The following is a 144,179-nucleotide window of genomic DNA, read 5'->3' as shown; positions in this document are numbered from 1 at the left end:
GGAGGGGGCGGGAATTCTGCAGGTGCTTATTTACATCTTTTTTAAAGTTTCTATTTATTTATTTATTTAATTTATTTATTTATTTATTTGAGAGCGACAGACACAGAGAGAAAGACAGATAGAGGGAGAGAGAGAGAATGGGCGCGCCAGGGCTTCCAGCCTCTGCAAACGAACTCCAGACGCGTGCGCCCCCTTGTGCATCTGGCTAACGTGGGACCTGGGGAACCGAGCCTCGAACTGGGGTACTTAGGCTTCACAGGCAAGCGCTTAACCGCTAAGCCATCTCTCCAGCCCTCTATTTATTTTTTATTTTTCTTTATTTAGTTTTTTTTTTGACAGAGAAAGAGGGAGAGAGAGAGAGAAATGGGCGTGCCAGGGCCTCCAGCCACTGCAAACAAACTCCAGATGCATGCACCCCCTTGGGCATCTGGCTAACGTGGGCCCTGGGAAATTGAAGCTGGGTCCTTTGGCTTTGCAGGCAAACGCCTTCAGTGCTAAGCCATCCCCTCCAGCCCAAAAGTTTATATTTGTTTATTTGACAGAAAGAGGCAGAGACAGAGACAGAATGGATGCACCAGGGCTTGTTGCCACTGCAAACAAACTCCAGATGCATGTGTCACCATGTGCATCTAGCTTTATGTGGGTACTGGGGAATCGAACCTGGGTCCTTTGGCTTTGCTGGCAAGTGCCTTAACCGCTAAGCCATCTCTGCAGCCCTACACCTCTCTCTCTCTTTTTCTTTTGTAGTCTTAATTTTAGCTCGAAACACTTTATTGTAACCAATGTAAAAACTTCATACATCTTAGTATGTTTTTCCTTCCTCCTTCCCTCAATCTCTTCTAAGGTGTTGGGGATGGAACCAAAGGCCTCACACACTTGACAAGCACTCCCCCACTGAGCCACACTCACAGCCTCTGGAGTAATTTCATGGGGGAAAAGATCACGTAGTTTTCCCTGTTTTTGTTTTCCATATGCACTGGGTTTTTTTTTTTTTTTTTTGCAATGATTATAAATAAACACAGTTTCCCAAGTTCTTAAGCTTTTGCTCATTCTGGGCTTAATGAACTGTCCTGAGTTCATGGGTAACGTCATGATGAGTTGAGTACAGTAAATTGAACCTCCTTTGCAACATGTATTCTGCTGGAGCTGACTCCCCCTTGGGCAGGGTTGCTTTTTCTTCCTCTTTTAAAAATATAATCTAAGGGCTGGAGAGATGGTTTAGCAGTTAAACACTTGCCTGTGAAGCCTAAGGAACCCAGTTCAAGGCTCGATTCCCCAGGGCCCATGTAAGCCAGATGTACAAGGTACCTCATGCATCTGGAGCTCATTTGCAGTGGCTGGAGGCCCTGGCGTACCCATTGTCTCTGTCTCTCTCTCTCTGCCTCTTTCTCTCTCTGTCTGTCTATTACTCTCAAATAAATAAATAAAAATAAAAAAATATATAATATAATATTTATTTTAAAAATGTTTTTTATATTTATTTGTAAGCAGAGTGAGAGACAGAAAGAGACAGACAGAATAGGCACACGAGGGTCTCCAGCCACTGCAAATGCACTCCAGATGCATGTGCCACTTTGTGCATCTGGTTTTACATGGGTCCTGAAGAACTGAACTTGTGTCATTAGGCTTTCAAGGCAAGTGCCTTAACAGCTAGGCCATCTCTCCAGCCCTATTTTTTAATTTATTTTTACTTTTTGGTTTTTCGAGGTAGGGTTTCACTCTAGCCCAGGCTGACCTGGAATTCACTATGTATTCTCAGGGTGGCCTCGAACTCATGGTGATCCTCCTACCTCTGCCTCCCAAGTGCTGGGATTAAAGGCGTGCCCCACCATGCCTGGCTATTTATTTATTTTTAAATAAAAGTTATAATTTTATCCCCCCGCCACACCTGTCTCCATTTCCCTGAGGGTCCTCATTGGTGGGGTAATTAGGCCTTGTGTTAGTCTCTGAAGACTGGGGTGGGGAGCTGGGCCTCAGGATATTTCTACCAACACTATGGCTCTTATAACCTTCATGGCCCCCCTTCCGCAGCAATTCCTGAGTGTTGGTGGGAGTGTTAGCAGTTTGTTGTAGTGTTGAGTTCTCTGTGGTCTCTGTTGCTATCATGATGTGAAACGGTTCACCACTGTATCTGTTGCTACTTCCCTGGAGGTACTTGTTAGGCTAGTGTTGGGAGCAGTATTCATATCACTGCTTTCTCTGCAGTTTCTTCTGGACCTCGATAAATGTGGTAGAGGTGGCCCATCTCAAGGTGAGCAGTTGGCTGTCCATTGTTGTTGCACTGACGGATCTTGGATCTCCTCAGGCTGCAGAGATGGCTTAGCAGTTAAAGAGCTTGCTTGCAAAGCCAAAGGACCCAGGTTCAATTCCTGAGTACCCATGTAAAGCCAGATGCACCAGGTGGTGCATGCATCTGGAGTTTGTTTGCAGTGGCTGGAGGTATTGGTACTCCCATTCTCTATCTATTTCTCTATCTGCCTCTTTCTTTCTCTCTCTCTCTCAAATAAACAAAAATAAAAAGTTAGCATGTTTTTTCTTTTTATTTTAGGGAGAGAGAGAGGGAATTGGCATACCAGGGTCTCAGCCACTTCAATCAAACTCCAGACGCCTGTGGTGGGCATGTGCAACTTTGCACTTACCTCACGTTTGTGTGTCTGGCTTATGTGGGATCTGGAGAGTCAAACATGAGTACTTAGGAATCACAGGCAAGTGCCTTAACCGCTAAGCCATCTGTCCAGCCCAGCATGTTACTGTTTTTTAAAGAATGTTGCATTATGATATTTCATACATGTATATAACATGTCTCATTGTATTCATGCCCCATTGGCTTCTTTTGTCCTCCACCCCTTGTGGATGCCCTGCTTCCTTTTCCCAACAGACTTTTCTACTTTCATGTCTCCTGTTTTTAAAATTCATATTTGGCATATGAGAGAAAGTGTGGTGTATGCCTTTCTGAGTTTGGTGTATTTTGCTTAGCGTGAAGATTTCTAGTTCTATCCATTTCACACAACCAACAAGATCTCATTCTGTATGGCAAAATGACACTCCATTGTCATTTTACACACACACACACACACACACACACACACACACACACAACACAACACAAGCTTTTAAAAATGGAGCTAAAAGTCTTCTTCTTGGAGTTTTCCTCTCTTTGCTCATTTTCCCATTTGGAACACCGGGTTGTCTGCATTCTCTCTTACATTTGAGGATATTAGTTATGTGGTTCCTTAGCATCTTTGCATGTTGAATGTGCCGTGCATCCCCAGTGAAGGACCAACACCTTCTTAGCACTACAATCACGACATGCTGCTCACCACATCAGGTTCTTGGCAGAAACCATCTCCACGGAAACCCTATGAAATATGCATCTTTTCATGCTAGTGACAAGAGAATGAACTGAGGTTCAGGAAGTTTAATGCCAGCCATGGTGGTAGCAGTTACTTCATACACATATCACATACACACATGACATATGTACACACTCCATAACACAATCAACATATACATACCACATGCATACATGATATACATATACATCCCACATATATGCACCGCATACATACATACACACACCACACACACACTAAAGAAAACCCTAGAAGAAATATAATATAGTGTTAGTGGTGGTCTTGTCTGAGTTGCAGGATTGTAGGTGACTTTAAATTTCTTTTTCTTATTTATTTTTATTTATTTATTTGAGGGCGACAGACAGAGAGAGAAAGAGACAGATAGATAGAGAGAAAGGGCGCACCATTCTCTGCAAACGAACTCCAGACGCATGCGCCCCCTTGTGCATCTGGCTTAACGTGGGTCCTGGGGAATCAAGCCTCGAACCAGAGTCCTTAGGCTTCACAGGCAAGAGCTTAACCACTAAGCCCTCTCTCCAGCCCGATTTTAAATTTCTTTATTATTGTATAGTACTTTCTGTAATCCTTACTTTTATAAGCAGTGATTTTGAAGGGGGATGTGAGGATCAAACTAAGGGCCTCACACGTGCTAAGCAAGTGCTCTGCCGCTGTGCTATATGCCAAGACCTTCAGAAAAGCAGATTTAATCCTGTCTGAGCTTCTGCCACAAGCCTGATAATTTTTTGCCACTTGTAACGAGGGTCATGTTCTATGTTTTCTTTTTTTGTTGTTGTTGGAAACAGAGACCATCGTGAAAAGAGAAAAAAGATCCTTTTTGTTGTCGGCATGGGTTTTATTTGTTTTTGACTTGCAAGTTCACTCCTGAGGCAGACATAGATTGCTACATTTTCTGTGACAGCGCTCTTGGAGGGGCTCCTGGTTTGCTTGGGGTCAATGGTGGAGCAGAAGACGTACTCCCCATGAAACTGCTCCCTACTGCTTCAGAAAGTCCTTGTCCTTGCTGTCTTGGGAGGAAGGCTTGGGTTGTAGTTTTTCTTCTTCTTCTTTCTTCTGTGTCTGGTATGTGTGTATGAATGAGTGAAGGCATGCCACACACAGCCCACGTGCAGAGGCCAGAGCACGGGCTGGAGTGTTGGTCCTGGCCCTCCACCTTCTTTGAGATGAAGTCTCTTGCTTACTGCTGCATACATTAGGCCAGCTGGCCAGCAAGCTGCTGGAGTCTTTTGCCTTCGCCTCCAATTCACTGTAGAAGGTCTGGGGTTATAGGCACATGTGCTACCATGTCTGCTTCCCATGTGTTCTGGGGGTCTGAACTCAGTTCCTTACACTTGCATAGTAAGCACCTTATCCAGTGAGCCATCTCCTAACCCTCAGATCCTTACCTCTTATTTTATTTTATTTTTTGGTTTATTTATTTATTTGAGAGTGACAGAGAGAGAGAGAGAGAGAGAGAGAGAGAGAGAGAGAGAGAGACAGAGAGAGAGAGAGAGAAAATGGGCACACCAGGGCCTCCAGCCACTGCACACAAACTCCATATGCGTGCTCCCCCTTGTGCAACTGGCTGACGTGTGTCCTGGGGAATCAAGCCTCGAACCGGGGTCCTTAGGCTTCACAGGCAAGCACTTAACCACTAAGCCATCTCCCCAAGCCCCCCCCCCCTTTTTTTTTAATTTTGAGAGAGAGAGAGAGAGAAATAGAGGGAGAGAGAATGGGCACTTCAGGGTCTTCAGCTGCTGCAAACTCCAGATGTGTGTGCCCCCTTGTGGCACATGTGTGACATTGCGCACTTGTGTCACGGTGCGCCTGGCTACCTGGGACCTGGAGATTTGAACATGATTCTTAGGCTTCGCAGACGAGCACCTTAACCACTAAGCCATCTCTCCAGCCCTGCTCCTTACTTCCTAATCTATCAGAGTGTTTCAGTTGTTCCTGGCACACATGAGGCCCTAGGCTTTATCCCCAGCCCAACAAGGTAGCAGTGAGCATGAAACAAAGTGGAAACTAAAGAAAACACGGAGATGTTAGTCCTTCTTGGTACCTCCTCTAGGTCTCACCCACTGACTTATTGTCAACCACAAGACACCTGAGTGTCCCGCTGCACCCTTGGTCACTACCTTACAGCTCTGTTTCCTCCTTTCCTTACATATTTCACTAGGGGCCACGCTGGGATGCAGGCGTTTCCCTTCATTGAGTTTCTGACTCTCTTCAGTGTTGCAGTATGGACAGCCAAAGAAAGTGGTAGGCTAGTTATTAGTTTTCTCCTTCCTGTGATCACCACAACACAAACAAGGGTGGAAGCGTTGTTTCGGCTCACAGTTCCAGGAGGTTCCGTCCATCACGGTGGGAAAGGCCAGGCAGCAGTAGCAGCAGGAGGCATTTGGTGACATGGCTCCACGTTCAGGAAGCTTATGAACAGGAAGTGGGACTGGGCTACCAAACCTCAAGGCCTGCCCCCAGTGACCCGCTTCCTCCACTGAGGGTCTACCTCCAAAAGGTTCTACAACTTTCCCAAACAGCACCACCAGTTGAAGACCAAGTGTTCAAACACAGAAGCCTATGGGGGGACATTTCACATGCAAACCACAACAGCTGAAAGGCCCAAGAATTCAGAAGCCCAGAAATACTATCACGCTCCAAAGGGAGCTTAAGTGGGCCCCTGCATACCTCAAACTCCAGGCTTTACTCTCTGTTGGAAGCAAGTAAAGAATCCTTCTTCTCATTATATCAGAGCCCGCTCCTAATATAAAACTAGGTAAAAAGGACATGAGATAGCCCTCAAGGATGGGAAATGAGTAATAAAGTGAACCACTTATTTGGTTTCTGTAAATAGCCTGCACCATACGCCTTAATAGCCCACACTGTAAGCCTTAGTAGCCTGCACCATAAGCTGTAGCAGCCTGCCTCAGACCACCAAGGTCACAGGAGACTGATACCATACTCTGCTACTCCCACCCAAGGACCTGCACAAATGCTGACCTCCAAGGTCATAGGAGACTGATTGGTCCACGAGGGGCTTGAACAAATTAAACTAATTGGCTTAGAAACTATGGAGTGGCACAAACTGACTGGCTCGCACCCCGTGGGCTCCTGATATTAAAAAAATGATTGGTCTAATGCACAGGCTTTGTTAGAAACCCTATAAAAAGTGTCCCGTTCCTGCATTCAGGGCTCTGCAGTCCTCTACCCCTGCGCGGTGTACGACTGTGGGCCCCAGCGCACTTGGAATAAAATCCTCTTGCAGTTTGCATCAAGACCGCTTCTCGTGAGTGATTTGGGGTGTCGCCATATCCGGGCAGAGCGTGGGGTCCTCGTTTTGGGGGTCTTACACAGCTAGAGAATGGAGACAAAGAGCCTAGCACAGGACCTGGCTTTTAATGGGCAGTGTAAAAATAATAACAGTCACAAACTGGGTGTGGTGGTGCAGGCCTTTAATCCCAGCACTCAGGAAGCTGAGATAGGAGTATAGCCATAAATTCCAGGTCAGCCTGGGCTAGAGTGAGACCCTACCTCAGGAAAAAAAACAAAAACCAAAAACCAAAAAACAAAACCCAGTCCCTTCTTCCTTTATATTTGTACGTCAAAAGTATGTAAGTGCAGACCCATCTCTTGGACTCTTAAAAAAAGTTACAGGGTTTTTCAGTCAGGTTTGCATTACTGGTAGAAATTACCTACCTAAGAGCAGCTTGTGGAAAAAAGAGGTATATTTTGGCTTATAGGCTCAAGGCCGAAGCTCCATGATGGCAGGGAAAATGATGGCATGAGCAGTGGGTGGACATCATTCCCTGGCCCACATAAGGAGGACAATAGCAACAGGACAGTGTGCCAAATACTGACAAAGGGACACTGGCTATAACACCCATAAGCCTACACCCAACAACACCCTGCCTCCAGGAGGCTTTAAATTTCCAACTGCTATCAGCGGGGGAGACTAACATTCAGAACACCTGAGTTTATGGGGGACACCTGAATCAAACCACCAGACAGGTTTACTATTGCTTTTTAAATAATATTTTTATTATTTATTTACAAGGGGAGAGAGAGAGAGAATGAATATGGTTGCACCAGGGCCTCTGTAAATGAACTCCAGACACATGTACCACTTTGTGTATCTGGCTTTATGTGGGTACTGGGAAATTGAGCTGGGCTTTGCAAGCAAGTGCCTTTAATGGCTAAGTCATCTCTCCAGCTCCATTACTACCTTTCATAATGACATCACACTACTTTGGGGCATATATTGTTGGGAATATTTTGGCCACAAATAACGGTATTCAACACACCAGGGTCTTAGCCAGTGAACTCTAACTCCAGACGCTTGCGCCACCTAGTGGGTATGTGCGACCTTGCACTTGCCTCACTTTTGTGTGTCTGGCTTATGTGGGATCTAGAGAGTTGAATATGGGTCCTTAGGCTTCACAGGCAAGTGCCTTAACCACTAAGCCATCTCTCCAGCCCTATCACTTAACAAGAATTTTGAGGTTGGACATTTCCAAGTTTGGTGGAACAGTTTGATAGAATTGACAAGGATGCTTCACGGATGCGGTCTTTTTCTTTGCTCTGCTAGACTAAGCATGTTGCTTTTGTCAGGTTGCCCTAGTCTGCTTAATGTTTGCAGATCAACTCCACAGCTGCAGGTACTGTGACAACTTTAGAGGGTAGGAAACTACTGAAGGTTAGGTTTCAAAGGCTCTTTTGCTCCTTACTGGGATATAAAATATATTTTCCATATTCCCTTCTGTCCTAAAGGAATTTTTCTTACAAACCCTTAGCCAGAACTGTATCACATGGTCACCTTGGTGACAAGGTAGGTTGACAAGGCAAGTGTAGATGTTTGCATCCTCACTAGTGTGAGTCAGGTGAGAGACAGGCTGAGGAAGATTGTGAACTTGGCTATCAACAGCATGTGTTACAGTAGGGATGTTGGGCAGAGAGGCACAAAGGTAATTACAGCTTTCTACTTTTTCAATTACATGTTTTGATTCAATGAAGTGGTTGTAGAAATAAGGATTTATTTTTAATTACAGGCTATCACTTTTGGGCTCGAAGGCGTTACTTATGATATAGTGAGCACATGCCATAAGCAAGCCACACATACTTTCCCGTGATGCCAAAAAGCACTGATCACATTGCCTCATTTGTTTGCTTCCTCATGCATAAATTACGTTCATAAAAGTCAACTTCCAGGCAGGAGGCAAATGAGAAATGAAGCCACCATCCATCTTCTGGCCTGACCTCCTTATCCATTCTCCTAGAGAGCTGAACCGCTACTTAGTGGAAGAGGTTTGCCAAGCTCATAAAGCATGCTTGGCGTTGCCACATGCATTAGGGCTACACAGGCGTGAGATGGGCTTTCTCTGCCACTTGATGGGGGATGATAACTTATTCTGTGTCCTTTCTGTGTGCCAATCCTATGTACTTTAAAAAGATAATCTTAAAAATACTTTTATTTATCTATTTATTTGAGAGAGAGAGAGAGAAAGAGAGAAAGGGCATGCCAGGGCCTCTAGCCACTGAAAATGAACTCCAGACAGAGGTACTACCTTGTGCATCTGGCTTATGTGGGCACTGGGGAATTGAACCTGTGTTCTTAGGCTCTGCAGGCAAGTGCCATAACTGCTAAGCCATCTTTCCAGCCTGTCTTATTTTATAATGGATGGGATATGGAGTTCACTGTTCCTAGGAAAACTTACTCTCTTGGATCCTTATTAATTTCTTCTTTTCTTCTTCTTCTTCTTTTTTTTTTTTTGGTTTTTCGAGGTAGGGTTTCACTCTAGCCCAGGCTGACCTGGAATTCACTCTGTATTCTCAGGGTGGCCTTGTACTCACAGCGATCCTCCTACCTCTGCCTCCTGAGTGCTGGGATTAAAGGCGTGCACCACCATGCCCAGCCCTTATTAATGTTTATATAAATATTAGTGTACAGTAGAAAAGGTTCCTTACCCTGACTCCAGCTACAGCCCAACCCTTGGAGATGTCAGAGACGTTTACAAAGTCCATAAATCTGAGGCAACAAAGAGCTGTGAAATTCCTAGGGAAAGAAAGAGAGGGGGTGGAGAGATGGCTTAGTGGTTAAGACACTTGCCTGAGAAGCTTAAGGACCCATGTTCAATTCTCCAGATCCCATGTAAGCCAGACACACAAGGTGATTCAAGCACCAGGTTGCACATGTGCACTAGGTGGCACATGCATCTAGAGTCTGGTTGCAGTGGCTGGAGGTCCTGGCACATCATTTCTCTCCCTCCCTCTCTCTCCTTCTCTTGCTCTTGCTCTCTCTCCCATCAAAAATAAATAAATAAATAAATGGAGAATGTGACACGGTTGGGGAAGAGATAAGAACTCCACATGGGACAACAGTTAGGGAGAATTTGGGCACAAACACTTTGTATGTGTGTGTATGGGTGCACGTGCATCATGCCTCAGGCACTATTTATTTATTTATTTATTTGAGAGACGAGAAGTGAAGTGACACAGGGAAAGAATGGGCACTCCATAACCTCCAGCCACTGCAAACAAACTCCAGACACATGTGCTACCTCGTGCATCTGGCTTATGTGGGTCCTGGTGAATTGAACCTGGGTCCTTAGGCTTTGCAGGCAAGCACCTTAACTACTAAACCATCTCTCCATCCCACCATCCACTTTTTTTTTTTTTTTTTTTAATGTAGTGTCTCTCACTGGCCTGGAACTCACCAAGTAGTCTAGTCTGGCTGGCTAGCAGGCCCCAGGGATTTGCCTGTCTCTGTCTTCCTGGCACTGGGATTACAAGCACCACCAGATATAGCTTTTAAAATGTGGGTTCTGGGGATTGAACTCAGGTCCTCATGCTTGCAAGGCAATCACTTTACTAATGGAACCATCTCCTCAACCTGCAAACTCTTTTCCCCTTGCTCTATTGCCTTGGGCAGTTCCCAGCCCAAGGTAGAAGATCCAGTTGACAGGTCCACGATCAGGCATTCCTTTCTTTTCCTCTTCCTTCATATCCTGAGAAACTGGTGACCACCGTTAAGGGGAAAATTTATCTTTTTTTTTTTTTTTAAAGGCTTGTGCCACCATGCCTGGCTTTTATTTTTTTAAGATTTTATTTTTATTTATTACAGCCAGAGAGAGGAAGGGGGAGAGAGAGAGAGAAAGAGAATGGGCACGCCAGGGCCTTTAGCCACTGCAAATGCACTCCAGATGCATGTGCCACTTTGTGCATCTGGCTTAGGTGGGACCTGGAGAATTGAACCTGGTTCCTTAGGTTTCTCAGGCATGCGCCTTAACAGCTAAGCCATCTCTCCAGCCCTGGGAAAATTTATCTTAAAGAGCAATGCCTGGGATGAAGGATCAAAGCTTTCTCGAGGGCCAGGATTATTCTGAGTGGGGACTGTGAACGTGTGTGTGGCCTGTGGTCAAGCACAAATTATGGTTCAACAGCCTTTCAGTGTTGTCTTGGGCCAGCTAATTTCACTCCTCAAATCTCATGAGCAGCACACACCATGCGTGGGATTTGGGTCCCTTGGGTAAGATACGCATCTCCAGCTAGCAGAGGAGGATAGTAAACTCCCAGGAGAAAATGAACTCATGCACATCTGAGGAACAAGACACCAGGAAAGAGAAACAGTGGGCTCGCTGGCTGTCCTTGCGAAAGGGATGCCTGTCACAGTGCCTTTGTGCATCCATTGGGTTCTAGCCTTTTTGTAGTTGTGTTACCACCATGGGAATAGTTCTAACTATTGTTTTCCTTTCCTGCTACTTTTTAAAATTCTTTTTTTTTTTTTTTGAGACACAGAGAAAGAAAGAGACAGGGAGAGAGCAAGCAAGCAAGCGAGCAAGAGAGAAAATGAGCATACCAGAGCCTCTAGCCACTGCAAATGAACTCCAGATGCACAAGCCACCTTGTGCATCTGTCTTTACATGTGTACAGGGGAATCAAACTTGGATCCTTTGGCTTTGCTGGCAAGCACTTTAACTGCCAAGCCATCTCTCCGGCCTGCTTGCTATTATTCTTGTGACTTACAGTGAAGACTTATTTGTAGGAAGCAGCGTGGATCATGAATGTCAGAGAGCAAGGCAAGTTATCTGATGCAAGACTAAAGCTCTGTCATGGTAACACTAACACTTCTGGGATGACTTGTCGCTGCAGCGTATCTTCTTCTGTCCTGACTACACACTACTATGAGAACCGTAAGTAATCATATAGATCAAGAATTGAAACTGGTGTAATGCAGAGCTTCATGCTGAGTGACATGAGGTGGAGACAAGTTCTAATGAAGAACGAATATGCTGAGGATGCTTAATTTTATATATTTATATTTGGTTTTCTGAAGTAGGGTCTCACTCTAGCTCAGGCTGGCCTGGAATTCACTATGTAGTCTCAGGGTGGCCTCGAACTCATGGCAATCCTCCTACCTCTGCCTCCCGAGTACTGGGATTAAAGGCGTGAGCCACCACGCCCAGCTGCTTATCATATTTTTAAGTAATGGTTAAAATGAACTTTACCAATGGAATGCACGTGAAAGAAGGCAATACGAATAACTGGATGCCAGGCAGTGATGTTGCCACTCTCTTCACTGCCTCATTGGCAGCATGGCATTATCTCCTGTTACACATGCGGTCAGCATATGTCAGAGAGTAAATCAGGCAACTCCAGTGTCAGAGCAGGCGGTACCCCCAGAAGGCAGATTTCCCATTCAGCTGAATGACTTAGTAAATTTTCCCCAAAACTGATTTGCTCCAGAGCATCTGAAAAGTGGGTCAGAACTCTCTCTCTTTTTTAAAAGCAAAAGTCTAGAAAAAATAAAAACACAATGTCAACAGGGCTGGGAGATACTCAGTGTTTCCAAACATCCACATAAAATGCCAGGCAGGGTGGCATACACCTGTAATCCTAGCACTGGGGAGACAGAGACAGGAGGATCACTAGGGCTCACTGGACAGCCAGTCTTGCCAATTAATGAGCTTGAGGTTACAAAGATCTCATGTCATAAAAATGAGGGGGAAACCGGGCATGGTGGCGCATGTCTTTAATCCCAGCATGTGGGAGGCAGAGGTAGGAGGATCACCATGAGTTGGAGGCCACCCTGAGACCACATAGTGAATTCCAGGTCAGCCTGGACTAGAGTGAGACCCTACCTCAAAACGCGTCCCCCACCAAAAGAAATTAATAAGGTGGAGGCCTGAAGGGTGGCTTAGGGGTTAAGGCGTTTGTCTGCAAAGCCAAAGGACCTTGGTTCAATTCTCCAGGATCCATGTTAGCCAGATGCACAAGGGGGTGCCTGTCTACAGTGGCTGGAGGCCCTGGCATGCCCATTCTCTCTCTCTCCCTCCTTCTCTGTCAAATACATAATAATAAAAATAAAATATTTTTAAAATGAGGTGGAGAGTGATTAAGGAAGACACCCAATGTTGACCTCTGGCTTCCACATGCATGTGCATACATGTGCATGAGTATTTGCACACACACACACACACACACACACACACACACACACACACACACACAGCCATATACATACATATGCCACATACACATACATACAGGCAAATATGTTAATAAATGTACATACCAGGCAATGATGAACCCTGTAAGCATATTTACAGTCTTATCACTTTCCCTGTTACAAAATAGAAATGAAACAATGTCAAAAATATGTACAGCCAGGTATGGTGGCACACGACTTTAATCCCAGCACTCAAGAGGCAGAGGTAGGGGAATCGCTGTGAGTTTGAGGCCACCCTGAGAATACATAGTGAATTCCAGGGCAGCCTGGGTTAGAGTGAAACCCCACCTCCAAAAACAAAAAAGAAAAAAAGATGTAAAGAAGGAAAGTAAACCCAAGCCTTCATTTGCTAATAAAAAAAAAAAAAAAAACACAAAAGAAGAAAAATAACCAAGAATGACACTATCTAGCATTACTTTTAGCTATTGTGGTTTGAATCAGAGGTCCCCCAGACTCAGATGTTCAGAATGATTGGTCCCCAGCTAGGGCACCCCGGGAGGTGGAGCCTTGCTGGAGGAGATGTGTGGCTGGGGGTGGACCTTGGGGTTTCTGACCCCTTAGCTTACCAGCCGGCTCTCTGTCCTGCTGTGTTTCCCTTCTGCTGTGGCAGAGGCGATGCCCAGCTTCTGCCCAGGCCCTGCTGTCCCCTGCCATCAAGCCGCTTCCCCTCGAGACTGTAAGCCAAAATGAATTCTTTCCTCCATCTGCTCCTTTGGTCAGGCGCTGTGTCCCAGCGAGGGAAGGTAACTACAGCAGTTATGATAACTTATTTTCCTTTCTGCTGAGCTATCTTAGTGAACATATTTGAGTACATAATTTTATATTTTGCTATTTATCTTTCATGTTATGGCACAAACATTTCATGTTGTTTTGCAATATTTTTAGCACAATATTAAATGGCAACATAATGTTTCATAGAGAATAGTTGCATATTTAACCATTTTTTCTGTTAGCCACTTGGGTTGTTTCCAATTTTTCTCCATTTTTCGTCAGCATGACAAAAGTCTATGAATAAAGGGTTTTTATATTTCAGCTTTCCAATCTAAAGAATACAAACATTTGTAATGCTTGTGACACAATAATTCTGAAAGGATTACATTCAGTTCACATAAGAACTAATGTTTGAAATTTACAGATTAGTGATTACATTTAAATTCATTATGCTCAGTTATATTTAAGAAGAAATATTGCAAGCACTTCTTTAAATTACAGAAGTAATACACTGCCACTGTAAACATTTTATATAACGCAGAGATGGGCAAAGTTAAAAGCAAGGGCTGGAGAGATGGCTCTGTGGTTAAAGCACTTGCTTACAAAGTTAAAAGTCAGTTGGTTGGGGCTGGAGAGATGGCTTAGCGGTTAAGCGCTTGCCTGTGAAGCCTAAGGACCCCGGTTCGAGGCTCGGTTCCCCAGGTCCCACGTTAGCCAGATGCACAAGGGGGCGCATGCGTCTGGAGTTCGTTTGCAGAGGCTGGAAGCCCTGGCGCGCCCATTCTCTCTCTCTCCCTCTGCCTGTCTTTCTCTCTGTGTCTGTCGCTCTCAAATAAATAAATAAATTAATTAATTTAAAAAAAAAAGTCAGTTGGTTGTGCTGGTGCACACCTTTAATCCCAGCACTCGGGAAGCAAAGGTAGAAGGATCATTTTGAGTTTGATGCCAGCCTGAGATTACATAGTGAATTTCAGGTCAGCCTGGGCTAGAGAGAGACCCTACTTCAAAACAAATAAACAACACCAACTCAAAAAATCCCCCCCAAACAACAACAACATGAAATCACTCCATCGTTCCCCCCCCCCACACAGAGTAATTATTATTTGTTGTTTCATTTGCTATAGAGTTTGCTGGATTTTTTTTTTTGTTTGTTTTTTGAGGTAGGGTCTCACTCTAGCCCAGGCTGACCTGGAATTCACTATGGAGTCTCAGGGTGGCCTTGAACTCACAGCGATCCTCCTACCTCTGCCTCCCAGTGCTGGGATTAAAGGCGTGTGCTACCACGCCTGGCGAGATTTCTGGATTTTTGATGTGGATAAATTGACGTTATTGTTAAGAAGAAGCCTGGCATTTGTCATCATGCTTTCCTCATTGGATGTTGTATCAGTGCCATCTTGCCACACTGGCATATGCAGATCGTCTTTGTTCTCTGTGATGGCTGTGTGGACCGAAAGTGGCATACATTTCTCACCCTTGCTCCTTCAGTGGAATTCCCATTGAGTTTCAAGATTTTCCCTGACTCATACAATGCTGCCATGAGACTTCTTGTATGCACAGTTTATTTTTTTTTTTTCGTTTTGTTTTGTTTTTTGATTTTTTTTTTTTTTTTTTTTGTCGAGGTAGGGTCTCATTCTAGTTCAGGCTGACCTGGAATTCAGTCTGTAGTCTAAGGGTGACCTTGAACTCATGGTGATCCTCCTACCTCTACCTCCCAAGTGCTGGGATTAAAGGCGAGCACCACCATGCCTGGCCACAGTTTGTGTTTAATGAGCATTTACTGCTGCGAGAATGTGACTCAGGGAAAGAGAATTGTTGGCTAGATGTTTTTCTCTTGGAGTGCTGAAATCTACAATATTTAAATAGCTCTTAAAAATTTAAATTTTGCCGGGTGTGGTGGCGCACGTCTTTAATCACAGCACTCAGAAGGCAGAGGTAGGAGGATCACCGTGAGTTTGAGGCCACCCTGAGACTACAGAGTGAATTCCAGGTCAGCCTGAGCCAGAGCGAGACCCTACCTCGAAAAACAAAAAACAAAAAACAACAACAACAAAAACAAAAAATTTAAATTTGAATTGAATCATTTCCATTAAAGCCAGGTTGAAATCACATTGATGATTCCTCTTATAGAGGAATGAATCCTCTTACTCCAGATGGGTCATAAAGCGCCTTAGATGGAGATTCACCGCACCAGGCTCCGGTGGGGCAGATGGAGGACCAACCCCCTTTGGGCGGTTATGTAACTCAGTGATGATTGCAGAGTGCTCCGGATAGCAGCAGACAGAAGGTGGACAGAGCCAGGCTGTGCAGGGAAGGTAGGGGATGGGGCTGCAGGTTCACTCTATGCACTTTTGTGAGAAATTGCTGAAGTCAATGAGACTAGATTGACATCTGAACAGTACAGCATGGTAAAGACTAACTTTGGGATCTCAGAAATGAGACATTTGGAGGCAATTTCTTAAGTGACCTTTGTGGTGTATGTGTGTGTGTCTGTGTGTGTGTGTGCCACTCCTTTGCCTGACTTTCACAAGTGTGCCAGACAAGGCCTTTAGTGGAAACCACTGTATTCGTTCAACAGATGAGTATTGTATGCCAAGCCCTTAGCTAGGGTTTCAGCTGTAAATTAAGCAGATGAGAGTCTGGTTTTTTTTCTTCTCAAAGCAGTGCTGTTATTTGATCTAATTGAATTGAGTCCCACCTCCCCTTTTATATCTTGTGTCCTCTTGGTGGTGCAGGCTGACACCATCACCACCATATTAACTCAGTCAAAAATCCTTGCTTCAGGGCTGGAGAGATGGCTTAGCGGTTGAGCGCTTGCCTGTGAAGCCTAAGGACCCCGGTTCGAGGCTCGGTTCCCCAGGTCCCACGTTAGCCAGATGCACAAGGGGGCGCACGCGTCTGGAGTTTGTTTGCAGAGACTGGAAGCCCTGGCGCGCCCATTCTCTCTCTCTCCCTCTATCTGTCTTTCTCTCTGTGTCTGTCGCTCTCAAAAAAAAAAAAAAAAAAAAAAAAAAAAAAAAAAATCCTTGCTTCAGCTTTGCATTCAAGGAAACCCTATTTTTCCTGCCTCACATCTTGGCTGTGTCGCTGAACTTAGCAGTGGTCTCAACACACAGAAACTCTATTTCCTTTTTCCTCTTCCCTCCCTTTCTTCTTTCTTTCCTTCTTTTTCTCCTTCCATCTGTCCATTAAATCATCCTTTCTGCCTATTAACAATATGTAGAACATCTGGAATAGAAATTATCACATAGTGGGTACAGAATAAATTTTCACTGATTAAATTTCTACAAATATTTTTTTATCTCATTTCTAAATCCTGGGATAGTTTTCGGGCATACAAGGATAAATCAAATGTTATTTCTACTTTCTAAGATCTTACATCTAGTTAAGAGAGACATATCAACCAGAAAAATGAATGCTTTAAGAATGATTTGCTTACAGCCTGTGTCTCGATGGCCTCAAGTAAAGTTACTATTCTCTCTTTTGGTTCTATTCAACCTGCTCTGGACTGTTCTCTACTTTTTTATTTACTTTCATTCATGTACTTATTCACTGAGTCACAGTCTCACTACATAGTCCAGGCTGGCATTGAACTCTCTATGTCCTTTCTGCTTTAGTCTCCCAAATGTTGGGATCACAGGAGTGCAATACCAACCCAGCTGGACTTAATTGTTTTTAATTTTAATTTTTTTTCAAGATACAGTCTCACTCTAGCCCAGGCTGACCTAGAACTCACTCTGTAGTCCCAAAGTGACCTTGAACTCACAGCAATCCTTCTACCTACATCTACCTTCTGAGTGCTGGGATTAAAGGCATGTGCCACCATGCCTGGCAGGACTTTAAAGTTCTCATAAAATTTTCGGAGTAGATAAATCCCCCCCTCCCCATGGTGCTTGGTGAATCAGGGAATGAATTTCCTATCCTTTTCAAAAGCATGTGGAGGCAGCAGTGGTCAGTATTTTGCATTTGTTTGCAAAGCTGACATAAATATTTCAGGACACAATTGAACTTTCTCATTGAAATCCATTCTCCTGCCTCTGTATGTGGAAGTTTCTAGCCATGGAGAAAGTACTATTAAAAATATTTATGAAGATCCTAACTCCATGGCAACCATGACAAATGGGCCTTTTCAGCTATAATAGGTTTTGAGGAGCCTCATTTTCATTAAGAGAATGACAATTTCTGTTATTTAAAAAAACAAAGGTGGGTGTGGTGGCGCACACACTCAGGAAGTAGAGGTAGGAGGATCACTGTGAGTTCTAGGTCACCCTGAGACTATATAGTGATTTCCAGGCTAGAGTGAGACCCTACCTCAAACAAACAAACAAAAAAACCCCCACAAAAACCTGAATATAAACCTTAACCTTATTTGATTTTTTTTTTTTTTTGAGGTAGGATCTTGCTCTAGCCCAGGCTGACCTGGAATTTACTGTATAGTCTCAGGCTGGCCTCAAACTCATGGCGATCCTCTTACCTCTGCCTCCTGAGTGCTGGGATTATAGGTGTGCGCCACCACACCTGGCCAGAGTTCTAGTTCCATGTGCTCTCACAGCTGTGGGAAATCCTAATTTCTCTGTAGGTCATTTTAATATTTTACCCATAGATGGCAGCAAGTGACCAGTCTGCTAAGTGAGCAGGCCCTCTAGCTGGTCCTCCAAAGGGGTGAACTGCCAAACCATGAAAAGGGGAAGAAGGCAGCAGGAAACAACAGATCCTATCTCTGGGGAACGCTTCTTGGAGTTGTCTGGAGAACTTTGCTCTGCTTTGATACTTTTCCTAAGTCCCCCCTCCCCCCTCAGTTTAGGTAGGGTCTCACTCTATCCCAAGCTGGCCTTGATTTCATAGTCATCCTCCTGCCCCTACCTCCTGAGTGCTGGGATTGCAGGTGTGAGCCTCTGTGCCCAGCCAGCCTACTTTTCTTAAATCTCAAGAGAAGATCTGAACAACACCCTGGGAATGCCACACAGGGAGAGCGTGGAGCTGGGGTTCCTCCCGATGGATGGGTGCCTTACCTTGCCTCTTTCACCTATGAGCACACTGTGAAATGAAAGTCCCCCAGAGCATTCATTGTAATCCATTGGGTTTGGAGTTCCCTTCCCTTACTTTTCAACCTCCCAGCAAGTTGAATGGCCAATCATGGGCAGCTCATATCCTAAGTCCTTTTGTATTAGGTAAATTTCTTGTAGCTGGGAGCTGGAGAAATGGCTCAGTGGGTAAGGTGCTTGCATGCAAAGCCTAAGGTTCCCAGGTTCGAATCCCCAGTAAAGCCAGATGCACAAGGTGGCTCATGCACCTGCAGTTCGTTTGCAGCGACTAGAGGCCGTGGTATACCCATCCTCTCTCTCTCAAATAAATAAATAAATAAAAATTTTAAATTTTTTCTTGTTGCTGGGATAAATACACAATAAAACCAACTTAAGGAAGGAAGAGTTTCATTTGGCCTACAGACCAAGGTTATGACCCATCATATCAGGGAAGCGATGGTGGAGCAGAAAGGTGGGTGCTGGTGCAGACTCACTTTTTCCTTTCTGTTCAGTCCAGGGCCTGAGCCCATGGAATGGCGTCCCACATTCAGAGCGAGTAGTCTTTCCTCAGTCTAATTTCTGGAGATATCCCCACAGACATGGCCAGACACACCCGAGGTGGTGCTAAACCCTACCTGGCTGATGATGAAGATTAACCATGGCCCCTGCTATGCGTCACTTTCTTCCTGAGGTGGGAGAGTCACCTTGCAGGTGGCTTTAAACAGAATAACCTACAGTAAACACACAAGGACCCATAGGTTTATGTATGTTTATTCTGGACTGGTTATTTGGCTAGTGTTGTGCCAAACACCTTATTGTCTCATTGGCTCATCATAGGAACTCTATAAATTACATATTATGAATCTCATTTGGACAGTGAGGATATGGAAATAAACTAATTTGTTCAAAGTCATAAACATAGTTCAAACTACTTTGGCTACTTGTTTAAAGAGCTTCTTTCTCTAGGTGTGGTCATGCATGAAAGAACCTCTTTAAAGTTCTAGGGATCACCTAGAACAGTTGGGCCTGGTCACCCATTCCCCATATGTCAATTAAAGTGACAAATCACAGTTAAAAGCAGAGAAAGGAGATTTAATTGGGAAGGGGTCCACTGATGCCCAAGTCATCTTTGGAGTGCTCACATGAGGTTTAGGTTTAAATAGAGGGCCAGAGGTATGTTCAATGAAATAGTCTCGGTCCCCGTGTGGTCCCACCCGCCACTGAGCCATGTTTGTCTTAGCTCTGGTCTGTCCTGCAATGTGGTCTGACAAGTTGTCAGAGCTGTGTAAAATCTCGTCCTGCGACACAAGTTTTACCTGGGGCGTGGGCCAGGGCTTCAGCCATTCCCTCCTCCTCGTGTGGGATTCATGGGTAAATTTTGGTCCTTTAGGCTGCATTGTTTCAATGTATGATAGTACAAATGTTTTCTCTTTAAAATATCTTCTCACTGGGCATGGTGGCGCCCCCCTTTAATCCCAGCACTCCGGAGGTAGAGAGGTAGGAGGATTGCTGTGAGTTTGAGGTCAGCCTGAGAGTACATAGTGAATTCCAGGTAAGCCTGGGCTATAGTGAGACCCTACATTAGGACACCCCAAATCTACATATATTTGTATTGTCTATGTCTATATTATCTATGTATGAATGTTTGAATATATGCATGCATGCATGTATGAATGCATGTATGTATGTCTCTGTCTGTCTGTCTAATCTTCTCTCCTGCTAGGATGGTTACAGTAAGACTGGCCTTAAACAGTATGTCAGATCATTTCATTATGTGCATTACAAAAGATAGGTTTCATATCCATAAAGGCTTCACAGACAGAGGCTCTGCACACATAAAAAAGATATTAGGGCTGGAGAGATGGCTTAGCAGTTAAGGCGCTTGACTATGAAGCCTCAGGACCCATGTTCGACTTCTCAGATCCCATGCAAGCCATACACACAAGGTGACACACACATCTGGAGCTCAATTACAGTGGCTGGAGGTCCTGGCACACCAATTTTCTCTCTCTCTCTCTCTCTCTTGCTCCATCTCTCATAAAACATAAAAGACCAGTATGTTGGGCTTGCCTCAAAAAAAAAAAAAAAAAATTAAAGCAGCAGAATTGAAGAGAAGCTAAGTTATGATTGTTGAGACTGGAGGTGATGAATCTTGATTGGATTAGAAGCACCTGCAAGCATACTTGTCTGGGGGGTGCTGCTGAGCGGCTTAGCTAAGGGAGGAAGACTTCCCTGAATGTGTGGGGCACCATCCAAAAGCCAGGGAGCAAGACAATAGCAGGGAAAAACAAAGAAGGCTAGCATACACTTTTTCTTTTTTTAAATAATTTGTTTTTGAATTTTATTTTTGAGAGAGAGAGAGAGAGAAGGGGCATGCCAGGGCCTTCCAGCCACTAGGAATGAACTCCAGGTGCGTGAGCCTCCTTGTGGTACATGCGTGACATTGTGTGCTCACATCACTGTTCGTCTGGGTCACCAAGCTTTGCCAGCAAGTGCTTTTAACATATGAGCCATCCCTCCAGCCCCCCTTTTTTAAAAAAATTAAGCTTTTAAACTTTATCCTCCTTCCTTCCTTTCTTTCTTTCCTTTCTCTCTCTCTCTTTCTTTCTTTCTTTCTTTCTTTCTTTCTTTCTTTCTTTCTTTCTTTCTTTCTTTCTCCCTCCCTCTCTCTCTCTCTTTCTCTCTGTGTGCACATGCACGTGTGCATGTACTTTGGGGGGCACACTAGTGTCTCTTGCAGATGTAAATGAATGGCTTTACTTGGGTGCTGGAGAATCAAACCTAGACTGGCAGGCTTTGTAAACAAACAAGTACCTTTAACCTCTGAGTCATCTTGCCAGCCCGAGTTTCTTCTTGAAACAATAAAAAAATTCTAAAATGCATTGTGCGATGGTTGCCCACTTCTATGAATAACCTACAAACCACAGACTTATACACTCAAAATGGGCGAACTGAATGACATGTGAATTATAGCTCAAAAGCTTCCCCTCCTCCTCATGAGGAATCCAGAGCTTGTTGTAGCTACTTATGTTCTGTAGATTTTACCTGCTTGGTGCTGTTCTAAACACATATGTCAGAGCATGTGCTGACTCTCTTGATCTTCACAACAATCCCACCAGGTAAGCAACTTCATCGTCTGTTTTCTAGTTGGCTGGGAGAGGACCTGGTTGTACGCAGTCACCTGAAAAGCCCTCCATCATTTCATAGGAGGGAAAGCAAGGCTCGTGGCTGCTGCTCTGGTTTGGAAGCTCTCCATTGTATCACATTGCCCGGATGTTAAATGGTTAGCAAGAAGCCCTCAGAGTCATTTAAACACGTATACACATGCACACACTGTTAGAAAATCTTTTCCCTAGAATTTGTTATTATTCTTGAATCTAGGGAATGAGACAGGTCAAAATGCATAGATAGTAGTGAGTAAGTGTTAAAAATAGGAAAATAAAGTAACGGACTACAGAATTGGTTGGGGATTTGGGAGTTTATGGAAGAAGTGTGAAACAATGTGCAGGTATTTCCATGAACTGTTGTCTGTTTTCCTCTGCATTTTGCATTGGCAGAGTGTCAAGGGAACTAAAAGCAGACAGACATTGCTTGATGCTACAGTGGTTCTTTTTTATATGAAACTACACGCTGGGTATCTTTTTTTAAAAAAGATATTGTATTCATTTATTTATTTACTATATAGAGAGAGATAGAGAAGGAGAGAGAAAGAGGCAGATAGAAAGAGAACAAATGGGCATGTCTGGGCCTCTAGCCACTGCAAACAGACACATGCACCACCTTGTTCATCTGGCTTTATGTGGGTGTAGAGAATCGAACCTGGGTCCTTTGACTTTGTAAGCAAGTGCCTTAACCGCTAAGCCATCTCTCAGGCTGGATATCTCTTATCCAAGATGTTTGGAACCAATGTGAGGACTTTGGATGTTTTTAGGTTTTGGGCTATTTGTGTGTACAAAAAAAAGACACATTGGGGGAAGGAACCAAAGTCTGAACACAAAATTCATGAGTTTCATATTTACATAGCCCAAAGATCATTTTCAACAACAATGGTCTAATTTTGTGCATGAAGAAGACTTTTGTTTTTGCTTGTGTGTATGTGCTGGGCTGTGTTGTGTGTGGCGTAGGCGTGTGTATGTGGCCCGAGGCTCCTCATGCTCTTGCCTGGGGTGGGGTCACTTGTCTGCGGTGGCTGGAGCAAAATGTCAAGTGTCCCGCTGGGCCCATTGCTCCTCTGTTCATTCTTATTTAAGCTGGAGCCTCTCTCTCTCTCATTGGTTTTTTGAGGCAAGGAGTTGCTCTAGCCCAGGCTGACCTGGAGTTCACTATGTAGTCAAATTGGCACCACTACGCCTGGCTTCAAGAGTCTCTTACTGATGTGAGAGATCAATGCTGCTCGCAAGTCCAGGAAATTACCTGGTTTCTGCTCGCCGTTGCAGGGCTATGGTTACAGGTATGTGTGCTTGGCCACACCTAGCTTGTTATGGAACCTTGAGATTCAAACTCAGGCAGAAAGTGCGCCTGACTGCTGAGCTATCTCTCCAGCCCAAGAACAGTTTTAGCATATGGAATTTTCTATTTGGGCATCATGTTTTTGTTAAGAAATTAAAAAAAATTCCAGATTTTTTTTTAAATTTATTTGAGAAACAGAGAAAAAGACAGTGGAGGGAGAGAAAGAGAGTGAGTATGGGCACTCCAGGGCTTCCTGCCACTGTAAGCAAACTCCAGACACACGTGCTCCTTTGTGCATCTGGGTTTATGTGAGAACTGGGGAATCGAACCTGGATCATCAGGTTTTGCAAACAAGTGCCTTGAAGCACTGAGAAATCTCTGCAGCCCATCAATTTTTTTTTTTTTTCGAGGTAGAGTCTCACTCTAACCCAGGCTGACCTGGAATTCACTATGGAGTCTCAGGGTGACCTCGAACTCACTGCGATCCTCCTACCTCTGCTTCCTGAGTGCTGGGATTAAAGGCGTGCCCTACCACACCCGGCTCTCATTTTTTTTTTAAATGTAGGAACATTTTAGACTTCTGATGTCTGGATATTTCACCTGTGTTGGGGGTTCCATATTTCCTGCTTTACTGTTAAATCCAGAGAGGAAGTGAGTGAATAGGAGTCTATGGAGAAAGAAAGGGACCCAGAAGCAATCCTTGTGGTCGATTAAGTAAAAGGTCCTGAACAACCAAAGGAAGGCTTCCACATGGGCATCCCATCAAGTTCTTCACCACTGTCCCTTCTCCAGGCAGCACTGCCTGCATCTCTCCCGATTCACCTCTGCCAGCCTCTACCCGCACTCCCACAGCCCTGGTGCCTATAAGGGTTAATTCTGATCCTCAACATGTAGGGCCCTGCATGCATATGAGGCACACCTTTGCGGATATTTGTTAATCCAGAGAGGCAGAACACCCACACAGAATGTGGGCTGCCTCATCCCCAGGACCTGGCGCCTAGATGAAATAAGAAGGGGCGACGGAGCAAGCACCCCAGCATTCATCTTCCTCGCTTGTAGATGCGATGCGCTCACCGGTATGGAACTGTGAACCATAACACCTCCTTCCTCCCCCGAGTTGCTTTCTACCAGTTATTTAGTCACAGAAACAAAAAAGGGTAACTGATGCAGGGGTGCCAGTTTGGTCCAAGGTCCTCTGAGTTTTCTTGAAGCTGAGCTCTCTCTCTGCTCGCTGCCGTTTGTCAGCCTTCCGAAATTGCTCAATTGCTGCATTCATTGCTACTGCTGTCCCTTGACGGGCTCCAAATGGAGTGTCGCTTTAAAGAGCGCTCGCTCTGATATTCTCAGTCTCACATGTGATTTTCAACCTTGAAGTTTCCCTCAGGGGACTCGACACCTCTGTGGGCAATGTTAGATTGCAGTTATTTCAAAAGAACGTGGCGGTCAATGCATACAAGACATGGGGGGAGGGGAGAGTAAATCCATGCAATGGTAAATACAAAACTTGAGACAAGAAAGGACAGCGACATAGGCTCAAGAGACAAGGGACATCCTGGGAGGCAGTGACAAAAGATACAGCCCTTGCATTCAGGCAACAGGAAGTGATAAAAGTTGGATGACTCAGTCTAACTGAAAGCTCATGGAAATGGACAGATTGGAAGGAATTTTCCCCCAGGTCAGGGTAAGTCTCCAGGCTCTGCAGTGCTGCATGAGCTGAGCCTCTATTCGACTTAGCAACTAATATGAAAGGAATGAGCAGTGATAACATTGCAGCTTAATTTAGGTAGATGCATGATTAATGTTTTTAGTAATGATGTATAAAAATATCCAGGCAATGAAACAAGCTCCTGCTTAAATCAGGTAGAAAATCTAAGTTTTTATCACTATCCCCTTTGATAAAATAATAGTGACAAAACCAGATTATTACTATTATTTTTAATTAAAATTTTCTGCTGGAGAGATGGCTTAATGTTTAAGGTGCTTGCCTACAAAATCTAATGGCCAGAGTTTGGTTCCCCAGTACCCATGTAAAGCCAGATGCACAAAATGTTGCATGCATCTGGAGATTGTTTGCAGCAGCTAAAGGCCCTGGTGTGCCCATTCATTCTCTGTCTTTCTCCATTTGCAAATAAATAAATAAATAAAAATATCAAAAATTGTGTTTTTTTGGTGTCTGCGTTCACAGGTGTGTGAATACAAATGTGTGTATGTCCCTCTGTGCATGGGTGTCAGAGGATAGCTTTTGAGGTTGGTGGTTGAGGCAGGGTCTCTTTCTTGTCATTACTGGACCCACCAGACTAGCTGGTCTGTGAGCTTCCTGGAAATTCTCCTGTCTGCATCTCCCTCCTTGCCATCTGTGTACTGGGACTACCGAAGCCCTCCACAGATTCTTTTTTTGTTTGTTTGTTTTAAGAAGTTTTTAAAATTATATATTTATTTGAGACAGAGAAAGAGAGGGAGAATGGGCACATGAGGGCCTCCAGTCACTGCAAATGAACTCCAGATGTGTGCACCACCTTGCACATTTGGCTTTCCATGGGTCCTGGGGCATCAAACCTGGGTCCTTTGGCTTTTTAGGCAAGTGCCTTAACTGCTAAGCCATCTCTCCAGCCCTTCCATGGACTCTTTTTATGTGGGTGCCGGGGATTTGAACTCAGGTACTCAAGTCTGAGTGGTAAGCATTTTACCCACTGTGCCATCTCCCTCAGCAGATGGTGATGCTTGTGTGTGCTGTGGAAGCCTGAGGGCAGCCTCAGATGTCCACTCCCGCCTTCTACCTTGCTTGAGGTGGAATCTTTAGTTTTTCACCTGGCTACTTGGCCCATAGCTTCCAGCAATTCTGCCCCATCCTCTCTTGCTGTAGATGCCCTGGGATCACAGATGCCTGCCACAGTCTCTGGCTTTTTATTTTTATTTTTTTGTTTATTTTTATTCATTTATTTGAAAGCGATGGACAGAGAAAGAGAGAAAAAGGCAGATAGAGAGAGAGCAAGAAGGGGCGTGCCAGGGCTTCCAGCGACTGCAAATGAACTCCAGACCAGATGCGTGTGCCCCCTTGTGCATCTGGCTAACGTGGGTCCTGGAGAATCGAGCCTTGAACCAGGGTCCTTAGGCTTCACAGGCAAGCGCTTAACTGCTAAGCCATTTCTCCAGCCCGAGTCTCTGGCTTTTTATTTGGATTCTAGGGATCCAAATTTAGGTCTTCCTGCTTATGCAGCAAGGGCTTTATTCACTGAGCGACCTGCCCAGTCATTAGGTTTGTGATTATTTTGTGATTAGGTTTTGGTTAGTCCTGAACTCGCTACTATTGGTATTGACATATGGCCTAAGTATGCACCGGATGGAATGGCACACAGCGCTTAGAGGGTCCAGTGGCCTGCCTACCCAACAACCAGTTCTCCTTTTTTAAAAAAAATATTTACTTACTTAATTAATTTATTTATAAGAGAGAGACAGATAGATAGAATGGGCATGGCAGGTGTCTAGCCACTGCAAACAAGATGTAGACACATGGGCCACCTTGAGCATCTTGTGCCTGGGTAGTGGAGAATTGAACCTGGGTCCTTTGGCTTTGCAGGCATGTACCTTAACCACTAAGCCATCTCTCCAGGCCAGTTCATTTCTTACTCATGGACCCTTGTTCTTTCTCAGCTGACAGTGTCTCCAGGCCCCTGGGGTTGACCTGTGCCAGTCACAGGCTCAGAATTTCCCTTGGTCAACTGTTGGCACAGGTTCAGCCTGCTGACACTTGGCCTCTGTGGGATTCTTGGGTGATGCTCCCTTTTAATTGAAGGGGGTAGCAGCAGAAGAAGAGCTGGATTCCAGGCCAGCTCATCCTCTGATTTTGTGAAGGTTTGTGAAGACATGAAGGTGTGTCTTTGTCCTCCATATTGCACTTAGAAAGAGGGTTAGCTTTCTGGGGCTGAGAGGGAGGAGGAAGAGAGAAAGAAAGCACGCGCAAGTGAGCACCCAGCCTTTGCTGAGCCCTTAAGTTGCTGGAACTGCTGGAGTCACTGGTTCTGGATGCCATGGTTGTAAAATTAACAGTATTTGGGCTGCAATTGGTCCATTCTTTCTTTCCTTGTAGCTACAAGCATTCTACATGAGTATTTTAATGGTGTAGTATTTAACTCTGCAAATGTGGCCATCCATCCATCTGGGGTGTACATGGTGGATGGATTTATTCCCACGTCCTCAGGCTGAGATGGCTTTCTGTTCCCTGGCACTTCAATCTGATGTTGTGAACATGCACAAAGGGTTTACAAATCAAGTCTCTAAAGAGAAGACAAAACCAAATTCAAAGTTTGCTTAAACAAATTGATCCCATGAAAACCTTTTGGAGTAAAGGTTGATGAAACAAATGTGTCTCCGGTGCTGGGGTATTCAGACTGCGAAGCAGGGCAAATGTCTAAGAAAGAAAGAAAAAAAATGAAAACACCCTTCTGACAAAAGAAGTGCCTGTGAGTCATTAGAAAGGGAAGAACTCAGGAAAGCAAGCTCAGATTGTCAGTGCAGTGCTGTGCTTTTGTGCCAGTAAGGGCATCCCCAGAGCAACATGGCGAGTTAATTTCCAGGCCACTTTTGACAAATTGGCACCTCTTTAGTTTGTCTTCACCCGAAGCTTTGCACAACCAGCTACACTCCCCACTCAGTATAGAAAGACAAAACAAATCTTTGAAGTGTGTGCACTTTTATTTGACAACTTATAAATATAATGCTAAATCATAAACCTAATGGAATTCATACCTTGGATGGGAGTTCGATAGGAAATCAGATATTTGAATAACAAACTCAATAAAACTACTGTCAATGGAGGGGAGACACCATGTTTGGATTCTTGTCAATGGAAGGGAGATTCCATGCTTGGGTAATTGTCAATTTAGGGGAGACACCATGCTTGGGTAATTTCAATGGAGGAGAGACACCATGCTTGAGGCTAGATGGAATTCAAAGATAAGATACCAATCTCCTTGGAGCTTTTATACTTGGCCTGCGTGCATACCATGCTAACACAGGATATACCTGCGTGCATACCATGCTCCCAGGATCGTGAGGTCTCCAAGAAAGACACACTTACGTACTATGGGAGATACCAGATGATGAGGAGGATGAGAGATTGTTTCATGAAAGTATGAGCTTTGAGGGGTGGTGTGGTAGTTTGAATCAGAGGTCTCCCATAAACTCATGTGTTTTAAATGCTTGGTCCCTAGCTGGAGGTGGAGTCTTTCTGGAGCAGGTGTGTCACTGGGGATGTACCTTAAGGTTTAGTAGACCCCTGCTTGCCAATGCTAGCTGAGCTCACTTTCTCCTTCCTTCCTTCCTTCCTTCCCTCCCTCCCTCCCTCCCTCTCTCCCTCCCTCCCTCCCTCCCTCCCTCCCTCCCTCCCTCCCTCCCTCCCTCCCTCCTCCATCTTTCTTTCTTTCTTCCTTTCTCTCTTTTAGGTAGTCTTGTTCTAGCCCAAGCTAGCTCAGAATTCAGTTTACTATGCAGTTTCATGCTGGTCTTGAACTCACAGTGATCCTCCTAACTCTGCCTCCTGAGTGCTGGGATTAAAGGCGTGTGCCACCATGCCTGGCTTTAGCTTACTTTCTTGCTGTAATTTTCTCCCTGCTATGGCAAGAAGTAACGACCAACCTGTGCTCTACCTTCTTTTCCTGCAACCATGAACTTACCTCTCAACACTGTAAATCAAAATAAGCCCACTCCTTCCGCCAGCTGCTTTTTGTCAGCTGTTTTATCCCCAGAACTCAAAGGTTACTGCCACAGGTAGGTAGTATTTGAACCAGGAAAACCCATCACTATAGTGTTTTAGTTTAGCTGGGGCATGTCAACAGTGTAGGGAATGGTCAATGGGGAAACCAAGCTAGTAGAGATTGACGAGAACAGGGTTGGAAGAGGTTTTCATTCCACAGGCAATGCGGGTGGGGGGCAGGGGTCATGGAGGGTTTAGGAGCAGGACATCATGAGGTGTTCAAGACTGGGTTAGATCAAGCCAGCTACTCAGAGTAGGAAGATCAATACCACATGACCAGGTGAGAGGCTATTGTGATATTTCATAATAAAATACTTAGTACTTATTATTATTCTTAATACTTACTAGGTGGGCAGTCATTTTCTATTACTAATACAAGTACTTGAGATATTATATTTATAGGGAGAAAAGGTTTCTTTTGGTTCAGTTTGGGGACTTTGTTTCTTTTGGGCCTGGGGCAAGCAGCCATAGCAGAAGGTGTCTGACCAAAATCCCTCATCTCATGGCTGTGAGGTGGAGAAAAAGAAGAGAAGACACTGGGGTTCCACTGTCCTCTTCAAGGACAAACCTCCCAATGTCTGGAAGACCTCCTAAGCTCCACCTCATAACGGTGCCACTACCTCACCATAACATCAAACTAAGGACCAAACCTTTAACACATGGCCTTTGGGAGACACTCCAGATGCTAACTAAAGCATTAGGACTACAGACATGACGGTGAGCAGGAGAGAAGCCAACACGTAAACACAGGACACAGCAGATGGCAGGATCAAGGAGAAAAGAGCTCCCTCAGGCTTGTACCTGTAAATGCGAGCTTCTGAAAGGACAGAGAATCCTCCCTCCTAAAGGTTTTGTTTTCATTAAAATTGGACTGGGTGTTGGGAGATGGCTCAGTTGGTAAAGTGCTTGCCACACGAGTGAGGATTTGAGTTTATTTTTATTTATTTATTTGACACACAGAGAGAAGGTGGGGGAAGAAACAGGCAGATGGCAGATAAGGATGGCACATCAGGGCTTCCAGCCACTGTGAACGAACTCCAGACTCATGTGCCACCTTGTGCATCTATCTATCTGGCTTACGTGGGTCCTGGAGAATCAAACCTGGGTCCTTTGGCTTTGCAGGCAAGTGTCTTAACCACTCAGTCATCTCTGCAGCCCAGGATTTGAGTTGAATTTCTGATAGCTATGTGAAAAGCAAGGTGCTTTGACTAAAGATTGCAATTCCAGAGCTCGGGAGGAGGAGATAGGATCCCCGGGGACTTCGTGGCTAGGCTGAATTGGTGAGCACCAGGTTCAGTGAGAGACCCTGACTCAAAACCAAACCAAACCAAACCAAACAAAGCCAAACAAGCTAAGAGCAATTGAGGAAGAGACCCGATGTTGACCTCTGACCTCCACACACATACACTCACCCACACACATACGAATACGCGCACTCGGCCCCACACCAGTGAATGTCTTTCCTGTTCACTGAGCTACCCCAGCCCCTCCCCCCGTGGTGCTCAAGCTTTGTTCCGCTAACCCAGCAGGCAGCCTTGGAGACTTTCTGGAGCAAGCTGTTCTCAACAAGCTGTCATCAAGGAGGCAGACAATGGCGTGGGTCATAGCGACACTGGATGTTGTCCATGAGAACCTGGACCCACACCAAACTGGCCTCTTAACTTCCAAGACACTTCATTATTAATCACATTCAGCTTCAATATTTGCTAGGCTCCTCCGAGCCAGTCTCATAAAGGCTGACAAAGAGTAAGAAAGATGTGGGAGTGTGTATGACCACCTTGGGGACAAAGTCCCTCCAGGCCAGTGTGGGAACGAAAGCATTAGATCAAGAGTTTCCAGGGGCAAGATGGAATGTGGAAGGGAGTAGAGTCAGATTCTGTGTGGTCCTGGTCACCTGGAAAGTATTTTTCCAAGGATGTTATACAATCCTGGGCTTTAATCTTGCTAAAGAAAGTGAATTTTCCTTGCACAAGCTCGTACAATCTGGTCCTTGTTACTGACTGGATTTCATCTCCTGCTACCCTAAGCTCCTTGGATTCTGGCCGTGTGCAATGGAGCTCTCAGAACTCAATACGCCAGCACTCTGCAGCTGCTGGTTCCTCCACCTGGAGTGACCTCCCTGCCATTGTCACTTCAGAACCGGTGTGAACATTCTCTCCTTGGTGCAAAACAGGGGTCCAAGCTTGATCTGATGACTGCCACAGAGCACAGGTGCCTGGCTTGTCACCGAAGACCCAAGCTTGATCTGATGAGGTTAAGGCGCTTGCCAGCAAAGCCAGAGGACCCAGGTTGGATCCCCCAGAGCCCATGTAAAGCCAGATACACGAGGTGGCACATGCATTTGGAGTTTGTTTGCAGTGGCTAGGAGGCCCTGGTGTATTCGTTCTCTCTGTATCTGCCTCTCTCTCAGGTAAATAAATAAACAAGTAAAATATTTTTTAAAAAGATCAGCTGGGCATGGTGGTGCATGCCTTTGAGGGGGAAAAAGAGCACTTTGTCCCTGGCTTGTCACTGCCTGTCACGCTGACTCTGTCTTCTACAGACCACCTTCCCTCGTGCTGGAACTAGCCCGTACTCATGTCTGAATTTCTGGCCTAGCCCAAGATTGCACTGGGAGGAAAGAAAACACTTATTGCACGAGAAATAACATTTAAAAAATATTTATTTTATTTATTTATTTGAGAGAAGAGAGAAGAAAGGAGAGAGAAAGAGAGTGAGAGACAGAATGGGCAAGCCAGGGCCTCTAGCCACTGCAAATGAACTTTAGACATATGTGCCACTATGTGCATCTGGATTTATGTGGGTACTGGGGAATCAAAGCTGGGTCTGACTTTGACTTTGTTGGCCTGTGCCTTAACCACCAACACGGTTCTCCAGCCCAGAAATAACATTTTAAATCACCTGATATTCAACAGGTCACAGGCAAGCCATTGACTATGGTGAGTTTTTCTTTTTCTGATCTGTTTGCACATCTGCAAACCTGTGGCTTGTCTTCGTAGAGATTGGCACGTTGCACACACTCTCTGGCTTTCATCAGGATGCCCTGCCAGTATAGAGTCCTGTGTGTGTTCTGGTTTGGCCCTTTCATTGATCATGAGAGGAGACAGAAAACATGGGAAAGGTGTGGTCATGACATTATATTCCAGAGGTCAAGAAAATGAATGACAGCTGCTGCATGTGGACTGTAATGGGGGAATCGGCCTGTTCACTTCCTCCACAGGTGGCGACAATGGTCCAAGGCAGGCACCACCCAGAGGCAGAGGGGCCAGCATGAGGATGACAGGTGAGTCCCTGTGATCCACAAGCACCCATGAAGAGGAGATGGTGATAGACAAGGACAATATAAAAGTGAATAAATGACAATTAAGGATGGCAAATATATATTTTTTAATATTTTATTTATTTGATAGGGGCAGGTAGAGAATGGGTGCATCAGGGCCTCTAGCCACTGCAAATGAACTCCAGATGCATGCGCCACCTTGTGCATCTGTAGGTATTAGAGAATCGACCCTGGGTCCTTAGGCTTTGCAGGCAAACACCTTAATTGCTAAGCCATCTCTCCAGCCCGGTGAATATTTTTAAACCAATCCAGGAGGGTAATGTGCTAAAGTTCTCTTTGAGAGAGTAATGGGCATGGAGAACCAAGAGGCCCAAGGTGGGGCAGTGGTGTACGTCAGAAGAGCACCCCAGGCTAGGCACAGAGGGCAGGGAGCCTGGAGAAGTGAACATTTGATGTAACAGAAACAAGACTGAGATCTCTGCATCATTCATTTTCTTGTTGCTGGGACACAGTGCCAACCAGAAGCAGTTCAAAGAAGGCAAGGGTTGGGCTGGAGAAAGGCTCAGTAGTTGAAGGCACTTGCTTTGCAAAGCCTGCCTGTCCAGGTTCAATTCCCTAGCACCTGTGTAAAGCCAGATGCACAGGGTGACACATGCATCTGGAGTTCGTTTACAGTGGCCAGAGGCCCTGACACACCCACATTCTCCCTCTCTCTCTCTCTCTCTCTCTCCAATAATCAAATAAATAAATATATATTTTTGAAGTAGGGTCTCACTGTAGCCCTGGCTGACCTGTATCTTACTCTGTAGTCCCAGGCTGGCTTTGAACTCATAGCAATTTTCTTACCTCTGCCTCCCAAGTGCTGGGATTAAAGGTGTGCATCACCACACCTGGTTAGATAAATATTTTAGATAGAAGAAGGAAAGGGTTTCTTTTTGGTTTATAATTTTAAAAAATATTTTATTTATTACTTTGAGAGAGGAAAAGAGGAAGAGAGAGAGAGAGAGAGAGAGAGAGAAAATGGGTATACCAGGGCCTCTAGCCACTGCAAATGAATTCCAGATGCATGTACCACTTTGTGCATCTGGCTTTTTGGGTCCTGGTGACTTGAACCTGGGTCCTTAGGCTTTGCAGGCAAGTGCCTTAACTGCTAAGGCATCTCCATAGCCCATTGGTTCACAATTTCGAGGGACATGTGTCAGGGCGAGGAGAGCATGGTAAGAGCAGACAGCCAGCATCACATTGCCATGTGCACAGGGAGGAAGTAGAGACAGTGAATGCTGAATGCCCAGCTAGCTTCCTCCTTTGTACACAGCCCAGGACCCCCCCCCCCCCCACTCACTGCCCATAGCCAGGGTGTGTCTTCCCACTAGAAAATCCCTAACAGATGTGCCAAGCGATTTGTTTCCATGGTGATTCTAAATCCTGTCAAGCTGACAACCAGAGATTAACTATCACCGTGCTATAGAGCACCCAAGCCTGTCTCTGTGTCTCTCCCTGCTTATCTTTCCCTGTGTGTGGCAGCTGTTCTCACTGCACATCGTGATAACACAGCTCTGTTCACTTTTGCCAACCGAGTGAAGTCTCTTCTTACCAGTATGGTGATCAGATTAGCCAGCTCTTCTCCCTTGACACAGCATCCTGCTACCCACCTCTATCTTGTTTCAAGCCACTATCATTTCCTTCTTTTTAAATTTTATTGATTTGTTTTATTTGAGGAGAGATTGAGACAAGAGAGATAGACAAAGAGAGAATGGGCACACCAGGGCCTCTAGCCACTGCAGATGAACTCGAGATGCATGTGCCCCTTGTGCATCTGGCTTATGTGTGGGTCTTGGGGAATTGAACCTGGGTCCTTTGGATTTGCAGGCAAAATGCCTTAACCACTAAGCCATTTCTCCAGCCCCCACTATTATTTCTTACCTGTGCTATTGAGTTAGTCTACTCATGGGCTTGTCCATTTTAACTTGATTACTACAAATACCCTCTGCAGAAAATAAAATGTTCTTTAAAAACATGGTAAGCTGAGGGAATGGCTTCTGCTGTGGTTTACTGTGTCTTCCAGCATTCACTGTGCCCTGAAGCAACAGTGCTGAGAGGTGGGAATGGTAGGAGGTGCTCCATTGCTGAGAGGTGGGAATGGTAGAAGGTGATCCCTTGCTGAGAGGTGGGAACTGTAGGTGGTGATCCATTGCTGAGAGGTGGGAACTGTAGGAGGTGATCACTTGCTGAGAGGTGGGAACTGTAGGAGGTGATCCATTGCTGAGAGGTGGGAACTGTAGGAGGTGATCCCTTGCTGAGAGGTGGGAATTGTAGGAGGTGATCCATGCTCAGGGAAGGAGTGACGTCACTATCATGGGAATGGATTCCTGATAGGATGAGCCGAGCCTCATACCTCTTTCAGATGTGGGTGGCCTCTTGCTCTTCTACTTTTCACCATGGGAAGATGCAACAGGGCACTCTAAGAACACATAAGAACCTTTCCTGTGAAATTCCCAGCCTCCGTACATGTCAGAAATCAATCTGTATTCTTGGTAACTCGGTAACTCACACAGCCATAGGCATTCTGTTTTAGCAGCAATAAGATTGCTCTATTTATAGCACTGCTTTATATCTGGGGTGTTTTTTTTTTTTTTTTTTGCTATAGGATAAATTTAGTTTAAAAACTTTCTATTGACAACTTCCATAAATATAGACAATATACCATAATCATAATTCCCTTCCCATTGCCATTTTCCTCTTCCCAAATCCCCCTCCACTGAATCCCTTCTTCTTTCCAAGTAGTCTCTCTTCTATTTTGATGTCATCATTTTCCCCCTTCTATTAGGTAGGTATTGTGACGTAATGTCCACCATGCCTCTTTGTGACTGAAAGACAGTGTCGCAAAGCCCTCCTGTCCTCCCTCTGGCTGTCACGTTCTTTCCTCCACTTCTTCCTAGATGGTCTCAGCCTTTGTGATGAAGATGTCTCATTTAGCTCGGCACTTGGAAGAGTTTTCAGTCATGGGGTGGTTTTTTTTTTAAAAAAATGTTTATTTTTATTTATTTGAGAGTGACAGAGAGAGAGAGAGAGAGAGAGAGAGAGAGAGAGAGAGAGAGAGAGAGAGAGACAAAGGCAGGCAGAGAGAATGGGCACACCAGGGCCTCTAGCCACTGCAAACGAACTCCAGACACATTCACCCCCTTGTGCATCTGGCTAACATGGGTCCTGGGGAATTGAGCCTTGAACCGGGGTCCTTAGGCTTCACAGGCAAGCGCTTAACTGCTAAGCCATCTCTCCAGCCCATGGGGTAGGGCTTTTTAGATTACTTCCTAGTTGAGAAACCTGATACATTTCTAGGAAAATATAAGGTGAGTTGTTATTAATAGTAGGTTGGTTTTGTGAGAAACCACACTTTTAAGTTTTGAGACTGTCAACTTACTCTTTGTGATGGTTAATCTTTTTTTTTTTTTTTTTGAGGTAGGGTCTCACTCTATTCCAGGCTGACCTGGAATTCACTATGGAGTCTCAGGGTGGCCTTGAACTCATGGCAATCCTCCTATCTCTGCCTCCCGAGTGCTGGGATTAAAGGCGTGCACCACCATGCCCAGCTTGTGATGGTTAATCTTGATCATCAGCTTGATCTGATTTTAAGTCATCTGGGAAACATACCACTTGTGTGTCTGTGAGGGCTTCTGGAGAGGTTTAGCTAAGGTGAGAAGACCCATCCTGAATGTGAGTGGCCCTCTCTCATGAACTGGGGTTCTGGGATGAATGCAAAAGGTAAGAAAAGCAAGTTGGTTATCAGCATTCATCCATTACTCGCTGCTTCCCACTGTGGATGCTGCGTGACCAGCTGACTCACGCTCCTGACCTTGTACCTTCCCTGCTATTCTGGGCTGTATGAGCCAAATAAACCCGTCCTGATGGACTGTATGAGCCAAGTAAGCCTGTCCTTTTTTTTTTTTTTTTCAAGGTAGGGTTTCACCCTATCCAAGGCTGAACTCAAATTCACTATGTAGTCTCAGGGTGGCCTGGAACTCACAGTGATCCTCCTACCTCTGTCTCCCGAGTGTTGGGATTAAAGGCGTGCACCACCACACCCAGCTCCTTTCCTTCTTTAAGTTGCTTTTGTCAAAATGACAAGAAAGTAACTAACATACTCTTCTTAGTAACCTTGACCTTGTACCAGTTCTTGTAACTACTTTTTCTTCTTTCCCATTCTTACTTATGCTGACCACTTGCCTGCCTACAATTCTTGGCTATTATGATTGTGTTGGTAAAAGATCTTGGTCCACTCACTGGAATATGTTCTTTCTAGGAGTTGCACCTATATCTGTTAAAATGCTTTTTGAAATTTCTGTCTAGAGTTGCCCAATTTTGCAAACAAAAATATAGCATATTCAGTTAAGTTTGAACTTCAGAAAATGTTTAGGTATCCATATACCCTTTTATATTCCATGTTTTATCTACCTATGCCCTTTGTTAAAGTCTCCCCCTCCACAGATTGTTCTAGATTTGCCACATTGGGTTGCAGTTAACAGGTCTATGTCTGGCTAATTCCTATGACCTGTGCCTTTCTTGTAAAGCAAGCTATGCTATCACCTGGATGGCAGGTGCTGGCAGAAAATACTGCCACGTCTTTCTTCTGTCACATTGTGTACCTCACACATGAAGAGCCTGTGTGGTCACAATATCCTTGGCTTGCTTTTGATGGTGTAGAATTCCTCAGCTATAATGTACAAAAGATCAAATAATCAAAAGGCCTTTGAAATAGTTTTGCTATTGTCATGATGCGTATAGGACACAATTTCCCTTTGAGACATCCTCTAGTCGCTTGCTCCACTGGAATTATGATATTAGAGTTTTTGTGGAGTCTCTGATCAACATGCTTTATGTAATCTTTACTGGCCTCAACACTCTCATTTTATAGATGAGGGAACAAATCATTTCTATCCTGCTAAAGGCTAATTTGTACTTGTGTCTGGATCAATAAGTAAATAAACTGTGGGTTTAAGATGGACAAGATTGGAAGTAGTTTACATTTGGATACATTTTTGCCACTGAGATGAGGTAAGCTGTGTGGGGAAGGCTGGGTGCTTGTAGTTATTTTGCACTGGTGTGACCAAAACCCTGACAGACAGCAACTTTGGGGAGGAAAGGCTTGTTTTGCTCATCCTTTCAGAGGTTGTAGTCCGTGGTTGCTCAGGCAGAATATCACTGTGGGGGGCAGTTCAGGATGGGATGCCCTTTGAGGCCCCCTTTGCTACGTCAGTGAACCACTTCCTATAACTAGGCTCTTCTCAACTTTCTAGTCTCCCAAAATTGTGCCACCATCTGAGGACCAAGCATTCAAAACATTAGCCTGTGTGGGAGGGTGACATTTGATATTGAAACCTTAATAGACACTGAAGCATCCTAAGAAGTGATTTGAGTTTGTTCTTACTGACCCAAGAATAGGAAACAATATTTTTATCCTATCTCTGTGAGATTTTTCAATACTTCCCAAAGTTGATTGTTTTAAAACAAAATTTAATCAGATTAATGTAATCAAACATTTATTTTCATGTGATCTCATCAGTATCAAATTAATAACTTGGCTGAGTCATTGAGTCCTTGCATAGGGAGCTCTTGACATATGATGTATTTGTCTCTGTAGCTGTCTATTTCCATGTCTTTTCTCCCCCACTGGTAAGCCATAAGCACATATATATATATATATATATATATATATATATATATATATATATATATATATATATATATGTGTGTGTGTGTGTGTGTGTGTGTGTGTGTGTGTGTGTGTGTGTGTGTGTGTGTGTTTCAAGGTAGGGTCTCGCTCTAGTCCAGGCTAACCTAGAATTCACTATGTAATCTCAGGGTGGCCTCAAACTCATGGCGATCCTCCTACCTCTGCCTCCCACGTGCTGGGTACATGTATATTTTTAAGTAGACCCAAAATAAACTGAAGGGGGAAATACATGATAAATAATATTAGATGACATATTTTCTGAATTACCAGCAACCTTTCTCACACTATTGATTATTGTCACTACTTCCTATTACCCCCGGTTTAGTAGTGAAACTATTTCAAAACCCATCCTGTCTTTGTGGAGTGGACAGCAGAGAGGAGGCAGTTCTTTGCAGTCCCATAGGCAGTGTAGGACTGTTCAGCTTTGACCAGAAAGCTGGATGCCCTTTAAATTCTTTATTGCTCAAGCCACAAGGGTCTCTTGTAACCCATCATGTCATGCACAGAACTCATTTCCGGTTAGGTTAAATTATTGTTCTTTAGCTGAATGTTTTCTTTATTTCCCTTAGAAAATCACTCAGATGAAGGAATTGAGGATGATAACTGGGTACTTTTTTGTAGCCTTAAAAGAAAATAGAATTCAAAATTATATTTTATTTTATAATTATATTTAAGATCTATGGCCACATATTGTCCAGTCTAGGAACCACAGGTTTCCTTTGAGCAAGGATGTCCACACCACTTGGGAGCAGTAAATTCAGGAGTGCTTGCTTTCTCTCTCTCTCTCTCTCTGTCTTTTAATATTTGTTTTTGCAAGTGGATAACCTCAGTGTCTTAGGGGTACCCTTGGGAGAAAGGAAGTTGTGAGTTCTGAAGTTTTAGCTATTGACTCACCTAAGAGTGCGTTTTTGGTTTTTAACCCTTCTGGATGGCTGGCGTGGTATGTTTTTTCCTCCCCAAACAAATCAAGAACAAAGTTCTGTGAAGAGAACTAATTGAAGATATAAACTAATTCGTTAAGATAAAATTTGAGATATAAACAAGCATTTTAATGTGTTTTGAATGTGTTCCCATCACCTCATTAAACAACGCCAGATCATAGCTAGAAGGCCCGGGTGGAAGGAGCTGCTCATGGAGCCGTTCCTTAATGAGGCTGTAATGACCTAACACCCGGTCTAGTTCAAAGTTTACAGCTAATGTGATAAAACCTATCTGGGCTCAAGCTTTCAAATTGTTTGAAGATCTTTCCTAGGATGGTCTTTGCACTTTTAGTTTTTGATTGTGTCAGGAAGTAAATGTTAACACATGTTCTTTTCTCTCCCATCATGTCTAGTGTGTAGTGGTGAATAATGTAGTCATTGCGCTGCATGGGCACCATGATCTTGGACACGATATTCAGTAAACACCAGCTATCATTATGACTTATTGAGAAAGAAAAGAAGCATGTAGACCGACAAAATCTAAATTATAGAACAGGGAAATTTTTACACAATGCTTCAGTAGGAATGTATTATTAACCATGATATTTTAGAGATTTTATTATGGTCCATTAATTATAAACTACTGGGGACTGTGCTGTATTTTGTTAAACCTAAAAAATTGAATATTTAGCAGCGTGGGATTATGACAAATGCTCATACCATGACTGAAAATTTGGTTTGTTTTGCTCTCTCAGAGTGAACCAAAATATCAGTTTGATTTTTGACAACTTCATATTCAATTCAGGGGACAAGTTAAAATCTGATGGCTCAATTATATAGACATATATATTTTTTCCTCTGGCTTTTCAAGGTTGGGTCTCACTTTAGCCCTGGCTGACCTGGTATTCTGCACTGTCAGGGTGGCCTTGAATTCATGGCAATCCTCCCAGCCTCCCAAGTGCTGGGATTAAAGGCATGTGCCACCATGCCCAGCTTCAATTATACTTCTTTTAAAAAATACTTATTTATTTATTTAAGAGAGAGAGATATAGAAATAGGGAGAAAGAGAGAGAGACAGAGAGAAAGAGACAGAGAGAGAGAGAGAATGAGAGAATGGGCATGCCAGGGCTTCCAGCCACTGCAAATGCATTCCATATGTGTGTGCCCCCTTGTGCATCTGGCTCACGTGAGTCCTGGGAAGTCCACCTGAGTCCTTTGGCTTTGCAGGCAAGCACCTTAACTGCTAAGCCATCTCTTCAGCTCCTTCAATTATACTTTTGATCAGAACATCAAAAGATGAAAGATTTTTCATACAGACATTGACCTGAATGAAGACTGATAAAGTAAGTGAAATATATGATAAAACAATAATAATAATAATGATAATGATAATAATAATAATTAAAATAACTGAAATTATTCAGCATTGAATATTATGACCAAGCACCCAATGTAGAAATTCATGGGCATGGGCATTATCCTTTTTTTTTTTTTTTTTGAGGTAGAGTCTCACTCTACCAGGCTGACCTGAAACTCACTATGTAGTCTTAGGGTGGCCTCAAACTCATGGTGATGCCTCCCCAGTGCTGGGATTAAAGGTGTGTGCCACCACACCCGGCCCCCATTTATATAACATCTCAGAAAGATAAGAAGTATGCCACTTTGATCCCTAGGGGTGTACCTCCTGTTGGTGTCCGGCTAAATGCATATATTATGCTCACCAAACTGCCTGGTAAGCACTTCCCTTAATGGCCATACTCAAATGTTAATGCTACTCTCACTTTTGGATTAGAGAAGTGTTGGGAGCTATGAACCAAACCTCAGCCATGTTGACAGAAACCGCCATACAGCAAGTTAAGTTTCTATTTCCTCATCTAATGATCTATTACCAGAAACGAAGAAGCCGTTACGCCTGGGTGATAGCCTCTCCTGGTGCTGCAGGTAATTGATGAAGAAACAAAGAAATTGCATTTAGCCAGTAACCCTGTGATCTCTGGCCTGATTATGACTCCTTCCCCCTACAACCCTATAAAAACCTATGTGTAAAAATAAACTTCGAGACCTTGACAAATACCTAGCTTGGTCTCCTTCTTGTGTCTGTTTGCCTCCCCCATTCAGGTTAGCTTCTCCTTGAGTTCTTGTTCGACTCCCTGCTGGCTGGGGCAGAGAAGCTTCTCTTTTCAGATGGTGGTGACCTCTGAGATGACTCAAAAGGAACTATAGTGCTAGTGGAAGTGACAGAGGAGTGCTCAGCTTTGAAACATCTTTATCACATCCTCCAAGGCTCAGGGTCCATTGAGGAAGAGGTGGTGGAAAAAATGTAAGAGCCAAAGGAAGGGTAGGACTGCTTACAATGCAATCTTCCAGACACAAAATGGCCTGGATATTCATGACCTCACAATGCTTGACACTACCTACACAAGACCCTCATAATAGGAGGAAAAAATGATGACATTAAAATAAAAGAGAGACTGATTGAGAGGGAGGAGGGGATATGATGGACAGTGGACTATAATTACGGAAGTTGTCAATAAAAAAGGTAAAAAATGTTCATGTTCAAAGTCTTGAAAATTGTACATTTTGTACTTTCTGAATACTATCCCATTACATACTCCAAATAAAGATTGTTAATAATATTTTACTTTAAAAAAGTTAATATTTAAAGTTGTGAAAATTTTTGTGCATTTTGCACTTTCTTTTTAAAAAATATTTATTTATTTATTTATGAAAGAGAGAGGGAGAGAATGGGCATGCCAGGGCCTCCAGCCAGTACAAACGAACTCCAGATGCATGTGCCACTTTGTGTATCTGGCTTACGTGGGTACTGGGGATTGAACTTGGTTCCTTAGGCTTCACAGGCAAGTGCCTAAAGTGCTAAGTCATCTCTCCAGCCCCCATTTTGCACTTTCTGAACACTTGTTGAGATCAGCTAGCTGCCACTAACTAATGCCTATGGCTTTTGGTGGCTACTGGATTGGACTGAAGAGCTCCGGAAGGGTATTTAAATATAATTTAATTAATTTTCTTTTTAGGGGAAGCAAATTCCTTATTGTTTTTCTTTTTTAAAAAATATTTTTATTGGCTTATTTATTAGAGACAGAGAGAAAAAGAGAGAATGGGTGCACCAGGGACTCTAGCCACTGCAAACAAATTCCTCTGGCTTATGTGGGACCTGGAGAATCAAACCTGGGTCCTTAGGTTTCACAGGCATGTGTCTTAACCACTACACCATCTCTCCAGCCCCCAAATTCCTTCTTTTAATCTCATCTCAAATATCACTAAACTTTGAAGAAGCAGTCTCCTTGCCGCATGATACCATTTACGTGTTAGCATCTTCATTTTCACCTTAGCTTGCTGGAGTACTGCTGCTTACTCCATGCAGATGACCTGCCTGGAAATGGGGGGCCCATTTTAAGTAATGATTTCCTCCTGATCTTTAAAAAATGCTTTTAAAAATTTATTTGCAAGTAGAAAGATAAATACAGAGAGGGAGAGAATGGGCATGCCAGGATTTCCAGCTGCCACAAACAAACTCCACTGTGTATCTGACTTTAAGTGGATACTGGGGAATTGAACCCAAGTTGTTAACTGTTGAGCCATCTCTTCATGTCCCCCCCCCCCCGATCTTTAATTCTGTCTAAGAGATAGAATAGGGGCAGACCTGAAGATAAACTATGTCCTAGCGAAGGCGGACATTTAGAAGCAAGTTTCTTGAACTTGTGGGTTGAGAGCCCATCACTGAATGTGGGCACTGCAAGAAATGTGGCAATATAAAAGATTTCTGAACAGTCAGTGACCCAAAGCTAATTCAAAATCAAATGCAATCTGAGGGATTTCTGGCCACGTGTGCCCATGCGTGTCACGTAGCTTCCCCGCAGCCTGCTTGCGAACACGCACGCGCTCTGTGTGTGGCGGTGGAACCTCACACCACGCAGCACCATCAGATCTGCCGGAAGCGCCTGGGCTCAGATGTGAGGCCATCATACAGGATAGCCTGCAGTGTTTCACCACACAATCAAGTGTTCTGCTTGTACAGGACATTTGGTTTTAGAATAGAAAGCAGGACTTTAACATCATCCTGCCATTCCTTAGCAAGGAAATATAAAATTAGTATTTTGGGGTTGTGTTGTGTTAAAATGTTTGATTCTTTAAAAATTGCCATTTGAGTTGCTAACTTGAGTTTGATAAAAAAAAAAAAATTGTTCAATGATTTTGGCTTGGAAATCAGGACAGAGTTTCCAACAATTCTGAAATGGTCCTAAGCACACACTACTGTTTTGTACTACATATTTATGTGAAGTGGCGTTCTAAGCATTGACAATTATAAAGACAAAATAGGGATCAATTCTGAAAAACATTGATGATGCTCTACATCCTACAGTATTCAGCTGAGATTTAATTCTTTATGTAAATATTTAAATTTATTTTCATCCTTAATAAAATTATAAAATTACACATATATCAAGGAATTATTTTAAAATAAATTTTGTCTGTTTTATTATCAGTAAATGTTTGATTGTATACTTATTTCACACACACACACATACACACACACACACAGGTCTCATAAAACTTTCCTGGTCAATGGGCTAGAGAGATTGTTCAGCCATTAAGGCACTTGCCTGCAAAGCCTAAGGACCCAAATTCGATTTTCCAGTACCTATATAATGCCAGATTTACAAGGTGGCGCATGTGTCTGGAGTTCATTTGCAGTGGCAAGAGGCACTGGCTCACCAATTCTCTCATTTTCTCTCTCAAGTAAACAAATAAATAAGTAAAATGTAAAAAAACAAAAAAGAGAGAAAATTTTCTTGGTCCACAAGGGCTTTCTAGTAGAAAGGAGATAAAGACAGTACCAGGTCCCCGGATTTCATGAAGTAGAGAACTAGTGTAGATTTTCAAATCTTTACTCGGTGCAGGCAGGCGGCCACTCACTGGCCCCTTTTTCTTCTGTATCTATTGTCCAATGAAGGTAATAATATGTAGGTTGGTGGATATACATGAAGAATGTTTGTTTCTAATTCTTTTTGTTGTTGTTGTTTTGTTTGTTTTTAAGGTAGGGTCTCACTCTTGCCCAGGCTGATCTGGAATTCATTATGTAGTCTCAGGGTGGCCTCGAACTCTTGAAGATTCTCCTACCTCTGCCTCCCGAGTGCTGGGATTAAAGACGTGCGCCATCGCGCCCAGCACAATTCTTTGATAAGTTACTAAGAAATGCTCCTTAGAAAGCAAGCACCAAACCAGCCGAACAATGCCGAAGTGTCGACAGTAACAGCAGTGCTTCAATTGTCGTCCTGGTTGGCAGGTGCAATGCCTTCTGTTCCCTTGTACTCACTCTCTTTTTTCTCTCCTTTCTTCCATCTATCCTTCATCCCTCTCTCCCTCTCTTTCACTTGCTTTTCTCTCAGTTCAGTTTGTATCATGGTAGCAAAATCCCTGAAGTTGGGTACTTTACAAAGAGGTGTATTTTGGTCCAATATTTTGGATGCCCAAGAGCCTGGTGCTGGCTCTAGCTTCTGACAAGAGCCTTGTCGAGGAGGATGGCCTCACTTGCCAAGAGTGTATGCAAAAGAGATCACATGGTACAGTGAAAGGGAAAGCCAGGAAGGGGAGGGACCAGGGTCACCTCTTACACAAACCAATCCACCGTGCAAGATCTACCCTAAAGTACAGTGAGTCCACAGATGTGGGGATAGCCAGGGCCCAGTTTCCCCAGTAGGTAGGTCCTGACTCTTGAAGGTCTCACAGTCTTTCCAACTCACTATTTTGTAGTCCAAGCTTCTAGCACATGGTCTTTGGAGCAAACTTTATCCAAACTGTAACATGAGTTATCTAGATAGATATCTAGACACTTTTATATAGAATGGGTTCACCCTACACATATATTTTTTTCCTGTAGGTTGTTAATGTTGATGGAATAGAGGAAAAGAGAAAACTTACCTGCAAAGCCTAATAACCATGTAAAGCCAGATGCACAAAGTGATGCATGCATCTGGAGTTTGTTTGCAGTGGCTGGAAGCTCTGGTGTTGCCATTCTCTCTGCTCCCCCATCTGTCTCCCCTCTATCGGTATCTCTTTGCAAATAAATAAATATGAATTTAAAAAATTTTAAAAAGCAAGTGTAATATGATCCCATTCATGTAAGTTGTGAAAATGTCGTCTACTGCCATTTTTCTTTCCATATGAAATTAAATATGTGTTTTATTATTATTAAAATAGATGCATAGCTTTACATGGCATGAAAGTGCCAAATGTATTCCACCCTAAAACTTTTGGTTAACATACAGTTTCAAGATTTATTATAGAAAGCTGCAGCGACGGACATCCTTATATATCTCTCATTACATGTTTTGTAGGTTCTGTGTAAACAATTTCTAACAGGTATCAAGGGGAAATATACACGCATTTTGAATTTTGGTAGGTATTGTCACATTGCTTCATGGCCTTGTCACCAAGACTTCCTTCTCTGGACTTTCTCTGGAAATATTCTCATTAGAGGAAAGTGGAGGAATGACGCATTTTCATTTTCTTCCATGAGATGGATCTTAATTCTCCTTACTCAGTATGTGTGGCATTCATTGGTACTAACAGTGTTCCGGTTTGTGGCTTTTCAGACAGATAGCAAGTCCAGAAAACAAGAAATCTTCAGAGTTTTATTATGTCATTGACACTCCCTTGGTGTGCAAGAAATGCTAGAGAATAGTACTCTGCTTGCTGAGGTCTAGAGGAAGGCACTAGATTTTGGACTCAGTTGTTGATCTTTGGAGAAAACATGGTACAGAGTGACAGCGAGTGACTGACACGGAAGCTGCGCTCTAGCTCTGTCTTTACCGGAGGCATGACCCAGGTCTGCTGGTACTTTTCCCTCTCCAAAAATTTCCTAAGGACAGGATGCCTGGAATGTGCCAAGGAGAGCCTGTCTCCGCTCCTGAGCGCCGTGGTCCCGAGCCACCCGTGCCCGTGGTAGATGTTTGGCAGTCTCAGTGTGTCTCTGGGCAGTGTGTCGGCAGCTGGGATTCACCCCGCAACCTGAAAGTTTGAGCCTCTGTGGGGCTTGAAGAGCATCCTGTGTTTACAATCGGTGTCCCTTTTCCTTTTCCTATGGGTGCCCACAGCAAGACAGGTGCATGGCTCAGCTGGGGTGAGACGGGACCAGACCCAGCAGAAGCGAAGCTGGCTGCTGGAGGAGGAGGAGGAGGAGGAGGAGGAGGAGGAGGGAGAGGAGGAGCAGGTGGAGGAGGAGACGACAGTGTCCCTTGGCAGCCCGCGAGCTGCAGCAGCGAACAACAGTTGCTCAACACTGTTACTTTGCAAGCGATGCTCTTTCTTCGCCCTTAAGGGAATTTCCGTCTCGAGGACACAGCTTCGTAGAAGAAAGGTGTGGTGGCCGTGGGGACCGTGGGGCTCGGCCATGTCCAGCGCGCGAGAGCCCGGGCACTGCGATCGCACGCAGGGGCTCGGGCGCGGGCTGCCTGCTCCCCGGAGCCTTCCCCTCTGGCTGGCCGGGCCGAGGTGCCGGGAGCCGGGAGCGCCGCGGCGGAGGAGGGGGAGGGGAGGGGAGGGGAGGGGAGGAGGGCCGGGGCCTGGCGGCGGGCGCGGACCGGCGGCCCGGGGGTCGCGCGGGCGGGCGGGCGGCGCAGGGCCGGGGCCCGGCGGTTGCCATGGTGACGCAGGGTCGGCGGCTCGGCCGGCGCAGCCCAGACAAAGCGGCCCGCCCGCCGCGGCTCCTCCTCCGCGGCGCCGCCTTCCTCCTCCTCCTCCTCCTCCTCCTCCTCCTCCTCCTCCTCCTCCTCCTCCCCGCCGCCGCCGCCGAGCGGCTCCCGGTCCTCCGCCGCCGCGGGCCAGGTAAGGAGCGCGCGCCCGCCCAGCCCGGGCCCCGGCGCCGGCGTGCACCCGGGCTCGTCCCCGCCGGGAAACGGCCCGCGGATGCGGCCTCCGCGGAGCCCCGGCAGCCGCCCGCGCCCCGCGCCCCGCGCCCCGCGCCCCGCGCCCCGCGCCCCGCGCCCCGCGCCCCGCGCCCCGCGCCCCGCGCCCCGCGCCCCGCGCCCCGCGCCCCGCGCCGTCCGCAAACTTCGGGCCGCGCGCCGGGGAGCCCAGCCCAGCCCCGGCCCGGCCCCGCCAAGTTGAGAGGGGCGCCGGCGGGACCCACGGACGGGTGGTCTGTCTGTCTGCCTGTGTGTCCGTCTGTCCGTCGTGTGTCTCCGACTCTGTCTCTCCGTCTCTCATATCGATGCTTTGAGGGAAAATTGAAAACGCTATGACAATATTTACCTCTGGACTTTCGGGGGTGATTCCTTGCAGGACGACAAGGGTACTAAGCAGAGCAAACACGACTTTTATTTCACTCTATTGATTCTAAACACATCTCCGAAGAGCCCGCCCCTTGCCCTCGCTTGCGGCGGGAGCATCTGCGGCGGCTTCTGAACTTCCTCGGGGTTTTGATGGTGCAGGACCTTCCCGCGGGGCGGGCGCGGGACGCACGTGCAGCGAGCCCCGCACCGGCCCTGGTGCGCGGAGCGCCCGACCCGGACTTTGTGGACAGGAGACTTGGCACCGACACCATTGCTATTGTTTCTGGACGGTGTTGAGTTCATGCTCCAAGGAGCTGGAAAATGCCCGGTGTTTCCATGCCGGAGAAAGCCTCCCCAGCACCTCCAGAGGCCGGTACCCCGTGGGTGTTTGCGTCAGTGTTTGTGAGAGCGGTGACAAGGCGAGGGTGCGGTTACCAAGGGCGCTGGGGGTGCAGGATGCGAACTGCTCCCGCTGTGGGTGTCCGCTCCTCTCTCTCAATAACCCGAGCGGATGGGTCATTGCAGGGTAGTTTGTTGCAGACACAAAGAACAAAAACGTGCTAGCGAAGACGACTTTTGTTTTTTTTTTGGAGGGGTGCTTTGAAATCATCTAACGTGCACCAGCTGAAAGACAGGAAACAGATTCCCTTCCAGAAATACAGTAGATCACTTCAGAAGGAGATTGGACGGATATCAATGCTATTTGTATTAATTGGGGACAGATGTTATATTGGTAACTGGAAAACGATCCAACTGTTTAATGACCCAACTTAGAAAAATCCCTTTTGAGTTAGAGCAGGTCAGCTAGAGAATGCGACTTGGGATATAAGGAGTTGCTTTTTTTTTTCCCCCTTCCTTTTCTACAAGGTAGTTGATGAAACAGTGATCATTTTGAATTGCAGTTAAGCTGATTAGAATTCTGGATATTACAGCTTACTTGAAGTGTTGGCATAGTCATTATCTAATATTCCTCTTCCTTCCTTTGGGATTTCAACACCTGTTAGCCTCCTGATTAGTAGGCTCCTAAGCCGGTTCATACTTGCTAGCAATTTGCAGGCACGCCAATTCATTAGAAGATTGTATTGGAAACCAAGGGATTTATGTTGATAACTTGCAGATTATTTCACAATTGAGGTTGTGTTTTAAACTGAAATTTACCTGCAAAGTGACTCACAGATGCTCTGCTAAATACTCTTTGATGGTGGTAATGAAAAGGTACATTGATTAAATGAAGGCGATCTGTTTAGAGAAGATAACCAGGAGAGAAAATAGGCATTTTCTCATTCCAGCTTGGAAAGCAATCAGAATGTTGAAGCCGGGACATGTTATAGAGACATAGAATGTAGTTTCATGTTTTGTACTAAAAATAAAATGTGGGTTCTTTCTAAGGTACCAAGAGTACAACTTTATTTAGCTCTCTGCCAGGAATTCTAACATTCAAGTACAAGGCCTTGTATTCTGTCAGCCAGCTGTTTGAGTGCTCACTGTGACATGCCCGGCGTTGACATGGCATGACAAGGAGTCGTGTTTTCCTGTGGTGCCCGCTGGCCCTGGCTTGAGGGTCAGTACAGGTGGGGATCTTCAAAGCCTCATCGTTTTTCTGCCAGAACAATAATCAGTAAAGAGAAATAAAGTCATGCATGCCACACATCGCCTTGTTTGTATGATTTAATTATAAAAGATCTGGGGCATGAAATAAAGCTCGTGACAGTGCTGGGCCAGACAGTCACCTGCATGTTTACGTTACAGTCCCCACATTCTGAGGGGCATTTGTAACCAGGCAATGGAGGAACAAACACTGTGGTCCCCAGGATATTTTGCCTTTGGAAATGCAGAGTGCTTGAGGTCCATGGCTAAGCTCAGCCAGCTGGGGGAGGCAACTACACCCTCAGTGTGCAAGACCAGCCAGTGTTTGGGTTCAGAGGAGTGATATCCTCTTCCTGCATTGCCAGGCTTAAGAGTCTTCTTTTTGTTGTTGTTATTTGTCTTGTTTGTTTGTTTTTGTTTTTTCGAGGTAGGGTCTCACTAAACTCAGGCTGACCGGGAATTCTCTATGGAGTCGCAGGGTGGCCTTGAACTCTCAACGATCCTCCTACCTCTGCTTCCCTAGTGTGAGTGCTGGGATTAAAGGCTTGTGCCACCACGCCCGGCACGAGTCTTCTTCTTCTTCTTCATCTTCTTTTTATTTTTTTTAGGTAGAGTCTTGCTCTAGCCCAGGCTGATCTGGAATTCACTATGTAGTAGTCTTAGGGTGGCCTTGAACTCGTGGCAATCCTTCTCCCAAGTGCTGAGATTAAAGGTATGGGCTGCCATGCCTGGCCTGAGAATCTTAATTTTATGAAGTAAAACAGACCTTAATTTTTGTTAAAAGTTGTAAGATACAGTCTGATGATGGTTGCTATAGTCATTTCATGTAAGCATTTCTGTCACTTAACCCTATCAAGTGTACCCAAAGATGCATAAAGCCAACCAAGACACGTTCTTCCTTAGTTTTAGATTAACATTATCTTTGTGTCCCTGAGAGCCAGTTGTTTGTAACCAGGAAGTCGAAGGCTACAGAAGCCTCTGTTTGCTGTTTCTGGGTCAATGTTTTGTGCAGCTTCTAGTTGCTCTGTGATAGCATGACTGTTGGCTGGTGATTTAGCAGCCAGTACAATGTATTATATCATTTGTGAGAGCCCATTTGTGAAGGATGATAGTTTTTTTAATGATTTCTTCATTACCAAAACACTTAGGTTTAGATTTGTGGTTGGGAAGAAGAATGCGGCCCTGAGACTGCGAGGGAGAATGCTGTAAATATGAGGTGTCGTTAACTGACCTGCTGTGCACGGCGGGTATTGATCGCAACCACTGTGCGGAGAAAAGGCAGGGAGACTCGCGGCAGCGGGGGCAGGAGGCGGTGTTTAGTGGCATGGATTATTAATAACGATTGATGGAGGGAGAGAAAATAGTGTGGACATATTCTAGTTTTTGTGCTCTTGGTTAAGTGAAGTTGAGATGCCTTTAAGCCCTTTGGCAAACCCTGAGTGCTTGGGGGAAATGTATATATTTAATTTTGAATGATATAAATTAAGCATAGTTCAAGGAAAACAATTGATTACATTATCTGCCATCTGTTTGTAGCAGTTATGCGTTATAATTTTGGACATAACCAATGAATGTTTGTTGAGGTCTTCTCCTTACAGATGGGAGCTGTCTGACCTTGGTTGAGGAATGATTTGTTTTATATCTTCTCTGATTATTTATTTTATGTAACTCATATATATTATCCAAATTTATTCCTATGGCTTAGTTTTTTTTTTTTAGGGGTAAAGTTACCAGTTATGACCATAAATTTTAAAAAATATTTATATTCCCAGAACTTATTTTCAAAATGTGATTTGGTTCAGTTATAATTCATCCATAAAAATGTTAGTTACAATCCTTATTTGTCACATTTTGGACTCTTGCTGTTGCAGTCAGCTCTGTGTTGCTGTACCAAGAGTCTGACCAAAAGCAGCTTGTGGGAAGAAAGGGTTTATTTTGGCTTCCAGACTCAAGAGGAAGCTGCATGATGGCAGGGGAAAATGATGGCATGAGCAGAGGGTGGACATCACCTCCTGGTCAACATCAGTGGACAATAGCGGCAGGAGAGTGTGCCAAACATTGGCAAGGGAAAGCTGGCTATAACACCCATAAACCTGCCCCCAACAATACACTGCCTCCAGGAGGTGGTAATTCCCAAATCTCTCAGCTGGGAACCTAGCATTCAGAAAACCTAAGTTTATGGGGGTCACCTGAATCAAACCACCACACTTGTAGAGGTGATGTGGTGGATAGGAACACTTGGGATCCTGCTAAGTGATTCTGTCATGGTTACCAGGGAGTCCTTACCTGTCTTGTTCTGGGTCCGTGCTTCTAACCTTATAATCATTTGAAAGGGAAAACCTATGGACTGGGGAGTCTGGAGGAAAGGTGTCAATACATTGAGAAGGGACTTGAGATCTCTGTCAGGGCACAGTGGTCAAGGAGTGGGGAGAAGGCTCAAGGCTCTAGTCATCCCTCTAACACCTCATGGCCCAGACTCCCTTGCTATTGGCCAAGGTCTGTTTACCTAGTGGGCTGGCCACTCTCCTACCAGCCATGCTGGTTCTGTTCAGGAAGCCTTACTTTCCCGCCAAAGAACCATGACAGGTATGTGTGGACTTGCAAATGTTTCAGTCCACGACTTAAAACCCATGGATCAGGTGGTCCAGTAGATCAAGCACACCATTTAGATAATCAAGGCAGAAATGAAACTCTAAAATCGAGGGCTGTCTTTGAATGAAGAGTTGTGGTTCATTGTCATTTATCCCTCTCCGCCTGCTCTAGTCGTTCAACCCAGACAGGGCACTTTATATAGTTCATCACAGCGTGATGGGTCAGGCACAGTTACAGTGAAGAACAGATGTTTACTCAAGCTCTTGAATTATGAATCTAAGAGCCTTCTTTGTGGGCTTATCTGGTATTTTCTCTTGTTGTATCAGGTTTTCTAAGATCCTGTTTGCGTGCATCACTTAGAGATCTACCCTTTTTCAGTCAATCAATCAATCCTCAATCAGTATCATACTATTGCAGCTTGTGTACCAGACACTGTTCTCAGCACGTTGCAGATATGAACTCATTTTATCCACACAGGAAGCTTGTGAGGCAGGTACAGGCCACTGTCCTTAGTTATGAATGATGGTTACTCATAGGTTCTCTCTCTGTTAGGTAACTTAAAGTACACAAAATGTGCCAGAATCCTGGTTGCTTTTATGGCAAGCAGTGTGACAAGTTTTGTTTTTTATTCAGCAATATTAACTAAGTGGAGAGCTAATGGGGACTAATTATGCATGGGCATTTTCTGTCTCTGTCTCTCTCTCTTTTAAGGGGAAAGACCTCAAAAAGAACAAACACATTTTCTATCTCTTTAGTGAAAAGAAGCAAACCCTAAACTCATAAAACAAGATGCATATCTTTATAGGATATTGTGACATGTACCAATATTCTTTGCTTTGAGGGTGAGGGTAAGGTGAGGCCTGACTCTGATTCCCGCTAAGCCATCTTTCCAGCCCTGAACTTTATTAATTTTTATTAAATTATTAATTTTAAATTTTATTATGCACCCAGATTTGATTCCCTAGTACCTACGTTGGCTAGTTGCACATGGTGGCACATATGTCTGGAGTTCAATTGCAGTGGCTGGATGCCCTGGCATCATGTCATCATGTTCTCTCTCTCTCTCTAAATGGATAAATAAAAATAAAAATAACTTGGGCAGGAGAGATGGCTTAGTGATTAAGCGCTTGCCTGTGAAGCCTAAGGACCTCGGTTTGAGGCTCGATTCCCCAGGACCCACGTTAGCAAGATGCACAAAGGGCGCAGGTGTCTGGAGTTCGTTTGTAGTGGCTGGAGGCCCTGGCGTACCCATTCTCTTTCTCTGCCTCTTTCTCTGTCTGTCACTCTCAAATAAATAAAAATTAAAAAAAAACTTTTATTTTTATTTATTTAGAGAGAGAGATACAGAAATAGTCAGGGAGAGAGAGAGAGAAAATGGTTGTGCTGGAGCCTCTAGCCACTGCATGTGCATCTGTGGGCCCTAGGGAGTCGAACCTGGATCCTTTGGCTTAGCAGTCAAGGTGCTTGCGTGCCAAGCTTGAGGTGTTTTAAAGACCACATCCTACCTCTCTTCTAACAGAACTCTGTACATGCCTTTAGAAACACACAGTTTATCAGGTTGGGCTGGAAAATGCACTTAAGTGTTTTGTGTTTAGACTGCCACCTTCCCAGGCATAAGAATCGTGTCTTACTTTTACCAGAATCAAAGATAAGGCAGGCAGAAGTGTGTTCTTTTTACTAAAATTCTTAGAAGAGTTTTCATGTCATGCAAAATTACTATGTTTTAGTCTGGTTCCAAAGCCAGTATTATTTTTGCAGCTTGAGAAAACTGGCTGTAGCTCCTTATAGAGCACTGTAAAATTATTGGAACTCTTGTTATTTGCAAGCAAGTACCTTTAACTGCTGAGCCGCCTTCCCAGCCCTATTCTCAATGTTTGAAGTTTATCATTAGAAATCAAACATTACCATGTGACTTTCAACCTATTTGGGTTCTGACACCAGTGTCTTAAAAGGTTTTTAGGTAAGAAATTAAAAAAAAACACCCAACTAGCTAGCTTAATTTAATGTGAGCAGTTATGATTAGGTTTTTGATTATTCTAGTCAGAGAGAGCAGAAAGTGGATCTTCCAAAATAATTGACACTTGTCACTTAAATGTTTGCAGTGTTTTAGCTGCTCTCTCCCATCTGCTTCCCCCCTCCGAACACATGCGCTCATGTAGTCAGTGGAACAATGATGAAGTGTTCTAATTTCAGGGGCCTTTCTTATTGAAGCGACATGAAAAGCAGTATTAAATAAGAGTCATGAGCCTATAAAAGCAAGCAATTAGGCATAGTTCTGTAGATTCTTCTAACAATAAATACTGTAATAGCTTTCATATGTTGAGCATTTACTTGATGGCCAGGTACCCTAGCAAGTATACTATATAAACTGTCTCTTTTGATCTTCATACTGACTTGTTTCCGTCTCTAAACACCTTGTCGAAGTTTACCTGGGATTGGTAACTAAAACATGATGTGTGGATAAGTCACCATCCACAGTTGACCTGCATGGCCTTGCTAATTAATTATTAGCATACCAAACGCCTTCCTGCCACAGAAAGATGTGTGGAGGTCACCTGCGCATTGGGAGAGTGGAAGTTCAGGACTGCCTGGTGGGCAGGCACTCACTCCAGAGCAGGCAACTCTCAGGACACCCTTGTTGATCATTACTGCTGCTGGTGCTGGGTGGGGTTTGGGAGCTGAAGGAGGAAGAGGACTCATGCTCAAATCTGTTTTTAGAACTTAAAACAAAATCAAATGGAGTTATCTTCTATCTCTTGAGTTGACGTTATTTTATACTGTGTCCTGGATTGGGAGTTTACTTGGAGAAGGGTTATATTAGATAATATTGGATGAAAAGAAATGAAAAGCAGCTCTGTAAATGTCACATACCCCAGGCTGGATTTTGCTGAAGGAAGGGCGGTCAGAGCAGCATGCTCTCAGGTGCACTGAGAGAGCGAGTGTCTTGTCTTAGGGTGCTGCTGGTTGGGGTGCAGGTAGGAGTGCCCAGAACTGTGTGCTGTGGGCTCTCCCGCACACCATGGGTTTTCCTGGGATTCCTGGTGGAACCCTGTCTGATAACTACTGGGAAAAAAGAAGAAGAAACTCAGTTACAATCTTAATAGCCTATAAAAACTCACTTATTTTTTGTTTTTTTGTTTTTGAGGTAGGGTCTCACTGTGTTGCAGGCTAACCTGGATCTCACTCTGGAGTCCCAGAATGGCCTCAAACTCACAGTGATCCTCTTACCTCTGCCTCCCAACTGCTGGGATTAAAGGTATGTACCACAATGCCCAACAAAACCTCATTTATTTAAGCAAGCATTTTCTTTTTAAAGTTAATTATGAATTTTTCTACATGAACATATTGCATGTTGGCAAAAACCCCACAATTTTTAAAAAATGAGCACCTAGTTATTTTTGTCATTGGGAGCCTTTTTGCCGTTCAAGGGTCATATGAGGAGTTGATGGCCTGATTTGAATCCTAGCTGGGTTGTCATTTGTACCCTGTGCCTTATGGCCTCCTTCATGCGCTTATGCTCATTACCACAGTGGTCTACTCTTGCCCACCCCAAGTTCTTTTTTATTTTTCTTCCCAAGGTAGGGTCTCATTCTAGTCCAAGCTGATCTGGAACTCACTCTGTAGTCCCAGGATTGCCTTAAACTCACAGTGACCCTCCTACCTCGGCCTCCTAAGTGCTGGGATTAAGGACATGGACCACTATATCTGGCCCCAAGTTCGTTCTTTCTTTTTTTTAATATACATTTTTTAATTTAATTATTTATGAGAGAGAAAGAGAGAGAGAAAAAAAATGGGTGCAGCAGGGCCTCTAGCCAAGCAAATGAGCTCTGGATGCATGTATACTACCATGTGCATTTGGCTTACGTGGGTTCTGGGGAATTGAACCTGGTTCTTTAGGCTTCATTGACAAGTGCCTTAACAACTAAGCCATCTTTGCAGCCCAAGTTTTTTCTTTCAATAATTATTTTTATTATTATGTACCTTGTACATAATAATAAATATTGGTCATCTTCCCATCAAGTTATGCTTTTGTACCACTGAGGGCCCTCCTTGGCGGGCTTATTAGTATTCGCTGTGGGGTCATGAATGCACCAGTGTCAGTGGTGGGGGCAATGTCTCAGGATATTCCTTCCTCCACTGTGGCTTTTACACTCTTTTTGCCCTTCTTCCACAATGTTCCCAGACTTGGTGGGCGTGTTTATTGTTGGACTCTTTGCATCCTCTGAATGAGGCTGTCAGGCTAGCAGTGAGAGCAGCACTTGCGTTTAAATTGCTGCTTCCTCTGTAATGTCTCCTGGGCCCTGCCAGGTGTGACAGATGACTCATCTAGTGCTAGGCAGTTGGCTGTCTTCTCTTATCATATTGATGGAACTTAGTTTTCCCTAGTATCTGTTGCCACCTGTAAAACAAACAAAAAGCAGATTCTCCAACCAAGATTGAGAGTGGCATGGATCAAAGGGGTAAACATAGTGCTTCCAGACTTGTTGATGGCTTAGATACCTCCTCTTCTAAGCCAAAGAACACTGGGAGTTTCTCTCTAGAGTCTATGATCTTCTTATCCATAAGATTCTGACTTGGTTCTTAGTTCTAGGTGTAAATTCCCTCCCACTGAGTGGGCTGCATATCCAGTCAGGGAGCTTTTGACTACCCTCATAGCCTGCGTGTGTCCTTCTTGCCCAGCTGGTTGATTTTTGTACCTTGCAGATCTGCTTCTTCATGCTGTTGGTGACCATTAGACCCCAGCACCTTGAATAGTACTTTCCAGCACTAGGAGGGCTAACCAGCAGGGAGATGGCTTCCTTTTTCAGATCCAGTGTGACCTCTTGTTATATTATACTCACATCCTGTGGTATCTTCTGCAATAGGGTCTTTTCATTTAGCTCTGGTGGGTAACCAAGTGCTTGGCAGTAGCCTGCATTATTTTGGAGACTTCCTGGGCCTCCCTGACCAACAGCTCACCGTGGGTGGTAACCTAGTTCTGACACTGGAATTTACCAGCCAGAGCCTGTGGTTTTCTAAAAAAAATTCTTTATTGACAATTTCCATAATTACAAACAATATCCCGTGGTAAGTCCCTCCCTCCACTTTTCCCTTTGCAGCTCCACTCTCCATCATACCTGTCCCCCTTCAATCAGTCTCTCTTTTATTTTGATGTCATCTTTTCCTCCTATTATGGTTGCCTTGGGTAGGTAGTGTCAGGCACTGTGAGGTCATCGATATCCAGGCCATTTTGTGTTTGGAGGGAGTGCATTGTAAGGAGTCCTGCCCTTTCTTTGGCTCTTACATTCTTTCCACCACCTCTTCTGGAATGGACTTCGAGCCTTGGAAGGTGTGATAGAGATGTTTCAGTGCTGAGCACTCCTCTGTCACTTCATCTCAGCGCTATGGTGCCTTCTAAGTCATCCCGAGTTCACCACTATTTGAAAAGAGAGGCTTCTCTAACCAAAAGTGAGAGTAGCATTAATATATGGGTATGAACATTAAGAAAAGTGCTTACCAGGCAGTTTAGTGAGCGTCCCATTTATCCAGACACCAGCACACTTCACACCTCTAGGGCTCATGACTTCCCCTATCATAGGTTTTCAGTATCAGGCATGTATTCCCTCCCATGGAGTGGGCCTCCAGTCCAATTAGAGAGTTGTTGGTTTCCTCCCTAACAGACATGCCTCTGTTGCACCCATTGAAGAGCCTGTGTCTTTTTTTTTTTTTGGTTTATTTTTATTTATTTATTTGAGAGCGACAGATAGAGAAAGAGGCAGAGAGAGAGAGAGAGAGAGAGAGAGAGAGAGAGAGAGAGAGAGGGAGAGGGAGAGGGAGAGAAAGAGAGAGAATGGGCACGCCAGGGCCTCCAGCCACTGCAGACGAATTCCAGATGTGTGCGCCCCCTTGTTCATCTGGCTAACGTGGGTCCTGGGGAATCGAGCCTCGAACCAGTGTCCTTAGGCTTCACAGGCAAGTGCTTAACCACTAAACCATCTCTCCAGCCCAGAGCCTGTGGTTTTAAGGTTATGTTTTACCCCAAGTTCTTAGGTTGAAGTTCCAAGGTGATGATGCCATTAGGGGGTAGGGCCTTGGGAGTGATTAGTATAACTCTTCTGAATAGAATTATATTAGGATGTTGGGCCTTTGGGACTGTTTAGCATAACTCTCATGAATAGAATTAGTCTCTTTTCAGCTGGAGAGATGGCTTAGCAGTTAAGGCGCTTGCCTTTGAAGCCTAAGGATCCAAGTTTGATTCTTTGTACCCACTGAGTGTGCCACATATCCAATCACAGAGCCAGATGTGCAAGGTGGCAGCATGTTTCTGGAGTTTTGTTTGCAGTGGCTAGAGGTCTTGGCATGTTCATTCATTCTTTTTCTCTTTCTGCCTCTCTCTCAAATAAATAAATAAATTAAAAAAAAAAGAATTAGTCTTTTCTTAAGAGACCTCAGAGAGTTTGTTTGTCTCTTCCTTCACTGGGGATCCAGTGGGAAGGTGGCACCCATAAGTCAGGAAGTTGGCTCTCACCACACCAGACACTTCACTTGCCGGTGCCGGTATCTTGGCCGTCTCATTCCCAGATCCTCGAGAAGAGCATTTCTGTTGCTCATAGGCCACCCCACCTCTCTGCTTTGTTAGAAAAATCTGAATGGACTGAAATGGTAACATGAGAAGGGGCTGGGAGGTGGTGCTCAGAACTGCACTCAGTCATGGGCATTGAAAGGGTTGGTATTTATACAATACCTAAGTATTAGTTATTAAAGTAAGTTTGATGTACAGAGAGGAAAATTAACATTTAATCCATTACAGGTAAAAATTAAAGTATAGTTTTATTTAGGCCTTGAAGTCCAACTTACATATCTTATTATTGTGTGTATATATCTGATAAATCTGATCTGTTATTTTCATTTTTTCTTTGGCTAATCTTTGATTTAAATTGAACAGACTGAATTCCTCAAGTTATCAGTTTCATTTATGAAATTAAATTTAAACCTTAAATATTTTAAATTGCATATATAAATTTTCTAGTTTGAAAACATTATATGCTTATTGGGAAAAATTTATGACTCAACTAAGTAAAACCTTCCCAAACACTAGCACAAGTTCCTTTGAATACTCCATCACTTACAAAATTAATATTGTCTACACATAATCAAATACTGTTAAGTATTTCAATCTAAATAAGTCTCATGTCTAAAATCTATCTTACATTTTAAATTAGAATCATGAGACTAGGCTACCAGTTTAATTTCAGATTTTTTAAAACATTAAAAACATGACAGCTATTTACAGATTTTACCAAATAATAGAAACCAAACATATTTCTCAACTTTTCTACAAATTATTAATATGTATCTCTGTATTTAATTCTAAGCCTTCTTTAGATTGGAAAGTCACTTACCTACTGGAAGAAGATGTACCATTCCAGGTAACCTTTAGTTATCATAGCGTTCCATACTGAAGTTGTGGGTGAAACCATTTTTCAGTAAGATATGCCTGCTTATTGGTTACCTATTTAAGGATTGACTGCATCCATCATGGACAAGACCTCCTGTGACATTGGACAGGCTGTCTTTTATAGTTACCATAACAATACACAACCACAAGTCATACTTTCAGATATCATGGGTTATTTTTTTAAATCCATAGACCAGTGCTATCTGATATGTAAATTTAAAGTGTTGGATAGCCATATAAAAAAGTTGTTATGCCAGGCATGGTGGTGCACGCCTTTAATCCTAGCACTTGAGAGGCAGAGGTAGGAGGATTGCTGTGAGTTTGAGGCCACCCTGAGACTACATAGTGAATTCCAGGTCAGCCTGTACTAGACTGAGGCCCTACCTTGAAAAAAAAACAAAAAATAATTTTAATAATAGATTTCAACCTAGTATACCAAAAGTTTCATCATAAGGTCAACATGTAATTGATATAAAAAAGATCAGTGGAATAATCAGTATTGGTTTTCTTTGCAGTCTTCAATTTGGATATTTTCAGTGGTTAAAATGAAATGTAGTCTTTCTAAAACAATAAGGTTGTACTTTACAAGATTTTAGATATTTTACATGCCATCAGTTTATAAATGTAAATTAATTTAAATTGAGTACAATGGGAATTTCGACTTCTTGGATGCATATGGTGTGGGTCAGGAGCTTGGGAGCCCAGCATTGTAGGTGGTGGCCACGTGGAATGGAGCAGCCTCCAGTGCTGGGCTCACGCTCTCTCAGCCAGTTCTGGATCCAGCTCCAGGCCGGCGCCTACCGCTCTTGCAAATACCTGCTTTCACTAAGTTGGATCCTGCATTTCTAGGGTTCACACTTCTGTAGTAGTTTACATCTTGTTTGTAAAGGCATTTTAATGTCATTTCATTAGATCCAAACATTTTATACTTCTGTTTATTTTCCTAAGAGATTTTTTTCCTTTTTGGTTTATTTTTATTTATTTATTTGAGAGAGACAGATAGAGAGAGAGAGAGAGAGAGAGAGAGAGAGAGAGAATGGGTGCGCCAGGGCCTCCAGCCACTGCAAACAAACTCCAGTTGTGTGCGCCCCCTTGTGCATCTGGCTAATGTGGGTCCTGGGGAATTGAGCCTCGAACCGGGGTCCTTAGGCTTCACAGGCAAGTGCTTAACCCCTAAGCCATCTCTCCAGCCCTCCTTTTTTTTTTTTTTTTTTTTTTTTTGCTTGTTTCTAGTAGTTGAGGTGGTTCCAAAGGAAGTCCAGTGGGGCCCGATTAGGCCACTTGTGAATCGTCTTGGGTAGCTTGGTAGGTAGATGGAGTTGTGACGACTGAAGTGTAGTTTGTATATAGTTCGTAGTTTGCAGGGCGTGGTCTTCCAGTTTTCCCAGCATGCTCATGGCCTTCCATGTCTTCTTTTCTTCCCTCAGGACTCCCGCCACCCCCCTCCCCCACTGCAGGCTCCCACCACTGCTTCTTTCACCCACCTCCTTGTGACCCCCTACAAACCACAGTCTCTTGTGGCACTTCCCATGGCCCGTCTCTTCTCTGATGCCACTCTACACTTTCCACTTGCCCATTCTTAAATAATTGTCTTTCGGGCTGGAGAGATGGCTTAGCGGTTAAGCGCTTGCCTGTGAAGCCTAAGGACCCCGGTTCGAGGCTCGCTTCCCCAGGTCCCACGTTAGCCAGATGCACAAGGGGACACATGCGTCTGGAGTTCGTTTGCAGTGGCTGGAAGCCCTGGCGTGCCCATTCTCTCTCTCTCCCTCTACCTGTCTTTCTCTCTGTGTCTGTAGCTCTCAAATAAATAAATTTAAAAAAAAAATTGTCTTTCTTACCACTGATATTTCCCAACTTTGGATCATTTCCACCAGTTTTGAAATTCTCATGTAACATTGCTCCTCTTAAAAAAAAAAAAATCAGCCTTCCTTGATGCCTCCACTTTTCTTCAGTGTGTGCAGTATTACCTCCCTTGTAGCAGAACTTTCCAGACAGTGATGTCGGGGCTGCGAAAATGGTCCAGCAGTTATAGGCTTGCAAACCCTGCTTACCTGGTTTGATTTCGCAGCACTCACATTAATCCAAAAGTTCAAAAGTGGTGCATGCTGGGTCCTCCAGCCACTGCAAGCGAACTCCAGACACAAGTGCCCCTTGTGCATCTGTCTTACGTAGGCACAGGAGAATAGAGGGTTCTCAGGCAAACACCTTGATTGCTAGGCCATCTCCACAGCTCTGTTCATCTTTTTTTGAGACACAGTCTCTGACTGACCTAGAGCTTGCCTGGCCAGTGAGCCTCTGGGATCTTCCTGTCTCCACCTCTGCAGTACTGTATTGCAAGTGTGTGCCACCCTGCCTGGCATTTGTACGTGGGTACTGGGAACCAAACTCAGGTCCTCATCTTGCAAGGGAAGCACTGTTCCAACTGAGCTATCTCCCCAGGCCCCTCCCAGGACCCATTTCTCAAAGTTAAGATGTCATGACCTTTATCAGCTATTCAGATCTTACAGCTCTGCCATTCTGATTCTGACGGGGGCACTACAAACCATGTATCAACAAGTGGAAGACAGTTCAGGGACGTCTATCAGAACATCTGAGTGCCAAAGGGTTAATATATTAATTAGAACTATGCAAAGTCACTGAAATGGTTGAAATTGTTACAGTCTCTTACTAGTGAAAAGCACATGCATAAGAATGTTGCCTGGCGCACCTTACAGTGAATGCGTATGAGCGATGCTTTCACACACTTAATTAAAAAGATGCCTGCCTGTGAACCACGAGTGGAGTATTGGGACGGGCTGTGGTATGATTGCTAAAGTGCTGATGAGGAGATGCTGACAGCGTGACAACTTGAACACTTTCCTTCTCTGTCTGTAGATGCAGTGGTGGAAGAGCTTGAAACCTTTAAACAATTTTTATTTCCTCAGTGGGACACATAATTAGAAGAAGGTTAAAGCATTTTAGAAGTCAGAGTTATCTCTGGGTAGAGATTCAATTATTCTTAGTCTGCAGTAAATTTAAATAGCTAGATTATTAACCTCCAGGTCATGGCTGATCTCTCTGCCATAGTTCAAAACAGGAGAACATTTACTCAATCCGTGTAAAACTCTCACTTTGTACAACCCAGGAATCATCTTAAGTAAGTGGGGTTAGGGATTCTTTTAGCTTTTTTTAGTTTGTTAGTACCAACAGAATCTCTTTTGTGTGCAGTCACTGCGATAGGCAGCAAGGACCAGTAGAAGGACAAACCAGAGCCTCACCCTCCTGGAGTTACTGAGTGTGGAGGCCATGGACAAGGGTGACCATTGCGGCAGGGCATGGCATTCCAGGCCCGTGGTGCCTGCGGAAGTCCACAGGCAGGGCACCCAAAGACTTGGGGGTAATTAGTATCTGTGCTCAATGAAGTGACCCCTCAAAGGCAAGAGCAGGCTGGATGAAGGGTCACGGAGGCAGAAGGAGGCATGGGATGGGTTGGACGGGGAAAGCAGGTGACAGAGGTAGGAAGAGGACATGCATCTAAATAGTCTTGAGTTCCCCTGTGTGGTGTGGCTTCTGGAAAGTAGTGCTTTCTACTATTATAAGTTGTGCTGCTGTGAATTGTTTCACCTTGGAGACAGGGTCCCATTATGGAGCCCAGGATGGCCTTAATCTCATTGAATCCTTGTCTCAGTTTACCACGTCCTGGACTTTAGGTGTGCAATACCATACCCTGTGAACATTCTATGAAGTGAGGACTTTTTGTTGAGGTTTTACCTACTAGTGGAAGGGTCATAGGTCACACGTAGGATTAAGTTTTGATGCATCCAAGGTGGTCATGTCAGTTTTTTCCTAGCACCTGTGTCATCTCTCTGATGGCTCATGTTTTCTGTTGTCATTCATAATAGTGGGCCAGAAGTTGCATCTTATTGTGGTCTTTCTTGTGCATTCCCAGTATATAATATTGAGTACTTTTTCATGTATATTTTTTGGTCATTTAGATAACCTCTTCTGAGGGATGCCAGTTGAGATATTATTTGCCAATCAAAGAAAAGATTGCCAGGCTGGAGAGATGGTTCAGCAGATTAGGCACCTGCCTGCAAAGCCAACAACCCCAGTTTGAATCCCCAGGACTCACATAAAGCCAGATGCACCAAGCGGCGCATGCATCTGCAGTTTATTTGCAGTGTCTAGAGGCTCTGGCATGCCTGTTCTGTCTCTCCCTTCTTTCTATCTCTCTCTTCTTAAAAATAAATAAAAATATCAATCACATTAAATTCTTAAAAAAATAAAGATTGAGGCTGGAGAGAGAGCTCAGCACTTGTCTGCAAAGTCTAATGACCTGGGTTCAATTCCCCAGTACCTACATAAAGGCAAATGCACAAAGTAGCACATGTACCTGGAGTTAGTTTGTAGCAGCTAGAGGCCCTGGGGCACCCATTCTCTCTCTTGATGCTTGCAAATAAATAAATAATATATTTTTAAAAAATAATGTTTGTATATTCCTTAAGTTTTTTGAGTTCATATTTTCCAGCTAGAAGTCCTTTGGCAGATGCATGTGTTGCAAACATTTTATCCCACTCACTGGCTTGCTTCTGAGTCTTGTAATTTTTTAAAGAGTTATTTATTTATTAGAGACAGAGAGAGAGAGAGGGAGAGACAAAGAAAAAGGGAGAGAGAGAAACAAAGAGAGAGAGAATGGGTGCACCAGGACCTCTAGCCACTGCAAACAATACCAGACTCATGCACCACCATGTGCATCTGGCTTATGTGGGGCCTGGAGAATTGAACCTAGGTCCTTAGGCTTCACAGGCGTGTGTCTTAACCGCTAAGCCATCTCTCCAGACTGAATCTTGTAATTTTTTTTTAAAATTATTTATTTATTTGAGAGCGACAGACACAGAGAGAAAGACAGATGGAGAGAGAGAGAATGGGCGCGCCAGGGCTTCCAGCCTCTGCAAACGAACTCCAGACGCGTGCGCCCCCTTGTGCATCTGGCTAACGTGGGACCTGGGGAAGTGAGCCTTGAACCGGGGTCCTTAGGCTTCTCAGGCAAGTGCTCAACCGCTAAGCCATCTCTCCAGCCCATGAATCTTGTAATTTTTAATGTGCAAAAATTTAATTTTCACAAGTTTGCATGTATGAATCTTTCCTTTTAAGGTTGGTGCTTCTCTTATTTGAAGAAATTTTTCATCTGCCTCAAGGTCATGGAGGCATTCTGCTGTGCTGTCATTTAGAGCTATGACTCCCTTGGATTTGAGTTTTTGATTTTTCTTTTGCATGCGTGGTGTGAGGTTGAGGCCAGGGTAATATTTACATTTAGAGGTCTGTTGTTGACCCAATCTTACTTATTTGAAACATCATCCTTTCGGTATGGACTTGCGGTCACCTTATTTTCATGGATTAAGGGTTATGCATATGGGCCTGCTTCTGGCCTCTGGAGTCCTCCTCTTGGGATGCTCATTTAATAAAACCTCCTTGAGTTTTGTAATGCAGATATTGGGGAGTACATTCAATTTTTCTTTGTTTTCTTTTAGCTTATTCCTAGTGTTTGACATTTACATATCCATTTTAGATATGTCAATTTGCACACACACACACCAGTTGAAGTTTTGATTGGGACCATTCTGAAAAAAGTATACCTATGAGCCGGGCATGGTGGCGCAAGCCTTTAATCCCAGTACTTGGGAGGCAGAGGTAGGAGGATCACTGTGAGTTCAAGGCCAGCCTGAGACTACAGAGCGAGGTCTGGGTCATCCTGGGCTAGAGTGAGACCCTACCTCAGAAAAAACAAACAAAAAAATGTATAACTAAAGATCTACTTAGTAGAGTTGACATTTATACAGTATTTAATCCTCATATTTTTAGGAGGTACTTTTGTTTTACAAGAAATTTCTTATTGACGACTGCCATACGTATAGGTAATATACCATGATAATAATCCCCTCACACCACGTTCCCTTTTTCCTGTTCCCCCATCCACTGAATCCCTTCTTTCCAACTGGTTTCCCTTCTATTTCAATGTCATTAGTTTCTTTTATTATGCAGAGGTTTTTCTTTGTAGGTACTTTCAGCTACTGTGAGGTCATGAGCAGCGCAGCCACTTCGTGTCTGAGAGGCAGTATTGTAAATCTCCCTCCCCTCCCTGGCTCTCGTGTTCTTTCTGCCACCTCTTCCACAGTGGTCCCTGAGCTTGGAGGGTGTGCTAGAGACGTCTCACCTAGTGCTGACCACCCCACTGTCACTTCTTCTCAGCACTTTGTTGAGTGTTGAGTCACCCCAGTGGTTATTGCCATCTGAAAAGAGAAGCTTCTCTAAACCAAGGTGACAGAGAGAGTGACAGACAGAGAAAAAAAAATGCAGATAGAGAATGGTTGTGCCAGGGCCTCCAGCTACTGCAAATGAACTTCAGATGCATGTGCCACCTTGTACATCTGGCTTACGTGGGTCTTGGGGAATCGAGGCCCTTAGGCTTCACAGGCAAGTGCTTAACCACTAAGCCATCTTTCCAGCCCAAAACTTTTTATTTGATTAAGAAGATTCTCCTTTCGAATGTGATAGGTGTTTGAATCATGAGCAGGTGTTGAGTTTCATCACATGCTTTGTGTGGATTGAAACCACTCTGTGAGTTTTGTCTTCATTTTGTCCACATGGTAACCACAATTGAGGAGAAAGCCCAAACAGTCTTCCCTTTCCAACATAAATCCAAGTCATACACTATCATTTTATTGGTTATATTTTGTTTGACTCAATTTGTTAATACTTTCATAAATTTGTGTTGGCCTTAGGAGAGGGATTGGCCTTATTTTTTAATTAATTAATTTATTAGAGACAGAGAGAGGGAGAGAAAGACGGAGAAAGAGAGAATGGGTGTGCCAGGGCCTCTAGCCACTGCAAACAAACTCCAGACACATGCGCTACCTTGTGCATCTGGCTTACATGGGACCTGGAGAATAGAACTGATCCTTAGGCTTCACAGGCAAGTGACTTCACTGCTAAGCTATCTCTCCAGTCCTGGCCTTTAATTTTTATTTGTGTGCAATGGGCTTGTGTTGTGTGGATATTAAGGATATCACTTCTATAAAATTATTTGGAAAGTATTCTTTCTCCCTTAATTCCTTCTGTCTCTTCCTTCCTCCCTCATTTCCTCCCTTTTCCTCTTTCTCCCTTTCTCTTTTGATCCAGGGCTCTGGAAGACATTAGCTTTAGTGCTTCCTGAAATGTGTGGAAGAATTTATTAATTAGAGTAACTTGTTCTAGAGTTTTCTTTGAAGAAAAGTTTCAAATTAGGGATCTAATTTGTGTTGATCAACATAGGCCTATACCAACATTCTATTGCTTCCATATTGTTTGGTCTAATTTTTGTTTTTTTTTTTTCTTTTTGAGATAGGTCTTGCTCTAGTCAAGGCTGACCTGGGATTCACTGTGTAGTCTCTGGGTGACCTTGAACTCAAGGTGATCCTCCTACCTCTGCCTGCCAAGTGCTGGGATTAAAGTGTGCACCTCCACGCCTGGCTGTTTAGTCTACTTTTAAGGAATTTTTCTGCTTAATCTAAATATTCAAGAAAATTTCTGAGTAAAAGTTCATCAAAAACTTGTTAATACTTTTCTAAGCTTTTGAAAAATGATTGTAGGATCTGAGTAGTGTGCCTGTTTCTATTCCTGATACTGACATGGTACCCTAAACAGTATGCAGTCTGCTATTCTTTCAGTGAGCATATTTTGATTGCTTTTCTTCTTTTGCTATTGTTTGCTTGTTAAAACTGTGTGTGTGTGTACGTGTGTGCATGGGCCGTGGCATATATGTGGTGGTCTGAGGACAACCTCAGGCTTTCTGTCCTCTCCTTCCACTTTGCTTGGGACAGGGTCTCCCTTGTTGTCTCTGCCGCCTCGGGTACACCAGTCGGCTGGCCTATAGCACCCCGTTCTCCTGGCTCCTTCTCCTGTTGCTGCAGGTGCTCTGGGGTTACAGATGCACGCGTCACTTTGCATACTGGTTTACACTTGCTGGGAAATAGAACTTGGGCCAGCAGACTTGGGAACAAGTGTCTTTAGCCACTTCTCAGATGCCTTTTTTTTTTTTTTGATTCATTTTTAACTTAATTCAACCATTACATTTTTGTTTATTTTTATTTATTTATTTGAGAACGACAGACAAAAAGGGAAAGGGAAAGGGAGACAGAGAATGGGCACACCAGGGCCTCCAGCCACTGCAAACCAACTCCAGATGCATGTACCCCCTTGTGCATCTGGCTTATGTGGGTCCTGGGGAATCGAGCCTCTAACTGGAGTCGTTAGGCTTCATAGGAAAGGGCTTAACTGCTAAGGCATCTCTCAAGCCCCATATAGTCAGTTTTTAAAATTTATCTCTACTGATGCTCTTCAGAGCATCTGAGAGTCTATTTGCTGTAACTGAACCTGGCAATCACCAGTTGGGCCAGACTGTCGGGCATCAGGTCCCGGTACTCCGGCCTCCCTCCCAGCATCGGGACGCGGGGTGCAGCACCACGGCCGGCTCTGTGTGCGTGCTGGGCCAGACTCAGGCCCTCGGGCTGTGAGGCAAGCACTTTACCCACGGAACCGTCTTCCCAGCCCCCTAATTTTATTGTTTTGATTTTTTGTTTCCTTAATTATTGAGGCTTATTCTACTGCATGTAGACATCTAGGTTATCAGTTTCTGTCCCTGCCTTAAATATATGAGTCATGGTCCTCTATGTTCTGTTATTTATAAACATATTTATTGTGTGTGTGAGAGAGAGAGGCAGGTAGGTAGAGATAGAGAATGGGTGTTCCATGGCTTCTATCTATTGCAAAGCAATTCCAGACACATGTGCTACTTTGTGCATCTGGCTTACGTAGGTCCTACGGAATCGAACCTGGGTCCTTTGGCTTTGACAGCAAGCACCATAACTGGTGAGCCATCTCTCCAGTTTTTGTTGAGAAATCAGCTGTTAGTTTCATTGGTGTTCCATTGAAAGTCATATGCCATTTCCTTCTTTAAAATTTTTTAAAATATATTTTTAAATATTTTATTTATTTGACAGAGGGAGGGATGAAGGGGGATTGAGAGAGAGAGAGAGAGAGAGAGAGAATGGCAGCACCAGGGCCCCCAACCACTGCAGCTGAACACCAGATGCATGCATCACCTTGTGCATCTGGCTTACGTGGGTCCTGGGGAATTGAACCTGGGTGCTTTGGCTCTGCATGCAAGTGTCTTAACTGCTAAGCCATCCCTCCAGCTTTCTTTAAACTTTTCTGCTTTGGTTTTGGCTTTGAGAGTCTTGCTGTAATGTTTCTGGGCACATTTTCCCTACTGTTTTCCTGCTTGGAGACCATAGAGAGCTTGAATCAGTTCTAGATTGCTCTTAGGAGGTGGGGACGTGAGTTGGTAGAGAGCTTGTCTAGCATGCATAGATTTGATTGCTACCACTGCATCACTGAGCATGATGGAGCATGCCTGGAATCTATCTCAACTTTCAGGAGATGGAGGAGGAGGATAAGGAGTTCAAGGCTATTCTCAGCTGTATATAGTTTGAGGCCAGCCTGGGACACTTAAGACTCTGTCTCAATAAAATAAAATAAAGAATATTCTTGGTAATTATCTCACCAAATAGCGCTTTTCTAGTTCAGTCTCTATTCTTTCCTTTTGGATATACAAGTTTCCATCTGTTAGACCTTTGTTTTGTCTTATTTGACTCAAACTTATACATATTTTTATTGTTTTTGCTTTACTTAGGTTTGGAAATTTGCTAATGATATCTCTCTCAAAATGCTCCTACTTTCTATTCAGCTGTATTTATTTTATTACATTATAGTTTTATGAAGGTGTTACTTAGGTACCATAAATTTTGTCCATTATCAGGGTGCAATTCTGTGATCTTTGTAATGTTTTAGAATTCTACAACCATTTTCACCATCTTACTTTAAAGACATTTTTATTGAGCCCTAGAATGCTTTTGCATATTTCCAAAATCACTGTCATTCCATCCTAACCTCAGGCTACTACTGTGTTTAAAAAAACATATGTATCCAGGCATGGTGGTACATGCCTTTAATCCCAGCATTTGGAAGGCCAAGGCGGAGGTAGTGAGTTTGAGGCTAGCCCCAAACTACATAGCAAATTTCCAGTCATTCTGGGCTAGAGACCCAACTTTGAGAAACTAAAAAAATTATATTATTATATACATGTATACACACATACATACATACATACATATATATATATATATATATATATATAGAATAAAAATACATAAATTAGATATATTTGCCTTCACTGATTTAACATAAAGCAAATAACATAATATGTGGGCTTTCTTATAGCTCCTTTCATTTAAATTATTGTTTTTTTAGTTTCTTTTTAAATGTTTTATTTTATTTAAAAAATATTTTAGAGAGAGCAAGAGAGTGATCGAGAGAGAATTGGCACACTAGGGCCTCAGCCACTGAAATCTAACTCCAGACACTTGTGCCACCTAGTGGGCATGTGTGACTTTGTGCTTGCCTCACCATTGTGCATCTGGCTTATGTGGGATTTGGAGAGTCAAACATGGGTCCTTGGGCTTCACAGGCAAGTGCCTTAACCATTAAGCCATCCCTCCATCCCTTAAGTTTCTTTTTATTATTTATTTGCAGAATGGGGGGGGGGATGAATATGAATAGGCATGCCAGTGCCTTTAGCCCCTACTGCAGATGAACTCCAGATGTACCACTTTGTGCATCTGGCATTATGTGGGTACTGGGTAATTGAACCTAGGCCATTAATGGAATTGCAGGCAAATGCCTTATCTGCTGAGCCATCTTTCTAGTCTCAAATTAGTTTTTTTGAGATTTGTAGATATTGTAGTATAGATGGCTATTTTATCCCTTTTTATTGCCAAATAGTATTCTATTGTATAGGTATACCATAGTCAGTTTATCCATTAATCATTTAGTGAAAACTGCAGTTAAGGGATTGTTTGAATAATACTCCCATAACATTCATGGAAGTCACTGTGTAGACATGGATTTTTATTTTATTTTAAAATATTTTTATTTATTTAGTTGTAAGCAGAGATAGAAGAGGGAGAGAAAGAGAGAGAAAGAGAAAGAGAGAGAAAGAGAAAGAGAGAGAATGAAAGAGAATGGGCACACCAGGGCCTCCAGCTATTGTAAACAAATTCCAGATGCATGTGTCACTGTGCATCTAGTTTTACATGGGAATAAAACTTGGGTTGTTAGGTTTTGCAGGCAAGCATCATAACCACTGAGTAATTTCTCCAGCTCTAGACATGCATTTTAAATTTCTCCTGGGAAATTCCTAGGAAAAGAACTGCTAGGCCATATGCCAGAAGTATATTTAACTTAACGAAACAAACAAACAAACAAACATGGCTGTGTGCCACTATTGCACTTGTGTGGGCACCACAACAGGTTATTTGCTGCTAAATAGGTTAGACCATGAGCTGCTTGGTCATTTCCCCCAGTCGCCCATGTAGCACCTTTTGGCACTAGACACACTGTGTGGGGACTGACTCTCCCCTGGCTTCCGGCCATGCCGCTCCATTTTACTTGTCAGCTGCATATGGTGTCCTCAGCAGTCGGGTCTTACCACTAACCTTTGGTGGGTCATCAAGTACTCTGACAGAAATCTGTCATTCTTTTAGGAAACCTTGTAGGTCTCTCTGATCAAAAGCTTATTGTGGATGATAACCACATGCTGATACTGGGAGTTACAGGTCAGTGCCCACTAAGAAAATGAGGAAAAAGATAACTAATATATAAGATTTAGAGAGACGAGAGAGAGAGAGAGAGAGAGAGAGAGAGAGAGAGAGAGAGAGAGAGAGAGAGAGAGGAAGAGGGAGAGGGAGGGAGAGGGAGGGGAGATGTAGAAGATTTAGGTTAGACTTGATCCTACCCTCTCCAGTGTCTTGTGGTTCAGGTGTTTCCTGTAAGGGCCTGGTAAAGGTTCAGCCAATTGGTCTGCTTTTTAGGAAGTATAATTTTATGGTACCATTGCCATTTGGGTCTAGATTAGTGTTTCCCACCCCTTTGATGCCCTCCCCTCCCTCCCCATCCATCCTAGATCATTCTCAGTGAATTTACCCAATCACAGAAAAAAAATCACCACATAGTCTCACTCATCTACAGCACCTAACCTGAATCTATCCAAGATACCTTACATACCCAGCAAGCATCTAATGGACTTGTTATTTTCTTAATGTTGTCTGTGTGTGTGTGTGTGTGTGTGTGTGTGTGTGTGTGTGTGTGTGTGTGTTATGCACATGTGTGGAGGCCAGAGGAGAACATCAGGTATCTTCCTCTGTCACTCCTCTGTGTGTTTCCTTGAGACAGAGTCTTCCACTGAATCCAGAGCTGCTGTTTTCAAATCATCTGCTAGCCAGTGAAGTCCACAATCCTCTGGTCTCTACTCCTCACAGGACTGGGGCTGTGGGGTGTGGCCACACCGGCTCTTCATGTGGCTGCTGAGGAGTGAAGCTCCGGGTCAGTGAAGCCCTCTCACGCCTGGTGCTGTGTGCCGCGTGCTTTCTAGCTGAGCCACCTCCCCAACCACACTAGCGTCTTTGAGGCACAGAAGTTTTTATTCTGATGAAGTTCCACATATTAATATATTTCTCTATGACATGGTTTTAGTATTATAACTAAGAACATCATAACCCAAGATTAGGCAGCAAGTTCTCAGTTGTAATCTTGGATTATGATATTTTCTATATCTTCTTCTACATGTTTTACAAGTGTAAATTTTATATTTACATCTTGATCCATTTGAGTTCATTTTTGCACATGGTATAAGGTCTTATTTTACTTATTTATATTTATTTGCAAATAAGTATGAAATCTTTTTCTTGCAGCATTTCTTGAAAGGACTATAATTTTGTTATTGGGTTGTCTTAGCAACTTTGTTAAAAAAAAATCAATGGAAGCTGGGTATGGTAATGCATGCCTTTAATCCTGGCCCTCTGGAGGCAGAGGTAGGAGGATTGCCATGAGCTTGATATTACCCTGAGACTACAAAATGAACTCCAAGTCAGATTGGGTTAGAGTGAGACCCTGCCTACAAAATAACTAACTAAATAAATAAAAATAAATAAAATTAAAAATCCCCAAAATAGGGCTGGAAAGATGGCTTAGCTGTTAAGCGCTTACCTGTGATGCCTAAGGACCCCAGTTAGAGGTTTGATTCCCCAGGATCCACGTTAGCCAGATGCACAAGGAGGCACACATGTCTGGAGTTCATTTGCAGTGGATGGAGGCCCTGGAGTGCTCATTCTCTCTCTCTCCATCTGCCTCTTTCTCTCTGTCTGTCACTCTCAAATAAATAAATAAAAATAAACAAAAAATAAAAAAAACAAAAATAATAAAATAAAATATATAATAAAAACAATCAATAGCCAGGTGTGGTAGCACAAGACTTTAGCAATTTATGGGCTTTCAGTTCTTTATCATCTATCTATCTATCTGTCTGTCTGTCTGTCTATCTATCTGTCCATTAATCATCTATCCACCCAGTCATCCATTCTTCCTTTTGCTTTATCACACTGGCATCTGACATCAAAATTTGAGATTAGACATGAAAGATAATGAGGAAGAAAATGTGTTAATGGGAGGGGGATAAGAAAGGGTAATTGGAGGGTCTAAGATCAACATACATTACATATATTATAAAAATGTCAAAATGGGAAAAATAAGTAGAAATTTACAAAATTGACATTGGATAGTATAAAATTTACAATTCTGTTTTTTTAAAAAAATATTTATTGGAGACAGAGGGAGAGAGAGAAATAGAGAATGGGCACTCCAGGGCCTCTAGCCACTGCAAACGAACTCCAGATACATTTGCCACCATGTGCATCTGGCTTACTTGGGATCTGGAGAATCGAACCTGGGTCCTTAGGTTTTGCAGGCAAGTGCCTTAACTGCTAAGCAAGCTCTCCAACCCCACCCTTTTTTCGAGGTAGGGTCTTGCTCTAGCCTAGACTGACCCAGAACTCACTCTGTAGTTCCAGGCTGGCCTTGAACTCACAGTGATCCTCCTACCTCTGCCTCCCTAGTACTGGGATTAAAGGTGTGCACCACTATGCCCAGCTAATTCTGTTTTTTAAAATTATTATTATTATCTAAATTGTTTTGGTCATTCTAGATAGTCCCATACAAAATATTAAGATAAGTTTACCAGTTTCTACCACAACACTCCCCACTGAGATTTTGCCAGAGGTCACGTCGAATCCCTAGATCAATGGGGAACACTGATGTTTTAACAACCTTTGAGTTTTCCGGGTGATGGTCTTTTAAGTCTAGTGCTTCTTGAGAGCTTGTTTGGAGGTTCTAGCAGGGGAGCAGTCCTCCTCTGATCAGGGAAGTTTGTCCTCTTCAACATGACACAGTTTTGTGGGGACACACATGGAGAGTGAGGGAGGAAGGGAATGCCCACCCAGCCAGCCAGATCAGCTGAATCAACCCTGGTGATCGAGGAGTGACAGATGTAACAGCCAGATCACTCACATCCAAGTCGAGCACTTCTTTTGCTAAGTATACTCATTAGGTTTTATTTTCCTTCCTTCCCTCTGTCCCTCCTTTCCTTCCATCTTATTTATGAGAGGGGGAGTTGGTGCCCAGGGTCTTAGCTACTGCACTCAACCTCCAGAAGCACACCACCTTGTGTGCATGTGCAGCCTCGTGTTCATGTGTCACCTTGTGTGTCTGGCTTATGTGGGTTCTGGGGAGTTGAACCTTAGGTTTGGCAGACAAGCACATTAACTGCTAAGCCATCTCTGCAGCCCAGGTTTTATTTTTTAATTTTTTGATGCTGAGTTTTATTTGTAGCGTTTGTGGCTAGCATGTAGCTTACTAATTGGTGATATATGGAAACATAATTGGTTCTTTTATTTGTTCTTGTGCCTTGCAATCTTGCTAAATTTATTAATCATTTCTTAGAATTGTTTGTGAATTTCCTAATCTAGTCTACATATAAGATCACATAATCTGCAAATAAAGGAAGCTTAACTTGTTCCCTGCAAACCTGGAAGATTTGTCCTTTCCTCCTTCCTTTACTTCCTTTCTTCCTCCCTTCCATTTCCTTCTTTCCTCTCCTTGTTTCTTCCTTCTTATTACACGAGTCCCATTTTCTCCACAATGTTGAATGCAAAAGGAGCACACTATCCTTATCAGAGCTAATCTCATTCACTTGTTCCATCTATAGAAGGAGTTTTTCTGTGTTACTTACACTGTTTTCTTTTTTAAGTTTAATTTAATTTATTTGAGAGAGAGAGAGAGAAAGAGGCAGAGAGAAAGGAGAGAGAGAGAGTGAGAGAAAATGGTCATATCAGGGCCTCCAGCCACTGTAAACAAACTCCACATGCATGTGCCACGTTGTGTATCTGGCTTACATGGGTCCTGGGGAATTAAAGCTAGGTCCTTAGGCTTCACAGGCAAATGTCTTAACCAGTAAGCCATCTCTCCAGCCCCACTGTTTTCTTGATTAACAGTGTACTTTATTTGATATTAATAGACCCATTTATTAAGATTTTCTATTAGTTGAGAACCATACTTTTCTTTAATTCTTTCAAATTTCAAAAATGTTCTGTAAATGTATTTTTTTTTAAATTATTTATTTATTTATTTGAGAGCGACAGACACAGAGAGAAAGACAGGTAGAGGGAGAGAGAGAGAATGGGCACGCCAGGGCTTCCAGCCTCTGCAAACGAACTCCAGACACGTGCGCCCCCTTGTGCATCTGGCTAACATGGGACCTGGGGAAGCGAGCCTCGAACCGGGGTCCTTAGGCTTCACAGGCAAGCGCTTAACCGCTAAGCCATCTCTCCATCCCTTAAAGACAATTTTTACTGATGACTTTTTTCTTAAGTATAGGTTATCCTTCCTTACTTCTTTTCATACTTTATTTTTTTTCTTATTGAATACTGGTCATTTTGAGTCACAAATTTTAGCAACTATGTGTTGTGATTTATTTCCCTATAATAGCGGTAGGAGTGGTGATTTTATTTTATGTAACTTAATTGCCCTAAATTTTAGAAATCTGTCTCCTCCTTAATACTTAACTGTTGGTGTCTCTACGGTTATTTTACTCAGTTTTGAGGCCTGGCTACTTAGGGAGGGTTGCTGCGTTTACTTGGAGGCTATGCTCAAGTCGCTTAGGCCACTGAGTTTGTCACAGCTATGGAGGGACTGCCCGAGCGCTGGGTTTGTTCATTCAGAGTTCGGGGTGTCCTCCTCCGCTGTGAGCATGTGAACAGCTCGGGCTGCGCCTGCTCAGCACCTGGGCAGGGCTGGCTCTCCGGGAGCTCTGCAGGCCTCCTCCGACAGTCCCCAAACCGGGGGTACTGTTTCCTAGCCTGTGACCTGCAATCAAAGGGTCCAGGAGCTGCTGGCTCTTTCTAGGCCCCCGTGACCAATGTGACCACCATCAGCAGGGTTTCCTATCAAGCCTGTGTGTTGGCGGCGTTGACGCTGGTTTTGTGGTCTGCTGCTCCCTGGTTGTGTTGCCTCACCAAGGGCAGGGTCCGGTGTGACAGGAGCAGCCTGATGCCAGCTCCTCGGGCTTGTGTTGCTCTTAGTCAGGGTCAGTAGCTGACACGAGTAAGTGCCACTTAGTTTCTCGTATGTGAAATTTACAGAGTAGAAGTAATTAATAATTGTCCTCCACCCCCTCTTTTTCTTTTATTGGTACTGGGGTGTAAACCTAGGGCTTTGCACATGCTAGGCAAGCACTGTATCACTGAGCCGCATCCCTAGCTGGCCGTCCTTGACAGGCCTGTGTGTAGCTAGGCTGGCTGTGTGTGGAGGAGGGCCTGCCAACCTTCTCACTCCTCCAGCCAAGTCATCTGCTTGAGTTATTATATTTTTGAGTGCTGCAATTCTATTCAATGTTTTCTGCTTTTCTTTTAAAAATAGATTCCATTTTTCCTCTGAAAGTCTTCCCTGTCATCTATTTTCTTGAACATATTAATCATATTAATCAAAGTTCTTTTAGTCTATGTCTTTAGGATTTGGGTCACTAGTGGGTCACTTTCTTCTGTTTTTTTACCTTCCTCCTGGATTTTAGCCATTTGGTCGTGCTCCCTAAAGTAGTTAATTTTTTAAAAATTCTGTCTGTCTGGGGCTGGAGAGATGGCTTATACAGTTAAGGTGTTTGCCTGCAAAGCCAAAGAATCCCAGTTCTGTTCTCCAGGACTCACGTAAGCCAGATGCACAAGGGGGCGCATGCATCTGGAGTTTGTTTGCAGTGGCTGGAGGCCCTGGCACAACCATTTTTTCTCTCTCCTTCAAATAAATAAATCAATAAAACATACTTCAAAAATTCTGTCAGTCTGCTTATCTATATCTATATACTCATCTATCTGTTTACTTTTATTTATTTATTTAAAAATATTTTATTGATTTATTTATTTGAGAGAAAGAGAGAGAGAGAGAAATAGGCAGATAGAGAGAGAGAGAATATAGCCAGGGCCTCTAGTCACAACAAATGAACTCCAGATGCATGTTCCCCCTTGTGCATCTGGCTTTACGTGGGTACTAGGGAATTGAACCTTTGGCTTTGCTGGCAAGCACCTTAACTGCTAAGCCATTTCTCCATCCTTATCGGTTTACTTTTGAGACAATCTCACGTAGCTCAGGCTGGCTGTAAGCTTACTATTTATCCCGGGCAGCTTCTGACTTGAGATCTTTCTGCCTTGCCTTCCCAAGTCTGCGATGACCGTTGTGCGTGACCACCATTTGTGGACCTTGGATAGCATGCCAGATTATATTTGTAAGGACTGTGGAGGATCTAGATGCTGTCTTTCCTCAGAGGGACTTAACTTTCTCCTGCATGGCACAGTAAAGGTCATTTGATTCAGAAATGGGTTTAAAAGATTTTATTCTAGATTTCATTTTTTTGTAAGGATTATTTTTGTTCAGCTTACTTGGTTCGTGGGGTGATGGCCTTTTTGAGACTCCAGCTCTCTGGTGTTCTTGATACCCTAACCTCATGCGCGTCCTTTCTCTGTGTTCTTGGTACCCTAACCTCATGCGCGTCCTTTCTCTGTGTTCTGGGTACCCTAACCTCATGCGCGCCCTTTCTCTGTGTTCTTGGTACCCTAACCTCATGCATGTCCTTTCTCTGTGTTCTGGGTACCCTAACCTCATGCACGCCCGTTCTCTGTGTTCTGGGTACCCTAACCTCATGCACGTCCTTTCTCTGTGTTCTGGGTACCCTAACCTCATGCGCGCCCTTTCTCTGTGTTCTTGGTACCCTAACCTCATGCACGCCCTTTCTCTGTGTTCTGGGTACCCTAACCTCATGCGCGTCCTTTCTCTGTGTTCTTGGTACCCTAACCTCATGCACGTCCTTTCTCTGTGTTCTTGGTACCCTAACCTCATGCACGCCCTTTCTCTGTGTTCTGGGTACCCTAACCTCATGCACGCCCTTTCTCTGTGTTCTGGGTACCCTAACCTCATGCACGTCCTTTCTCTGTGTTCTGGGTACCCTAACCTCATGCGCGTCCTTTCTCTGTGTTCTTGGTACCCTAACCTCATGCGCGTCCTTTCTCTGTGTTCTTGGTACCCTAACCTCATGCACGCCCGTTCTCTGTGTTCTTGGTACCCTAACCTCATGCACGTCCTTTCTCTGTGTTCTGGGTACCCTAACCTCATGCACGCCCGTTCTCTGTGTTCTTGGTACCCTAACCTCATGCACGTCCTTTCTCTGTGTTCTTGGTACCCTAACCTCATGCGCGTCCTTTCTCTGTGTTCTTGGTACCCTAACCTCATGCACGCCCGTTCTCTGTGTTCTGGGTACCCTAACCTCATGCACGCCCGTTCTCTGTGTTCTGGGTACCCTAACCTCATGCGCGTCCTTTCTCTGTGTTCTGGGTACCCTAACCTCATGCACGTCCTTTCTCTGTGTTCTGGGTACCCTAACCTCATGCACGCCCGTTCTCTGTGTTCTGGGTACCCTAACCTCATGCACGCCCGTTCTCTGTGTTCTGGGTACCCTAACCTCATGCGCGTCCTTTCTCTGTGTTCTGGGTACCCTAACCTCATGCGCGTCCTTTCTCTGTGTTCTGGGTACCCTAACCTCATGCGCGTCCTTTCTCTGTGTTCTTGGTACCCTAACCTCATGCGCGTCCTTTCTCTGTGTTCTTGGTACCCTAACCTCATGCGCGTCCTTTCTCTGTGTTCTGGGTACCCTAACCTCATGCGCGTCCTTTCTCTGTGTTCTGGGTACCCTAACCTCATGCGCGTCCTTTCTCTGTGTTCTTGGTACCCTAACCTCATGCACGCCCGTTCTCTGTGTTCTTGGTACCCTAACCTCATGCGCGTCCTTTCTCTGTGTTCTTGATACCCTAACCTCATGCACGTCCTTTCTCTGTGTTCTTGGTACCCTAACCTCATGCGCGTCCTTTCTCTGTGTTCTTGATACCCTAACCTCATGCACGTCCTTTCTCTGTGTTCTTGGTACCCTAACCTCATGCGCGTCCTTTCTCTGTGTTCTGGGTACCCTAACCTCATGCACGTCCTTTCTCTGTGTTCTGGGTACCCTAACCTCATGCACGTCCTTTCTCTGTGTTCTGGGTACCCTAACCTCATGCATGCCCCTTACTCTGGTGTTCTTGGTACCCTAACGTCATGCATGCCCCATTCTCTGTGTTCCATCTGATGTGAGGAAGCTGCACCTGGCATCCTTTGTGTTGGCAGTGCTTCTCCACACTTCCTTTTCTTCAGGGTACTGACTCCTCCAGTCCTAGCTGCTTTGGTCACTCTAGACTCTGTGGTTTAAGTGGCTTAGACAGTGAACTAAGTATTCAAACTGATGGTTTCCTTTGGCCTTGAGCCTCCAGTGTGCACAGAACTGGTGTGGTGTGACAAGCAAACAGTAGGGATGTCAGGTTCACTTCGGCTCCTTTCCTTTTCCCCAGGCGCCGAGGCCTTCTCGAGTCTTACTAACACATGCAATCACTTTTGCTTATGTAACTTTTTTTGTTGTTGTTGAACAGCTGGTCTGATGTCACCTGCTTGACTCTGGATGGAAGTGGATCTCTAAACCATTCCTTAGCATGCATCCCTGATATATTTGATGTAGGTTGTCAAAGTGATGTTTGATCATATACCTTTTTCTCTAAGTTTCGTATTTTGGAATAAATAAGAGTTTTCAAATAAATAAGAACAATCTTCAAACACATTGGCTAGGCATGAAAGGTGGAAAATAATTTTACAGAATTTGAACTGGGGCAATTCTCAGTCTATATTAATAGCTAAGAGATTAAGTATTCTTTATAAAAGGATAAAGTAATTGGGAGTGTTTTTATATTAGCCTTTGAAATACTTTTTCTTTTGAATAAGCTACCTCTTCATTGTTTCTGTAGTAAGATAAATTCATAAAGCACTTTTATAAAAATGTAACAATGGGCTGGAGGGATGGCTTAGCGGTTAAGGCATTTGCCTGCAAAGCCAAAGGACCCAGGTTCATTTCCCTAGGACCCACGTTAGCGAGATGCACAAGGGGACACACATGTCTGGAGTTCCTTTGCAAGGGCTGGTGGCCCTGAAGTGCCCATTCTCTCTCTCTCCCTCTCCCTCTTTCTCTGTCAAATAAAAAAAAAAAAACCCAAAAAACTAAAAATAAAAATGTAACAATGACTAAGTATAGGTCTTTGTTTGTATTTAGAAATATTGAGACAAATTTTGAGTTTATTATTAAGAAAACAAAATATTTAACCCAACCCACTAATAGCAAGTTATTTTTAGCTGTTTAGTCAACTTGCACAAAATATTTAATTTTTTTGAGACAAACTTTTATAGTCCAGGCAGGACTTAAGCTCCCTAGATAGCCAAGCATGACTTTGAGCTTCTGATCTTCCTGCCTTCACTGAGTGCCAGGATTACATGTATGTACCACCATACCTGGCTTATGTGGTGTTGAGAATTGAACTCAAGGCAAATACTCTAACTAGCCTCCAGAGTGTTTAATTTCTTTGATGCGAGTTTCTTTAAAGCTCAATAGTTTTTACTTAAGTAAGAAATATACTTGAAAATAATTTATAAAAATTACAACATCCTAAAAAGCTGTGCATGGTGGTACTTGCCTTTAATCCCAGCACTTGAGAGGCAGAGGTAGGAGGATTGCCGTGAGTGTGAGGCCACCGTGAGACTACATAGTGAATTCCAGGTCAGCCTGAGCTAGAGTGAGACCCTACCTTGAAAAAAACAAACAAACAAAAAATTTACAACATCCTCTAAAATTGTCCTGGTTTAGTCCAAAGTACCAGCACTAAATTTATATTTTGTAAGATAACTGAAAGACCTTTAATTACTAACCCTAAATTATTATACTAACTAGCTTACCTTTTTCCATATATGACATTGGTAAGTAACTAATATTACAGTGAATTATGGTATCCTAACATGTGTGTAGATTTTGAATTAATACAAGCTCACAAGTTGAGCCTATACCTTTTTTTTATTTTTTAAACTTAAATTTTTTTTTTTTCTAGGTATGGTGTCACTCTAGTCCATGCTGACCCGGAACTCACTCTATAGTCCCAGGCTGGCCTTGAACTCACAGCAGTCTTCCTACCTCTGCCTCCCAAGTGCTGGGATTAAAGGCGTGCGCCACCATACCTGCCTTTAAAAAAACTTTTTATTGACTATCTTTATACATATATACAATGCACCCTGATTATAATCACCTTCCACATCCCCTTGCACTGATCCCTTTTTTCTTTTTAATAGTTTCTCTTTTATTTTGATGTCATCTTTTTTATTTTTAAACTTTGCTGTCATATTATGTAGTTCTTGGCTAGATAGCTTCAGCACCGTGAGGTCATGAATGCTGTGGCCACTGTGTGTCGGAAGACAGCACTCTGAAGCTTTCCTTTGGCTCTTATTTTCCTTCTGCCACTTCTTCAGCAATGGTCCCTGAGCCTTGAGGGTGTGATGACGTCTCTCAGTGGTGAGCACTCTACTGTCAGAGCCTATAGCATTTTAAGATATTTTTATTCAAGATACCCTAATTTGTGAAAAAATATATTACTAAAGAATTAAAATAAGAAAACCAGTGGCTTTTTAGGAATGCAGGAAAGAAAACCTTGCCCTGGTGTTTATCATTTTCTGAAATTCCTACTTGGTAGTTTTGTAGCTACAAAGTGAGCCTTGCTAGAGCTGTAGTAATTTAATCACACATGGGAATATCAATGGCTGTATCACAGGATCTAAACAGTGGAGGTAGTTCTATTGTTTGCTTTTAAAATATTTATTTATTTATTATTAGAGATAGAGAGAAGGGAAGGGAGAGGAAGAAAAAGAGGGAGAGAGAGGGAGAGAGAGAGAGAAAATGAATGGGCATGCCAGGGCCTCTAGCCACTGCAAATGAACAGGACACATGTGCCACCTTGTGCATCTGCCTTATGAGGGTCCTGGAGAATTGACCTGGGTTCTTAGGCTTCACAGGCAAGCACCTTAACTGCTAAGCCGTCTCTCCAGCCCGGAAGTGGTTTCTCAGCAGGCAGAAGATCTACTAACTTGATCTCGGTCAGAGAATCCCAGCATCCTGCAGCGTCAAGCATCATTACTAGGCACATGGGGTTCCTGCCTCACAGCCCAGCTTTCTAAGGGAGCTGTAGGAATACAGAAATAGGGTTCACAGAGAAAGTCATATTGCTGCTGGGTCTGAGTTTTGAGGTGCCGAGGGAATGGCGCACTTCTGAATTTTGCATGTATCTGTCCCTTCACTGGGTGGTCAGCTCTGTAAGGAAGGAGCTGTCCTGCCCATTGGTCAGTGTAGGGTCCCTAACCAGACATTTAACGTTCGCTGACCACTGAAGAAGTTTCACCCGATGCTTCTTGGAATGCTGAGTACCACTGGAGGCGGCGGCGGAGACACCAGGTCAGCAGAGCTCGGCTCTCTCAACCACATGCAGTGGCCTTGGAGATGCTGGGGTGTGTGGAAGGAGAGGCTGAAGGGTGTGGGGAGGGCTAGGCCGTAGCCAGGCTGCTCAGTAATTGGTGCTCATGTGGAGCAGGCACAGGCCTTCCCTGTCTTCAGGACAGCTAGTTTTGCCAATTGGAACAAGATGCCCCCTGAAGTGAGGAGAGCTGGGTGACGGGAGAGGCATCTCTCCAGGGGGGCAGCACACCAAGACAAGTCCTGGAGGAGATGATGCTGCTGCTACAAGATCTGCATCCCAGCCTCGGCTTCTGTTTGTTCTCAGTGAGATGGTGCCAAGAAAGCGCTCTCCCAGCAAGCTGCCTCTCCAGTCCAAAGAAGCGGGGGGAGGGGACCCAAGGGAAGAATTTATATTGCAAATTAAAAAGAATAACGCTGTAGAAAAATGAGGTCAGAGAGCTCCAGCGAGTGTTGGCTGGACGAACAGCACTGAGCTTTCTGGGCGGCGTGCTGCAGACGGCTCGCGCTAGGGCGCGGGGAGAGAAGCGCGGATGTTGTCTCGGGCCTCTTCGCGCAGGTCGTGAAATGGCTTAACTGAAGATTGCAGGTCATTGTTGCAGTGAGAAGAGGGTCTGGGAAGAACCTCATTAGAGTTTGGTCAAGGACAGAATGCCGGCTAATACCCCGGGCAGGGCACAGTGTTTTATGAGTGGATATCCAGAATGAAACCAGAAACAGCATGGGCATCAGGCATATCCCAAAGAATATTTTTTGTGGTACCAGGATTTGATCCCAGAAGCACCCTACCACTGAACTAATCCCAGCTCCTACGCCAAAGAATTTAATATCTAGAACTGCCTGGAAAGAACGAAGTCTTTGTTTACCCAAGCACGGTCTCTCTGTTGTTTTCAACTCCTCCCAACAAACCTGTGAGGTGAGTCTTACTGTCTCCATGTTGCCAGCGAGGGACGAGGTTCAAACTGTTTAAGGAACATGTTCAAGGTCACACACTTAGTGATTGGTGAGGAGGAATCCAAGCCAGGATCGTTTTAACTTCAAAGCACCGCCGACTGATCTTTGCATGTTAGAGTTGTGCTTTCCTTAGAAGTAATTTATGTTGATAACCTTGCTAAACTGCTTGCTATGTGCTGGACCTTAACAAGGAGATGTAGCCAGGCCTAGTAAACACCGCGCAGTGAGAATGTGAGAGAGGCCCCTTGCTTTGCAGTGCAGACACACTGATCACCACAGAGCCTGCCCCGAGGTGCAGGAAGGCCTGCAGCTATGGAGACCCCTCTCCACTTCTTGATGAAAAGTCATGACCCAGAAAGAGGAAGTGATTTACCCAAGTGATTTACTGAAGATCCTAGAGCCTGTTCATTAGAGAGTTGAGCTGGGTTTAGACAAAATTACTGTGGCCCAATTTGGGGCTTTCCCTCAGACATTAACAGAGTATTTATCTGGGCTAAATGGCTATGACGCTGCCCATGTATTCTTTCCAATAATCCTGTCAGCGCGGGGGTGGCCCTGGGGGGCTGGCGGCTGCCCTGACAGGCCATTGAGCAGAGCCGTCTGGTTCAGCCCTGCTGCTGGAATCCACCTGAGCAGTCTTGCCTGCTGGGTGAGGCCAAGATCAAGAGACGGGAGCGTGACAACCGCAGGAAAGAGCCAACACAGATAAAACACCCGGTGCTTCTAAAACCTTCTCCTGAAAGTGGCCGCTGGGCTGTTTGAAGACCTGAGAGGCTGAAGGACGCTGCAGGTACTGGCGCCAGCGCCTTGTGGTCGGTGCTGCTTTTTGTGGGTCAGCAAGCTGCTGCCTTCGCCCTTGTCGTTTGTTCTCCAGCCCACTGCTGTGCGCACGTCTCATCTTGACCGTTGTCTCCGCACTTTTGTGTCCCTTTCCTATGGGTGACACTGTGGGTCCTGTGTTTGGAGACGGTGTGTGTCTCTTCATTCTGCACAGCCACACAGTGGACAGAGAACAGGTGGGCTACCAGGGAACATGTGGAGCAAAGGGCTGGGCTAGCCCAGGCGTGCACCATTGAGCAAATGGGAATGCACATTTATTTCTTTTATTTTTAGAATATTAAAAAATATTTTTTTATTTGCAAGCAGAGAGATACAGACAGACCGATACACACAGAGATAGAGAGGAAGAGAGAGCATGCCAGGGCCTTTAGCCACTGCAAATGGAATTCCAGATGCAAGCGCCCCTTTGTGCATCTGTTTTACGTGGATACTAGGGAATCAAACCAAGCTCATTAGGCTTTGCAGGCAAGTGCCTTAACCACTGAGCAACCTCTCCAGCTCCTCTTTTTTAAAAAAATTATTTATTTATTTATTTGAGAGCGACAGACACAGAGAGAAAGACAGATAGAGGGAGAGAGAGAGAATGGGCTTGCCAGGGCTTCCAGCCTCTGCAAACGAACTCCAGACACATGTGCCCCCTTGTGCATCTGGCTAACGTGGGACCTGGGGAACCGAGCCTCGAACCGGGGTCCTTAGGCTTCACAGGCAAGCGCTTAACCGCTAAGCCATCTCTCCAGCCCCCCTCTTTTTTTTTAATTATTTATTTTCAAGAAGAGTTGGGGGTGAGTGTTTTATTTGCAGGGCAAAAGACACAGCTCTGCTGGGTGTGGTGGCACATGCTTTTAATCCCAGTACTTGGGAGGCAGAAGTAGGAGGATCTCTGTGAGTTCGAGGCCACCCTGAACCCAGGTCAGCCTGCACTACAGTGAGACCCTACCTTGAAAAAACAAAAACAAACAAACAAACAAAAAGTCTCTAGTTTTCACAAGGGATAAATAAGTCAGGGCCACTTAGAGAAAGGGAACTTCTTTAAGACTGAAAATGGAAAGGCAGGAGATTTTAACCACACTATGGCCATTGTTCAGGTGGGAGTGAGGTCACAAGGTTGCTGCCCCTCTCTGCCCTTTGGCTCCTCGTCCTAGGTCACTAATCTCAAAGCTGCAATAGCTGAGTCACAGCCCCTCCCCACCATGGTTCACTGGCTTGGCCTAGCCCAGGACTCACGTCAGAGAAAGGGGTCTGTAAGTATTTTGCTAACAAATGCACATACATAGGGGATGGGCAGAGGGGAGAAAAAGGCATCTATGGACACCGTGTTGGAAAGTAGGCAGAAAGCCTTACTCTAGTGGTTTTTATTTTTATCTTTTGGTCATGGAACCATTTTAAACATATTCAAAAGTGTCATGAATCCCTTTGTGTTAATCACTGAGCCTCAACAGTGATCAACATGGCCCATCTTGCTTCACTTATCTGCCCCCTTCCCACTGGATTATTTTGAAACAAAGACCTGATGTCTTATTACCTCATCTGCAAATACCTTAGTATACACCCTTAAAACAGTGAAGAGACTTGGCTTCAAAACGAAAGAAAGAAACATGCTTATGATGCCATTGTCTCTCCAGAAGACAGCGCAGCAGTCCCTCACTGTCGCCAGGCTATGAGCGCCACGCACACGCTTCCTTTCGCTTTTCTCACTGATCCTCCGGGCTACTGGTTAGCCAGGACCCAAGCAGGGGCTGCACATGCCTTCGTTATGTGTCTGTCACGTGCCTTCACCAGATGCATGTCACAGGCCTGTATTACGTGTATGTCGCAGGACTGCCAGCCCTTGGGTTCACCCTTCTTTTCTATTTTCCCCCTTGCATTTGATTCTTTTTTAATGCAAGAAACCAGTGGAATTTCCCACAGTCTGATTTTTTAATCCACCAAACCCCATCTTATTGTTTGTTTTTCTGTGTCTTATCTTTCCTTTCTGGTAATTAAGAACTGAGGTATTATCAGATTTTCAGTGTTTGGGCCTGAAAGTTTGAGAAGTGACAGTAAACGCTCCCTAACACGCGGCACTGGGAGAGCGGCTCCGTATCTCTGTCCTTGTCCCGTGGAACTCTGTCACGAGCCCAGGAGTTGCCAGCCTCGCCTCTTCCTTACCCACCCTCCGACTGTTCTCCCCTAAGGTCTTGACAACCATTGGTACTTCTTGTCTAAGTCAGTGCCTAGAAAACTTCTATGAAGGGCCAAATAAAAATATTTTTGGTTTTAAGAGCCACATGGTGTCTGTCACTATAGCAGGAAAACACCTGACTGAGCAGCTAGGAAACCCCTTACCAGGCCAGACTGGACCCACCATCTGCTGACCTGTATCCGTTATTTTACTAAAGGTTGTAGGACAATATCTGTGGGGGTTTGATTCAGGTGTCCCCCATAAACTCAGGTGTTCTGAATGCTAGATTCCCAGCTGATGGAGAATTGGGAATTAATGCCTCCTGGAGGGAGTGTATTGTTGGGGGCGGGCTTATGGGTATTATAGCCAGTTTCCTCATGCCAGTGTTTGGCACACTCTCCTGTTACTATTATCCACCTGATGTTGGCCAGAGGGTGATGTCCACCCTCTGCTCATGCCATTGTTTTCCCTGCCATTGTGGAGCGTCCCCTCAAGGCTGTAAGCCACAATAAACCTCTTTTTCCCAGAAGCTGCTCTTGGTTGGGTGATTTCTACCAGCAATGTGAACCTGACTGTAACAATATCCTAATTCTGCCAGTCTTTCTTTGTTTACTGATCAGAGTGTTTCTGTAAGGAAGAATCATGAATGACTGGGTCACCTTGAAGGCACAGCACACAGCAAACTAGAACGGATGGCAGAGGGAATTCAAGACTTGTCCTGTATTCATTTCAGAGTAGAGCTGCATTCCCAGAAGGTGGTCTTCTGAGAGTGACGGGGTTTGTCCTCTCAAGTGTCGTCACGGTTTTGGGGCTTCCTCCCATGCTCCATGTGTCAGTCTTCCTAGGCCAGGGCACTACGGGCCCTGGGACCAGCCAGGTGGCGGTGTCTGTCTGTCTCCCGTCTCCATCTCTGTACTGTTTTCAGCCTCTTCTCTGTGTGCAGCTTTCAAGCCAATGATGCTACAGTCTCAGCTTCACTGGGTCATAAAAATATGGTTTCCAAATGAAAGAAAAATTGATTCTTTCTTGCAGTTTTACCCAAGTTTAAAATCATTAGCATATTCATCACTATCATTAAGCAAAATTGAACACTTAAGACTATATAATGTTCTATTTATTAGTCCAATTCTTCCATTAGATTAATGCGCTTTGGGTTTTCATAAGTGCCAAGTGGGAAGAAATTGATATAGCCAAAGAGCCCGAATATAACGTTGTTGTCCACATCAAAATGCTCTTCCAACATACATCCATATTTCACTTAAATCAGTGGCTGTCCTAATGTCCCACGTTATTTCTTCTTCTCTCTTATTGGGTCTGGTCAGGCTTGCCATCTGCTTTTTCTCTCTGGCCTGACCAAACTCTCCCCGAAGCCCTTTGCAGTGTCTTCCCCTCAGACATTGTGGCTTTGTATGACCTCCGTGCTGGAGTTGGTGACATGCTTGTCACTCTCACATCTCCCAGTCTCACCCTTTCTTTCCTTCTTCCTCCCTTTACCCTCTTTAATTCCTTTTCACTCTCCTCTTCCTTTACTCCTGACTATGTTCCTTTAGTTTCCTTTGTCGTATTGATCTTGCTCAAGAGTGACATGGTACATGCATGCATATGTGCCCTTGCGGTGTCTCTGATCTACCTTGTGAGACTGGGCTGACAGTGTTTGTGGCCATGCCCAGCTGTTCATGTGGGTTCTGGAAATTCAGACTGGGGAGGTTTCAGGCACCCTTGGGCTCGCATGCTTGTGCAGAAAGTGTACTTACCACTGAGCCACTGTGTCCTCTGGCACTCACTTGCTCAGGTCTTTCCCTGTGCCGCTTGTACACTCATGATTTCAGCAGTCATGGATGCGGATGACGCTTATACTTCCAGTGCTGGTTCTGAGCTCTGATGATTCCGTATGTATGATCAAGTGTAAAATGTGCTAACTGTTTTTAAACGACTGAAAATGAAAGCCAAGAGAAGAGCGTTTCTTGAGGTCCTTTCATGTGTATTCCCATCCCTCCTGGAGCCCCGGTTGCCAGTTGATCAATGAGAAAAACTGAAGGTGAGTTCAAGTGTTTCTGTTTGTCTTTATCCACTTTGGCTCAAGATTCATGGGCTGTCCTTTGCTCTAGAGACCTTTGTATGCTGCATAAAAATGTGCCTTGGTTGGCAATGGATGACCTATATGTCAGTGGACAGTGGGCTTATATGATGACAACGGAACTGAGAAAGTCATATCGTCCAGCGACACCCTAGTCATCCTAATGACTTAGTGCAGTGCACACTCATGCCTGTGTCACTGATGGTGACACACCTACCAGGCTGTCACTCATATAACGGCACAGCACGCTGGGTGTGGTGTCAACAGGAGTGGAAACAGGAGGTTGAGAGTTTGAGGCCAGCCTGGGTTACATAGCGAGACCCTAGCTCAAAACGACAAAAAATAAAACAAAACAAATATAGAAATACTATTATGTACTATACGTCATACCTGATAATGATAACAAATGTTATGTCACTGCTTATATACTTGTTATACTAAGCTTTAAAAAAATTGATTTTTATTTATTTGACACAGAGAAAGGAGGAGAGAGAGAGAGGGAGGGAGAGTAGGTGCACCAAGGCCTCCAGCCACTGCAAACAAACTCTAGACACATGCCCCACCTTGTGCATCTGGCTAACGTGGGTCCTGGGGAATCAAACCTGGGTCCTTAGGCTTTGCAGGCAAACGCTTTACCTGCTAAGCCATCCCTCTAGCCCTGTTATACTAAACTTTTAATCATTATTATGTTCCTTCCAGGTATAAAAACTACCCTGCAGTAGTCAGCTGTGTTAGGCTGGGGACAGCCTCTTCCATCTTGTGCTTATAGTGACTCTTGGTGACATTGAGAAGTCCCAAGAGTGACTGAGTAGGTCACCCAGCTTTGTGCAAGAGCCCTCTAGGATGCTTCTACAGTATCAAAAGTGGGCAGAGACATGGTTTCCAGAGGTGTCTTTGATTTATGTGGCCTCTCTATCTGGCGTCAGCCCACTACAAGACTTCCACATTTCACTTCTTTCCATGGAGGTTTTTCCAGACTAATTTTGGCCATCTTTTGGGATGCTAACAGCTAAGCTAGGTTTCTCTCAGCTCTAAAGATAAGGACAATTGTTTGGAAGTTTACAAGCTTGGACTAACATCATTGTTTATTTCCTGGGCTGATGAGAGGGGAAATAGCTCATCTCTCTCCTCTGCGCCTGCTGCTGGGGGACGGTCAGTGTGTCTGCCACATAAAACCACTTATGTTTAGTGTGTAACTTATGTGAAACTATCTTTTCTAACTATCTCCTTTCATATACAAGCACTGTTTTGTCTCGTTAAGAAATTGCAGCTTTTGCTGGGCATGGTGGCACACGCTTTAATCCCAGCACTCGGGAGGCAGAGGTAGGAGGATCGCCATGAGTTCGAGGCCACCCTGAGACTGTAGAGTGAATTCCAGGTCAGCCTGAGCTAGAGTGAGACCCTACCTTAGAAAACAAAACAAACAAAAACAAACAAACAAACAAAAAAACCAACAAAAAAAGAAATTGCAGAATCTTACTTTATCCTTACCTTCATCGTTGAATGTCTATCGATCAGTAATGCCACATGATGCAGCTCTAGTGCAAATGAAACACTCATTAAGATTACTCTAATAGGCCACCAAGGGAAGCCATTCAGGAAAATAAACCCAACACAACTTAATTTCTATTTCCTTTTCTTTTCATCAGTCTTGAAGCAGGCATGGTAGATGTACTCAGGTATTCCAGAAGTGTTTAAGAATCATTCTGTCCGTTGTCCATTGAAGCACTGATTGGGTTTGTCACATTTTGTTGAATCAGAGTGTAGCTCGGCTCCATACTGTGAATCTCCATTTCATGAGGAAGGGTGGCTGAATTTACTAATGCTGGGGAGAGATGATGTGTTCTTTAGAATTATGGGAATTGAGCAATCCAATTTCTGGACTGATAAAGTGAAAAATATTTTGGTATATGACTTTGTTTTTATTCTAGAATAATATGAAAATATCTTTCTAGTTTGTATCATGTTTATAGTTCTGTGATTATTATAGTGAGCACTACTTTGCTTTGCATATAAAAACCATTTACAGGAAAATGCAAAGGCTTTCAGATAAAGCACACTACCTCAGGTTGATGCCTGGGCATTTACAGAGGAATGGCCCAAGGGGGTTTAATAGATACCTTTAAGCAACCTAAGCCTGAGGCCGATTCTGGACATATTTATCAAGATGAAGATTTCAGATGATTAAGATGAAGAATGTCATTTGTTTAGCCTGCTGTGACTTGTGAGTCCTTTGTATATTTTGTGATTAAAGATTTCTGGCCATGTTTAGCTAATTCTATATTTCTTTATGGAAAATTTGGGGCATAGATTTATAAATTAAACTAAACAAAATGTATAACTTCCACGAATACTTCTCCAAAGTGTTGAGTTCTCCAAGTATGTCATGCTCTTGTTTCTGTGGTGGGGGAAGGAGTGTCGGAGCCAATTCGACATCTTGATTTGTGTAACCAGTACAAGTACTGTACAGTACAAGTACAGTACTGCTGACCTGCAACACCTACTGAGCTGTCATGAGAAGTGACATGTCAAAAGTCACTCTGGTATTCTCAGAAATTGATTCTAGTAGGGAGCAAACAAGTTGGGTTTCTGGAAATTTGCTAGGGAAAATAAGCAGGATGTTATGACAGAATTAAGGGTAAAGTATTTTGAACATGAGAAAGTTAAGGAGGACCTCTTTGAAGACTTTGTATTGGAGATCTGTGAGAAGGAAGAGTGTGGTATGCCATGTCACATCTTCAATTTGGAATGTGATGGAACTTCACAGGGGCCAGTGTGTCTTGAAGACAATCCAACAGTGGCTGTAGTGGGATGCAGGGAAGGCAGAAGTCAGACTGTACAGAACCTTGCTTGGAAAGATCACTCAGCATGGAAAATGCGTGGATGGTATTGTCGCCATGTTAATATAATGTGTGCAAATAAATGCAGTTACCTTTTTGTTGTTGGGACAGAGCACCCAACCAAAAGCAGAATATGGAAGGAAAGGGCTTATTTTAGCTCACAGTCTCAAGGGGAAGTTTTAAGAATCTTCAGGTTCTGTAATGGTGGTACTTCCCAGTACTTCCTAAAAGCTGAGGAAGCAGTACCTAAAAGCAGAGTACTGGAAAAGCATCCCACTGAGCCTGAACACAAGACCACAGAACACATCGTTAAAGTGGCGAGCCCTTCAGAGTCCAAGCCGTACTGTATTTAGAGATGACAAAATGTAAGCAGTTACCCACTCCTCCAGACTGACGGACTCCTGATGTCTGCCTTCCCAGTGCCTGCCTGTCCGGCAGAACCTCCTCATGCTACGTGTGTGTAGCAAGTGCATGCATGACCTCTTGTGCTTTGTGCAGACTCTGCAAATTTAAATGCTGGTGACAGACGTAGACCAGCCTGTCAATGAGTTGTTTTGCTTTGAAAGAACATGCTTGCCGTCAGTGACTGCTTAAGAAAAGTGACTCTGGGGCTGGAGAGATGGCTTAGTGGTTAAGCACTTGCCTGTGAAGCCTAAGGACCCCGGTTTGAGGCTCGGTTCCCCAGGTCCCACGTTAGCCAGATGCACAAGGGGGCGCACGCGTCTGGAGCTCGTTTGCAGAGGCTGGAAGCCCTGGCGCGCCCATTCTCTCTCTCTCCCTCTACCTGTCTTTCTCTCTGTGTCTGTCGCTCTCAAATAAATAAATAAATAAATTATTAAAAAAAAAAAAGAAAAGTGACTCTGAGATACTAAAAAGTATATTCCCGTATTGTCAGAATTTCAGTGCTGCTAAGTAAACACTTGCATATAGAAAAAACTGCAATACAAGTAGAATATATATGTATGTGTATATATATGCACACACACACACACACACACACACACACACACACACACACGAAGAGGCAGCAGGGCGTCATGTTTCGTTACGTAATCTGGAAGTAGTCAGAGTCTGAGTGAGCTGGCTCGCAACACTCGGTGTGCTGGACTAAAGGCCACAAGGTCCACCCAGTGGTGCACCTCCTCCAGCAAGACTCCACCGCCCAGAGGCTCAACAACTTTCCCAAATTGCCACCAGCAGAGGAATAAGCATTCAAAACACATGAGCCTTCATTTCATTCAAACCACCACATATAGGTAACAGTAAACTATAATAAAATACTTAGGAGTGTAAAAAGAAATCTAAGGTGGTTAGGTTGGTGGTAATAGAGAGAAATTGGCTTGCCTTGCTGGTGGACTAGATGCAAGGAGTGAGACATAATGTAGAATCAAAGGTTTCTCTGGATTTGAGGAGTGTGATACAATGCAGAATGGAAGATACTTCATCTCTGGCCTGAAAGATTGAGAAGCAGGGTTGTGGTAGGGAACACCCCCAGTGGCCTAAGGGTCTCTTGCTAATCCTCACCCCCTAAAGGCTCCACCCTTGCCAATAGTGCTGCCTTGAAGATCAAACCATCAACACATGGCCCTTTGGGGACATTCAGTATCAAACAATAGAACCCAATTTCTTTTATTTTTTAGATTTTATTTATTTATTTATTTATTAGAGACAGAGAGAGGGGTGAGGGAGAGAGAGTGAGAATGGGCACGCCAAGGCCTCTGGCCACTGCAAACGAACTCTAGACACATGAGCCACCGTGTGCATCTGGCTTGTGTGGGACCTAGAGAATCAGACCTGGGTCCTTAGGCTTCTCAGGCATGTGCCTTACTGCTAAAACATCTCTCTAGGTCATAGTTCCTAATTTCTTTAAGCATTTCATTTTTTTTTTCTTTTTGTATGTTTTTGTTTGTTTGTTTTGGTTTTTCGAGGTAGGGTCTCACTTTAGCCCAGGCTGACCTGGAATTCACTATGTAGTTTCAGGGTGGCCTTGAACTCATGGGAATCCTCCTTCCTCTGCCTCCCAAGTGCTGAGATTCAAGGTGTGTGCCACCACGCCTGGCTCACTTTTTTTTTTTTTAATAAGGCTAGAGAGTTTTAAAACTTGGCCAAAGGATATAGTAGAAGAAGGAATTAATGGGAAAGAGATTAGTGGGAGAGAAATCAGCTGATTTTTATTTTTATTAATGTGTCTACCAAGCTGTATTCTTATTAACCTGCCACTTTTTTCTTTTGTGGTGCTGGGGATTGAACCCTGGCCCTATGCATGCTAGGCAAGTGCTCTACCACTGAGTTCTAGCCCTAATCCAATCTTTCTGTATTATATGTGTGTCTCTTTCAAATAAAGAGTAATGTTCCAAGCAAACCAGCTCAACTTTCAAGACTCATATTCATTATTTCTCAGTGTCTCATATCTATGGTACAAGGAAGAGAATCACGACATTGGCCTCACACTTCATCAGGCAGGGGGGATATTACAGCATTGCAAAACAGCAGGTTATGCTTCACAGTCTCTTATGCCCACAGAAAATCTAGGCCTTCTGATATTTTGTCCAGTATGTATTCTTTCTACTACCAATTTACAATACTAAAGTGCTTTAAAAATACCAATGGAGAGCAGGAGAGATGACTTAGAGGTTAAGACACTTGCAGGCAAAGCCTAATGACCTGGGTTTGGTTTCCCAGTACCCATGTAAAGCCAGGTGCACAAAGTGGCACATGTGTCTGGAGTTGGTTTGCAACAGCAGGCCATGCTTGCTCAAGCACGCTCACTTGTCTGCAAATTAATAAGGTATTTTAAAAAACCAATGGGTATATTTCTAAATTTCTAGTTGTTTCTGTACATTTCTTATGCAAAATATTTATACCTGCATGATTTCGAGGCAGGTGTTTTCTGTGAGTCCAGCATCCCTTCCAGTCAGGGCAGAGCTGGGGTCCTAACCCACGTCTTCTACTCTAGATCCCTTTTCGCTTCCACCTCAGGGCTGGCGGCGTGCTGAAGCCGCGCTGCCCGTCACACCTGCGTTATGTTCCCGGGGAAAGCTGCTCCGAGGGTCTAGATGCGGGGTAGGATTTCCTGGGCTTCTCCCTCCTCCAGCTGGACTTCTACTGACTGGCCAAGGATGCAGTGTAAGTCAACTCCATGTATATGAATAGCAGCTCCACTCTCAGACTCAACACATAGATGTTTTGATCACTAACTTGACAAACACTAATAGATTCTGACTCTCCACCAAATTAGATTGTCTTGGTCTGGGATGGGTGTTGAAGTAAGAGTTCTGACCTTTGAAGAAGCTTTCTGGAATAGCCTTGTACGTTGCCAGGCAACCGCTGGGGGCTCTGGTGTTGTGGGGCAGCTTTTTAGAAGGCAGCAGCTGTTTCTTGGTCCTTTAAGAATGAGCGTTTGGCACCTGTTGAGCTTATTCATTTAGGATTTTCCAAGTTGGAACCTGCTACTATTGCAGACAGGGGAGGTGACCTGTGGACAGTTCTGGAATTGTTTGCAAGTGGAGGAAGTCAAGCATTTTTGTCTTGATGACCTGATGTGATCACCTGTGGAAAGTTCCCATCTTGCTCACGTTCGCTGGTGGAGAACTCTGGTGGTTATAAGTGATATCAGAGTCCCACTAGCATCTTATCTGATTATTAACAGTTGGTGACTTGAGTCTAACTGGACGTCAACACCTAAATCCCAAGGTAGAAAATCTGGACTTTCTTGGGGCTAGATAACACACTGTGGTCTAAGGTCAATTTGGGACTCAAGTGTCATAATTGAGAACAGGATTATAGGGCTTTGTGAAAGAGACTTACTCCATCAAAAAGTGGCAGCTGTGTGTCATTATCAATAGCTGAAGTCATTTATTTAAAAATATTTTATTATTTATTCATTATTTACTTATTTATTTGAGAGAGACAATAGAGTCAGAGAATGGGCACATTGGGGCCTCTTGCCACTGTGAACGAGCTTCAGATGCATGCAGCACTTTGTGCATCTGGCTTTACTTGAGTATTGGGGTACTGAACCCTGGCCCGTAGGCTTTGTAAGCAAGCACTTTAACCACTGAACCATCTCCCTAGCCCTGTAGCTGAGTTTAAAACCTACTGTTGCGTCTTGATATTCACAGTGAATAATGGTGCTGCACCACAGTCACTCTGGTGTTTGGGGGGATAGCCTTATTCCTCAGAGAACTTCAGATGTCATAAAAACTGATGATCCATAAATGAAAGGGTTTGAAGAGTGACATTACTTTTGGCCCAGGAAGAAATTGGCCGTGTGGAGACAAGCTCAGTGCTATGTCTTAACAGCAGAAACTATAGATAAAAAGTAAAATGCTTTGTTTGTTAGAGGGCACTCTGAAATACAGTGTCTTTTCATCTCTAGAGCTACATTTGTGATATTTATTCTCTAGGATGGGAGGAGCATCCAGGAAAGGAGGGTGAAACTTAGCAGATGTGGCTATATAAGGGAACATATAGTCCACCCTGCTATGTCACACTCAGCTGGTTGGTGGCCTTTGTGAGCACAACTCAGGAAAAGCAAAACCTCTCTGTGAAATATTTTGAAGAATCCATTCCCAGTACCTATGGAATGGATTCATTGTAGACAGTGGAAAAACTCAGGACAGAGACAGGAAGAGTAAACAACAGGGCCACCACAGGGGCTCTCTGAATTTATTTTTTAGTTTTCTAATATTATATTTATTTATTTACAAGGGGTGGGGGGGAGTGGACACACCAGGCCTCTTACCATTGCAAACAAACTCAGATCCAGGTAAAACTTTGTGCATCTGGCTTTATGTGGGTACTGGAGAATCAAACCTGAGCCATCAGACTTTGCAAGCAAACACCTTTAACTGCTGAGCCATCCCGCCAGCCCTGAGTTTATTTTTCAGGGCTCTCCTGTTCAAGTTTCTTTTGTCCTGGCTTCTTTTGTAATTTTTTTTTTTTTTTTGAGGTAGGGTCTCACTCTGGCCCAGATTGACCTGGAATTAACTCTGTAGTCTCAGGGTGGCCTCGAATTTACCACAGTCCTCCTACCTCTGCCTCCCAAGTGCTGGGATTAAAGGCGTGCATCACCACACCCAGCTCTTTCGTGATCTTGCGGAAGGTGCGCACCTGCCAGGGCATCCGCACTGTGGAAATTACAGTGCTGCCGTGGAGATTGGGCAGTGTCTCTACCAAGTCTGGCTTCCTTAGAGAGACCTTAATTAGCAGATGTTACCATAAAGCAATAAAGGTGTATGTCTGGAGAAAACATAGAAACGATTTGTTTTGTCTTCCCTTCCCTTCTTTTCATTCCCTTCCTCCTTCACTCCCTTCCATAGTATTACCTTCCTGTGGCTTCCCTTCACTTGTCACCCTTCTCCTCCCCTCCATTTTCTACTCTTCTCTTCCATTCCTTCCCCTTGTTTTCCCCTCCCTTATTCCCTTATATTCTCTTGCACTGTACTACTGCCCGTCTTCTCTCACTTTTTTTTTTTTTTTTTTTTTTTTTGGTTTTCGAGGTAGGGTCTCATTGTAGCCCAGGCTGACCTGGACTTCACTATGGAGTCTCAGGGTGGCCTCGAACTCACAGCGATCCTTCTACCTCTGCCTCCCGAGTGCTGGGATTAAAAGTGTGTGCCACCACGCCCGGCTTCCCTCGCCTTTTATTACCATTCCCTCCCTGCCCTCCCCTCCCTCCCTTCCCTTCTTTTCCACTGCACAACCTCCCCGTGTTCCCGTTTCATGTCTCTTATTCCCATTGGTTTTCCTGCTTTTCCTTTGCTGCTCCTCCCCACCTTTGTCATCCCTTGTCTCAGAAACTACATTTTGACTGAGAATTTATTTTTCTTTATTAAATTTGTATTAGCTTGAAGAAATAGGTTTCATTATGACACCACAATGACATAAAAATCCCAGTAGCTGCAGGCAGCTTCAGAGCTTCTAAGAAAGTCTTCCAGGTAAGAGTGACATCTGTTCCTGAAGGAACAGCTCCCACTGGTCAGAGACTGGCCTTGGGTTAGTTTGGAGAGCTGATGCTGTAGTTCTGTATTGTCACAAAACAAACGTCTTTCAAAGTGTTATAGTGGAAAGCAACCAACGTGTGCATTGCTCGTGAGTGTGTGGGCTGATTCTTTTGCAAGTCTCTCTTGGGCTCACTCTTTTATTTTAAATATTTTATTTTTCTTTATTTATTTGAGAGAGAGAGAGAGAGAAATAGACAGAGACAGGGAGAGAGAATGGGCATGCCAGGGCCTCCAGTTGCTGCAAATGAACTCCAGATGTATGCACTCCCTTGTGCATCTGACTTACAAGGTTCCTGGGGATTCGAACCTGGGTCATTTGGTTTTGAAGGCAAGCACCTTAACCACTAAGCCATGTCTCCAGCCTGGGGCCACTCTTTTAAGGGGGCTGTCCTAGGTGAGTAAGCAGAGAGGTCTGAGATGGTCTTGGTTGCTTGACAGATGTTGTTGATGGATTTCTTTTGGGCTTCTATGGCTTGCTTCTTCAGGAGTCTAGTCTGCGTCTCTTCTATGGTGGCCTCTGGGTTTGGGGACAGCAAGACAAGAGCTGCAGGTCCCGTGAGGCCAGGCTTCAGTGCCCATGGTGTGGCTCCAACTTCCTTCTGCTGGTCACAGCAAGTCTGTGGTCTGCTGAATTGAAGTAGGGAAATGGATTCCTCCTTCTGTTGAATGACATTAAAAAAAAAGTCCACTTCAGAGTGTTTGTACAAGGCTATGAAAATATATTACAGTCATGTTTGCAAATAGTCCACCACAGTTGTTAGGAATCTGGGCAAATATTTAAATGATTAAAATGATCCATCTACTCGTATATTTAAATGTTTATTTTTTAATTTATTTGAGAGAGAGGGAAAGATGGAGAGAGAGAGAGAGAGAGAGATAAGAAGAAAAAGAGGAGGAGGAGGAGAATGGGCATGCTAGGGCCTTCAGCCACTGCAAACCAGCTCCAGACGCATGTGCCCCCTTGTGCATCTGGCTTACATGGGTCCTGGGGAATTGAACTGAGGTCCTTTGGCTTTGCAGGCAAACACCTTAACCATTAAGTCATCTCTCCAGCCCTATTTACAATTTTAAGTAGAAGGGTTCCATCATGAAAAGCTGGGGAAGAAGATCCAGATAGGAAAGACACTGGTGGGTTGAAGGTGAAATGTCCCCCAGGCTCACTTGCTTGAACACTTGGTCCCCAGCTGATGGCATCTCTGGGGAAGGTTGTGGAACCTTAAGGAGGTGGAGCTTTGCTCCAAGAAGTGAGTCACTGGGTCACCTTTGAAGTGGGATAGCCTGACCCATGTCCTGTTCTGTGCTTCCTGACTCTGGTGAGATGTGACAGCTCTGCCCCAGTCCTTCTGCCTTTCCTTTTGTGCCATGAAACTTCTGGAAACTGTAAGCTGAACTCAACCCCTTTTCCTTCAGCTGAGTGTTTATTCACAGAAATGAGAAAGAAAATGATAAAGACCTCAAACAATCTAAGTTTTAAAAACTATATGTGAGGGATGGAGAGTGGCTTGGGTTAAGGAGCTTGCTTATAGAACCTAACAACCATGGTTCGATTCCCCAGTACCCAGGTAAAGTCAGGTGCACAGAGTGGCACATACCTCTGGAGTTTGTTTGCAATGGGCCCTGATGTGACCATTCTCCTTCTCTCCTTGCAAATAAATAAGGAAAATATGTTAAAAATATATCTGACTGTTCTTTGAAATAGAAAAACATGGAGAATTCTTGTCTAATAACTTTAAAAGCCAACTGTTATATAGTAATGTAATTCTCTGAATTGTAATGTAAAACTTGAAAGGTGTTATGGAGGAAGATACCCAAGGGAACAGTAATAGGGTTTTTATTCCTCAGGTATCAGTTTGTGACTGAGGAAAGAAACAATGTGCAGAAGAGAACATTCTAACCATGAATTTTAAAAATCGTTATGAACTAGGATGAAGCTCGGTTGGGTCTACATCTTTATGTGAGGGCTAGCATGGATAGCATTGCAAGGGTTTTCTGTAAATTAAACTTTTACCACAACTTCCCATGTTTCCTAGCTCTATAAATATTTGCGAAAACACCTCCCAGAAATTATAGATGGGCTGGGTTCTGGGAACAGCAAGCGTAAGTGGCTTATCATCCTGCCCTGTTCTATTCTGCTCTGTTTACCTCTCCTGACCCCAACGCCTTCTGGACCTGAGTGTAGGTGAAACCCCAACCCCGAGGGAGTTGAGCGCTGGGGTTAGGTGCAGGTAGGAGCTTGCTTTCTGAGCTGGGCTGGATTGAAGGTGGCACCTGACAAATCCCTTGTGAGGACGGGAATGCACTGGATGCAGTGACAATGATGGGGCAGGAGACTCCTAGGAGCAGGATCAAAATTCACACAGTGCATTTCTCTCTCTCTCTCTGTGTGTGTGTGTGTGTGTGTGTGTGTGTGTGTGTGTGTGTGTTTTCTGCAAGAGACCAAGAAGTCACAGAGAGCTGGGCTTGGAAGCAGAAAGGCTTTCTTGCTGCTTAGGAAGTGGCCATGGCATATTGCTAGTCTCATGGTCTTGGGAAACAGACCACTTTCCCCACCACTCATAGGACTGTGGGCACGTGGGTCCTCTAGGACCCCAGCCATGTAACAGGTGACAAGGACAAGCCAGGTGTGGTGGCGCACGCCTTTAATCCCAGCACTTGGGAGGCAGAAGTAGGAGGGTTGCTGTGAGTTTGAGGCCACCCTGAGACAACATAGTGAATTCCAGGTCAGCCTGAGCTAGAGTGAGACCCTACCTCGAAAGACAAAAACAAAACAAAACAACAAACAAACAAAAACACAATAACAAGGACAAATGATGGCACCATAGCCAATGAAAAGACGGTCTACAAGAACAGCTGGCATGCATGCTCAGTGCCGTAGACTGCCAGCTAGAGACCATGGCAGGCTGACAAGGAGAGTCGAGAGCATAAGATGCACCTGCGGTGCGTCAAGACCTTTCAGGGATGAAATGTGTGACTTTCTGACATCAGGCATTGTTGTGGAGGAGATGGTGAGTGTTCTTGAGGGCTGATGGTCCCATTGGTCAAGTGGAGAAATCTGTAAGTACGGAAACAGCTATCAGGAGCTGGAAATCACAAGAGAACATCCACCCAGGAAATAGAACGTGTATGCAACAGGAAGCTAAGAGTAGAAGGGTGATACAGATAAATATAGGAATTGGGGCTGAGAAGATGGCTCTGTGGGGTAAAGTGCTTACCATACAAGCATGAGGACCTGAGTTCAGATCCCAAGTTCCCTTGTAAAATACCAGGCAGAATTCCCAGTGCTGGGGAGGTAGGTGGGGAACCCCTGGGGCTCACTGGTTCGCTAGTCTAGCCACAAATCAATAAACTCTGGGTTCAGCAAGAGATCTTATCTCAAAAACAAGATGAAGATCAGTTGAGCTTCCTCAACATTGACATTCACATGAATGCACACACATGTGCACACCCCCTACATGCATATGAACATGCATACACATTTGTATACTACACAGAAATTCAAATGACTTATCAAGACATCTCTGCTTATGTTGGAAAAGTTCTTGAACCCTTAGGAATAAGGAGTGTAACTTAGAAACTTCCAGACAGAAAGCAAATTACCTGCTATGAAGACATTTCCGAGTAGCTTCGCACCCTGACACAGGAATCTGGGTGTGGTGGAGGTGGGTAACTTCAGTGAACCATGGAAAAAAAACATCCTGAAGGTGCCTCCCTGCACAGGCCAGCAGCCGTTCCGACGGGTTCACCACTTGGTACCATGTGAGAATTCAGAGATGTCTTCACTTACCTTCTGGCAAAAAATGTTCCGAAGAACAGTAAACAAATGGTCTCCAGAGCAGAAGTGAGGACCTTGAGGTGAAAGAAGTCAGCAGAAAGGAAAATTTCCAATCTGATCAGTTAACTCAAGTGAGAAGGAAAGAGTCAGTTCACACACACCAGTCTTTACCTCCGGTGTGAGTGGAGGAAATGTCTCACTGAGCTTATACTCAGCCTCAGTTAAAAAGTGAGCAGAGCTGTGCCAGGTGGAGCAGGACTCACAGCTACTTGGGAGGCCGAAGCAGGGAGATTGTGAGTTCAAGGCCAGCTCGAGGAACCTAGACTGTGCCTTAGAATAAAAATCTTAAAATTTAAAAGGGATGGTGGCTGGGGCTCTAGCTCAGTGGCAGAGTGCTTGCCTACCGTGCACAGACCTGGGCTCCACCCCCAGTAACTAATGAGCACGCTACACGCAGAACAGTTTTATGCTGCTTTTAGGAAGCACTTGAAGTAAAGGGATCGGAGCTGAAAATAAAATGATGGATGAACATCTCTGGCGAATGAAGTCAGCAGAACTAGCAATATTAGGTGCAAGCAGGGGGTTGTATAAGTTAAAGACATCACAGAGTCAGGAAAAACATTCTGTGATTTAAAAAAAAAGGAACAAGGCCTGGTGTGGTGCACGCCTTGAAACCAGCAGAGGCTCTGTAGTTGTGAGTGTGAGGCCAGCCTGGGACCACAGTGCGAGCTCCAGGTCAGGAGCGGTGAAAATACCAAAACAAGAATGAGATTATGACGATGACGAGGAAACCTTGTGTAAAACCATGAATCCTGGAGAGCAAAAGAAGTGCAAGCATAAGTATGCTGAGGTACTTTAATAAACTTCTTTCATTTGTCTTCTCTCCTAATCTTGTGTGTACCATAAAGACAAAAAATTGAATAAATGAAACAGATTTAATAGATGTGTTGGAGTCTGATGTCTTTTGAATACAAGATACTCTCTTCACCTTAATATATTCAAAGGAAAAGAGATTGTGTGTGTGCGTGTGTGTGTGTCTCAATGCTTTTTAATTAATTAATTTTTTATGGAGAACTTTCTTTTGATCATGTTCCCATCGCTTTATTCTTTGTGGTTTTTGTCCCTTCTCTCCCATCCCTCTACTCCCTGGGGACTCTCCTCTTTCAAGGGGTCCTTCCTGTGGTTTGTTGTCTCATTTTGTCCTTGTCCTTCATGTCAAAATGTTGATGGGCTCAGAACCGTGCTGGCTCAGAGGTGGGTATCAGTAAGCACTGTGGGTCATGAATGTACCAGTCAGTTCATGTCCAGAGGACAAGGTGACGTTACGTTGTCACAGTGCTTGTGGGGTGGCAGTGTAACTCACATCGTAGAGGGCTTGCCTAGCGCACACAGTTCTGGTTCCATCCTCATAACCAAAACCTAACAACCCCGCTCCCCACAGTGCTTGAAGTTGAACCTTTCTAAAATAGAAGTTTGTGTTAAACAATAACATAAAGTGCTTTAAGAGTTAAAATATCATATGAACCAAGGAACCTTACCATGTTAATGTGATCCACACATCTTATGCACTTTCCTTTCTGAGGATTCTGATATGCAGTTAGTTCATGTATGCGTTGTCTTGAAGAGGCTTGCATAATTAAACAATTTTCAGAGCTGAAAACAAATGTCAAGGGGCTGGAGGAAGGTTCAGCAGTTCAAGGTGATTGCTTGCAAAGCCTGCTGGCCCGGGTGCAGTTCTCAGCCAACCACAAAAGCTGAAGAGGTGTTTGTTTGCAGCAGGAAGAGACCCTGGTATACCACACAGATACACAAATAAGCTTGCTGGGCATGGCGCCACAATCCTTTACTCTCAGTGCTTGGGGCTGAGGTAGAAGGCTTGTTATGAGTTCCAGATGAGCCTTTTATCCCTGAGCCATCTTCCCAGCCCCCAAATTATAACAGCTTATTTGTCAGTGATGAAGAGACAGGGACACAAGTCCACACTATCACTCTCACAGCCTGAGGAGTTCTTTCAAGATTTTGCACTCCTTGCTTGCAAAGCCTGACAAGCTGGGTTCAGTTCCCCAGTACCCACGTAAAACCAGATGCACAAAATGGTGCGTGCATTTGGAATTCATTTGTAGTGGCCAGAGGCCCTGGTGCACTCATTCCCTTCACCCCTTCTCTCTCTCTTTCTGTTTGCAAATAATAAATAAACTTAAAAGATATTTTAGCTGGGCATAGCGATGAACACCTTTAATCCCAGCACTCAGGAGGCAGAGGTAGGAGGATCACTGTAAGTTTGAGGCAAGCCTGGAGTACAGAGTGAATTTCAGGTGTCTGAGTTAGAGTGAGACACTACCTTGAACAGAAGCAAACAAGCAATTTTTTTTTGAACTAGTGGTACTGAGGTAGGAATATCACCAACTTTGAGGATAGCCTGGGCTAGAGTGAGTTCCAGATCAGCCTGGATTAAACTAAGACCCTACCTCCAAAAAATAAAAAAAATTTAAAAAAAAACATGTCCCTTTACTATAAAGAGGGTTTCTGGTGAGATTCTTTCAAAATTGTAGGTTGACAGTTGGGAAGGGAGAAAGGCTTTAAGTAAATCATTGTGCTGGAATTCTTGACTGGCAAAAGGCTGCAGTCAGACTCCAATGTTAGAATCACCTTTTAACCTTTTTATAACTTGTGCTGAAGAGATGGCTTAGTGGTTAAGTGCTTGCCTGTGAAGCCTAAGGATCCCGGTTCGAGGCTCGATTCCCCAGGACCCACGTTAGCCAGATGTGTGCAAGGGGGCACATGCATCTCGAGTTCGTTTGCAGTGGCTGGAAGCCCTGGCACACCCGTTCTCTCCCTCTCTTTCTGTATCTTCCTCTTTCTCTGTCTGTTGCTCTCAAATAAATAAATAAATAAAAATAAAATTTAACCTTCCTATAACCCTATCATTTTCCTTTCTTTTTAAGAAAGTATTTTATTTTTATTTATTTACTTGAGAAAGAGAATGAGAGAGAGAGAAAGAGAGAGAGAGGGAATGGGTGCCACTGCAAACGAACTCCAGCTGCATGTACCACCATGTACATCTGGCTTACCTGGGTCCTTAGACTTCACAGGCAAGCCCCTTAACTGCTAAGCCATCTCTCCAGCTCCTTTCTTCCTTTTTAATTTTTTTTTTTTTTTGAGAGAGAGAGAAAGAGAGATGGAGAGAATAGGCATGCCAGGGCCATCAGCTGCTGCAAATGAACTCTAGATACGTGTGCCCCCTTGTGCGCATGGGTGACATTGCGAGCTTGAGTCTCTGTGCCTGGCTTATGTGGGACCTGGAGATTCAAACATGAGTTCTTAGGCTTTGCAAGCAAGCACCTTAACCACTAAACCATTTCTCTAGCCCTCTTTTTTCTTTCTTTAAATTTTTTTTATTTGAGAAAGGGGGAGAGAGAATATGGAAGACAGCTGTGCTTACTACTATACCACCAATGCTGCACCAGGAGAGAGAAAATGGGCATGCTAGGGCCTCTTGCCCTACAGAAGTACTCCAGATGCATGTACCACTTTGTGCATCTGGCTTTATATGGGTATTGGGGAATTGAATCCAGTGTGGTAAGCTTTGCAAGCAAGTGCCTTTAACCATTGAACCATCTCTCCACCCTCTTCCCGTGTCTTTCTCTCCTACTTTACTGTTAGAAAATGTCAGCTACTGGACAGCTCACTATTAAAATAGCTGGAGAGCACATATGAACAGCCAGGAATGTTTTCCTTTTTCTTTTTGTTCCTTTTATTACTGACAGCTTCTATAATTATAGACAATAAAACATGATAACTCCTCCCCCAGCTTTCCCCTTCACATCTATTCTCTATCATATCCCCTCCCCCTCTCACTCAGTGTCTCTTTTCTTTTATGTCTTCATCTTTTCCTCCTATTATGATGCTCTTGTGTAGGTAGTGCCAGGCGCTGTGAGGTCATGGATATCCAGGCCATTTTGTTCCTGGAAGAGTGCATTGTAAGGAGTCTTACTCTTCTTTTGACTCTTATATTCTTTCTTCAACCTGTTCCGCAATGGACCCTGGGCCTTGGAAGGTGTGATAGAGATGTTTTAGTGCTGAGCACTCCTCTGTCACTTCTCAGCACTATGGTGCCTTCTTAGTCATCCTAGAGGTCACTGCTATCTGCAAAGAGAAGCTTTTCTAATCAAAAGTGAGAGTAGTATTAATATATGAGCATGAACATTAAGAGAAGTGTTTACCAGGTAGTTTGGTGAGCATAATATATGCATTTAGCCAGACACTAGCAGACATTGCACCCCTAGGGCTCATGACTTTCCCTGTCATAGGTTTTCCGTATCAGGGATGTATTCCCTCCCATAGAGCGGGCCTCCAGTCCAGTTAGAGAGTGGTTGATTTCCCCCATAATAGACATCCACTGTTGCACCTGTTGGCTCATTTGGCCTGGCTGGCAAACTGTAAGGCTTGCAGTGTCCACTGTTGGATGTCTCTACTGATGACTTTTCTGTTTCTCATGGAGCTGCATGCAGCATAGCTTTTCCCAGCTATCTGTCAGCTGGTCTCCAGAGGAGGTTTTCAGCTCAGCTCCAGCAAGATTTCTCAGTGACCTTGCAGCCCAAGCATGTGGCGTCTTCAGCAATAAGGCCTATTCCTGGTGGGAAACCAAGAGCCTCAGCCATGGCTTATCATGTTTTGGGGGCATCAGGGACCTCCCTGGCCAACAACTCAATAGAAGGTATCCCAATCCCAATAGCCAGGAATCTTACTTCAATTTATTTTACTATTTTTTAATTTCCTGAGTGTGCTGCTAAAGAAAGAATCTTTTTTTTAAAACAAAATATTTTATTCATTTATTTGAGAGAGAGGCAGATATATTTATATAATATATATATGTGTATATATATAATATGTATATGTACACACACACACACACATATATATATGTGTATATATATATATATATATATATATATATATAGAGAGAGAGAGAGAGAGAGAGAGAGAGAGAGAGAGAGAGAGAGAGAGAATGGGTGTGCCACAGCTTTCAGCCACAGCCACTGCAGACAAACTCCAGACTCATGCCCCATCTTGTGTATTTGGCTTACGTGGGTACTGGGGAATCAAAGCTTCACAGGTAGGTGTGTTTACGGTTGACCACTAAGCAGTCTCTCCAGCCCAAAAGAAGAATCTTATTTTGAGAATGAGGCAGAGGATTGTGCTTGGAAATTCTAAAGCAGTAGATGAGATCAAAGAAATCTGCAAAATTGAGTGAGGTCCTCAGGTGAGTATCAGTACCTGGCCGAGTCCCAACAGACCCTGTTTGGATGTTGACGAGTTGTCCATCTTGGAAGTTAGACCAGTACAGTGTGTGTCAAGAACCAGTGTTCATCATATGATGGGAAATAGGCCACTCACCCCATAGTAATGGGAATGACTAAAAAAAAAAAAAGAAAAAAATCCTAGTTAATTCTCACGGTTGGGAGGCTTGTTTGGTCCTAAATATTCCATTCCTTCAGTCCTGTGAGCCCAGGCCTCTGCTAGCCATCCCATCAAGGCAAATCTTATCTGAAAACAGGCAATACCTCAGTTGTGGATGAAGGAGGGTTCTGGGACAAAAACATCCTGAAGGGAAACAAAGGGAAAAAAAAGTTCTGAACTGGAGAGATTGCTCAGGGGTTAAGGTACTTGTCTACAAAGCCTAATGCCCTGGGTCTGATTCCTCAGCACCCATGTAAGGCCAGATGCACAAAGTCATGTATGCATCTGGAGTTCATTTACAGCAGCCAGAGGCCCTGGCAGGCCCATATTTATCTTTTTTCTCTCCTTGCAAATCAATAAATAAAATATTTTTTAAATGATGGTTTTTATTAGGTGAGCTATTTTCCTAGCTTTACAGACAAGGATCCAGGGACACAGAGAACGTGTCCCCTCTGCAGTTTATCCTTCTGGAGCCTCCAAGGCCAAAGTGAGCATTTTAAAGGTCTTTCAAGTGAGACCGTTTTTCCATTTGAATCCTGCCATGTGCAGAGGGAGGAGCCTCAGGAGAGCCCAGCAGCATGTGGAGCTGACCTCAGTCCACCTTGACTTGATCCTTCTTCCCTTCCTGCTGGGGGTGGAGGGAGGGCTGATGGAAGCTTTAGGCGCCCAGGCTGGGTTAGCTCTCTGTCTGACTGGTGGATGCCATCTGAGATAAGGAACACCCCTGCTCAGAAAGGGAAACTAGGGGACCAGAGAGCTTTGATCTCTCTCGAGGCAGCTGTGTTGGGTCCAAGGTACACTGAGATTTTTCTATAGATCTTATTTTCTGACCGTGATCTATTGGTACTAGAGGTAAATAACGGATGATAGTAAAAAGGGAAATTTTATAAATAGTCAATATAACCTTTGCATCAAAGGAGAAAGCAAAGCCAAATGACAAGTTAATAAAGGAGCATAATGCATTCCAAAAGCTATATGTAGAGTGAAAGTAAGGTAGGAAGAAAATATGGTAGAAAATAGCTGTAACCATTGGAATTTTAGCCTTTATGTCCTTTTATTATCTAAAAATAATGTCTGTATCTTTATTGTAAAATTAGAAAAATAAGTGAAAAAATAAAGAGAAAAGCTAAAATTAGTGAAATAAAAATAGAAAGATAAGTACATTAATATTTAGTTATTTGAAAAGCACAATCAAATAGCTTGTAAGGACTGTGTGCCTGATTAGGAAATGAATAACAAGTTAATAAAAACTTAGATGAGTACAAGCTGGAAAAGGAACATATCATAGGTATAGGGATGATCCAGTGAAAACAGAGGTAAAAATTGTTAACTATACAGAAAAGAATTTGAAGAGCCAGGGGCTCAGAAGACAACTCGGCATGAAGGAGTGCTTGCCATGCAGGCACGGGGGCCTGAGAGGCCCGTGCTCCGTCCCCAGCACTGCGTGACAGGCCAGGTGTAGGGGCTTTTCGCCTGTTGCATTCTGTTTGTAGAACTCTCTGTGATTATGCTGACACTATGCTTTGAGAATTAGGACACCAGCCTATCTGCTGGGAATAAAGTTTGTGGTGCCCATTCTCCAGCTGTTAGGGAGGTCTAATATTCACCTATAGCTAGCCAGAAAGTCCCCTGCTTCTGAGATAGGGAAGTTGCTGTCCACTTTGTTGTGTTAAAGCCATTATAAATTCTCCATGAACTTGGTACACAGAGTGTTCTAATAAAAGTTCTTCAAGGGCTGGAGAGATGGCTTAGTGGTTAAGCACTTGCCTGTGAAGCCTAAGGACCCCGGTTCGAGGCTCGGTTCCCCAGGTCCCACGTTAGCCAGATGCACAAGGGGGCGCACGTGTCTGGAGTTTGTTTGCAGAGGCTGGAAGCCCTGGCGCGCCCGTTCTCTCTCCCTCTCTCTGTCTTTCTCTCTGTGTCTGTCGCTCTCAAATAAATAAATAAATAAAAATTTAAAAAAAAAGTTCTTCAAGCTGCTGCCTTGAGGCTCTTAGCAGGTATAGCTTTGAGTCCCCTGGCTCTGTTGACTGGCCCCAGTCTCAACTTCTGTTCTTTGGTACTGGTCTTTTGGAATCTGGTTGGCACCAGCAGGTGATGACCCAACAGTGAGGCATGCCACACACCTGTACAGTCGCTGGGGCTTACGAGTCTTCTGATTGAAATAAATAGCAGCGCCAGGTTCATTGAGAGACTCCATCTCAAGGAAGCACATGCATGAGTGATAGAGGACACCCCGTGTTCTACCCTGGCCTCCACATATGCACACATTTACTTTATACACACAACCACACACCACACACCACACACCACACACACTACACACTTATGCCAGGAAACCAATTTAAAAAACTGTATGAAGTGGATTCTTTCTTTGTTAAATATAAGTGTCTAAATATGACTCAAGAATAAGTGTAGAATTTGAATTGAAATGTAACTGTAAAAGACATGGAAAAGTGATTAAAGCTCCTTCACTGACAATGGCAGAGACCCTGTGGGATGACAGCTAGGTTTCACATAATGTTTAAAGGACAGCTACATTTTACTGTCATTTAAACTGTTTCAGAAGACAAACAGCTCCTCATTCATTTGTACAATAAGCACAAAGTTGGTCCCAAAACTTCATACATTCAAATTTTTTTTTGACCAATTTGATTGTTTTAAAAATAGTTTTATTTTTTAAATTGCAAGGGGGGGGGCAGAGAAAGTGAGTGTGTGTGTGTGCACGCAGGTGTGTGCATATGCCAGAGTCTCCTGCCACTGCAGTGAACTCCAGACTCATGTCTACTTTGTACATCTGGCTTTAACAGGGGTACCGGGGTATTGAACCTGGGCCATCAGGTTTTGCAAGCAAACACCTTTAACTGCTGAGCCATCACTTCCTGCCCCAGTTTAATTTTGAGTATAGATGCAAAATTATAGATAAAACCTTAGCAGATAGAGTCCATCAGTTTATTTGAGGACCCAGTAGTAAGTAGGTAGGATTATTTTAAGAATACAATGGAACTCAGGTGTCTGAGGACCCCGAGAGTCCCCATATGATATCTGAATCTTGTTTTGGAAAACCTTAGCAGTTGGTAGCCAGGCTTGTCCAGAGGAACTGTCATTGGTCTGTTCTCTTTTCTTTTTCTTTTTCTCTCTTTTATCAGTGTTCTTCAGAAGCCTTCAGTGCAGGTGTTTCCTACCTTTTTTTCTCCAGATTTGAGCTGTTTTCTTGAGGAAGAGGCCTTGGTGCAGCCCTTACCTCCAGAGATGCTGCCAGAATCCCCATGCCTGTGCGTCCAGCCAGGGCACCACTGTCCTGGCCACTTTCCAAACTGATGGAGTGGGTTTGCCAGAGTTGCCCTTGAATTTGGGATTAGAGGACCTTTTTGACTGGATAGTTGAACATTTAGTATTTTTCTTTGAAGATTCCCAAGAGACTGCCTATATGAATTTTAATCTTATTAATTTGGGGTTGTGCATTTGTGGCATACGTAGTAGGTATGTGCCCTTGTGGGGACTCACACACTCACCTGTGATCGGGGTGCTTGCCTGCAGTGGCCGGAGCAGAAAGTCGGGTGTTCCACTCCATTGCTCTTCTATCCAGTTCTCAGTTAAGGCAGAATCTAACTGACTCCAGAGCTTGTTATTTATTTAATTAATTAATTTACTGAGCCCCAGTGATTAGACCTCTGCTTCCCTGTAGGACTGGGGTTACAGATGTGTGTGGTCATGGCCAGCTGTCTATGCGGCTCCTGGGATCCAACTTACATGTTCTTTCAGGCAAGAAGTGCTCAAGCCGTCTCTCCAGCCTGATGGATTTTTAAAACAAATGTGATCAAATAACAATGTTTTAACAGATTCAAAATCTGGGGGAGCACTGCTGTGAAGTGAGACATTGTGAGCCACATATGCCAGTATTTTTGGTTCTCAGGGTGACCAGCTTGAAGTGGTGGCTGGCTCAGCACGGAGCATTCCTGTGACTCTTCTCTAGGGGCTGGAAGCCTGGTTTAGAGAGTCAGTGAGGGCTCAGCCGACTGTCAGATGCCTACAGTGTAAAGTGTGTTCACCCATGCACCTCCTGTTGGTGCTTATGTGGGTTGACTCTTTAGATGTGATTTTCCTGGTTAAACTCCCAGGCTGTTGTATCCCCTCCCCCCTGGCATTCGCTTGTACTTAGATGGTCTCCGTGGCAATCCCTGCTGTCACTCCCCTGCTGCTGCCTGCTCCCAGGCCCCTGGCATTGAGAGGACATGTGGCTGAGCGGCAGGAAGAGTGGGAAGAGTGCCTGCGCCTTTGCATGGCTGGGAAGAGCAGTGTCAGAGGGGAGTACGAGAGCCACTTGGGAAGCAGGTCACCAGTGGGTCCTGTGAGGACAGCCAGATCAGGAGTGGTGTGGGGATACCGCACCTTCTCGTCCTCTCCTGTCATCTCACAGGAGGAAAAGCAAACAAGACAGCTTTGTGGAACTGTGCTTTATAAAGACTGACATGGGAATGCCTAACATGAGCAGGGTCCAGATGGGAAGTGAGGAAAACGGGGACATGGAAGGAAAGGACTGGAAGACTCAATGTGTCTGTGGATTTCCATGTTTGGAAGGTTAGATATATAGAGATTGGTTCATGGTAGCAACTTTGATATGTGGCCATTTATGTACAGTAGAAAGTCCAACTTTTTTGCTTAGAATCCAAGATTCTATTAGTTGGTTTCCTTTTATAATCTTATTTTTAACATTTTATTTATTTATGTGAGAGAGAGAAGACAGAGAGAAAGAGAGAATGAGTGTGCTAGGGCCTTCAGCCACTGCAAACCAACTCCAGATGTATGCACCACCTTGTGCATCTGGCTTATGTGGGTCCTGGAGAACCGAACCTGGGTCCTTGGGCCTCACAGGCAAGTGCCTTAACAACTAAGCCATCTCTCAGCCCCATTTTCTTTTGCTACAAATGTACATCTTGCCACTGATGTCCTTTATATATTCATGTAGAATAGGATATCAAATAAAAATTAGCAAGAGTCATAAATAAAAAAGATAATGTGCTAGGTGTGGTAGAGCACACCTTTAATCCCAGAACTCGGGAGACAGAGGGAGGAGGATCTGTGAGTTTGAGGCCACCCTGAGACTACGTAGTGAATTACAGGTCAGCCTGGGCTAGAGTGAGGTGCTACCTTGAAAAACCAAAAAGAAAAAAAAAAAAACATGCCGGGCGTGGTGGTTTACACCTTTAATCCCAGCACTCGGGAGGCAGGGGTAGCAGGATGGCTGTGAGTTTGAGGCCACCCTGAGACGACATAGTGAATTCCAGGTCAGCCTGAGCTAGAGTGAAACCCTACCTCAAAAAAAAAAAAAACCAAAAACAAAAACAAAAAAACCATAATGTATATTCTTTGTGTGTGTGTGTGTGTATGTGTGTGTGTGTATGTGTGTGTGTGTATGTGTGTGTGTGTATGTGTGTGGACACAGGAGTGGGTGGGGGGCGCATGTGGTGGAGGCCAGTGGTTGCTGTAGGCTGTTTCCCTCTATCCTCTCTTTTTTATTTTGCTGAGGCTAGGTTTCCCACTGAGTTCAGAGCTAGATTCAGCTAGCCAGCGAGTTTGTTCCAGGATTTCTTGTCTCCATCGGCATACTGGGGTTATAAGCAGTTGCTACATGCACCCAGCATTCAAGGGGGCGCTGGAGACTCAAACTCCCATCCTCACACTTGCCAAACAAGTGCTTCGCTGACTGAACTGTGGCCCCAGCTCATAAATTGCCTTCTTGATTTTTCAAATTGTCTGAGTTTAGCTCCCCTCTGCCTTTCTCTGTTAGTGCAGTGTGATCCATAGCAAAGTGTGAATTCTTGCATAGTTGTGCTCCATTCCTCAGAAATGTTAACACATTGGCTGGAGAGATGGCTTAGTGATAAGGTACTTGCCTGCAAAGCCAAAGGACCCAGGTTCAATTCTCCAGGACCCACATAAGCCAGAAGCACAAGGTGGTGCATGTGTCTAGAGTTATTTGCAGTGGCTTGAGGTCCTGGCACACCTGTTCTCTCTCTCTGCCTCTCTCTCTCTCTTTCTTTCTCTCTAAATAAATAAATTGACTAATTAATTTAAAAGAAATGTTAACACAGCTTCCTGCTATTATTATGTGGGATATTCTGGGAAAATCATATCCATTTTGATATTTTTCCAAGCAAAGCCCAATATAAGGCAGATCTACTACCACAAATTTCACAAGTATTAAACCTAATGAAGGTGGTTTGGAGTTTTCCCACATTGCTGCTCCCTTTCATTAATACCAACCATCACAACTAACCGTGCCCATGGACTTAGCCCTCTGTCCAGAGCTGCTGGTCATGATTCCACTGTTAGTGGCGTAAGGACTGTGCATTGCAATCTGCCTCTGCTTTCAGTAGACAGACTTTTCATGATGTAAAGTCAGCGAGTAGGTAAGTATTGAGTGTTTCTTGGTAGTTATGCAGGAAAGAGTGTGTAGAGATGTGATTGCTTGTGTTATCCATGTTCTGTCTTAGGAATACTTGACTTGCTTATAATTTTTGTGTGAAAGGGCTTTATGCTTCATTCTACTTCATGTGAATGTCTGTGCACAAGCTGGCATAGAAACATGGAACTGAATAGTCATATACTATGGTCCTTTATAGGACAGATTTCTTTACACTAACATGGTGAATGTTGTATGTGTCACTTAAAAATCCTCTTATCCCCATCAAAACATGTCCTAAAGACCTATTCTTTTTTTCTCAATTTTTATTAACATTTTCCATGATTATAAAAAATATCCCATGGTGGGCTGGAGAGATGGCTTAGCGGTTAAGCGTTTGCCTGTGAAGCCTAAGGACCCCGGTTCGAGGCTCGGTTCCCCAGGTCCCACGTTAGCCAGATGCACAAGGGGGCGCACGCATCTGGAGTTCGTTTGCAGAGGCTGGAAGCCCTGGCGCGCCCATTCTCTCTCTCTCCCTCTATCTGTCTTTCTCTCTGTGTCTGTCGCTCTCAAATAAATAAATAAATAAATAAAAATTTAAAAAAAAATATCCCATGGTAATACCATCTCTCCCCCCACTTTCCCTTTTGAAATTCCATTCTCCATCATATCCCCTCCCCATCTCAATCAGTCTCTCTTTTATTTTGATGTCATGATCTTTTCCTCCTCTTATGATGGTCTTGTGTAGGTAGTGTCAGGCACTGTGAGGTCAAGGATATCCAGGCCATTTTATGTCTGGAGGGAGCACATTGTAAGGAGTCCTACCCTTCCTTTGGCTCTTACATTCTTTCCTCCACCTCTTCCACATTAGACCCTGAGCCTTAGAAGGTGTGATTGAGATGTTACTCAGTACTCCAATCACTTCTTTCCAGCACTGTGATACCTTCTGAGTCATCCCAAGGTCACTGCCATCTGAAAAGAGAGGATTCTCTACCCAAAGTGAGAGTAGCGTTAAGATAAGGGTATAAATGTTAAGAGAAGGGCTTACTGGGCATTTTCATTAAGCATAGTATATACATTTTTCCAGACATCAGCAGATGTTACAAACCTAGGGCTCATGACTACCCCTGTTTTAAGTTTTCAGTATTAGGGATGTGTTCCCCCCCATGGAGCGGGCCTCCAGTCCAGCTGGAGGGCAGTTGTTTTCCACCATGACATACCTGCCATCTTTGCACCCTTGGCTCATTTGGCCTGGCTGGCCAATTATAAGCCTTGCAGTGTCCACTGAAAATACTATTCTTAACTTGATACTCAAGAATGTCTTCTTTGAAAGCTAGGCATGGTGGTACACACCTGTAATCCCAGCACTTTGGAGGCTGAGATAGGAGGATTGTCTTGAGTTCAAGGCTACTATACAGCGAGTGTGAACCTGGGCTGCACAGGGAGACCCTGTCTCAAAAAACAAACAAGCAAAAGACAGTAACAACACGATTCTCTTCTTTGGTGTTTGTAAGCACTATGGAAGGTACTTAGTAGTTTTTACAAAGGCTCTCTGAGTTCCTCTGTTACTTTGATCCCTGCATGTCCCATTCTGTTTTCAGAGGCCAGACCTTGGAAAAGTTTCAGAGAGGGAATCCCTGACGGCAGAGTCAACACGATGTTGTAGGGTGCGACAGCACAGTGCTCACAGCTGCGGGGCCCCCCCATCTCATCTGTGCGCTGGAGCGTGGAGACGGCGTTCTCCTGTCCCCTGAGAGATTTAACCTGTTAAGTCTGTTGCTGCTAATCCTTAGAGCTCAGAAAATTCCATGCAGTACTTTCCAGAAAGACCTTTCCAGTGAACTGCTCACTACAATAGAATCTGTTGGGTTTTTTCTTTGTTTTTAAAATTTAAATTTTTTTTTTTTTATCACAGAATACTTAGTATGGCTGAATCTCCTGTTTTGTCTTTGCAGATGTGTGTTTTACAATATGCTTTTGAGACAGAGGGTTCCAAGCAGAAGCTGAAGATGCTCAGAAGATGCCTGGCCTCTCTCTGCTTTGCTAGCCCCCCACCTTCCTGCCGGACTGAGTGACGTGATACGCAGAGGGATGCCTTAGTTGACGTCGTTCCTCATCCGGGGCTGTCTGTGAGAGGTTGCGTACATTACTCAAGATGGCTAGCCAGCTGCCCGAAGACCCTGCGGAGGGCCAGGTCCCCGACGAGCTGGAGTGTAAGATCTGTTACAACCGCTACAATCTGAAGCAGAGGAAGCCCAAGGTGCTGGAGTGTTGTCACAGGGTTTGTGCCAAATGCCTCTACAAGATCATAGACTTCGGGGACTCCCCACAAGGTGTCATCGTGTGTCCCTTCTGCAGGTTTGAGACATGCCTGCCAGATGACGAAGTCAGCAGCCTGCCGGACGACAACAACATCCTTGTGAACTTGACTTGCGGAGGCAAAGGGAAGAAGTGCCTGCCAGAGAACCCCACGGAGCTGCTGCTCACCCCCAAGAGGCTGGCCTCCCTCGTCAGCCCTTCCCACACATCCTCCAACTGCCTGGTGATAACAATCATGGAGGTTCAGAGGGAGAGCTCCCCGTCTTTGAGCTCCACCCCTGTGGTGGAATTCTATAGGCCAGCAAGCTTCGACTCTGTTACCACGGTGTCCCACAACTGGACAGTGTGGAACTGCACCTCCCTCCTCTTCCAGACGTCCATCCGTGTGCTAGTGTGGCTGCTGGGCCTGCTCTACTTCAGCTCCTTGCCCCTGGGCATCTACTTACTGGTGTCTAAGAAAGTCACCCTCGGCGTTGTCTTTGTCAGCCTTGTCCCGTCCAGCCTTGTCATTCTGATGGTGTACGGGTTTTGCCAATGTGTATGTCATGAGTTTCTGGACTGTATGGCACTGCCTTCTTAATCAATAAGCAAGACAGGAGACTTGACACACAGGCCATGTTCAAATGATGTATGTGTGTGTAACTGACTTTCTGTTACGTTCTCTATGCTGGGTATCTGTGGCATTAACACAGCCCTTGGCCATACATTTGTGGTCTGTTTTCCATCCAGATGTTGACTTGATGGGCTTTTCTGGCTGCTGGAAGTCAACACATGCTCATTTTTATGTGGGGTTAACCAAGAAGTACAGCCTTCATGGAGGCTTCCCTGAGCAAAGGCAGGACTTCAGCCAGTGCTTCTAGAGAGTTGCCAGCTGAGGTGTGTCATGCAGGGTCTCTGTGGAAAGGTGGATGTATGGGTTTTTCCTCTCACAGTTATGGGGATTCCATGATGGGGGTGAGATGCCACGTGGGTGTGAAGGGTGTGGCAACGGGGTCCCAGGTCATCTCCAGGTGCTTCCTCTCTTCAGGTAATGCCACTCCTGAGGTCTCCTGCACCCTCAGATCCCTGTCCCCTGTGTGTGCTGTCCCCTGCTATGAGGACACTCGGCTGTGTTCCCTTGGTTCCAGTTGAATTCCTGTTTTGTCATGTTGCTGATGGGGATGGAAAGCACCAAGGACTTTGCACGATGTAGACTTCGAGGCAGAACATGAGCACTTGAACATAACCCATCTGTGTTGTCCTCTCTTCCCAGGATTCTCTGAGAATGGAGAACGACCTTCTCATACAACACTTATTGTTCATGGAATCCTTCCTTAAAGCACCCCAACTTTGTTTTTTAAGCACATTTCTCAATCAGCTCACACCTTCTCCTAAACAAAGTTCCATTTGAGCCGATGCTGGCAGTGTGCGAATGCTCTTTTCTTTCTTATGTTTCCCCGACTGTGCCCATGAAAGCGCAGAGGGAGGCTGCCAGATGCTCTCGCCACAGCTCGTGGCACTGAGGACCCGTGTGTCCTGCAGTACTCTGTTGAGTTGTCCCAGAGCACAGTGGTTCTGGTTTCTGTGAAGACTGTGCATCGTAGAAGTGCAGAGGGAGAGACATGTGAACCTGGTGCCCTGTTTGCAAAGATCCTTCCAGGGAGGAAAGTGCAGGTGACAGTGTACCTGTGGCCATTCAGTCAGTTTTGGAATAGATTCAAATTCTTAACTGTATTTCACATAAAAGCATATGTCATGTGGCTTGAAGTAATGAACTCCTTTTTACAAGGCAAGGGAGGTTGAATGTATATACCTATGAGAAGAAGTTGTCTAGCAGCTTTTAGATTTGGGAAAGTAGAATGTTCACAGAAACTAGGCAAAAAGAATTAAAAAAGCCTTTTTATTCCCTAAGTGATGACTAAAATTGAAATATTTGTAATGCTTAGAAAAGGGCATTATTGAGACTACTTTAACTTGTTTGTGGTGAAATATTTGTTGTGCAGAATAGTTACAGTGAGACAGTTCCAACCACTTTATTAAGGAAAATTTGATACTTATCTAGAGTAGCAGTTTGGTTTTAATTATATAACTTTTAACTTTGAGAACATGTATGCGCAAGGTAAGAATGATGAGAGTCCGTGTGGGGTGTGGTCCAACTAAATGTAAGCCCCAGGAGAGAGCAAAGTACATTTATGATTCCAGAGAATCTAGTTTTAGGTAGTATTGTGACTGTAACTTCCAGAAATTTGTTTGTACTTTGAGTAAATATTTGTGGTTTGGATTTATATATTTATAAAGTTTTTTTTTTAAAAAAGGCTTACTTTGTCTGAAATGTAACATTGAATAAATTGGTGAATTTTCATAGGATGAGATTTCCAGAAAGCTCTGGGATGGGCACTACGTGGTTTGCTTCTTTGTACAATGTCTACAGTGCTAAACTCACGTTTCTGTGTATCATGGCAGTCTTTTCTTTGTTGCCAGTAAGTTGGGCTGGTTTTAAAGAGTTTTAAATGTGTGGAGATAACAACTACAGAAAACCACCACTGTCCATGCTGTTGAATGAACAAGGGCGGTGTGATAATACTGCATCCCATGTGCCGATGTCCTCTTGTCTATTAAATTGTTGTTATTTCTAAACGAGATGTTTGGTTTCTCTTATCAGTGGTTGGGCCCTTGTTAACCTCAGGTGAGTACAACACACAGAGCATCAGCAACAAGTAAGCCAAGGCCTTTGTCACGTACGTGCACTGAGAGCCTCCCCATTGCCAAGCCTCCGCCCATCCCGCTCCTCTCAGCCTCCTCTCTTTCTCTTTGGTTTTTGTTGTTTTCAAGGTAGGGTTTCTCTCTAGCCCAGGCTGATCTGGACTCACTCTGTAGTCCCAGGCTGGCATTGAACTCACAGTGATCCTCCTACCTCTGCCTCCCAAGTCCTGAGATTATAGGTGTGCTCCATACCTTATTTTTGAAACAGGAGGCAATATTAGGGAAGGGTAATGAAAGTAAATCCAATTTAGTGGAGGAATAACTAACCTTGTACAATCTGGGCAAATGAAAAATACACTAACCATGATGGCTGGATAAAGTAGAGTTAAGAATATATAGCACCTCTGTGTACTTGTAAAAATCAAGAATAATGGCTTTATTTGCTTCTGAAATATTTATATAAGTGAGCCGAGAAGCAGGTTACAGAGCTCTCCTGAATACCCTGTGAGCTCATACCTGGCTACCAAGAGACCAGAAAGCACCAACCACTTAACAGATAATGAACGGTGTAGACACTTTGAAGGAGTTTCTAAGTATGTCAGCCTGATAGACTTGAAGCCAAAGCATCCTGGTAGTACTAGCCAAAGCGATGGGGTTCAGTCCAGGTCTTGGAGTAAGTGTGGGGGGGGGCTGGGGTGGGGGGGGAGACGGCATGAAGAGTGCGTGGAGGCAGGAGCCCTGGGGCTGCGTTGTTTGTGACTCACACTCTTCGCATCCTCTTGTCAACCCAGCCCCAATAGTTGCCTTAACTCTTTTGAAGGCCACATATTATTCCAGAATTTTCCTAAAGGCTCTGGCAGCCTTGGCTTCAGATAAAATCTGCAAGAGTTTAACCATTTGTTCTTTTAACTTGAGTTTTGTACATTTCCCATGTCTTTGCATATATATTTTTCTCCAAAATCCCTTACAAATTTTTACTCCTGGAGCTTTAGAATTGAGTCTTTCCTTCTAAGCTTACTTTTATATAAAAGATATTTATAAAGAATTGTGTATGACTTGACGAAATTCCAGTTGAGTCTCGGACACAGTAATGATCTGTCCAATTCCTTATATAATTTCAATCTATGCTATCATCCAAACCTGTGCATATTTGGTGTCATTATTCATGGCTCTGACATTAAGGTACATTAAGTTTAGGAATAAAAAAAAATGTCAGAAACTCAAGTGTCCTCAATACTATGTATACCAAGTTGGGACATGTGCTAATATAGTCTTTAAAGTCTTGATTTAATTAAAACATTCAATTAGTGAAACAATTACTCTGCAAGCATTTTAATTAATCAGGAGTTTATTAGATGGGCAACATATTAACCTTTTGAATTGAGAGGGTTGGAATCACAGGAGAAAGAGGTGCGTGACAGTCATTTGTTTTGAGCTTGGTTTTCCCATGAAAAGAAGTTGTGTTGAGTGTTTGCACCCATGTCCCCCAGGCAAGAGGCCTGGCCTGGACATCCATCTTTGAGAGTCAGACTGCAGAAGCAACTGAGGGTGAGGCCATGGAGAAATGATGATACAAAGAGAGGAGAGCCAAAGCTCACTGCCCTAAGCCTAGAACTCTGAATGCTCAGTTGAAGCTGCCCCAGGGAATGTTCTGGAATATCCAGGGGGAAAGAGAGGAAGCAAGAGAACATGTAACCATCACAGCCAAGAAAGAGGGAATCGTTAGGTCAGTACACAGACAACAGATCTTATAAAAAAGATCCTTCAAGAGCCAGGTATGGTGGCACACGCCTTTAATCCCAGCATTCAGGAGGCAGAGGTAGGAGGATTGCCATAAGTTTGAGGCCACTCTGAGACTACAGAGTGAATTCGAGGTCAGCCTGGGCTGGAGTGGGACCCTACCTCAAAAAAGAAAAAAATCCTTCAAGCTTTTACACAAAGATTTTCTTTTTTTTTTTTAAATTAATTAATTAATTTATTTGAGAGCAACAGACACAGAGAGAAAGACAGATAGAGGGAGAGAGAGAGAATGGGCGCGCCAGGGCTTCCAGCCTCTGCAAACGAACTCCAGACGCGTACGCCCCCTTGTGCATCTGGCTAACGTGGGACCTGGGGAACTGAGCCTCGAACCGGGGTCCTTAGGCTTCACAGGCAAGCGCTTAACCACTAAGCCATCTCTCCAGCCCCACAAAGATTTTCAAATGATACTGTGAGAACAGTATTATTGCTGCTGGTGCATTCACCATTTACTGTCAACAGTTACCTTTTAGCTGTGTTTGTCCTCTCTTTTGGGTAAATGTATGATGCATAATCTTCAGCATAACACTTCCCCTAATTATTGCCAACACCGTTCCAATATGGCAGAGCCAATCAAAATTACCCCTTCTTATTAGACTGGACTAAGGTTAGGCACATCATAGCACTGGCTAATATTCAATTTCTTCTCCATTGTTTGGAGTAAATCTAACTTTGTATTATTTATGTTTCCAGATAAAAAAGCTTATCTTCTAGCAGAATTTAAGTAAGTTTTAATTAGTTTAATAGCACTTCAGCTATGAACTATTTTTAATGTTAAAAAACATCACTTATCAATAAATAGACAACTATTTTTGATAAGTGTGGAGCCAAACATCCCACACTCTTCCTCCCTCTTCCTTATTTTCTGATTTCACAATGCCATTTATGGAACAATCTTGGGCAGCCACTGTTCCCTTGTGCATAATTCCCCAACATAGGTGCACACAAACACACACACACACATACACACACATACCCCCCCCACACACACACACACTTACTTCCAGGAAACTTGGGTGAAAGCAAGTCAGGTTAGTCCTCCACCAACCCATTTAAATACTTACTGAAAGTGCATTTTTGACTGCTCATAACCTCCTTTTGACTTCTCGGAGAGAAATGAACATAGCTCCTTGTCTCCAAGGGACTCTTTTCTCTTCCCCTTGTTCTCCTTGTGGGCAGTGGAGACATCCTTCTAAGCAGCAGGCTGGCCTCTGATAGCTCCTCTCATCGGTGTGGTTTTTCTCCACTTTCCAGGGAGAACTATGTATGCTTATGTCATTGCAATTTTTCTCTTGGTTGGAGCTTTCCAAATTGTAAAATTACTAGCCATCTATAATTCGACCACCAGTTGAAAAGGAACAACTAACAGACTAATTTTGGCACTTTCTGCTGTCTCTGTGGAGGGTGGAGTGAAGAAGTAGTCCTGAGAGACCATAGAATATGAAATTCTGTTTGGGGAACAGAAGAAGAAAATTGAACTGCTAATTACTTACCTCTGTTCCCTATTTACAGCTTTATATACCAAATAGGAACCTTGCCAGTTTTTTTTTAGAGAGAGAGAGAATTGTTGCACCAGAGCCTGAAATCTAACCCTAGATGCTGTGCCACCTAGTGGGCATGTGCGACCTTGAGCTTGCCTCACCTTTGTGTGCCTGGCTAACATGGAATCTGGAGACTAGAACATGGGTCCTTCAGCTTCACAGGAAAGTGCCTTAACCTCTAAGCCATCTCTCCAGTCCCAGTTTTTTTTTTTTTTTTTTTTTTTTTTGGTACAAAACTTAAAGATTCATTATTTTCACTCATATTCTGGTTACCTACCATGCAAAGTACACTAATATCCCTTGACTCTTTGATAGAGTCACAAACTTGTCATGCTTTGCTGGAAAAATATAAAAACAATTATGGTCTTTAAAAGGAGTGCCTCATTACAAGTGTTCCAAAATGCATGTAAGAAATGTGTCCAAATAGCTGTTACAAGAAGGGAAGACTTCCTGCTGTGTGGGTTGAGGAGGCCGAACAGCCCCTGTCTTCCTCTCAGAGACTCATTGGGCACCGGCACTGGGCAATGTCTGAGCATTGAGCCCCTTAACGCACCTTGCAGTGGTGCAGTCCAGTGTTTCCCAAACCTATCTAACCTTGGAACCCTGTCTTAAGACATCTGTAAATATTTTGTGTTCAGTGGAACACATTTTGTGAAATGTGCGCTAGGGAATTGAAACAAACAAACAACCATGTACAATCTAGAATCTGCCTACAGAGATAAGTCATTGAGCCAGCACCCGAATTTAAGAGACGGCCGTATTCCAGGTCACAGTCAGGCTGTGGGTCCACCTAGAAGAGCAAATGTAAGCCAGGGAAAGAGTGTGCGTAGTGAAAGGTTGTTGACAATTTCTCTTGTTTCTAACTTAATGGACACTCTTTTCAAAGTTTTATAACTTTGTTCCTCACACTCCCGTTGGCATTCTTACTCCAGGAGCTGTTACACACAGGGAAACATCAAATATATATAGAAGGAAGTCTCAAGTGGAATAATTAAGTACTAGTTATTTATTGAGCCTATGGGACTTCCATAATGAATTCTCAACTTTTTGAAAACACAAGACCTAAAGTTCCTATCATCAAATGTTAGGGTACTAGAAAGGTTTATAGGGTCAGCATCTAACCACCTTATTGGACAGATGAAATGCCAACACTTAGAAATAATGAGTGGGATCACAAGAAAGGGCCAGGAATAGGTTAGTGGAACCCCTTCCTATCCCCTCCTTTCTCGCATGGGTTCTCTTCTTGTTTCCATGAGTGCATTGTCATCATGGACCTTGGTGAGAACATTGATTCCAGACCTTCCACATATTGATTTTCTCCCTGCCTGGTCTGTGTCCTGTGAGTAAATGAGTCCGTCTGTTGCGTTCTCTGTCTTTCATGGAGAACTAGCCCCCCACATCTCTGATTTTCAGCTGTCTTTTCAGGTTAGTAAGGAGCTAAACAACCTCATTGGAAGCTCTGTATACCCAACTGGGATTTGTCATCAGTGACTCCTTAAGGGGATCCCCTGTATTACTGGCAGATGATCAGTTCTCACTCTAAGTAGGTCCATCTTTCAAGTTGATGAGTTTCCCCCACAGAGGATAATCCTGGCTGTCAGTGTTTTGCAGGCCTGGCGGAGGAGGTGAGTATTCACCTCTTTCCACTCTTCAGCCTAGCATTTATTCCTGTTTACCAGAGGGCTGCTCATCTCCCACCCTGGGGCCCTGGAGGCTCAGAGGACAGGCCTTTCCTCAGCTTTGCCAGGGCAGGGCGGGGCAGCAGCAGTTGTCTGGGTGCATTTAGTTGACTTAGAGGACCTGGGAGGCTCGTGTCCTCTCTGCCACCTTCTCAGTGACTGTCCATTGCACATTCAGAGCTGGCTGGTGTGCTGATCATTGAACTTTCCAGGGTTCTTCTGGGCGAATTAGCTTGCTGCTTTTTGGCAGCCCCCTTCCTTCCCTCTCTTACAGCAGGCCTGTGAGCAACTTTGAAAACAGTGAGTCCTCGCTGCATTTCTGAGTTCTAAATATGAGCTCCATGGGTTCCAGGCATTTGAGGACATCTTCTCTTATAAGGAACATGGTGGCCGTGTGTAAGCAGTGTGGCAGGTCTGAAAGCTCTTAGCGTTTACAGCGCTGCTTCTGGTTTCATCTGAAGTGTGGCCACACTCAGCCAGAGTTGGGAATTCCTCAGTAGCAATGTCACTAGAGAGCAAGGTTCTTTATTAACTAGTGTTCATACCATCTCACTATGTTTGAGTTGTGAAAATGTGCAGAGGAGCCCTGTAGACTTTCATTTTAAATTCACTTTAACATTTCTTATATTCAATAGAGAGACGCAAAAATGGTTTGCCGGCTCAGAAATGATCTTGAATAGAACTGGAATCATCATGATTTTAAGTGTAAAAGAACATGTCATGGCCCTATCGGCAGAAAGTAACTTGTTGAAATGAGAGAGAACACTTACAATGATTAATGGTTTCATAATCTGAAAATCTCAGCTCACCAAATCTGGTGTTTTTATATAGATTTATTGTGGCCAGGTTATTCATCAAAATCTATTTTATGGGATGTTGATATTGTTTTAATAGGAAATTCAGAAATAATTAAGCATCTGCCAGGCATCATTTGTTTTCAATTATGCAGGTAAGTGCGAGGTTGGATCTGTTGTCTGTATAAGGACAATTACAAGAACAGCGGATTTCAAAGTTGTTACATGGTATGCACTGAGCAGCAATGAACTTGATCAAAAGAACGTGTTTTCTTAATTACATTGTGCTTTTGAGTGACAAAACTTCCCTTTCCTGTAGCCTCTGCTTTGGTGTGTCCTGAAATGATAACACTACGATTTAGTGAGCACTTTCTGTGGTCCAGATCCTGGGCTGGGCTAACTGACTTAATGCATTGTGTCAGTCAGATGCCATGGTGACATGACTTCCTCATGTGGTAGTTAAATTAGGGATGCTGCCAGGTGAAATGTAAATGTTTTCTTTTCCCATCTGAGCTCCTGTCTACTTGACATAATCTCTTGTAAGTGTGTGTGTGTGTGTGTGTGTGTGTGTGTGTGTGTGTGTTAATCTCTCTACTTTATACCACACCCCCTCACTTCTCCAAAAGAGAAGACGTTTGATACACATCACTTGCCCCTCACTTTTCTTTTGTTGGTTATGATATTTGTGAGTCTTGTATTAATTATGTTTATAACTTTAGAAGCATCAACATGGGATCTTGTTTCTTTATGGCTAGCTAACTCTCTGTGTTCCTTAAACTCTGGTTTTGAGTTCTCAGCTTCTTAGGGTTTGGGTGAAGAGTCTGAGGAGAGCCCCCTAAGGCTATCTTACAAGCAGCATTAAGCAACTATTTTAAAGTAAATTTATTTTTAAACCTTTAGACTTGTGGAAAAATTCAAAAGATAGTACAGAGAGTTGTCATGTATTCCATACCCTCTTATTGCCATCCCACATATTAATATAGAACACTTTGCTGTAATGAACCACCGTTAATATGTTAAACTCCATACTTTATTTGAATTTCCTTGGTTTTGTCCTAATTTCCTTTTGTGGTCTCAAGCTCCTACCCAGGATATCATATTACTTTTTAAATGTTTATTATTATTATTAACAAGTATGTTTCGTATGCATACATTATGTGCTGGTCCCCTCTTTTCCCTCATCCCTACCCCCATTTCCGTTGGGGATGCTCCTCAGTAGGGTTGCAGGTATTCCTTATGGGGTTGTAGTTTATGCATTGTGGGAGCAGTAGTCAGTTATTTTGGGGTGGAGGGAATGCCTCTGGGCATGATGTCTCAACCCATATCTGGAATTGGGAACCAGATCAGAATCCTATGGAGACAAAGATTATGTTCTCCAGTATCAAGCTCTCACTAGTTTTTGGCTAAAAGAGGGGCTACATACATCAAATTCCCCTTAAATTAATAATGCTTATACCAGTTAAACTATACTGACTTCATATTGCTTTTTTTAAAAAAAATATTGAGCTGGGCATGGTGGCGCACACCTTTAATCCCAGCATTTGGGAGGCAGAGGTAGGAGGATCGCTGTGAGTTCAAGGCCACCCTGAGACTCCATAGTGAATTCCAGGTCAGCCTGGGCTAGAGTGAGACCTTACCTCAAAAAAAAAAAAAAATTATTGAGCTTGGCATGGTGGTGCACACCTTTAATCCCAGCACTTGGGAAGCAGAGGTACGAGGATTGCTGTGAGTTTGAGGCCACCCTGAGAACACAGAGTGAATTTCAGATCAGCCTAGACTAGAGTAAAACTCTACCTCAACCCCCCCCTTCAAATTTACTAGAGAGAGAGAAAGTACAAGGCAGACAGAGAGAGAGAATAGGTGTACCCAAGACCTCCCATCGCGGCAAGCGAACTCCAGACGCATGACCCGCTTTGTGTATGTGGCTTTACCTGGGTACCGGGGACTCAAACCCTGCCTGTCAGGCTTTGCCAGCAAGTGCCTTTAATGGCTGAGCCATCTCCCCGGCACCACAACACCTTTGGTTAACATGTCTCATTAGGAGATTGGTCATTGGGGATGACAGTTTCTCAGACTTTCTGTATTTTTGATGCCCGTGACAGTTTGGTCAGATACTTTATGAAGCAGCCCCCCAATTGAGTTTTGTCTGGTGTTTTCCTCAGGATTAGACTGGTTCATGAGCTTGGGGATCAAGACCACAAGGCGGAATGCCAGTTTCATGACATCGCACCATGGTGCCTCTTCTCCTGGTATTTGCCTTAACCACTTGGCCATCATAGTGCTTGTCAGATTTTCTCCCTTTTCCATTTCTTACTCTTGGAAGGAAGTCACAGAGTGCACACTTAAGGAAGCAGGGACTCCTGTTATTGGCGATTGCTGCTGAAAATCAAGCTAAAGGGGCCTGGTGTGTTGTTGCTACGAGGGTGTTGTGTCCAGACCCATTCAGTTGAGAGAGCCAGGAAACAGCGGGGGAGCTCTGGGGATCAGATACTCCCACACCAGCAGCTCCCCAGCCTCAGGGTCTTATCTGTGGTAGCCAAGGGCTGAAAGCACAGGCTCAGGGGCAGGAGGGGTATGAAGTTCATTTTGGAGAGAATTCGACTTAAGAGGGAAAGCAAAGCAGAAAAACGCCCAAGCAGAAGGAAATATTCCCCCTGCCAGTCTGCATGAGGAGAGACAAGGAACATGTTCCTCACAAGGGAAGAAAGGGACAGCGAAGGTGAGGGGCTCACACAGGTGGCTCAGGTGCAAGTGTACGAATCAGACATGTAATTAGAACGAGGCGCATCACCAGGCTCAGATGTGTAAGAGAGGGACCTGATTGGTTGGTGAGCTCAAAGTGGCTGACTCAGGGGCTGGACAGATGGCTTAGCAGTTAAGGCATTTGCCTGCAAAGTCAAAGGACCTTGGTTCTATTCCCCAGGACCCACGTAAGCCAGATGCACAAGGTGATACATGCATCTGGAGTTTGTTTGCAGTGGCTGGAGGCCCTGGTGTGCCCATTCTCTCTCTCTCTCTCTCTCTCTCTCTCTCTCTCTCTCTCTCTCTGTCTGCCTCTTTCCCTCTCTCACCCTCTCAAATAAATAAATAAATAAAATTATAAAAGAGGCTGACTCAGAGAGGGCAAGATCACAGGGGATAAGCCCAGAAAGAAGCAGGAATCTGATGATGGAGTTGTTGCTTGTTGCTGTCTTGGATGAGACTGAATCAGACAGGGGTTCTAGTCTTGCCAGAGCAGGCACAGTGATATCCAAATTTCTGTGTACCAGTCCCTAGCTCACTTCTTACCAGGAGAAAAAGCTGCCTTGTTCCTCTCGTATCTGGCACACTCAGGTCTCCAGTGATTTCTGAGTGTAACCATCTGCAATAGAATAAGTTAAACATGAGGTCATACTGTTATTTCCAACTCTAGTTATTTAATATCTGGACCATTCTAGGCTCCCTTTGCTGGTCTGTAAATCCCCACTGTACCAGTGCAAAGTCTAAATTCCATTGTCCACCATCTACATACTTAGCTGTTCGGTTTCAGCACCCATGCACAGTGGGGTTGGAGTGCTAAACCCGTCTCCTGGTGGGCGTCCTCTTTGTCAGCGGAAGCATCATGTTTGGTGAAGTGCCTGTGGTCCAGTCATTTCCCATGGTTGTTTCAAACATTCACCATGTCACTGTATTGTTTTCTCCACATTTTTACAATTCATTCTGAGATCCTGAAATTCTCAAATGATTCTTAAGTTTGCAAATATTAAGATTCACTCTTGGGCTGGAGAGATGACTCAGCAGTTATGACATTTGCCTGTAAAGCCAAAAGACCCAGGTTCAATTCCCCAGTAACCACACGGAGCCAGATGCACAAAGTGGCACATGCATCTGGAGTTTGTTTCCAGTGGCTACAGGTCCTGGTGTGCACATTCTCATTCTCTCTCTCTTCTTGCAAATAAAGAAAAATTTAAAAACAGAGATTTACTCTTTGTCCTGAAAGGCCCTATGAATTTTGAAAAATGCCTAAAGTCATGTATTCACCATTGCACTGTCACACAAAATAGTTTTATCACCTTTGCGTTACCTAGTGAACATTTCCCACTCTCCCTAAACTCCAGGAAACCACTGACTCTTTTTTTTTAAAAATATAATTAATTAATTTATTTATTTGAGAGAGAAAGAGGGAGAGAGAGAGAGAGAGAGAGGGAATGGGTGTGCCAGGGCCTCTAGCCACTGCAAATGAACTCCAGATGCATGTGTCCCCTAGTGCATCTGGCTTATGTGGGTCTTGGAGAATTGACCCAAGATCCTTTGGCTGCTAAACCATCTCTCCAGCCCAAATCCATTGTCTTTTCAGCCATTTCCATGGTTTTGCTTTTTGTTGATAGTCATAGAATTATAGTCAGACAGTATTTCACTCAACAGTATTCATGAAGTATTGTCCATGACTTTACATAGCTTGATAGCTAGTTTTCTAAATTACATACCATTGAATACATATATCATGGCTTGTTTATCATCTTCTTGTTGAGGATATCTTATTTGCTGTTGATAGTAATTATGAAGAGTCATACTCAAGTTTTCGTGTGGGCATAACTTTCCAGTCCTGCAGGGTGAATAATTCTGAGCACAATCGTGGTCTCCTGGGGTAAGACTAAGTCAAGTTCTTGAGAATCTGCTATGGTCTCACTTGTGATGTGGCTGCTCTGTTCTGCATTCCCTCCAGCAGTGAGTGTGCCTTCATTTGACTGGATCCTTACCACCAAGTGATCTTGTCACTCTTTTTTATTTTTTCTATTTTCATTATTTTAATAGTTGTATAAAATGGGCATGGTGGTACACACCATTAATTCCAGCACTGGGAGGCAGAACTAGGTGGATCACTGTGAGTTCAAAGCCACCCTGAGACGACTTTGTGAATTCCAGGTCAGCCTGGGCTAGAGTGAGACCCTACCTTAAAAAAAATAAAATAGATGTAAAGTATTTGATTATTGTTTAACTTTTTGATTTATAGAGATATTTTGCGTCTTTTTACATAGTGATTTGCATTTCCATATGTTACTTAGGTATTTTCAGGTCTTGCGCTTATTTCAAAATTAGGTTATTTTCTTACTGAATTTTAAGAGTTCTTTGTATATTTTAGATTTACTTTTAAATAAAAAATATTTTATTATGTTTATTTATTTGAAAGCAAGATAGAGAAAGAGGAAGATATAGACAGAGAGAATGGGTGTGCCAGGGCCTTCAGCCGCTGAAAATAAACTCTAGATGCATGATCTACATTGTACATCTGGCTTGCATGGGTCCTGGGGAAATCAAACCTGGGTCCTTTAGGTTTGTAGGCAAGCACCTTAACCACTAAGCTAAGCTATCTCTCCAGCCCTAGATTTACTTTATCAGATTTCTGGTTTTTTAAAATATTTTTATTTATTTATTTGAGACAGAGAGAGAGAGAGAGAGAGAGAGAGAGAGAGAGAGAGAGAGAGAGAGACACGCACACACACAGAATGGCATGGCAGGGCTTCTAGCCACTGCAAATGAACTCCAGATGCATGCACAACCTTGTGCATCTGGCTTACGTGGGTCCTGAGGAGTCAAACCTGGGTCCATTGGTTTTGCAGGCAAGTGCCTTAACAGCTAAGCCATCCCTCCAGCCCAGATTTCTGTTTTATAAATATCTTTTCCAGGACTATGGCTTTCCCCACTTTTCCTCCCTTCTTTCCTTTCTTTTCTTTTGCTGGTGGAGGCAGCTCAAGACAGGATTTCATATAGCTCAGGCTGGCTTTGAACTCACTATGCAGACAAGGCTGGCCTTGTACACTGAGCCATCTCCCTACCACCCAGATATTTAGACTTCTCATCCCACCTCTTCCCTCCCACACACGCCAAAGGAAAATTGAGAACTTGGTAGGTAGCTTTGAAAATGATGCATCTGGACCACTTGGCACATGTGACTGTAACATGAGTATGAGCAGACTTTGGGCTTGAGGTCAAGGGGGTCTCATTAGCCAGCAAGATAGCCTAGAAGACCACGGCTTTCTGGCCTGTCCACTTCTGCTATAGCACACTAGACATTTTCCACTCAACATTCCAGTGCTAACATTTGACACACCCAGATGATGCCCAGCCAAAGAGCAATATCAGGAACGCAGTAGACTGGGTGGCTGGCTTCAGAGCCATGCTCTGGGTGCACATGCGACTGTCACTTCAAAATTGCCAACAGGCATTGAAATAGGATGGGCCAAGAGTACTGCAGGATACTAGGTTGTTTCAGTGGGATGGAGAAGAGAGGGAGGACAGGAATGTTCAGTGGGCAGTGCTGACATAGCCCGTCCTCACAGGAGGCAAACCTCAGGGTCCCCTAGTGCCCCACTCTGAGCAATCAAGCTGGTGTCCATTTCTTGTAATATCATGCAGGAGACTAGTTAACTTTTTTTTGTTTATTTATTTGAGAGAGAGACAGAGAGAGAGAGAGAGAGAGAGAGAGAGAGAGAGAGAGAGAGAGAGAGAGAGAGAGAGAGAGAATGGGTGCATCAGGGCCTCCAGCCACTGCAAACAAATTCCAGATGCATACACCACCTTGTCATCTGGCTCATGTGGGTCCTGGGGCATGGAGCCTAGAATGGGTATCCTTAGGCTTCACAGGCAAGCATTTAACCACAAAGACATCTCTCCAGCCCCAAGTTAGTTTTTACTTATAGAAATAACAATTACTTGTAGAAAGGGATGGAGAGACAGCTTATCAGTTAAGGCACTTGCCTGCAAAGCCTAAGGACCCATGTTTGATTCATTAGTACCCACATAAAGCCAGGTGTACAAAGTGGTACATTCATCTGGAGTTCGTTTTCAGTGGCTAGAGGCTCTGGTGCATCCATTCTCTCTCTGATTGCAAATAAATAAATACACAATTATGGATGCTTGCTTGCAAAGCCTTCTGGCCTTGGTTCAGTTCCCTAGTAACCACATAAAACAAGATGCACAAAAAGGTGCAAAATCTGGAGTTCATTTGCAATGACAGGAGGCCCTGACAAGCCCACACTCATTCTCTCTCCCTCTTTTCCTATTCCTCTCAAATAAATAAATAATATTTAAAATTGTTTTTAGTTTTTTAATTTTTATTTATTTATTTGAAAGAGAGAGTGAGGGAGGAAGGGAGAGAGAGAGAGAGAATGTGCATACCACAGCCTCTAGCCACTGCAAATGAACTCCAGACACATGTACCCCCTTGTGCATCTGGCTAATGTGGGTCCTGGGGAATCAAACTGGGGTCCTTTAGCTTTGTAGGCAAATGCCTTAATTGCAAAACCATCTCTCCAGCCCCAGAATATTTTAGAAATTGAATTTATGAGTCCTTCCTTAGCAGGAAAATCACTCACTACTGCTAAAAGTCAGATGTACAATGGGCCATCCATGTTCACCCGTCTTTCATGATTCTTTTAACAACCCAACAAAACAAGTGTTGATATCCATTCTTGTGAAGCAAAGATAGACAGTGGAACTGTGCAGAGTTATGAGGCAGTGGCAGACCTGATATTCTCCCCTGTGGCTGGCATATTCTGTCCTCTACTTAAAAAAAATATTTTATTTTTATTTATTTGACAGAGAAAGAAGGAGAGAGAGAGAGAGAGAGAGAGAGAGAGAGAGAGAGAGAGAGAGGGAGGGAGAGAATGGGTGCACCAGGGCCTCCAGCCACTGCAAACGAACTCCAGATACCTGCGCCCCCTTGCGCATCTGGCTAACGTGGGTCCTGGGAATGGAACCTGGGTCCTTTGGCTTCGCAGACAAACGTCTTAACCGCTAAGCCATCCCTCCAGTCCATTCTCTACTCTTAACGCCGGGGGTCCTGCCTCAACTGACCATTAGGCTCCTCTGGAAGCTTTGAAGTCTGGTCTTGCTCAGGCCACAGCCTTGGCCAATGGCATGCACGTCTCCAGGCCTGGGATCCAGTTGTCCTACGAGGTGGATTAGCCAGGGTTCTCTAGTGGAACAAAACCGAGGGGCTATATGTGGGGTTTACTGATTGGCTTGTAGGGCAGGCGGCGGGCCACACAAGGGCTGCCTGCCTGCGGGAGAGATCCAGGACCAGGTCGGGAGGGGTCCAGGAAGCTGATGTCTCTCAGCAGTCCTGGTCTGCTGCTGAAGGCCTGGAAGCTCTCTGGACAGCAGCTGGTCTTGAGTCCATGTTTGAAAGGTCAAAGAAGCTGCAGTCTCAGATCCAAGACAATGGCCGCAGTGACAGGGCGCTCACTGAGGAAGAAAGGGGCTCGGGCGCCTGGGAAGGCTGGTCATCCTCTAGTTTCCAGTCAGCCAGGCCCAGTCCACTGGCTGTTGCTGTGTCCAGTGAGGGCCAGCCTGCACTTCCCAGTCATTGTCCCACATGTCAACCCTCGCTGGACATATCCCTCCCTCAACCCCACAGCTTAGAGGCAAGTTTACCAGTGCTAGATAATCCCTTTTTCCATCAGGCTGACAAGCAAACCAACCATCCCAGTGGCCAAATTGAGAAGCAGTCTATGAGACTGGCTTACACCATAGAGACACAGACTTCCTCAGATTAAGATTGATTTTTTAATTTTTTTTGGGTTTTCGTGGTAGGGTCTCACTCTAGCCCAGGATGATCTGGAATTCACTATGGAGTCTCAGGGTGGCCTTGAACTCACCGCAATCCTCCTACCTCTGCCTCCCTAGTGCTGGGATTAAAGGCATGTGCCACCATGCCCAGCAAGATTGATTATTAATTTTAAATTTATTAACATAAATGAAGCAGAGTGGTGAACCAAACATGGATCTTGCCAGTTGTCTGGAAAAAGCATAAGATTTACATCTATCTATCTATCTATCTATTTATCTATCTATCTATCTATCTATCTATCTATCTATCTATCTATCTATCTATCTCAACAGAAGAGTATGGAGAATGACATGATAAATAATGATAAGCCCACCTCCCAGCTGTAAGGAACCTGCCAAGTTGTGCTCTGTTAGTTTTCCTGAATAGTTAACTTCGTACTTCCTCCTAGCTCTGGTACTCTTTCTCTGAAGGGAAGGCATGCTTATTCCTCTTCCTGTACCCTCCACTCTCTTGAGTATGCATGCACCCATGGAGGTGCACATGCTTCCAACTTTGTGCGACTGTTACATACTCCACACAACTTTCTGAAACACCAGTGTTTTTGTCGTTCCCTGTGTTTTTGAGATTTACTGATGTTGACACGAAGGGCTGTGTAGTGTTTCATAGCATGGACATCTGAAGTATTTCTGACTATTTCCCATTTAAGACAAGAAGAGTGCTCCAGATAGCGGTCTTCCTTGTGTGCCCTGCAGAGATGCCTTTAGAAATTCTACTGAGAATAAAAACTACGCGGTGAGAAGTTCACATATTCTCCACTTTGCTCAGCGCGGGCAGGTTGCTCTTCAGTGTTGGTTTAATACTTCTCCATATGCACCAGTATCTTCAATAGCCGTTTCTGTTGCTTTACATCTGTGACAGTCCTGGGTATTATCAAATACTTAATTTTGACCAAACTGATGGGTATGAAATGGTTTAACTGCTTTAGTTTGCACATCCCTGATTATTAAGTAATTTCAATAGTTTTTCCATGCTTATTGCCAGGTTATTCTGTTTATTTATTTATTTATTTATTTATTTATTTATTTATTTATTTGAGAGAGGGAGAAAGAGGCAGTTAGGGAGAAAGAGAGAATGGGCACACCAGAGCCTCTAGCCACTGCCAACGAACTCCAGACACATGAGCCAGCTTGTGCTTCTGGCTTACCTGGGACCTAGGGAATTGAATCCTAGTCCTTAGGTTTCAAAGGCAAATGCCTTAACCACTAAGCCATTTCCCCAGCCCCATTCTGTTTTCATTCTGCTTGTTTTCCCCTGTTGATTCTCAGGGTGGTTTCTGTACATTCTCATCAGATATACACATGCTGAAAATAACTTTCCAGTTTGTGGCTTGTCATTTCAATTTAGTGTTGTGGTTGGTACGATTTTTGATCTGCTACAGTTAAATGCATTGATCTTTTCCTTTATAGTGTGCAATTTAAAAACTTAAAAAAAAATCCTTTTGCACTCTGAGGTCATAAAGATATTTTCCTGTATCCTTTCCTACAATGTTAAGTTTCCCCATGGAGGACTTTTGTCCTGGAGTGGATTGGGAATTTTTATAATAGAAGAAACAAGGTTATGCTAAAGGTACACACTGCCCCCAAATCCCAGAGGCTGCATTTTGATTTCTTATTTCCTGTGCATATCCACCACAGTTTTGCAAGGATTTCTGTCCATCCCAGTCTCCCAGGGACCTAGGTGGATGGTGACTTGTAGACAGGGGGCGTCACGTGTGGTTGTACCATCCTAAATGAGCCCAGTCTTGTCTAATATCTCAGAATCGAATCAGGGCTGTCTGGCCTGGTTAGTACTTGAATGAGAGACAAGGGTGTGGGTAAGCCTGTGCGGAGGAAGGAGTGTGCTGCACATTTCTCCTGATCAGTTTTAGTGGCCAAAGAAAGTCAGGTGACCATGCAACTTCAGAGGGGCAGGGTGGTAGGTGCCACCCCACTGTGGACCCCAGAGTGGGAGACAACTGGAGTTGGGGCCGGACAGCACTGGTGACTGCAGAGCACAGTGAAGTTCGGAACTGAATTTTATCAGACTCATCAGTCAAGGAAGCACCATTTTTAAAATCATGCATGCTTCCTTTTCTTTTTTTCCTTCCTCCCTTCTTTCGCTCCTCCACCCTCCCCCTCCCTCTCTCCCTCCCTTCTTTCTTTCCTTCTCTCTTTCTTTCCTTCCTTCTTTCCTCCTTCCTACCTTCCTTCCTTCCTCCCTCCCTCCTTCCCTTCCCTTCCCTTCCCTTCCCTTCCCTTCCCTTCCCTTCCCTTCCCTTCCCTTCCCTTCCCTTCCCTTCCCTTCCCTTCCCTTCCCTTCCCTTCCTCTTTCTTTCTTTCTTTCTCTCTCTCTCTCTCTCTCTCTCTCTCTCTTTCTTTCTTTCTTTCTTTCTTTCTTTCTTTCTTTCTTTCTATGCATCTGTGTGTGAGGGAGGGTGCAAGTGCACCACAGTGGACATTTGGAGCTCAGAGGACAATTTCTGGGCGTCTGTCCTGTCCCCAGTTCCGTCTCACTGTCAGTACTCTGGGATTACAGAAGTCCATCACAACTTCCAGCTTTCACAAGGGGTCTAGGAATTCGAATCTTTGTACTTCTTTTGCCAATGAGCCATCTTCCCCGCCATACTTCCTTTTTTATTTATAATACCCCCCCCCCATCACTATGAAGTTTTCATAGAAGTGTGAGTTGATTTCTGCGACACATCTTTGCATACTCATTCAGTTTTGTAATGCATCCATCCTGTTTTAATCATAATGGCTTTATGCAGTTCATCTGATTCTTGCAAACAAAGACCCCTAAACTCGGTCGCATACTTTAAACCTGCCTCAGCTACATTCTCACCCTCCTTCTCTCTCTCTCTACCTCTTCTCTCTCTCTCTCGCATAAATAAATAAAAATAAAAAAAATTTAGCTCATTGCTGGACAAACACCGGAGCACAAGCTGCTTACGGGAGGAAAGGGTTTATGTCAGGCGTACGGATTCATGGTGGAGGAAGAGAATGTTGCTCCTCATAGATCCACGGCGGAAAGACAAAGAGAAGTAGCCAAGGTTCTGGCTGGCTCAGAACGCACTAAGGCTGGACTTGAGCTCTCCTGCTGGTGACATGCCTCCTCCTCCCACAGGAGACTGCTCTTGCTTGAGTGATTTCTACCAGCAATGCGAACCTGACTGCAACAGTAAAGTGGTACTGAGGAGTGGAATTACTGCTAGACACATGACTGTGTGGCTTTGGCCTTTTGGAGCTGATTTTCAAGAGGAATGTGGAAGGATTTGAAACCTTGGCCTAAGAGATGCTCTGCAGTGCTCCACATGGATTCTCCTGGAGCTGTACAAATCCCATGGAAATTCACAAGATATTTGTCAAACTCTGCTTCCCTTTGGTGAAGATATGTTTGCTGGTAGAAGATACTAATTTTCACAGCATTTGCCTAATAGAATTGAAATGTTTTAAACCAGCCACATTTAAGAAAGAAAATTTTCAGCCCAGCGTGGTGGCAGACGCCTTTAATCCCAGCACTCAGGAAGCAGAGGTAGGAGGATCACAAAGAGTTTGAGGCCACCCTGAGACTACATAGTGAATTCCAGGCCAGCCTAGGCTAGAGCAAGAACCTACTTCAAAAAGTCCAAAAGAAAAAAAAAGAAAAAGAAAAGAATTTCCATTTATTTTTGCTTGGGAAATTTTTCAAGAGAGGGCTAAAATTGAGAGAATAATCAATGATTTTATAGCAATGATGCCTTGAGAGAATATGTAACCAAACCTACCTCATAAGATGATTGAGAAAATAATTGAGTATGACTGTGGGGGTCATTTCTTGGTCCTGGTTCTGGTGCATCTTTAGAAACAATCTTGCACCTAATCAACCACTAAGAGAGAGAAGACCAGGCACAGGAGTTACTCAGCAGTGACACAGTGTGTCAGTTCCCTTCCTGCTGCTGTGACAAAACCCTTGCCAGCAATCAGTTTGAGGGAGAAAGGGCTCATGACAGCTTTCAGTTCCAGGGAGGGCAAGGGGGCAAGAAGTGATCAGAGCCAGATCAGCAGGAAGCGGAGTGGTGAAGGCTGCCTTGCTCCCTGTTGCAGTGACCTTCTCATTGCAGGGACAAAACACCCAACCGAAAGCAGCTTGGGGGAGGAAAGGGTTTACCTTGGCTTACAGCCTCAAGGGGAAAAGTCTATGATGCCAGGGTAAAGATGGCATGAGGAGACACTGGGCATCACCTCTGCCACAGCAGGTGGAAAACGGCAGCAGGAGAGTGAGCCAAGCTATGGCTGGGGGCGCTGGCTGTCACACCCTCCTCTATCAAGATTCTGCCTCCCAGCTTAAGGGAAAAGGGCACTCAGATCACATGAGCTCATGCGGACACCTAACTCAAACCACCACACTCAGCCAGCTTCCTCCTTGTTACGCAGTCCAGGTACCTGGATCATGGCTTGGTGCCACCCACACTTACCGTGAGACCTCCCACTTCAGCTAACCTAATGTAGAAAAAAAAAATCCGTCAGAGACACATCCAGAGCTTTGCTTCTATGGTGATTCTAAATCCTGTCAAGCTGACAACCAGCAATTAACCACCAGTACAGCTCACAGTTTATTGGTTTGGTTGTTCCCGTCAGGACAGGCTACATGTTGCTGCAGTGACAAAGCACCTGCGTGTCTGGAAGCATCAATCTTGAGTGGTTTGTTTCCATTTGGGTTTTGTTCATGGCCTGCTGCCCAGGACTTAGTGTCTTTCTTGCTATGGACTAATGGAGTGGACGCCATGCGGACGTTCACAAAAGACCACATCAGTGGACAAGTGAGTTTTGAAGGGTCCTTGTGTAACAGTTCAATGCTCTACCCTCAAGTGGCATGTGCGAACCTGTCAACGCTGGGTTTAAAGTGCTTTGTGTCAGGCAGTACAGGAACCACTTGTTGGTCAGGGTGAGCAAGGTGGCCCATCCTGCCTCACTGCGGCCAGAGATGGAGTGCTGGAGGATGGGGAGCCACGGATATTTGTCCAACAACGTTCGGAGCTGCCAGGTTGGCCTTTTAATGCAATAGCATCAAGGACTTCCATCTCTATAGTACCCCATGATCTTCTAAGGGCTTTTGCCAATAAGATTGTTTCAGGGGCTGAGGAGATGGCTCAGCAGTTAAAGGCACTTGCTTGCAAAGCCTGCTAGACTGGGTTTGATTCCCCAGTACCCACTTAAAGCCAGATGCAGAAACTAGTGCATACATCTGGAGTTCAATTACAATAGCAAGAGGCCCTAATGTGCATTCTCTCTCTCTCATTCATTCTCATTCTCTTTCCTTCTCTTCCCTTGTAAATCAATCAATCAATAATTTTTTTTAAGCTCAAAAAAAAAATAAATAAAATTAAAACAGGAGAAATGACTCAGCAGTTAAGGCACTTGTCTGCAAAGCCAAAGGATCCAGGTTCGATACTCCAGGACCCATGTAAGCCAGATGTACAAGGTAGCACATGCATCTCAAGTTCATTTGTGGTGGCTGGAGGCCCTGGTGTGCCCATTCTCTTTTGCCCTCTCTCTACTTCTTCTCTCTCTCTCTCTCTTATAAATAAATAAAAATTTTAAAAGTAATAATTTTAAAATTGCCTCAGCTAGTGTTGGATCTTGACTTTTCCTATATATTTCTTAAATCCATTTGTCATGTTTTAGGAATACTCTTTGGATTTTGCCCAGCGTTCCTCAGCAAGCAAATATGGACGTCAGGTTAGGAATATGGTTGGGTCCTTCCAGTTCCCCTTTGAAGAAAATTCAGAAGTGTCAGGCCATAGGCTGCTGCCAGCCAGCACAGAGACACCTCCAGCCTTCTCCCCCAGCTCTTCAGAACATGGGCTTGCGTCTATAGCTGCTGCGGCCCCTAGCAGGAGGCGTTCCCTGAGTCCATAGCCCTCGAGTTTAACTGGATGTCAATGTATGAGAGCCAAAGTCTAGGGAGACTTAGCAGAGAGGCTGCCAGCCGGTCTTAATAGCGCTGGTGGGGACAATACGGAATCCGCGTCCTACCCTCCTCTGCTTGATCTCCGACCTGGAGAGCTATTGGGGATGGCGGCCGTGTTACAGGGTAGGGACCGAATTTCCCACTCATCCCCATAGCCAGGCTCCTGGAAATGAGGTCTGTTTCCCACTTCTTCCTAAAGCATCGATCTCTGATGACTCAGCCAGCCACAAGGGCCTGTGACACAGCTGGCTGGCTCTTTGAAGTCATCAGCTCCATCATCCCCGTTATCCCTCCCTGGGGGGCATGGTCAGCATACACACACCAGATATTTACTGAGTCAGCCTGTGGAGGACATGGCAGACTTTTAGTTCCTTGTCTCTTCTGAAATGTGCCTGGTTAGAGAATAAAGGAATGTCACAGAACCTATCAAAGACATCTTTTACATCCACTGACAACTCCGGTGGGACTTTCCCATTTTTAGTGTTGCTTTTGACTCACAGCCCTTTTTCCTTCCTTGCCCTTTAGTAGCAGGGAAGGAAGAGACTGTGCTTGTGGCTGGTGCATTGTGTTTCCTATGACTCAGCCCTTAGTGTGGCGTTGTTCCCTGTGGGCCCGGCGTGGGGCAGGAGGCTCTGCACTCCATAGAGGAGAGTGGGACGAGCGCTCTGGCTTTTGAGTTTATAGAGTGAGGCCAGAAGCAGAGGCTGTTTATGTCTGCTCAAGTACTAGGTATGTTGGTAGCCTTTGGGTGAGTGAGGGGCATTGGTAAAGAAATACTAACAGGGCTGGAGAGGTGGCTTAGTGGTTAAGCGCTTGCCTGTGAAGCCTAAGGACCCCGGTTCGAGGCTTGATTCCCCAGGACCCACGTTAGCCAGATGCACAAGGGGGAGCACGCATCTGGAGTTCGTTTGCAGTGGCTGGAGGCCCTAGCACTCCCATTCTTTCTCTATCTGTTGCTCTCAAATAAGTAAATAAAAACAAAATGTTTAAAAAACCTACAAATACTTAGCCTGGCACGCCTTCAATCCCAGCACTCGGGAGTCCGAAGCCACCCTGAGACTACCTAGTGAATTCCAGGTCAGCCTGGACTAGAGTGAAACCTTACCTCAAAAAACCAAAAACCAAACCAAAACCAAAACAACAACAAACAAACAAACAAACAAACAAAAAAGTAGATACTTTTCATGGACTCTTATCAAATGAATTTAAAAAATAACATGGTGAAGTTGAACATTGGTTTGTTTTGCTGATACTTATATTACAAAAACATGACAAAGCAATTGGAGTCATTGCCACCAAAACGATGAGCTCTCGTTGGGGGGAGGGGAACATCAAGACATGGTTGGTGCAGCATCCTCGGACACTGCTTGGCTTGGGCGGTAAACACAATGCACGCCAGTAATGTTGGTGAGCTGCACCAAGCTTCACAGACACGCCAGTCTAAACAATGAAATAGTGTTCTCCTCCCCTGTTTGTGATGAGTTTCCACTGCAATACTACAAATTCAGAATCCGGGGCTGAATTCCCACCCTCCTCCGCGGAGTGCAGAGACTCTTCTGCTCCACACGGGGCCATCCGGCTTACGCCTGTTTTGGATCCACATGCAATAACACAAACTGCGTCCTCTAAGTGAACTCTTACCATCTTATTCCTGTGCATAACTAGACACAGACACAACTAAAATTTGATGTATCCCGAGAGGGGACATGTGCAATAGGGAATATATATAACTCAAGAGGGTCAATCAAAATAGGAAACTGCCCAAAAGGCACCCCTTAGCATCCAACCCCTCCTTCTCATGGACACCTGAAAGAGAAGGCCCTGGCAATAACTGAGACCCTGAGCACTCTTCTGTTCTTGTTGGTGTACTATCACTTTGCTTTATTTATTTATTTTTTAAGAGAGACAAAGAGAGAGAGACTTGGCGCTCCAGGGCCTCAGCCACTGCAATTGAACTCCAGACACTTGCGCCACCTAGTGGGCATGTGCGACCTTGCGTGCCTCACCTTTATGCATCTAGTTTATGTGGGATCTGGAGTCAAACATGAGTCTTTAGGCTTTGCCAGCAAGTGCCTTAACTCCTAGGCCATCTCTCCAGCCCTATTTATATATTTACTTAGGGAGAGAGAAGGAGAGCATGAACGAGTGAATATTGGGTCTCCAGGGCCGTTTTCTCCTACAGCCAAACTCCAGACACATGCATCACTTTGTGCATCTGGCTTTACTTGGGTACTGGGGAATCGAACACAGGCTGTTAGGCTTTGTAAGCAAGTGCCTTTAATCACTGAGCCATCTCCAGCACTCGCTTTGCTTTTTTTTGTTTTTATTTATTTATTTGAGAGTGACAGAGGAAGAGGGAGAGAGAGAGAGAGAGAGAGAGGGAGAGAATGGGCGCGCCAGGGCTTCCAGCCTCTGCAAACGAACTCCAGACGCGTGCGCCCCCTTGTGCGTCTGGCTAACGTGGGACCTGGGGAACCGAGCCTCGAACCAGGGTCCTTATGCTTCACAGGCAAGCGCTTAACCACTAAGCCAATCTCTCCAGCCCATCGCTTTGCTTTTAATAAAGTTTTTTGCTGCTTTACCCTATGTGCATCTTTTATAACTCTTTGAATAAAGCTCCAAGTACCAGAGACCACTGGCAACATCATCATTTGTGGTGCTCCACAGAGGCTGGCTGCTTAGGTGTTTTGTTTTTAATTTTTTTTAAACTTTAGTTTTATTCATTTGTTAGAGAAAGAGAGAGAGAGAGTGGGCATGCCAGGGCCTCCAGTCACTGCAAAGGAACTCCAGATGCATGTGCCACCTGTGCATCTGGCTTATGTGGGTCCTGGAGAGTTGAACTGGGATCCTCTGGCTTTGCAGGCAAATGCCTTAATCTTAATGGCTAATCCATCTGTCCAGCCCCCTGTTAAGGTTTTGATGTAACTTTTCCTCCACCACAACTCATGTGGAAATTTGGCCACTAGTATAGTGAGTTGGAGATGGGCCTTTAAGTGAGGTGAGCATCTTTCTGTGAGACAGGGTTAGCTCTCCCTGAAATGGGTTACTTGAGATGCAGTATGTGAGCTTCAGTGTCCCCGCCTTCTTCAGCCTACGCTTCTGTGAGTGACGTCACACCTGAGTGGTAATGCACCATAAGACTCCACGTGTGCCCACCCTATCTTGAACTTCCCAGCCTTTGGAGTCATGAGTTAAATAACCTTCTCTACTTGGAAATTACCCAGCCTTGAGTAATCTGTTATAGCAACAACAACAACAAAAAACAAACAAACAATTAGAATACTAGCCAAAGTGAACCTTGGTCAGTTACTTAAAAAAAAAAAAATTTCACATTAGCCAAAAAATCAGATTAAATAGCTTCTAGGGTCCCTTCTATGTTGGTTCCCAGGGGATGCTATAATAAAGCAACACAAAGTAAGTGATTTAACAATAAGCATTTGTTTCCTCCCACATTCAGAGGGTTGAGGTCTGAGATCCAGATATGGGCAGGGCCTCTCAGTCTTTGAAGGTTCTGGCAGCATCTTCTCCCAGGCCTTTGCTTGTGAAAGTGTTGCTCTAGAACTCACACGAATCCAGTGCTTCTGGCTCGGTGCCCAAATCCTCTTTTCTCATAAGGACACTGGAACTGTTGGATTAGGATGCTCCCTATTCCAGGATCACCTCATCTTATCCAGTTATATCTGCAGTAACTATATTTCTTTCTTTCTCTTTTTCAAGGGCCTCACAGGCTGACTTGTAATTCACTATAGAGTCTCAGGCTGGCCTTGAACTCATGGTAATCCTCCTACCTCTGCTTCCCAAGTGCAGGGATTAGAGATGTACATCACCATACCCAGCTCTAGTAACTGTATTTCCAAAGTACAGTCTGAGGCACTGGAGGTTAGGACTTCAACCTATGAATGTTGGGGTTGTAAACGAGCCACCACACCTTCAGATGTTGAATTCAGTTGTTCAAAGAGATATAAAGGTCTAATTATATACGATGGCCATCTACATTATTTCCTAGCCATTTTTAGCTATTGCCCCTGTAATACTGATATTCTTTATTGTCTGGGCTTAATGAGAACATGTCTTTTATCTTACTATACATATCATGTCTTTTATCTTACTATAAATTCCTTCCAGAAATCCTCGTCTTTCTTTGGGTTTCTTTAGCTCTACAGAAGACTAGCTGTAGTTTTCACTGACGTCTCACAAGAGATTCCTGCCTTGGTTGTACATAGTGGAAGTCTAGCCTGGCCTTAGATCAGCAATTACCTTGATTTCCTCAAGGACCCTTCTGCTTGTCTTCTGTCTGCATTTTCCAGCTGGAAACACCAGCTCTGTTCTTCTGTACTCTGAAGGGACAAAGCTTCCCATCCTTTGACCCTTCAGTATGCCTGGGGATGGTCCCTCTGTGCATTGCATACTCAAGATTTAAAAGGAACTCAGTGTACTGATTAATCCTGATTGACAACTTGACTGGATCTAGAATCACCAAGGAGGCAAACCCCTGGGCATGTCTGTGAGAGAGTTTCTAGATCAGGTTACCTGAGGTGGGAAGACCTACCCTACGGCGCTGTCCGAGGAGCTGAGGTCCTGACTGAATAGGGGAGCGAGTGAGCTGAGCGCCAGCATTGGTGGCCATGTGACTAGTGGCCTCATGCCCCTGCCGCCACGCTCTCCCTATAGTGGACTGCGCTCTCAACCTGGGAGCCAAAACCACCCCTTTCTTTCTTAATTTCATGATTTTGTCATAGCAATAAGAAAAGTAACCAGTACACTCAGCAATTCCAGAACAATCTTGACAATCTCTATTGAATCAGAGTCCAACGAAACTTTAAAACAAAAGCATTTAAATATGATGAACGAATCTACCACAGGAAGATACAGACGAAACAGCCAATTAGGAAGAAAGCATGTTTGCTAACTTTCTCCAGTAATAATGAGAATATCCTTCTGATGGTATTATAAGACAAACAATCAGAAAACAAATGTATGTTCTTGGTACAATTTCAGTACAAGGAAAAGCAGCTGAAAAGGGCTGGAATGACCTCAAGTCACGTGTAAACAGCATTTGCTGTCGATGAATAATAGGACTCGGGTGATTTTGATTATTTCTTGATCATTCTTGCCACTATTTTCTCCATGTCTTTCTGGTGGCCTGTGCCTCTGTGCCCCGGGTCTTTCTTCTGTTAACGAAGGCGCAGTGTTTAAGTTCCTGCTCCTCACCATCAGCACTGTGCACCAAATAACCTGCAGGCCAAGTTTTCTAACACTTGAAGACAGTTACTGTTCAATATCAGCTTAATAGCTATAGAAGAAAGGTAATTTGGGCTGTGTAGTTTTGTATCAGAAATAATGTAGAATGGCCATTTGCCTCATTTTTTCCCTTCAATTACACTTCAAACTCCTATCATATGCTAAATGTAGATGATAATGAAGTTATGCTCAGAAGCCCAAGGTTAGATGGAAATGGGAGTATAGATTGAAGGCCAGAAAGCTGTTAGTCATGTAGGCCAATTATACATGCTGCTGTATTCCAAGTTATCTCGACAAAAGAGACTCATGTTGCTGGAAACTGATGAGCTGGAAGAACCTGGGCGGAGAAGCTGGGAGATGGGAGTCAGCCCGGCCTTGGGGCAGCTCTGTGCCAACTTACACAGAGCCCTGTGACTGCTGGAGCCCAGATCTGATCCCAAAGTCCAGCATGAAAGCAAAGTCAACTCACTTCTTCTACACACTGAAGTCTCCATAGCAACAGAAGTGGGTGGGGCCCTCTGGCAATATGATGAAGAGGACCGGGGACTTTTGGGAAGACTGCCTGGTGACCTCGCTCAGAAAAACCCCAGTGACTGACTCCACAGTAAACTGATCTGAACACTAGTGAAATGGGAATTTCTCTCATATGAGCTGGGGAGATGGCCCAGAGTTTAAAAGCACTTGCTGTCCAAGCCTAACCACTGGAGTTTGGATCTCCAGGACCCACATGGAGCCACATGGGGATGGCTCAAGGGTCTATAATCCCAAGGCACCTATAGCCAATGAGGCAGAGCAGGGAGAGTTCGAAGGTTGCTAAACAAGAGAGAATCTGTCCCAAACAAGGTGGAAGATGAGAATCAACACCCCGAGGTTGTCCTCTGGCCACATGCACACTGTGGCATGTGCACCCTCAAACATCATATACACATTTGTAAAAAAATTTTTCTTTATTTATTATTTATTTGAAAGTGACAGACAGAGAAATAGGAAGAGAGAGAGAGAATGGGTGCGCCAGGGCCTCCAGCCACTGCAAACGAACTGCAGACGCATGTGCCCCCTTGTGCATCTGGCTAACGTGGGTCCTGGGGAATCAAGCCTCAAACCAGGGTCCTTAGGCTTCACAGGCAAGCGTTTAACCGCTAAGCCATCTCTCCAGCCCCATATACACATCTTTTTAAAAAAGTTATTTATTTGCAAGGAGAGAGAGAGAGAGAAAGAAAGAATGGGCATGCCAGTGCCTCCAGCTGCTGCAAATGAACTCCAGACACATGTGCCACTTTGTGTATCTGGTTTTATGTGGGTACTGGGGAATTGAACCCAGGTCTTTAGGCTTTTCAGACAAGCGCCTTAACTGCTGGGTCATCTCTCCAGCCTCCAGGAAGCAGTTTTTTTTCTTTTCTTTCGAAGTAGGGTCTCACTCTAGCCCAGTCTGAGCTGGAACTCATTCTGTAGTTTTAGGCTAGCCTTGAACTCAAAGCCATCCCCCTACCTCTGCCTCCTGAGTGCTGGGATTAAAGGTGTGTGCCACTATGCCCAGAGGCACACATAAAATTATTTTTATGGCATATAAATGGAGGA

At 44.2% G+C, this 144,179-nt stretch overlaps 1 protein-coding gene across 2 annotated transcripts; it reads left to right on the top strand.

The window, feature by feature from the left end:
• The first annotated feature begins 45,961 nt into the window (after positions 1 to 45,961).
• Rnf182 (ring finger protein 182) lies at positions 45,962 to 116,947 on the top strand. Of its 2 annotated transcripts, none has more exons than XM_045137086.1 (2): positions 45,962 to 46,094; positions 113,965 to 116,947. In XM_045137086.1, the coding sequence occupies exon 2, from the start codon at positions 114,165 to 114,167 to the stop codon at positions 114,906 to 114,908; it is 744 nt and encodes a 247-aa protein (XP_044993021.1). In that variant the 5' UTR covers positions 45,962 to 46,094; positions 113,965 to 114,164; the 3' UTR covers positions 114,909 to 116,947. The 2 variants fall into 2 exon arrangements, with proteins under 2 accessions (XP_044993021.1, XP_044993022.1); XM_045137087.1 differs by lacking the exon at positions 45,962 to 46,094 and adding an exon at positions 46,515 to 46,561.
• Positions 116,948 to 144,179: the final 27,232 nt, after the last annotated feature.

The sequence above is a fragment of the Jaculus jaculus genome, chromosome 17, assembly GCF_020740685.1.
Source record: "Jaculus jaculus isolate mJacJac1 chromosome 17, mJacJac1.mat.Y.cur, whole genome shotgun sequence".
Taxonomy (NCBI): Eukaryota; Metazoa; Chordata; class Mammalia; order Rodentia; family Dipodidae; genus Jaculus; species Jaculus jaculus.
The sequence above is the reverse complement of the archived record's forward strand: the minus strand, read 5'-3'. Positions and strand labels throughout refer to the sequence as shown.

Excerpts from the sequence above, each read along its gene's own strand:
- Rnf182 (XM_045137086.1), top strand. The coding sequence starts at position 114,165 with ATGGCTAGCCAGCTGCCCGAAGACCCTGCGGAGGGCCAGGTCCCCGAC.